Below are 144,179 nucleotides of genomic sequence, written 5' to 3' on the forward strand. Positions count from 1 at the left end.
CTTCAAGTGCCAAAAGCAGCATTCATCTAGATGGAGTATTCAACATTATCTCATACGATTTGGTGCCAAAGCTACAGAATATGCTTATGACATGTAACTTTAAGGTTAGCACCTTCCTGTAATCTTAATCATGTGTGAGTATCTCCTGCTAACCATTCCTTGAAGGCAGAGTAAGTACAATGAATGATGGAAGTCATCTATACATTATATTGCAATCAAAGCATAGAAAATTTGAAATACATTAAATTTGATGAAATACTTCATGTTTGTAAATTGTGAGGCTCATTATGACCAACAGTGTTATGCCAGGCTGTTAAACAATGTGATTATTTGAAAATGGGTTGTGAAATGCTTTATAGATTGGTGAAAGCTATGGAGGAGAAACAATATTACTATTTCCCCCTTCTTTGGGTCTTTTGGCTGTGATTTTTTATTAGTCATTGATCATTGAATGAAAACGACTTCCATTATCCACTTAAACCAAAATTATCTGACAATGATTGCAATTGTTTTACATGTATGTCATTAGTTTGAAGTTGCACGTGAATTTCAGAGTATATAGCATCTATAGCATCTATTATGTTATATAGGTAATTCAAAATATTTGTTGTACATCTTGAGACAAGTATAGCATCATTCAGTTTTGATAGTTGTAACTCAAGCTAGTTATGGGATGCAATTGCTACATGTCTTGGTATTATGCTTTTAGCTTATTTTATGGCATACATCATTATTTAAGTAAATTATACAAGATATGTGAATTTCAATTCAAAAAAGTAATTTGACTACCTCTGGTCCGACGGTTTGTTAGTTTTTCAATGCTCATATTATGAGCATTTGATTTAACTTGCTTTTGCCAATAAATAAATTGCAGTCTGAGCTTCAGGGAAGACAGAAAAAACCGATATCCTTTTTTATGAAATTGGTGAAAAATTTGTTCTGCAAGACACAAGTCTTATCTAGATCTGTGGTGGATTGGTGATAGCTTTTATTTATTTTATTTACAAAAATAGGTTACTTGAAAATGGTAATATTTTTGTCTTGCATTTGCTGTGGGAGACTTGGAGGTGGTAAAAGCTGACCAATATTGATTTTTCTCTTGCAGTAGGAGATGGTTAGAGCCAAAATTAAGGCAACTAAATCCAAGAGGAGGCTGAATCTTTCAAGTTTCCACAAAAGAATCTAATTAACAAGGTATTGATTGAAGGAGCTCTGCACAAAATTTTGGGTTGCACTATCTGTTTGAGCCATTATTGCTATTTCCTAGATCTAGAAAATATGTTTATAGTTTATTTTTTTGCAACAAATGCTCACACTCCTTGTGTATGTGGGCAATTTAAATTTTGACTGTCCAATTAAACACTAAATTTTGATTCCTTTAATTCCAGATATATACTGATTCTATAGAAGCCAAGATTCCATGTGTTCTTGATTATGTTGGAACTGTCATTGAGGTATTCCTTTCCTCCTCTTTACAGTAGTTAATACTTTCAACTACTACAGATGTATGCACTATGATCCCATAGTTCAAATTAACAGTACAAGAGTACTAGCATGGTAACATTAAGAAATCACGACAATTTCTGAAAAAAATTGTGATACATATCTTCATATTGAAAAGGTCTTCCATTGCTTAACTTATTTTAGTTGCCAAGGATAATCTATGTTATGATGATTCTTTGACTGACTACTTGTTTTTAGGTGTCTTCAGTGAATATATACTACTTGCTAGCAAATGACATAGTTGATGACATCATATGGTACATTTTGTGTTTTTCTACAGTTATATTTATATTCATTTATGATAATAAATAATTATAGCTATGTGGTAGATATGCTTTTTTACATGAATAAATTTATTCCTGTAAGATTTATTTGTACATATGCTTTTTTATTTTGTATTCTTTTAATTATGGTTTCTATAAGCTTAAAGTTAAAAGGACTAAAAGAGAAAAAAAATTAAAATATTAAAGGATGTCTGCTTTCTAAGATGGTTATCACATCATAACCATCTTAAAAAGCAACGTCTGATAGACTTTTTAAGACGGTTCTGATGTAATAAATGTCTATTATTCTAAGACGGTTTTTAAATAACCGTCTTAGAATGTCAACTTTCTAAGACAGTTATTATATCAGAATCGTCTTAAAAAGTTTGCATTTTTTATGACAACATTTTTTGGAACCGTCATTAATTGAAATTTACTTTTAACAATGTTAGCTATAACGACGGTTGACAATCATCGTTAAAAGCCCAATTTAAACGTCGTTAAAAAGCTTTATTGTAGTAGTGAGTGATTTTCATAACTGTGGTGTACCATGAGTCATGTTAAAAATGTACTTATTTTCATAAAAATATATTCATAGATATAAACCATTCTTTTAAGGGATATAAATAATGTTTATTTTAATGTTGATAAATAAAGGGTTGTGATGGGTCGAAATTGTTGGATGGAAGTCCAAATGAAACTAAATAAGTTGTGTGGTTATTGTGATGGGTCGATATTTTTTATTTGCTAGCTGAGCGAGCCAAACGGGGTAGGCTGGTCCTGAAAAATGTTGGCCCCAAAAGCACTCGGCCTATTTGGTCCTTGTTTTTTTGAAAAAAATTCATATAAGTATAAATTGAAAAAAATGACAAATCAATTTTGCCCTAGTCAGGCCAAGAAATACATAGCCCGTAGGAGATTTAGGTCAGGCTGGGCCAGCCCATTTGACAACTCTCACACATTAGGTTACTAAGTAATCTTTGTTTATCTGAAAAGGTAGAAAAAGTGGTAATTGGTTTGATTTATATTCATTATCAATTGTTGTTTTGGAGTTGTATTATTTTTTTATTGTATCTATATTCATGTTATAAATGACACTAAAATTTCAATACAACTTGGCAGGTTTCTGGAAGGTATGGCTCTTGTTTTCTATCGATCTGCCTGGTATTGTACTTGGTATCTTACACAGGTAATTAAATGAGTGCTTAATTTTATTTTGTTTTATATTTATTTTATTGAAAAAACAATTAAATACATGATGATATTAAAAAATAAACCATCTTAGAAAATAAACCATTCTAAGATCTGCCTAGTATTGTACTTGGTATCTTATACAGGTAATTAAATGAGTGCTTAATTTTATTTTGCTTTATATTTATTTTATTGAAAAAATTATTAAATACATGATGATATTAAAAAATAAACCATCTTAGAAAATAAACCATTCTAAGATGATAGCTAAAAACTGTATTAAAATGATACACTTTTAAGACGGTTCTAAGCTAAAAACTGTCTTAGAACAATACCTTTCTAAGACTTAGCTAAAAATCGTCGTAGAAAAATACATTCCTAATATAGTTCTTAGCTAAAAACTATTTTAGAAAGGTACCATTTTAAGACAATTTTTTAGCAAAAATCATCTATCTTTCTTTGAGACGATTTTTTATGGAATCGTCATCGAAAGACTTGACTTTCGATGACATTAAATTCAAAGATGGTTTTGAACCATATTTAAATGTACCTTAAAATCGTTGTTGTATGTCATTTTTTTAATTGTGATTCTTTCAAATGGTAAAATCAATCACTAAATATTTATCAAGCTAACTTCATTTTGTTGTGCTATTTTTTATCAAAAATATTTTGTACTAAATTTAAATCTCTATTATAAATATATTAATCTTAATTTTGAATTATAAATACATTATTTTTTAGATTATTAATATGGATACTAAAAATGCAGTGATAAAAACAACTCAACATCCACAAAAAATTCTAAATAAAACATTATATGAATCATTCAATGTACGCATTGACACAAAAACACAATCAGTTTGCATAAAAATAAACATATTACACTGAATGAAAAAAATAATTGTTCATTATAAACATTTATTTGCATTAAAAAATAATGAGTAAAACATATCCTTATTTATTATCTGCAGACTGCAGCTTTGATTTAATGTAAAAAATATTATGTTTATCGAGTTCAGAACAAAAATTGAAATGCATTGAAATTAGAAGACACGGTTGAACCAACTTATTCTTTATTCTTTTCAATTTTATTCTACTCTTTTTCTCTTTTTTGAGAAACTAACCCTTTGAACCTTTATCAATAACCCTTTGCGGGAGAAACTTTACTCGCAACTCCAACATATAAAATGAACTATATATAAAAAAGCTTACAATGACAATTTAACACACCTCAAGTGTTTTGCATAATTTTTGCACGGAGCTAGCGCCACCACTTCTTCATCTTCTATTCTCCTCCTCCGCCTCAGCACTAATGATACCTTTTCTCTCATTTTTCTTTCACGTTGTGGATGATGGTGCACAACGATGCATGGAGGAGCACCACCGCTCCCTCTTCTTTTCCTGTTGTTCCTTCATTTTTCTTCCTTTGTTTTTTCCCCCTCTTCAGCTTCTATTCCAAAGACTTCTTTCCATTATTTATTCTTAATCTCACTAAATTCAAACTCTGTATTAGTAACATCAAGTTAGCCCATTCAATTCCAACCTTGTGAAACGGTGTATGTGTGTGTGGAAATTGTGAAGCCTGCAACAACATTTAATAATAACATTTTTATGCCACATTTAATAATATTATTTGTGAAGAAATTTTAATGAATACATTTTTGCTTAACATTTTGATTTAAATTTTAAAAATAATAAAAACTCCAAATTAGTTTACGTTTCATTATATACTTTATTTTTTTGTTGAATGAGATTTCATTATACACTTTTTTTCTAAATTATTTCAATATATACTAATACTATTACTTGAAGAAAGTTTTATTTATTAAAACATATATGCTAATGACCTATATCATTGAGAGAATAAAGTAAAGTTATATAATAATTATTATGGTTATATATAATGAATCATCAATACAGTTTTTAGTAATTTATAATGATTAATTTAAAATATAAATGAAAAATTAAGACCACTATTTATAAAGTTACCCGATTATGTTTAAAATGAATTTATAAATATGAATTTATTAAATTAAAATGTTTTAAAATGAAAAATATAGTTTTAACAATATAAAAATAAACTATGCATTAAAGAGTAGTAATGTGACTATTTAATTCCCAGTTTGAAATTTGAATTAGCATTAAATATGAGAGATTGTGTTTCTTGAATTAAACAATACGATAAATTTGGGCTAAAATACAAAGCATCATAAATACAGAAAATGTTAATTATTTTCTTAAAAAATGTACGCATGTTAATTACATCAATACCTTTCATTTGAGGGGGAAAATAAACTGTATTGAAAATCCCAACTCACCTCTCTTTAGGGGTGTTCGCGGTGCGGTTTGGGCGGTTTTTTCTCAAAATTATGTCCGAACCAAACAATAAATTAACATGCGGTTTGGATTTTTTAAAAATAAAATCCAAACCAATCTATGCGGTGCGGTTTGGACGGTTTTTTTTTAAAATTATAAAATCTTGTTTATAATTATAATAAAAATTAACATGTTGTAGATCTAAATATTCCTTAAGAAAATAAAGTATAAAAACATAAAACAGTCAAATAATTCAAGTAATTCATAAAAATTTGCTACAACAATAATTCAGGTAAAACAGTCAAAGAATTAATATTTCTTTTAATACTCAATTAGTACTCAGTACTATTATATTTGAATTGAAAATGTAAAGGAGATGTGTCATCCAAATCCAAATCCAAATCTATTCATTCTTCCTAGAATAACTCTGACTAGAACAACAAATCATGTGTGGAGGCGCACTGTTCGGTAGGAAGAAGAAGAAGGTTAGGGTTTTGAGGTACACCATTTCCCGCTGCCCGCTGGTACTCATAGAAAGAAGAAGAAGAATATTAGGGTTTAGGGTAATGGTAAGTGAAACGTGAATTGTGTAGTCAGTAGTGTGTAAGTGAAACACAACATAGAAATAAGTGAAACGCAAATAGTGAAACTCAAACGCAATCCACACCTAATGGGTAATGTCACACGTACTAAAATAAAAATTTTAAAAAATATATAATATGTAAAACTCACGGTTTGGATTTTCAGCTAATTTGGATTTTTAGCTAGAAACCGAAACCGAACCAAACCGCTTGGTTTCTATAAAAAAAACCAAACTAATCGGAAAAACTCACGGTTTGGTTTGGATTTCGGTTTTTTTTTTGTGGTTTGCGGTTTTCCGTTTGGGTTGGTTTGATTTTGAACACCCCTACCTCTCTTTATATATATAAGAGAAAGATACTATAATATTCCATTATATTAATATAATATAATAATATTAGTAGTTGTTATACATTGCATTGGTTGTTCGCACCGCTAGTATATAGAATTCAAAAAATAAAATAATAATTAAGCATCACAACCAAAAATCACTGCAATTGAAATTCACCTCCAATTCGACAATTCCATTAAAATTGAAATCACAAACATCACAATTGCAATGTCCAAGAATCATTCAATAGTAATTAACAATTAAAGAAATTAAGAGTGTTCATAGGGGAATAGTTGTTCTGCTAAATACCCAAAATGCAAAAATAAAAATTACACACTTCAACATCTATCAAAGAGTGACTAATAACCTACAAAAACCAAAAGTTGTTGCCATGGCTATCAAGTCTACAAGGAGCACTCTAAGATATTGCTTGGTAACAATATGTTTTCCAAAAACTCCTTCTATCCCTCCAAATAGTAACATTATCCTATTGATTAGGATAGTAACATCCAACATTCTAATATTATACTAAATGTAAGTGCATATGTTGTATGAAGATTTTGATGATGCTAAAAGATTAAAGATATTCAACGTTGATTCAAGTCAAGATCAAGAAATCAAGAGAAACGATTTACAAATAGTCCTTTATATGTTAAAAGAATCTCTTAAAGAGGTTGCAAAGGTTTGGCCTTAAAAGTTAAGTTTTCAAATATCTTACAAAGTTTTTAAGTAAGTATTTCATTTTGAAAAATGTATTTTTCTCTCTGGTAATCGATTACCAGAAGCACAAATGGTTTCAACAACTTTCAGAAAATGTTTGAATTTGAATTTTAAAATGTGTAATCGATTACCAGTCACAAAAATTATGAAATTTAAATTGAAGAGTCATAACTTCTCAAAATTAACTGTCTAATCGATTACCACACATCTGTAATCAATTACCAGTGAGGAAATTTTGAAAATAACTCTGAAAGGTCACAACTCTTCACAAGTTTTTTGAAAGGTCACCAAAGGCCGATAAATAAGTGACTTGTACTCGAAATTCTCCAGAGTTTTTCAAAACATTCATTGTCTTATCCTCTCACAAGAAAACCCTTTGGCCAAGCACTTGCAAAATCATTAAGGATTCTTATAAGTTCTTCAAGTTGTATCATTCTTCTCTTTAAGAGAGAAAAACAATCTTTTGTACTTCAAAGCAAACTATTGATTATCAAGAGACAGTGAGTCTCTTGATTTGTAAAGTTCTCTAAACACAAGGGAAGGGTATCCCTGGTTGGTTCAGAAATTGTAATGGGATTTACAAGTTAGTTGAAATCTCAAGTGGATTACTAGAGGATTGGACGTAGGCACAAGGCGTGGGCGAACTAGTATGAAACTGAGTTTGCAATTCTCTCTTCCCTAAACTTTTTTAATTTATTGCAGTTTAATTTTAGTTTGCATATTTAAATAAGCATGAAGTAAATTTTTCGTTACTTCTTTTTTGCATATTAAGTCAACATAATCCTTCTAAAGAGAGAATTAAAATTTGTTAGGGGAAATTTTTTAAATTTAATTCACCCCCCCCCCCCCTCTCTCTTAAGTTATTGAGGCCACTTGTATAACCAGTGGTATCAGAGCTTAATTCTTGTTCAAGGTTTAGAAACTTCAAGAATAGTCATGGCCTCATCAAACTTTTTATTTCCCGAAGGGAACTCTATAAATAGGCCTCCTATATTCAATGGTGTGGGTTATCATTATTGGAAAACCCGTATGCAAATTTTCATAGAGGCTATAGATTTAAATATCTAGGAAGCCATAGAAATTGGTCCTTATATCCCTACTATGGTAGTAGGAAATGCGACCATAGAAAACCCTAGGGAACAATGGGATGAAGAGGAAAAGAAATTGGTACAATATAATTTAAAAGCCAAAAATATAATTACATCTGCATTAGGAATGGATGAATACTTTAGAGTATCAAATTGCAAGAGTGAAAAAGATATGTGGGATACCTTACAAGTAACCCATGAAGGAACAATAAATGTAAAAAGGTCTAGAATAAATACCCTAACCCATGAATATGAATTGTTTAGAATAAAACAAAATGAAACTATACAAGATATGCAAAAGAGATTCACACACATAATAAATCATCTTGCATCATTAGGAAAGATATTTCCCAATGAGGATCTTATTAATAAAGTTATAAGATGTTTAAGCAGGGAATGACAACCAAAGGTAACAACTATTACAAAATCAAGAGATCTTACTAACATGTCTCTTGCAACTTTATTTGGAAAGCTTCAGGAACACGAAATGGAACTAATGAGACTGAATTAGCATGAGGAGAATGATATGAAAAAGAAAGGAATCACACTTAAAGCTTCATCTTCAAATCAAGAAGGAAGTGATAAAGAAGATTTGAATGAAATAGAGGAAGATGATGAATTCAGTTTCTTCGTAAAGAGGTTCAACAAATTTCTAAGAAACAAAGGAAATCAAAGAAGATCAAATTTCAAATCAAAGAAAAGAGGAGAAGATTCATCCTCTCTTCCAAAATGTTATGAATGTAATCAACCAGGACATATGAGAGTTGATTGCCCGAGTTTCAAGAAAAGAATAGAAAGATCTAAAAATAAAACCTTCAATGATAAGAAAGCAAAAAAGGCTTACATCACTTGGGAATACAATGATATGGATTCATTTGAAGATTGAGAAAATGAAGTTGTGAATCTGAGTCTGATGACCAAAAATTATGAAAGCGATGAGAACCCTAGGGCCTTCTCTTGCATCTCTGGCCCAATCTTCTTGGAGTCTTCTATCCAATACCCCTGGGGGGTAGGATTCCATCACTAAAAATTCCCCTTGTAATCTAATAGGATACTCTGATTCTGATTTTGCCAGTTCCAAAACTGATAGAAAGAGCACTAGTGGAACCTATCATTTCATTGGCTCTACTCTAGTATCATGGCATAGTAAGAAATAGAATGGTGTTGCTTTATCCACTGCTGAGGCAAAATATATTTATGCTGACAGTTGTTGTGCACAGATACTTTGGATGAAACAACAAATTTCTGACTATGGATTAATTCTTGATCATATTCCCATTTGATGTGATAACACAAGTGCAATAAACCTATCCAAAAATCCTGTTCTGCACTCAAGAACCAAGCATATTGAGATTAGGCATCATTTCTTGAGAGATTATGTTCTAAAAGGGGATTGTGTACTAGAATTCGTTGACACAAAGAATCAGTTAGCTGATATCTTTACAAAACCTCTCCCCAAAGAAACCTTTGCTATTAGAAGAGAATTAGGACTCCTAGATATCAATGACTTAGATAAATAGTTCATTTGTTTGTTTACTATTTTTTTTCCTCTTATGATTATTAAAAACTTTTGATTGTCCTTCTTGATTGTGTTTGCTTGAATGTTGATTGTCTTTAATGATTATGTTTTGATAGCTATAATGATTGATCGTTGTTGGTAATTGTTCTTGCAAATTTTTGATTGTCTTTGAGGAATGTGTTTGAGAGTTTTGATGTGTGCTTTGATTGTATACTTTGATTGTTGATTGTTGTTGATGAATGTTATACTGAATGTGTAGGTTTTGTGAGAAGAAAAATAGTTAGTTTGAATGCCAAATCTATGATTTTATGGTCTGGTAATCGATTACCACTCTCTGTAATCGATTACCATAGAACAGGACCCTGTAATCGATTACAACAGGCTGTAATCGATTACCAGAAGGTTTTTGGTAGTTACAGGATAAGCATGTAATTGATTACCATGAGCTATAATCTATTACAGCTCATCCTTGCCTATAAAAGCTGCACTTTTCTCTCTCCTTGCGCATAACCCTTTCTTCCTCCTTCTCCTTAACGGCGCCCAACCCTTTCCAAACTTCAAATCTTCATAACTTTCTTGTTTCTTGTCCAAATCACTTCAAATAGAGCTTAAATATCATCTTTTTCAATTCTCTACAAAGCCCACCAATCACAATTTGTTGAAACAAGCTCAAATGGAAAAATCCTTGAAGAAGAGAAAGGGATCCTCCTCCACCACCACTGCTGTAGGACAACGCCGCCCCAACACATTCGGTGACCCACCAGCACCAAATCCTCCTTCCTTTTCATCTCCCAGGTCATTAACTCTATTTTCTTTTAATGATCAACATCAGAGGTATTATTCCCAATTCTCCAATCGTGTCATTCTTGATCCTAAGTATTTAGTTGTCGAGTTCTTTAATGATGAAACATTTGATTGCTACCAAGTGTTTCAAAATTTTGAATTAGTTGAATTTGTCTTTGCAATTGCCATATTATCTTGAATTAGTTAGAGTCTTTTACAATAATCTAAAAATTCAGGATGGAGTCATTTTTTCTGAGGTGCATCAAATCCTTATTATTATTGATCAATCCCTATTTTATTCTCTGACTAAACTGAGCAGTCAAGGTTTTCCTTTTATGGCACTCTCATTGATGACTGGAAGCATGTCTATTCTAGTCATGATGCTCCTCAAATGGTCTGCACTGACCATGTTGATATGACCAGCAGATTGCTTGCTGGGTCATTTACCTTTGAGTGTCGCATCATGCTCTATGTGCTTTGTCGAATTTTGCTTCCTAGGTCCACCAATCTTGTTATGGACTCTTCAAATCGGTCGTCAAATTGACTCGACGCATCTTGTTTGGTACCGAATGGATAAGGCATTACGAGCCAATGCAACTCTTCTATATCCTCATCTTGTTACCTTATTTCTTCATCATTTCAATATTCCTTTAGAAGATGAACCTTTTGTCAAGGTTAAAAGATCTTTTGCTATTGGTGTTGGTGCTGTTACTTCTTTTGGATACCAGAAAGATAAGGATGGCCAATGGGTGCGTAAGCAAGACCTGTCACCTCCCATTCCTGATGAACGTACACCGTCTCCACCACCGCAACGAGATACCTCTTCCTCCTTATTGATTGAAGTCCTCACTGAGCTACGGGATCTTACAACTTTCGTAGGCGATCACTTTGATGTAATGGACTTTTGTATCACGTGTCTTGAAGACGACATGAGCTTCATCCAACGTTGCTTTGATCCATCTGCCAATTCTTAGATGTTTCTAGTATTCTAAGTCCTTAATTCTCTAGACATTTTCCTTTTTTGCCTTGTATTTGGCTTTAGTTATTTAGTTTTAATTTGGATGTTTTGCATTTGGTTGCTTTTTGCTTTGGATATTTAGTTTGTGATTTGATTTGCTTTGGATATTTAGCCTTTGCTTGGCTTATGATTTGCTTTGGTTATTTAACCTTTGATTGATCTTGCTTTGATTAAGTTTTTGGATGAGTTATGCTGATCGCTCTAGATATTTTGTATTTGATATTTTTCTCTGGTCTTTTTGGCTTTTTGATGTTTCCAAAGGGGGAGAGAAACTAAGGGTAATCTTATCTAAAAACCTATGCAATAAATTGAAAATTTAAGGGGGAGTAAGGATGAGTGCACACATTGCAAATCGTATATCGTTTATCTTGTTTTCATATTGTTGTCATCATCAAAAAGGGGGAGATTGTAAGTGCATATGCTGTATGAAGATTTTGATGATGCCAAAAGATTAAAGCTATTCAACGTTGATTCAAGTCAAGATCAAGAAATCAAGAGAAACGATTTACAAATAGTCCTTTATATGTTAAAAGAATCTCTTAAAGAGGTTTCAAAGGTTTGGCCTTAAAAGTTAAGTTTTCAAAATATCTTACAAAGTTTTTAAGTACGTATTTCATTTTGAAAATATATTTTTCTCTCTGGAAATCGATTACTAGAGGATGTAATCGATTACTAGAGGATGTAATCGATTACTAGAAGCACAAATGATTTTAACAACTTTCAGAAAATGTTTAAATTTAAATTTTAAAATCTGTAATCGATTACCAGTCACGAAAATTTTGAAATTCAAACTGAAGAGTCATAACTCCTCAAAATTAATTGTCTAATCGATTACCACACATCTGTAATCGATTACCAGTGAGGAAATTTTGAAAATAACTCTGAAAAGTCACAACTCTTCACAAGTTTTTTGAAAGGTCACCAAAGGCTTATAAATAAGTGTCTTGTATTCGAAATTCTCCAGAGTTTTTTAGAACATTCATTGTCTTATCCTCTCACAAGAAAACCCTTTGGCCAAACACTTGCAAAATCATGAAGGATTCTTATAAGTTCTTCAAGTTGTATCATTCTTCTCTTTAAGAGAGAAAAACAATCTTCTGTACTTCAAAGAAAACTATTGATCATCAAGAGACAGTGAGTCTCTTGATTTGTAAAGTTCTCTGAACACAAGGGAAGGGTATCCCTGGGAGGTTCAAAAATTGTAATGGGATTTACAAGTTAGTTGAAATCTCAAGTGGATTACTTGAGGATTGGACGTAGGCACAGGGCATGGCCGAACCAGTATGAAACTGAGTTTGCAATTCTCTCTTCCCTAAATTCTTTTAATTTATTGTAGTTTAATTTTACTTATTTTTTGCATATTAAGTCTGCATAATCCTTTTAAAGAGAGAATTAAAATTTGTTAGGGAAAATTTTTTAAACTTAATTCACCCCCCTCTTAAGTTATTGATGCCACTTGTTTAACACTAAAAAAAGAAATTAATAACTATAATTGGTATAAAGACACCCAAAAAAAGTGCTAAGGTATTTAATGTAAGAGTCTTATACGTATTTTTCAACTTTCTTTCTATATGTTTGTTTAGTCTGAGCATCTCTATGTCATGCTCAGTGTGGATAGAGAAATAGTCATTAACAAGAGCGGTAGACTAATAACGACTGTCAAATCGTTCAAAAACAAATAAAACTAGGAAATTCTATAGCACTGGATTAACCTAGGCTGAACTCATAAATATGATTCAATTTGGTTCCTACGTTCATTCACTTATAAACAACAAGGGGGGAATTTCATCGAATGGTTTATAGGCAACTATAAAGGAATGCAAAAATACAAAAAACAAAGATGAAGAAACAAAAAAGAACAAAAACAGAATACAATTCAAGTTTAACAACATCAATCAAATTCCCCACACCAATGCAAATTGAATTATCACAGTTACTACAAACAATGTTCAGTGTGAAAGTTCAATCAAATACATTAGAGATAGTTCAATCGAATCAATCCCTAAATTGTTTGAGATCGCAAATTAGGGCAAAAAATCATCTCAGCAATCTGTGATTAAATTTTGAAATTAAGAAATGAATCCATAACCTAATCTATTTTCAATCCTAAGCATTATCATAATCATGAAATCAAAGATAGGATTGAAGAGAAAGATGAACATTCACAAAGATTAGAAATGTTAAACCAAAACTCAAATTTAGCCTTGCTTGGAGTGGATCTTTGGATTGATGAAGTATTTGGCCTTTCATGATCATCACCAATGGAAAAGTCACGAAATTTGTGCAAGGAAATAGAAGAACAAAAGTGAAAAGAGGAAGAAGAATAGAGAACAGTTGAGAGAAAAAGAGAGAAAAGAGAAACCTTGCACAAAAGTAACTAATTCTGTTTTTTACAAAATGAAGTAACTAACTCTATTTTTACAAAATGAAGTAATTAACTAACTAACTAACTAACTAACACTAATATATAGATTGACTACTCAAAAGGAAGGGATGAACTTCTATTAGGCCCATGTAATCTACCTAATTAAACTAATTACACAAAACAAAGCCCAAATTCACAACCTGATTATTTAAGTGCAGTGGTTCTGACTTCCAATCTTAATTTCACCCTCGAAATGACAAAATTGACCAGCTTATTACAAAATTGAAGATTGTTTTCTTAGCTTTCTAGGGAATACTCACATGCTCCATTTGGAGTTTTGTAGTATCCTCTAGGCCCTGCACAAGGAAGATAGGCCAAGCAAGCACAAAATCAGAAATTTAGCTACAATTCTCAATTAAGCTCAATCATTTGCCTAAGACCAAAACTAAGTTAAGATGAGAAAATAAGGGTCAAGGAGATGTCAATTGAGCTAAGAAGAATAGAAAAATATTAAACTTCAAATGCTCTATCATAGACATTGCAATAAAAAATATAGCAATGGCCGCAACAAACAAGGTTTTGATGTCTCTCTGCATAGCTCCAATCCCTATCATTGAAGTTAGAATGGGTGTCAACCCTTCAATGTCTTCTCTAATTGCTTTATACAGAAACTTCCTCCTTTCAACCTTTCATCTTCATGTGGTACTCCATCATTTGGAAGGTCATATATCATAACTATTTAACTGAAATTTATGATAATCTCTCTTTATATGCATACACATGCACGCACACATAAATGCATGGATGCACATATATAATTTTCTAACTATTGTTGTTGTGAGAAATTTTAATAATTAGCTGAAAAGAATTTGGCTGTAAAGTCTTCAACAAATTCCAAAATTTGAGTGATCGAATAAAGCAATTGGGTCATCAAGAGGGGAAATTTGCCTCTTGACCTTTTTTGGGATCTCAAGTTACTAAAGAAAACACTTGATTTGTGGGTGAATCTTCACTAGAATGTAAATAGACTAAATGAAAAATAGAATTCAAAAGAAAACAATAAAATCAACAAAGATAATCTGAAAAGTAATTGCATTGCTTGGTTGTTTTTGATTGAAGGTCCTTAAAAATGTTTCTACAACAACTATTTATACTGTAAAATCTAAACTAACTTAATCTAAATCGTGTTTATCCATGTTTGTACTTGACTCCTTTATTTTCAACTGATTCAGCTAGTTTATTCATGTTTCGGCTAAGCAACCATGCGACCCACATCCCATATTCTGATTTTTTAGGAACTACTTCGTAGATGACGAGATCTTTGTGTTCACAACTAATTTCACGCATAATCCCATGATTTTAGCCTTGATTTAAACTCTGACACAATTATCTTTTGAGCTTCTTCTAAATTTTTTAAAATTTGCCAAATTGTCTTTTTATAACAGTCAAATCTTATCAGTTTGGAAATAACAAATAACCCCTTCTTTCATTAAGTTTCCATCTCAATTCATTCGGCTAATTGAAAATGTTTCAGTTGGTAACAAACCCCCCTATATCCCGATGCTAATTGGTCAAATTAGAGGTTTTGATATATCTGTTTAATCTTTGCCTCTATTCTTTTAACCTTTGCAACTAACTTTACATTGATTATCTCTAGTTGTTGTTGCATCTGGGCAAGTCTTATCACTTTAAATAGCCTTTCTTTCCCGTTGTTAAACCATCTAATTTATCCTAATCCTTGTTAGGTCTGGATGACCGTCTCATCTACCTTGGATTTTGATGCATAATAATAGGGATAAATCATTAATATTTTAATGAGTTTTGACAAGTGGACATGATCACTATGTTACAGGAATTTACAACATTAAGTATTGTCCCCAACTATAGAATCTTGATTATATGTCTCTTGAGGAACTTGTTGGTACCCTCAAGGTTCATGAACAAGAACTCCAGCAGGACAAATGTCTCAAAAGGGAAAAGTATATGGCTCTCAGTAGTAAGAAGAAATAGAAGGCATCATTGTCTGGAGAACAAGTCTTGAGAAGTTCATCCAAAGTGCTAAAAGTTGATGATTCATCTGATGACAAATCTGAAGAAGACTCAAATGAAGATGAGGTTGCCTTTATCTCTCATAAAATCTGCAAGATGTGAAGAAACAAAGGTGGGGTCCAAGTGGAGAAACTCCTCAAGAAGAATGCCCTGAGACATGAAGGAAAAAGACAAAATCTCCATAGTTTGCTATGAGTGCAAAAAGCCTGGACATTTCAAGTTAGAATGTCTAGATCTGGAGAAAAAGTTAAGATAAGAATAAATTCTTTAAGACTAAAGAAAAGAAGGGTCTTATGAGCACGTGGGAAGATCTGGACGACACCTCATCTGATGAAGATGAAGAAGAAGCCAATATATGTATGATGGTGGATACAATCTTTGAGGGGTCTAAATTAGACCAAGAAGATGAGGTAAATTTCAATGATCCTAAATCTCTTAGAAAAACTTATCATGAGCTTCTATCTAACTCATCTGTTCTCTTAAATCTTACAAAAGCCTACGAAGAGATTTCAAGAATCTATCCAAAAATCATTTAAAACTTGAGAAAATCCTTCAAGAATAAGTAGATCTTTCATTGGACGAGTCCACTCAAACATGTGAAGCTTGTGTAACTCTTAAAGGAAAAAAGATTTCAAGTTATGTCTTGAGGTTGAGACAAATGCCAGCAAAAATGCTACCCTTCTTTAGAACTTTTAGGAGTTGGAAAACAAAGGGAAATATCTTCAAATGGATCTAAAGGAGCTTAATGAACTTCATAATCATCAGAAAGAAGAAAAATATGATCTTTGGAGAGATCGTTCAAAAGCACACAAAGATTATGAAGACCTCAATATGAGTAAACATAATCTTTGTGGAAGGTGAAGAACATAAGAAATATGTGAGTTTCTTGAATAATGAGCTTCTGAAGTATCAAGAACTTAAGGGTCAACCTCAAGATGTTGTAAAACTTCATGAGGAAATAAGAACCTTAAAGACTATATTATCCAAATTTGTCAATGGAAAAAACAATATTAACAAATTGTTAGGATACTGTAGAAGTTCTTTTGACAAATTTGGAAATGGATATGATGGGAAGATACATGTTCATGATGAGGACACCGTTGTTTGCTATGTTTGTGGAAAAACTGGACACATGGAGTCCAGATGCAAAGATTGTCCTAAGAAGGGTTCACCTAATCCCTTTATGACTAACACGAAAGGACCCAAAAAGATTTGGGTACCTAACAAAAAGATTTTTCCTATTGCAGCTATCCTTGATAGTAGGAAAGCAATGCCTGTCATGGTACCTGGACAGTGGTTGCTCGTGACACATGACAAGAGAAAAGTATATGTTCCAATGCCTAACTCCCTATCATTGTGGAACAGTCACTTTTAAAGGGAATCAAAAAGCCAGAATAATTGGTGTAGGAAAGATAGGTATTCACCCCTATCCCTCTATTGACAATGTTTTGCTTGATGAAGGTCTTAAACACAATGTACTGACCATAAGTCAATTATGTGACAATGGATATGGTGTCTTCTTCAACAAGGAGGAGTGTGTTGTCCTACATGATGATGGGTCCCTTTTATTCCCTGCTAAGAGAAAAGGAAACCTCTAAAAAATAAGACTAAGGAACTCTTAAGTCAAAAAGTGTCATGCTTACTATTTATCAAGGAAAATCATTGGTTATGACATAGAAAACTTGGTCATGTAAGTTGGAGGTTAATCTCTAAACTGCAGAAAAACAAACACGTAAGAGGTCTACCAAGTATGTCATATAAGGATGATACACTATATGAGGCTTGTCAAAAGGGGAAGTAGATTAAAAACTATTTTACCAGTAAAAACATTGTTTCCACCTTTAGACCTCTCCAGCTACTACATCTTGATTTGTTTGATCCAATCAGAACGAACTGCGTCCATTAGTGGAAAGAGGTATGGACTTGTCATAATGAACAACTACTCTAGATGGACATGAGTTATTTTCTTAAACCACAAGGACGATTCTTTTGATATCTTCTTTAATTTCTGTAAATTTATTCAAAATGAAAAAGGAGTATGCATTACTTCAATCAGAAGTGATCATGGGGGTGAATTTGAAAATGATAGGTTTTAACTGTTCTATGAAGAAAATGGAGTTCTTCACAATTTTTCAACACCAAGAACTACTAAAAAATGGAGTAGTTGAAAGAAACAACAGATATCTCCAAGAGATGGCTAGAACCATGCTCAATGATAATTCAACCTCTAAGCACTTCTAGGATGAAGCAGTGAATAATTGCATGTTACCTTCAAAATAGAATTTACATAAGACCTATCTTGAAAAATACTCCCTATGAATTGTGTGGAAGGGATGAAAACCCAACATATAATATTTTCATCAGTTTGGATGCAAATGTTTTTTATTCTTAACATAAAGGATAGCTTGGGAAAATTTGATTCGAAAGGTGATAATAGGTTATTTCATGGATACTCAAAAAATTCTATGATGTCCAAAGTGTACAACTCAAGAACCTTAGTTGTTGAAGAAGATATTCATATAAGTTTTGACAAAAATAAGCCTGATAAAGATTTATCAGAGCTAGATGAGTCTTTGACAGATTTATGATTGGAAAATAGCTCTATAGAAATTAGCTCATCCAGACAAAATCTAGAGATAGTAGCATCTACTTAACAAGAAGTTCAAGCTAAAGCAAGAGAACCCACTGGACGCATTATGAGAAGAAATCATCTAGAAAGTTAGATCATAGGTGATCCAATAGATTAGGTTCAAACAAGATCATCACTCATAAGAACTCAAGGGCACACTGCACTGATTTCTGAAATGGAACCCAAACACATTGATGATGCAATGCAAGATGAAAACTGGGTGAAAGCAATGCAAGAAGAACTTGACCAGTTTTAGAAGAATGATGTCTAGAAGCTAGTCAAACTACCAAAAGGAAAGAAAGTAGTTGAAGCGAAATGGGTCTCTCTGAACAAACTGGACGAAAATGGTAAGGTTGTGAGAAACAAAGCTAGGCTAGTTGCTAAAAGTTACTTACAACAAGAAGGTATAGACTACAAAGAAACTTTTGCACTATTTCCCATTTAGAGGCAATATGCGTCTTACTTTCATTTGAAGCTCATAGCAATATGAAGTTGTATCAAATGGATATAAAAAGCACATTTCTAAATGGATTAATCCAAGAGGAAGTTTATGTTGAACATCCTCCAGGGTTTGAAAGTGAAACCTTTCCTCAACATATTTTTAAACTCAACGAAACCCTATATGGACTTAAACAAGCTCCTAGAACTTGATATGAAAAACTAAGTCATTTCTCTTGAAAAATGGCTTTGAGGGAGGAAAGGTTGAAACAACACTCTTTTGCAAAAAAAGTCTGGACTAATTCATTTGCTGCCAAAGTTTCATGGTCTTGCAATTGAAGATCCACACAAGCATCTTAAGGAGTTTCATGTAGTGTGTTCCACCATGAAACCACATGACATTCATGAAGATTATGTGAAGATGAAAGCATTTCCCTTCTCTTTGGATAGTGTGGCTAAGGACTAGTTGTACCTTGTACCAGATACTATCAACACTTGTACAAATACGAAGAGAAGATTCTTAGAGAAATTCTTCCCTGTATCCAGATTAGCATCCATCTGGAAGGAAATTTATGGCATAAGGCAACAACCTGGCAGACCATTGATTTCCAACATGACAATATGATTGATGCTGCCAGACAATTGATTTCCAACATGGCAGCAAATTGCTAGCAATTTGGTATTAGAGTTGTTGCACCATCCATAATTGCTGCATATGAAGTTTCTATTTCTATGGTTGCTGATAATCAGAGGGTGGAAAATAAACTTACAAGGTTGACATCCCTTGTGAGACAACTAGCCATTGGTGAACAACAAAATGTGATGGCAGCCAATCAACAAGGGCTATGTGGTATTTGTTGTGCACCTGATCATATAATATATCTATGTTCCACACTCCAAGAAACAGAACAAGTTGTTGATGTTTCTGCCATGCAACCTAGACAACCATTTAGACCTCAACAACAACAATATAATCCTTAGTCTAACACCTTTAATCCTTTTTGGAGAGATCATCCAAACTTGAGATATGGTCCTGGTCCACAACAATAGCAACAGACACAACAACAGCTACAACCATTCAGACAATAACAGTTTCAACAATCCACCAGAAAATACCAAGCTCCGCCTTTCAAACGATAACAACAACAACAATTCCAATAGTTTACACCTCTACTTGCACAACCAGTGAAGAATAGTAGTTCTGGACCTTCCTTGGAGTAGCTAATGAAGCAAATGGCCACCAATACCATTCAGTTTCAATAGAATGTGAGTGCCACCATCCAAGACCTGCAGACTCAGATTGGACAGTTAGCTACAATTGTCAATCAGTTGCAGCAACAAGCTTATGGAAATATTCCGGCACAATCAATTATCAATCTAAAGGGGAATATGAGTGCTATCACCTGGAGGAGTGGCAGAGCTTCCAAAGCCAACAAATGCTAGTGCAAAAATTGATGACAGTGCTAAAACATATTCTGCACCAAAACAAATTCCTTTACCTTTTCCTTCTAGATCCATTCCGGAAAAGAAAGTGGAGCTTGATTCTAATCTTCTTGAGACTTTCAAGAGGGTGGAAGTCAATATTCCCCTCTTGGATGCCATCAAACAGATTCCAAAATATGCAAAGTTCTTGAAGGATTTGAGCACTTATACAAAGTAAAAGTGTTGTTGCCATTCCACCATCCACCTTGCCATAGAATTGCAAAAATCCTGGAACTTTTACCGTCCCATGTACAATAGGAGATTGCACTTTTACAAATGTCATGCTTGACCTTGGAGCCTCAATTAACGCCATGCCCACATCAGTTTACAAATCACTACATCCCGTTGATTTAAAACTCATGGTGTTGTCATCCACTAGCCAACCAGAGTGCTACAATTCCACTTGGAGTAATTGAAGATGTGCTGGTATGAGTTAAGGATCTAATTGTTCTAGCAAATTTCCAAATTTTGGATATGGAGAATGAGTCTTCCAGCCATGGGTCCACATTAATGACAACCAAGACCAAAATTGATGTGCATGTAGGAACTCTTTGCATGGAGTTTAGTGATGATGTTGTGCATTTCCACATTTTTTAGGCCATCAGACATCCTGAAGAGGAATATTCTATTTTCCGTGTAGATATCATTGATGATGCAGTAGATAGTGTAGATATTTGTACAAATTTATTTTCTAATTTTTCTGACTTTTATGAGACATCCTGTAGAGGCGCATTTTGATTTATTTTTGTCCACCAGCCGTCAACCTTCCTTTGCCTTCCACCATTCAGCCACCCTCCTTGGAGTTGAAACCACTACATGAGCACCTTAAATATGCCTATTTAGAAGATGCTCAGAAGCTCCCAGTCATCATATCTAGCAGTCTTTCACTTGAAAATAAGGATAAGTTGTTGCTTGTTTTGAGAGGCCACAAAAAGGCCATTTAGGTGGACACCTGCTGACCTTCCTAGAATAAATCTTTCCATATGCATGCATTAGATACTCTAGGAGGATGATTCTAGAACTGTAAGGCAGCCACAAAGGAGGTTGAATCCAACCATTTTTGATGCGGTGAAGAAGGAGGTGATGAAGCTACTAGCTATAGGGATCATTTATCCTATTTCAGATAGCACTTGGGTTTCACCTGTCCGAGTGGTCTCTAAGAAGTTGGGCATCGTTGTTGTGAGGAACCAAGATAATGAGTTGATCCTGACTAGAGTAGTCAACAGTTGGTGATTTTGCATTGATTATAGGAGATTTAACTAGGCAACTTGCAAGAATCACTTCCCTCTCTCATTCATTGGCTAGGTTCTGGAAAGGTTGGCAGGTAAATCACATTATTGCTTTCTTGATGGTTTTTCAGGTTACATGCAAATTTATATTGCATCGAAGGACCAGCACTAGACCATATTCACCTGTCCATTCGACACATTTGCCTACACCGGGATGCCTTTTGGCCTATGCAACGCTCTTGGCACCTTCCAAATGTGCATGCCTCTCTAGAGTTCTTGACCAATGCATTGAGACTAACCTTGTTCTTAGCTTTGAAAAATGTCATTTTATTGTCCATGAAGGTATAGTCTTAGGGCATTTGATCTCTAGTAGAGGTATTTACAGGAGATTCATCTAAGATTTTAGCAAGATTTCCTTTCCATTGTCCAAGCTTCTTTAGCAGGACGTAGATTTTGTGTTTGACCAGCCATGCAGAGAGGCATTTGAGGAGTCGAGGAGAAGTCTTACCACTTCTCTCATCATGCAACCATATGATTAGGAGCCTCTATTTGAGCTCATTTGTGATGCCTCCAATTATGCAGTTAGGGCTATTTTGTCACAAAGAGGTGATAGACTACCACATGTCATTGCTTATGCCTCATGCACTCTAGACGTAGCCCAAGTCAACTACACCACCATAAAAAAGGAGCTTTGCTCCCATATTACTATCTATACTAACCATGCAGCCTTGAGGTACATGTTGAAGAAGCTTGATGCTAAATCTAGATTAATCAGGTGGATGTTTCTTCTTTAGGAGTTTGATATTGAGAACAAAGATAGAAGTGGTGTAGAAAATGTGGTGGTTGATCATTTGAGTAGGATTGAAGGACCTGTTGATTCCCTCCCTATTAGGGATAACTTCCCTGATGAGCATTTGATGCAGTTGCATTCATCATATGCCACACCTTGGCTTGTTGATATTGTGAATTTCATTGTTGCATCTGTTGTCCCACCACATCCATCTAGGTCTCAAATAGATAAACTTAAGACTGATGCCAAATATTGTGTGGGATGATCCTTAATTGTGGAGGTTTGGTAGTGACCAAGTGATCTACAGGTGTGTGCCCGATCATGAGATTTAGTCTATTCTACAGTTTTGTCATGGCACACCTATCGGCGGTCATTTTGGTCCTTAGCGAACTGCTAGAAAGATCTTAGACCATGGATTCTATTGGCCCATCATTTTTAGAGATGCTCATCATTTTTCCACCACTTGTGAGAAATGTCAATAAGCAGGAGGGACCATTACACATAGGCAGGAGATGCCCTAGCAACTCATTATTTTTTGTGAGATTTTTTTATGTTTAGGGTATTGATTTTATGGGTCCATTTTGTTTCTCATGGTTTTTCATATATCTTCGTTGTTGTTGATTATGTTTCCAGGTAGGATTCTAAAGTAGTTGTGAATTTTGTGAGATCTAACATTTTTTGCATGTTTGGTGTGCCTAGAGCATTATTAGTGACCAAGAGAGTCACTTTTATAACAAGTCATTGGCATCCTTGCTCTAGAAGTATGGGGTTGTGCATAGAGTTGCTACAACTTATCATCCCTAAACTAATGGGCAAGCAAAGATTTTTAATAGAGAGATCAAGCAAGTGTTCCAAAAGGTAGTGCAGCCCAACAGGAATTATTGGAGCAAGCTACTTGAGGATGTTCTATGGGCCCACAAGACCACTTACCAAACACCTTTAGGGAGATCTCCCTATAGGGTGGTTTTATGTAAGCCATGCCATCTTTCGATGGAAATTGAGCACCGTGCGTATTGGGCGATGAAGAGTTGTAACATGGTATTTGATGAAGCGAGTATGGAAAGGAAGCTTCAATTGCAAGAACTTGAGGAGATCCGCTTAGAAGGCTATGTGAACTTCAAGATCTACAAGGAGAAAGTGAAGAGGATTCATGACTCTAGGATTCTTAGAAAGGAGTTCCATATTGGCCAAAAAGTACTCTTGTTTAACTCTCACCTCAAGCTTATTTTTGGTAAACTTTGATCTAGATGGGATGGTCCTTTTGTTATTACTAATGTTTTTTTTCCATGTTGTAGTTGAGATTAAAAATGAAGTTACCGGAAAAGAATTCAATGTGAACGGTCACCAACTCAAGCTTTTTCATGAGAACCCCCAAGTGGAGGGTGAATTTGTGGCGGACCTCTCTTTGGTCTTGCCAATTTTATGTGATGATGTGCCTCGAATGGCACTTGAGGAGTTTCCTTCCCTTTTCTTTTATATGTTGTCTCTTTGTTTGCATTTCATTACATGCTCACATTGAGGACAATGTGCATTTCAAGTGTGGGGGGAGGGTTTAGAAAAATCTGTTTTCTATTTTTTTCTATTTTTTGTATTCTGTTTCAGTTTTGTGTCTGTTTGTGTTTAGCTGTATTTTGTTCTGTCAATTTTTTTGTATCTGTATGATGTTTGTGTTTTGTTGTTGTTTTCTGTTTTTCTGTTTTGTTGTATTTGTTTTGTTTTGTTGTTTTATTGATTTATTGTTTTTACATACAAACAAAAAAATAAATAAATACAGATTTTACAACTGTTGTTTGCTAATATTTTTGTTGAATTTAGGAACTTTCTCATGTTTTTCCATAGGATTACTAACTTGTATACTTTGTTAGAGATGTATCATTTTAAGTTGAGAGGTTTCATGCTTGATGTGAACCATTGTTGCAATTGTGGAAGTGATAAAGTAGGATTGAAAAATTTGAGGTGGATCATGTATGATAGAATTATGCCTTGTGAGTTTTTGGGATTTTGTGGATGGATTTCATTATTCCATTCATACTCTTTCATGTGTGATTTCACTTTGTGCTAGATTACTCTAGGTTTTGCCTTGCTTCTCTTGTCATTCCTTATTGCACATGCATTGATTGAGATGATTTATGCCTTTCTTTTTGCCATTAGCCAAATAAACCTACCTTGCATTGATATTCATTGTCACCTTCTTTGAGCCTTTAACCCGTTCCTTCATTTTGTAGCTCATTACAAGCCAAAAAAATGGAAAACCATCTAGTCCTAAACTTTAGGGAGAAAAGGGGTCTTGGAATTGTTTTAGGAGTGGGTTTCAAACAAGTGTGGGGGATTTGTACTTTGTTTTATGAAATTTATTTTGCTTTTGTCATTTCATTTTCTTGTGACTTGTTGAAAAGGAAAAAAAGAAGACAAAAAAATAGAATTAAAGAAAAGAGAAACAAAATGGGAGTATAAAAAGCAAAAGTTCAAAAAGAAAAAATGGTACAAACAAAGAGAAGAAGAAAAAAAAATGTGTTGTGGTTCATTTTCATTCTTGTAGGTTCTTGTTATTTTATTTTTTTTGTTCTCCACTTTGTTTTTTTTTTTTGTTTCTAACCCTCTTTTTACATGTTGACTTACTCCCCGTTGCCCCTCTTTTCCCTTAGTTTTAGCCTAAATATTCTTCTCATATCTACCCTTACCTAAGCGATACATTACAAACCAATAAAAGTCTTTTTGATCTTTTGAAGCACGAGTATTTCAAGTTGAATGGATTATAATCTTGTCAAAATTTGGATATCCTAGTTACATGTGGTGCTTGAGTGTAAACACAAACCCATACACATTTGGTAAGGTGAATGTTGTTCTTTGAGAGATTTCTACCACCATGGTACATTCTCAATTTTGACTTGACTACTTGTCCACTTTGCATTTTTGTGATCATGTGTTCATGGATTGCTTGTTACCTTGAAACCATTTTCCCACTTCCCATCTCTCTCATTTTTGTGCATTGTTAGGATCCATTGAAAAATGTGTAGGCCTTGTTCATACTTTTCTTTTAATTGTGGTTATTTTTAGTTTGATTTCTTTTTCTTAGGCTTTCTTTTAGTTTTGGCCAGTAATGCAAAAGATAAAGTGTGGAGGAATTTGATAGAGCATTTGTAGTTTATTATTTTTCTATTCTTAGCTCAATTGACATCTCTTTGATCCTTATTTTCTCCCCTTAACTTAGTTTTGGTCTTAGAAAAATGTATATTCCAATTTCTAAACACAAAACATAGTCTTCCAATAATCAAAATTCAGCACTAAATATGAACTCAGCCATATAAAATCACATGATGCAGTTTTGTTATTTATTTTAAAATCAAAACCAATATTCATAAAATTTAAATCCAAAAGAAAAGGAAGAAAGTCTCAGCTAGCCACAATAATTTATGGAATTCACATCAGCACCACTCTTCAGCAACAATGCCACAATCTAACAGAAACCCAACAAAAATAAATAAATAAAAAGGGTTGCCTTAGATTATATTGGATTAGATATAAAAAGTGAAATAAAGGGACCTCGTTGTGGCCTTTGCCAGCTGCAAAATGGAGAGGGAAATTGAGGCCACCGAAAGTAGAGTACTTGGTAAGACATAGTTGTAGTTTAGAAGCATCTTTGCTTTCGCCAAGCCATTGTCCCTTGCCGCCAACACAAGCCTCTCACTAGAGGCTGAACATTCAAACGAATTCCCCATCTCTCAACACTTGACATGGAAAAATGCTAACATGTAAGGTTCAGGCAACCTGCGTTTTGTTGTGCTTTGTTCAATGCTTCTTGTTCTTGCTTTTTGATTTGTCTCTAACAACCTAAATGTGAAAAGAAAAAATAAAAAACCTGTATACCTTCAATACGCTAATCCTTACCACTCAACTTTACCTTCTCTTCCTCTTTTCTCTTCTTTGTTTCTTTTATGTTGTTGGATCCTTTTTCCTTTTTTTGTTGAAGGATCATTGTAAAGTTGGGATTTGTGTATGAGGATTGATGACCTCATCGATGATTTCGATGCTGGCAAATCGATGATGTTGGGGTTCGCGTATGAGGATGAGATCAATGGTGTCTTTGACTTTGCCATCGGGGAAGCTGTTGTTGATGTCATTGGCATCGGTGAGGAGGGCTACAATGTGGCGCGTGTCGAGTGCATGCAGAGAAAACCCTTCCTCGTTCGCTCACTCACTCACTAGCTTCAATAAATGTGAGAAACAAAGAAAGAAAAAATAAGAGAGAGAAAGATTAAAATGTCACCAACAAAAGTTTTTAAAAACCGATGTTGACTAGGCACGCATAACATCAATTTCTAAAAAATCGATGTTGAAATGGGAATCTTAATATCGGTTTTTAAAAAACCGATGTTAAATGAGTATTGACAACATCGATTTTTTGAAAACTACTGTTAAGATTCCGTTACAAACAAACTCGCAAGCAAATCACACCATAAAAGCTTAAACTCTTGAAAACCAATCAAGATCTAAAACACATGTAGAAAACCTACTACATGCAAACCATTGAAAACCCTATGTTAAAATATTAGTTGTGTGTTAGTATCAATCAATAATTAATTTATTATCATCAATCGAAAATTATAGGTATGATAATCATCATATGTGGATTACAAATTATTTTAGATGGGATTATAGATAAGATTGGCCCTATGATGTTTTGGATCAATCATTCAATAAATAGCCCATTGAGAGGTCCCTACGCATTGCTACGGGATTATAAATTTATTATCCCATCTAGCAAATTTATTATCTATGACTGTCACTCTTTTAGTCACATTCTCTTAAACAGACTCCTAGAAAGTGGGCAATAATCCTCTCAAGGTTAATTAAATGTTTCTATTGTCAAGCCACACTCATGGGGATGAATGTGAATTCAGGTATGTCTTTAACACCCTTTTAGATTTTATCGCTATACTCACATGCTATAATTTTTATCTATATGTGTCGATGTTAATATAATTTTCCATCACCCTCTTTAATTAAAAACAACAAAATTCCAATTAAGGAAAATTTCACCTTGTCTATGAGAGATATGGAAGTTTTGAAATACTCCTTATGTAGCCCCAAACTAGTCTTCATCATCCATGCCAAGATCTATTGAATTCATGTGAAATGATGTATCGAGTCAAGGATCAAGGTGGTGATGACACTCTGAGGTTTTTAGAAACTCTCTCAGTCAAAATGCAATGAAAAATATGAGAGAAAATGGTGTCACAGCAAAATAGTCGATTATGCCATAGAGATAGTCAACTAAATTGTTTTTTCATCACCTAGGTTTTCTGAAGAACATATAGTCATTATATTACCATTTAATTGACTATTTGCAAAAGCTAAAACCTTCTTTAGAACCAGATACTCAATTATCTGCGAGCTATTCTCAATTTTGAGAGTTCAAAGGCTCAATATAATTGACTATAAAAACATATAGTCAATTATCATGATGCAAAGCTGAAACTTAGTGATTTTGAAAACTAAAGGGGTGTATTGGATTAGAATTTTAAAAGACTATTTTGGCATAACGATAGATAGATGTTGCAGTGAAAATTCTAGCAATGGCCACAACAAGCATGATTGTGTCATTTCTTTGAGTAACTCCTATCCCTATCATTGAAACTGGAACTAGAGTCAACCCTTCATTGACTTTCTTAATTTCTCTACAAAGCAACTTCCTTCTTTCAACTTCTCGACTTAGTTGTGGTTCTTCATCATTTGGAAGGTCATATCCCATATTTAGTAAAATGTATTTTTATTATTTAACTAAAAATATAATAATAAATTAATAAAATGATTTATTAAATTGACATCTTAATCTTAAAATTTTGAGGTACAAGTTGTGATAGCTTGATGTCTTTGAACTCTTCTCTAAATATAAATGCTATTACTTGTTTGCTATTTTCTTAGAGGGTTTTGCTCATTTTTGTGATTTTAAGTATTTGCTAGCTACTAATCATAGGGGAGGTGACAAAACAAATTAATGGGGATCAAAGTGTCACAATGCAGATGGTGGATCAAAGTTGTCACAAGTGAGAGTTTAATTATATGGTGGATCAAAATATATATGTGTATTGTTCTCTTCATATAGCCTTAGTTATATCATGAACTTGGTTTTTGAAAAAGATTACACAATGTATATCCATATAGTTTGTTAAATAACATTCAAATATATGTATTGTATATATATGGATATACATTGTGTATTAGCGTGGGATCGTGTGGTTAAAGATTCAAGCATTCAAACTAAGAAGTTTCTAATGGAGCTTATGGTGAAAGACGTGGTAGGTACGAGAACATCAATAACACAAATATTTTCTCATACTCATTTTGTCGTACACTACTACAAAAATCACTTTCAAAGACGATTCTTCGTGGCTTTCAATGATAGTTTTCAACCGTCTTTGAATCCACCATCATGAAAAGTCAAGACTTTCCATGAAGGTTTTCAAACCGTCTTAGAATCTCGATTTCTATTTCGGTTTTCTTTGAAACCATCTTAGAATATGTTTTTTTTTTGTTTTAAAAATGTTAAAAAATTGATATTTCTAAGACGACTATTTCAAAAAACCGTCTTAAAAAGTAATTTTCTAAGATGATTTTCTGAAAACCGTCTTAGAAAGTAGACTTTTGAAACGGTTTTTCAAAGAACAGTCTTACAAAGTTTATTTTCTAAGACGGTTAACCGTCTTAGAAAGTCTACTTTCTAAGACGGTTTTTTGAAGAACCATATTAGAAAGTGTATTTTCTAAAACATTTTTTTAAAGACTCATCTTAGAAAGTATTATTTTTCAATATCAGATTATTTTTTCAACTGATTCAAGAATCTCATCGAGAAGAAAGAATCGTATTATTGAGCTTTCACAATAATAATTCAATATACATAAAGGAACTTAAAGAAAATAAAGATATTTTGTAAACTACACCCATAAAAAGTATACTAGTTTCCCAACAATTCCAATGGATATTTCATTCACGGCAAAGAAAAAATTCATAGAAATTGAGACTTGTGTTTAAGAATGAATGCTTTGTTGTCTTCTCACAAAAGTCTGAGCTTGAAGAGAATAATAAATAAATGAAACAAACCCTATAAAATCTCCAGACACCTCTAGATCACTTTTCAACTCTACTACACTAGTCTTCCTAAGTTTCTCAAACCAAGCCCTAAGAATGCCAAGATTTATCATAAATTGTGACAAATGAATTTGTCTTATCATATTTCTTATTATGCTTTCAAAAGTCCAAAGAAACAAAACATAGTATATTACAAGGTAATCAACTAAAACATATCCAAACCAACAACATTTTTCATCTTCAGACATAAATGAAGAGACAATTCCGTCATAACATCATTTTAACTTCAAAATGAGTGCACCCAAAGCAATTCAAAGATAACATTCTCAAATAGCAATCATGTAGAAAATACGTAGTAATAGGTTGTAGGTCATTCCATACATTTCTATGATTCCCTATTCAACCCTATTCTACACTATCAACCTAGAAGCACCTAAAATAAAAATACAAACACAAAAAAATCAATTATAGTGACCAACAAAATAAATGAAATGACTCATCCGAGGCTGACATGAAATATAACATAAGACAATAGCACATGCCCCTTTCTTTTACCTAACACTACTACAAAATATAGATTTAAATCGATGTTAACAAAAATGCGGTGGCACAATTGTAAATAACGTGACTTCATTAATACCAGTTTTCTGAAAAACCAATGTTAACATGACTGAGTTAACATCAGTTCTTACTAAAAATTGATGTTAACTATGTGATGCTAAAAATCGATGTTAACATGACTGAGTTAACATTAACATCACTTAGTTAACATAAGTTTCAGTAAAAACCGATGTTAAAACCTACATTTAAAAATATTTGAATTGCCTCTACGAGTCCTATTTTCTCTCGCTCGCACTCTTCTTCCTCATGTTCTTGTCTATTCGCCTCCTCTTGCCTATTCACCTCCTCGTGCCTCTTCACCTCCTCGTGCCTCTTCACCTCTCTATCGTGTTTGCACCATTAGTAGGTAAGTTCGTCAGCAGGTAACTCCTCGCACATCCTCTTCCTTATGCCTCCTATTCCTCGCATTCTAATGTTCTGTCGTCACCACCTTAGTCGGGTTTCATCTTCTCCATACCTCGTGACAAATAAGCCCTATTTTTTTTCGAGAGGACAAAATGGGTGAGGTGGTGACGGCATCACAACACATTTGCTTTATGTCTGGAAATGTGCTCTCTGAAATTGATAATGGTGTAAATGTTAGTGTTGTTGTTATTGTGATTCTTTAATGAAGCTTGTGTTCATAAGATATGGTAGTGTTGCTATTTGTTTTTAATTTTTGCTTGGTTTGCGGTTACTACCATGGAAGTTAAATTATACATTTGTTTTTAAGCTATGGTAGTGCATCATGTTGTATATAGCTATGGCCTTCTGGGTCATGTATATGGTAGTAGCTTCATGTACAAACTTTAGAAAATAGGCTTTGGTTGCATAGTTTTGTTTCTGGTTTGCATGGTTCTGTGTGTATGTGCTTGTTAATGAGACTTTGTGCTGGCGTGAGAATTCTGTCATAGCCTTAGGCCCCCAAAATAGGAATATCATATTGGTATCATATTGGTATGTCAAGTGTATCATGCATATTAATGTCATATTTATATTATAAATGGAGTTTAGAAACCATGGATGAACATCAACAAAACTAGAAGGAAATGACTAACATAATGATGAAGATTAACAAAGAATCAGATGAAATGTGCAACACTGTTCATGTTATTGATCAGGTTAGAAATTATTTCAAGACTATTCTAAAATAAACATGACTTGATATATAATAGTATTTTTGCTTATATTAATTTGTTTGTTAAATGAATCCATATGGTGAATTGAGTAAGTCATTTGCCATAAGATGGAAGGTTGAACTAGAGCCTACATGGCATCTGCTACACTCTAGTGGCAACATGCACTCTGTCACATATAACCAAGATTTGGCAAGCCCAACTCTACTTGACAGATGGATGGAACTTAGAGTGTTCTATGGGCTCACTAGAAATCATCAGGTCACCTTGACCCACTATGGACAGAGCGTTTTCCTCCTCACCATCTTTGAAAGCAGCTTTGAACCAAAAAATTTCCCTAAATGGCACTCCTTGTACCACCAAGTTCCTAACTCAGTCACTTTTAAAGTCCTACTCATTGTAGCTTTTTGTTGAGTAATTAAGCACTCCTCTATGTATGTCAAATTTTGATATCATATAGTTATCTAATATGAATTTCTTTTGCATTTCAGGATGTGTCGAGTACCATGTACTTATTTATGGAAGCTGCAAGAGTCACTCATCTGAACTAGGAAGGGACATAGTGTAGAATGCTTTATAATCATCATAGGAAGACCACAAAAATTGGAAATGGATGGAGGACTTTTGCACAAATACAGAATTTGCTTCCTAGAACTCAAATTATATTTGAGTTTCCAAATGCAACTTCTAACTTTGTTTTATTCTGGCTTTGTTTGTAATTAAAGTACATTACTACTCTAATATATTATCAATTTGTAAATTTTTGTTTATAATATGTTATTTTGTTTAGAAATGTTTGTAACTACCCTTGCTGCATGATATATTGATATACTTTGTTTATAACTTTTGGTGCATGGCTGATGTTGTTGTTTACTGACAACATCAGTTTTTTTTTAAAAAATAGATGTTGGTAAGAATACAACAACATCGGTTATTCAAAAAATTGATGTTTTTTTTTGCTACAATAACATCGGTTTTTAAACAACCGATGTTAATGTTGATAAATTAACGTCGGTAGTTTCAACATCGATTAATAACCAATGTTGAAAATCTTTAATAACCGATGTTAAAAACCTATTTTCTAGTAGTGTAAGAAAATAATTTTTAAATTAGTAGTCATCTACATCTACATGATAAACATACTTGTTTTTGATGTAACTAAGTTGGCCTCATAGTTCAAAAGCAATTTACTTTCATTTTGTTATTAAATCAAAATTTTTGAGTTGACAATAAGCTAATATTTCCTAATTACAATATAAATACAGGCTTAAATGAACTTCATAAGAAATTAAAACGTATCCTGTCATCTTGATGGTAGATGGAGGGACGATAAAATGCATCGACAATATCTGGCACAAACATCATGAAATATTACACAACTCTAATAGGATCAAAGAAAGTAACAATTACCCGGTGCATGGTAGTACATCACTTAAATTTGAACACCTTGTATTGCCTATGCTTTCATAAACTCTTGTGCTTCAATTAAAACATCATTGGTAAGTACGATAAGTTTTTTTAGCAAGTGCTTATGGATAGGTGAACAATAAATCACCTATTAAATTTCTTGGTTCTAGCTCTAATTGTAATACTATGATGTATCTCTGTTGAATTTGGGTCAAGAGCTAGTTGAGATATCTCCAAACCTTCTCTCTTTATAATTTAAACACATCTAGAAAAAAAACTCTTTGATTTGATTAGACAAAAGCTTGTAAGAGATGTTACTGACTAGCCTTACAATTAGAACAAGTTTAAGAATATAAACCCAACAAAAAACCTCTATTGTCGGTTACCACCCTTGACAAGCAAAGATTTCTTAGCAACCTAATGTAAGCTTAACAAACCTAATAAGGATTAAGGATAATACAATCTTATAATGCATGGTAGAAAATTCAAAGTCAATTTTCATTCAGCTATCAAATTTTAAAATGGAAAAAAATAACATATCATCATGTAATAAATAAAATTGGATTCTTTTTTCATAAAATTAACACCAATATTGCATGTTCCCGGTAGCCTATATCAAGGCAGACTACACACTTGTATCAAAATAGTAGTAGTAGGAAAGCAAAGAGGCATACTGTTGGATTTCCCCTGCAGTTACTTTTTGGTCTACTTTTTCTTTATGCAAATATGTTCAAGGGAAATCCGGTTTGCCGGAAAGCGCATCGGATCGTTAAGTATTTAAAATTAAAACAGATGAATCCGAGTATCAAACTCTGGGAACTAGTCTTAGACAGGGTTAAATTCAGACATAAGGCATTGTTGAAAGAAACATTGATAATTGATGATTTAGAACAGAATTAAACTAAGTCTAGGCTAAAAATAGTAAAAAATGCAAGTAAGTAAGATTGACAACAGTATGTAAAGATGTTGGGTCTTTCTAACAAACCAGCTGATGTATATAAAGATGTTTCTCTAATCAATCATGCTTTAGTGTTCTATGTTGTAGCCTAAATTACTAAACCTCGATCCCTAGTTAGACTGAATCAATCTAAGCTTCGTCCTCAGATCCCTCTTGTTGGACTAGATTTTAGCTTAAATAGCTTACGAAAGTTTAGACTAATTTAGCCTAAGCTTTGTCCTTAGATCCTTCTTGTTGGACTAGACTTAAACCAAACAGCATTATTGTGACAGCATATTTAAAACCAAAACTTAATCCGCAAATCCCTCATTTAAGACTAAGTTTCAATCCTACTTCATTCACGTTCTAAGGCAACAATACATTTCCAAATGCTAGAGTCACCTAACCAGGCACACAAATGGTTGATCAGATCAAGAGCATACAGTATTTAAGCACTGAAAGAAGCATTGAACACAAGAAACACAATCAATTAGATATTAAAGTAATTACATCAGCTATTGTTTAGAAATCCCCAACAAGGGTGTTTAGCAAGCCATCTAGAGCTCTTTTCCTGAAATAGGAACTGTGGTGTGCTCTGGAATTTTACGCAAATCTTCTCCATTTAGGTGTCAAATCTGTTGTACCTTAATTCTGCACAAGACTGGCTTTAACTAGGCTTTGAATCCGTGATGTTGCGCTTAGCGCCACCCTCGCGCTTAGCGCGAGTAAGTGGATTTAAGCTTAGCGCCAGTTGTGCGCTGAGCCTGGCTGAAGAAAATTGTTGTGCTTAGCGCATTGATCTTGTGCTTAGCGCACGACCTTGATATTGATGCTCTGTCAGATTCTTCTGTTGCGCTAAAGCTGCGCTTAGCCCAACTGATGAGCTAAGCTCAACTGTCACTTTTAGCACTTCATGACTTAGCCTCTTTTTCACCTGAAATTGCACATATTTCATCATTAAATCCAATGGAAATATTCTAGAGACAACTTTAACAATAAAACAAGATTTATTTACAAAATCACTACAAAATAACCATAAATTGGGGGAACTATACAAGTTTTGGAAAATGTTTTCTACACAAAAGTTAGTCATATAAGATGACTAACAAACTCCCCTAAATTTACAGTTTTGCTTGTCCTCAAGCAAAGAAAGAACAGTTCACTTGTCCTGAAGTGGCAAACTGCAATGATCACTCAAAATGGTGTTTGCTTCATAGAGAAATTCAACCATATGAACTGAATATCATGGACTCCTTCAATCAATTGATTTTCACAAACATGCAGCTTTTCAAAGATAGGAACATACACATTAGAGTCACAACTAAAATAAGCTAGTAAGGATGGCAGACATCAAGGAAGGATCATCAACCAAAACCTCATAGTCATTGTTTCACTCAAGCTCAAGTGTTTAGGCTCATTCCATCATAAACAACTGTCATACCCTAATTTCGTCCGGGGACCTTTGCTTGATGACATGCAACTTTTGCTTGGTCCTTGTGAGGTGCTTGGCACCCATCATTAGGCAATTTGTGAAATTCCGGGACATGCCGGAAAGCAAAAGAAAATATTGATGCACAATCCGTAAGGTTCCGTGACACACCGGAAATCAAATGGAAGCATCGTTGCACAATTAGTGAGGTTCCGTAACGTTCCGTAAGTCAAAAAGGGGATGATTATGTAATCCACAAGGTTCCGTAACATTACGGAAAGAAAACAAGTATCGTTACGAAATTCGTAAGTTTCCATAACTTTACGAAAAAAGAATCACAAAAAAAAAGGCAGGGGGGTGTACTTAGTAAAAATGGGGGTGCAAATAGCAACCAGGCCCACTTGGCCCTCCAGAAGATTCCTCCAGAAGGTTGTTGCTTCTGGAGGAAGCAACCCTGCTCGCCTGGGCGAGCTGGGTGGCAAGCTTCTCCCCCAATTTCCTATAAATAGGGGGAGAAGTGAAGTGAAAAAGGGTTCTGGCCCTTAGGCACTTCTCTCTCTTTCGAATTTGCTTGGAAAAATTGTTTCCGTGAAGAAAATCCAAGTCGAGGCGCTTCCGAAACGTTTCCGTAACGTTTTCGTGAGGAATTTCGCGAAGGTTTCGACCGTTCTTTGACGTTCTTCATTCGTTCTTCATCGTTCTTCGATCTTCAATGGGTAAGTACCTTGAACCAAGCTTTTCGATTCATTCTATGTACCCGTGGTGGTCCACATTGTGTTTCATGTATTTTTATTCTCGTTTCATTTACTTTTTATACCCCTTTTTGACGTGCTTAAGCCATTTTATTTAAGTCATTTCTCGCTTAACCTAAAAATAAAATAAATTTCCACCGATCGTTTGAATTGTATTATCCGTTACTTCGATTAAAATGAATTCCGACCGTTCGGTCGTGCCGTAACCACGTTGGAAATAAAAAAAGAGGTAAAATAATAATATAATAATCAAAAAACGTCTTTTAGTAAAATAAAGCAAAAAATCAATCAGACGTTTTCTCTTTGGGATTTCTCATTCTTAATTGAACTGACTAATAACTAAAGTGAAACTAAGGCTAAAATCAACTCGCCTAGTCAAGCTCGTCCATAAAAATAGGTTTTTGAAGTTTATCATTTCAATTTCTTACTAAGTAAAATGGATCATTTTTAAGGTCCAACGCCTTAAAATGATCACCTTTCAAGTAAAAAAGAATCACTTGATAAAAAAAAAGAACTACGTAGGTCTGATTTCCTCATCGCAATTGAGGAATACATAGGAGCAAAGGGAAAGACCCTTGTCGACCACAAAAAGAGAAAAAATATAAAAAGGGTATAAAGGATATAAAGACATAAAAAGGGAACGTAAAAATCAAAGTCATGTTTGCACATTCGATTAAAGGCTGCCGTCCCTTGGGACGGACGTGTGGGGTGCTAATACCTTCCCCGTGCGTAAATACAACTCCCGAACCTTTCACTTAAAAGTTCGTAGATCGCGTCTTTTCCGGTTTTCCTGACGTTTTCCTCAAATAAACGTTGGTGGCGACTCCGCGCATATTCCTTTCGTGGAACACGCATCCCGCGAGTCACGCGTCGCCCTCCCGCCGAAGGGTAGGTTGCAACAGTTGGCGACTCCACTGGGGACTGTTTTTAGAGAGTTAGGCCATTTAATCTTGTGCAAAGTTTTGCCATGACTTACTCCTTTGTTGGTTTCCCTTCATTATGTTCTTGTATATATAACTCTTTGATGCTTTTAGTGCATTTTTTATGTATGCATAAGGTAAATATTTATTCATTTGATGCACACAAACACCGACACCATTTGCACACACTGTGAGTTGAAAAAGGGCCCTATACCCGGGTTCATAGGAACATAAGGAGTGGAGGTGAATCTGTGATCATGCTAGGTCTCCGACTTGCTTGATTACAGTGAACCCTCATCTAGAGTTTCCCTCTTTGAAAACATATTGTTGCTAGTAGTCCCTACTGCTGCTGTATGTTCTTCGAAGGGGATAATACCTCTAGAAACCATCAAGAGAGATATGACTACCTTGGGGGTTATCACTAAATGCCTAGTTAGGTCTCTCCCTTATAGGTCCCTTAAATAGGGGCACGGAGCAAATACGCTGTGTGCCATTTTTCACACTGCCATGCATAAGTATCATGTTCCCTTTTGCTTATGTTCAGTGAATATTGTCATACTATGTACATTCCCGCTTTGCGCCTTTTGCATATGCATCGCATATGGGTTCTGTCCTGATCCCCTCTATAGACAAATCAACGGAGGGTCCGGGTCACCGTTTTAAATACATACGTTGGGGCACTTTGCTACCCCTAGACATTGTGTCTAAGAAGGAGACAATGTCCCGGGCACCCGCATTCTTAAATTACATCTGTGTCATATGCATTCCTTCATGCATTCATCCATTCCACCCATGAGATATCGGAGTTTTGATTTGCACCAGCTTTTTGTCTCACCTTAGTAAGCATGGGAACAAATCAAACCGACAAGAGGTTTTACCAAGTCAAGGTTAAAGGCCTAGATACCACCAGCATCAAGGAATTAGGGCGGTTGATGGAACCTCTCCAAATGCAAGCCTTCCGCAAGACTTACGGAAAGATCTTAGAGTTGACCATAGCAAAGGTATCCATAGAAGCCATTGCATCACTCACCCAATACTACGACCAGCCTTTGAGATGCTTCACGTTCGGAGACTTCCAATTGGTACCAACCATTGAAGAATTTGAGGAAATTCTAGGATGTCCTCTCGGGGGAAGAAAACCATACCTTTCTTCCGGGTGTCTCCCTTCTTTGAGCAGAATTGCAACTGTGGTCAAGGATTCAGCAAGAGGTTTGGACCGCATAAAACTGACTCGAAACGGCATAGCGGGCCTACCACGGAAGTACCTAGAAGACAAGGCGAGGGGTATGGCCAATCAAGGAGATTGGGTCCCGTTTATGGATGTGTTAGCTTTGCTAATTTTTGGGGTCGTCCTCTTTCCAAACGTAGATGGTTTGGTGGACCTAGCAGCAATCGACGCTTTCCTTGCATACCACCATAGCAAGGAAAGTCCGGTGGTAGCTGTCTTGGCAGATTTATTTGACACATTTAACCGAAGGTGCGAAAAGAGTAGCGCACGGATCATCTGTTGCTTGCCCGCCCTCTGTGTTTGGTTGGTTTCACACCTGTTCCAGCAAGACACGAGGCATCCATGTCCGCTCCAGAGCCATCGCTCGTGTACTAAAAAGAGAAGAATAGATTGGGACCAGCTTTTGGCTGGGATAGGAGGTAGAACAATCAATTGGTTCCCCCGATGGAAGGAAGGAAAGGAGGGAGTCCTTTTCTCATGTGGAGGGTACCCAAACATTCCGCTGATAGGAACGAGGGGTTGTATTAACTACAATCCCGCGCTCGCTATAAGACAACTAGGGTACCCCATGAGGGGAGCACCGACGGAAGAAAGCATGTCTCCTTTCCTTGTAAGGGATTTCGGCGCGCAAAATTTCAAGGCTATACAAAGAATCCATAAGGCATGGGAAATCCCGTTAAGGAAAGATCAAGAACTTAGGGGCATTCGTAACGGCATCATTGGTGGTTATCATGAATGGCTGAAAGTTCATATACGAGGTTTAGATTGGCTCGCCAAGTTAAAAGTCGTCAGCGAAGAGAGTTTCAAAGCACCGGAAGAAGACGAAGAAGTCCAAGCTCTCAAAAACGAGTTAGGAAAGGCGAAACTTGCCAAGGAGAAGTTCGAGTTAGCCGCTACACACATCCGGAAGGAATGTGCCGGATTACGGGAAGAGAATGCAACTACCGCAAGAGCCCTTGAGCAAGAGACCAAGAGGGCTCGTAAGGAAGAGTATGGCCGTAACAAATTTCGCGGAGCTCTGTGGGGTAGCAACAATGAACTCAAGCTGCGAAGGGAAGAGAGGGACCAGTCGCGAGCACATAGCATGGTCTTGAAAGAGGAGTTAGTTGCTTGTTCAAGGTCCAAAAGGAGCTTGTCTCAGCGTTTATGCGAGACGGAGACCAACATGCTAGCTATCATCACCAAGTACCAAGAAGAGTTAGGTCTAGCCATAACCCACGAGCATAGGGTCACGAACGAGTGTGCCCAAGTATACGCGGAAAAAGAGGCTAGAGGAAGGGTGATAGACTCTTTACACCAAGAGGCAATCATGTGGATGGATCGGTTTGCTCTTACCTTGAACGGGAGTCAAGAACTTCCCCGATTGTTAGCCAAGGCCAAGGCGATGGCGGACACCTACTCTGCCCCCGAAGAAATTCATGGGCTTCTCGGCTATTGTCAGCATATGATAGACTTAATGACCCACATAATTAGAAATCGCTAGGAAACTTGTATGGTCTCTCAGACCTTGACTAGATACGACTTTTTGAAATAAAATGAGTTGGTCCCATGTTTCTACTCCAAAAAAGCTTGTGCGAATCAAATCACTCCCGCATTTTATCTCTAGCATGCATTCTTTCTTTCTTTACCCACTCCTCACGTTTGGTTTTTTAGGGAAAAACACCATAACTAAACGCGCCACAAGGCATCCCTATCGCACCAGATCCAAATCTAGAACGATGGGTGATCAAGAGGAGACACAGGAACAGATGAAAGCCGACATGTCGGCTCTGAAAGAACAGATGGCTTCCATGATGGAGGCCATGTTAGGAATGAGGCAGCTCATGGAGAAAAACGTGGCCACCGTTGCCGCTGTCAGTTCGGCTGCCGAAGCAGACCCAACTCTCTTGGCAACTGCACACCATCTTCCCTCAAACATAGTAGGACGGGGAAGGGACACACTGGGGCACGATGGAAACCCTCATCTGGGATACAACCGAGCGGCTTACCCTTATGGATTGCCGCCCAACTACTCACCACCCGTCCTGCAAGACGATGCGGGCCATATTGCTTCTCCCGCCCTTGAAAGAGAACCTCCTCAACAGCCCGACGAGGTCCACAAAGACCCTCAAGACTATGCTCGAAGGGATGTCGAGTTCTATCCCCCGATCCCCGAAGGGCCGGCACCCAGCACGTTGCCTCAGCCCAACATCACGACACAACCAATAGTTTTGTCCACGGAAGGACCGCCCCTGGCAACTGAAGAAAGGAGGAAGCTCGATCTCCTCGAGGAGAGATTGAGAGCCGTGGAAGGATTTGGGGACTATCCGTTCGCAGACATGACGGATCTTTGCTTAGTACCCGATGTTGTTATCCCCCCGAAGTTCAAGGTACCGGACTTCGACAAGTATAAAGGGACAACTTGTCCCAAAAACCATCTCAAGATGTACTGTCGCAAGATGGGCGCACACTCTAAGGATGAGAAGCTATTAATACACTTTTTTCAAGATAGCTTGGCCGGAGCCGCGGTAGTTTGGTACACTAATCTGGAAGCTTCCCGTATCCGTACTTGGAAGGATCTGATTACTGCCTTCCTAAGGCAATACCAGTATAATTCCGATATGGCTCCCGATCGCACTCAGCTGCAGAATATGTTCAAGAAAGAGGGCGAAATCTTTAAAGAATACGCACAGCGGTGGAGAGACCTAGCGGCACAAGTGGCTCCTCCCATGGTAGAAAGAGAGATGATCACCATGATGGTAGACACTCTGCCAGTGTTCTACTATGAGAAGCTAGTAGGTTACATGCCGTCCAGCTTCGCGGACCTAGTGTTCGCCGGGGAAAGAATCGAGGTAGGGTTGAAAAGAGGAAAGTTCGATTACGTTTCCTCCACGAGTACGAATGCCAAAAGAATCGGGACAATGGGGGCAAAAAGGAAGGAAGGAGATGCCCATGCCATCTCTTCAACACTCGCGTGGGTCAAACCCCCGCAGACACCTCATGGTACCCATCAGTACGCGCAACATCACCCGAGCTTCTCGGCTCATACCGGGAACGCCTCTAGTTCAGCACCTGTGCAGCCTAAGGCACCCACCCAGAGGGAAGCTCCCCAAGTTCCAACTCCGAACACAACTCGCTCGGCCAGTAATTCCAACGCAACAAGGAACTTCCCTCCGAGGCCATTTCAAGAATTCACCCCACTCCCAATGACATACGAAGACCTCTTGCCGTCCCTCATCGCCAACCATTTGGCCGTGGTAACTCCCGGAAAGGTCTTCCAACCCCCTTTCCCAAAGTGGTATGACCCTAACGCAACTTGCAAGTACCATGGGGGTGTCCCGGGGCATTCCATTGAAAAATGCTTGGCCCTTAAATACAAGGTTCAACATTTGATAGATGTTGGATGGCTGACTTTCCAAGAGGATCGGCCCAATGTGAGAACCAACCCGCTCGCCAATCATGGAGGGGGAGCGGTTAACGCCGTTGAGTCCGATAGGCCGCGCAGGTCTAAACCTTTAAAGGATGTGGCAACCCCTAGGAGGTTTATCTTTGAGGCCTTACAAAAGGGAGGTGTGATTCCCCATAGTGGGCGTAAGGAAGATTCCTATTTGCTGCATTCTGGCGAGCTGCATGACATGGAAACGTGTTTGGGAGTAGAGGAATTGTTACAGCGGATGATAGATCAAGGTCGACTGGAAGTTGGCAGTGAAGGAAGAGAAGAGCAGCATATATGCATGCAGTCCACGGATGGGAGCAGTGTTGCGAAGCCCAAACCCTTGGTGATATACTTCACCAAGGGCACAGCTTCGCGAAAACCCGGACACCCCTTAGCAGCTAAACCTGTTCCTTTCCCATACCAAAATAGCCACACAGTCTCATGGAGATATACACCTCCGAGGGAGAAGGAAGAAGAAGCCACCGATGTCAGCTCGTTGTCGGCTAAGGTAACAAATATCACAGGACTGAGTTGTGTGACCCGTAGCGGTCGTGTGTTTGCGCCTCCGGACCTACCAGTCCAACCCGCGAACGTCAAGGGGAAAGGAAAAGTGGTGGAGGAACAAGATGGTGAAGCACCCCACGCTTCGAATAAAGATATTCCGGCGAAAGGTCTTCCGGAGAAAAAGGATGGTAAAAAGGAGGTATCACTAGAGGAAGCCAGTGAGTTCCTCCGTATAATTCAGCAGAGCGAATTCAAGGTTATTGAACAGCTCAACAAAACTCCGGCCCGGGTCTCGCTGTTGGAGTTACTCATGAGCTCCGAGCCTCATCGGGCTCTGCTAATAAAAGTTCTGAATGAGGCCCATGTGGCCCAAGACATCTCGGTAGAAGGTTTCGGAGGGCTGGTCAATAATATCACTGCCAACAACTATCTCGTCTTCGCCGAAGAAGAAATCCCCGTCGAGGGGAGAGGGCATAATAAAGCTTTGCACATATCAGTCAAGTGTATGGACCATATCGTAGCCAAAGTGCTCATCGATAATGGTTCCAGTTTAAACGTGATGCCTAAGAGCACTTTGGAGAAATTACCATTCAATGCTTCCCACTTAAAGCCGAGTTCAATGGTGGTTCGTGCCTTCGACGGCACCCGCCGAGAGGTTAGAGGAGAGATCGATCTCCCAGTATAGATAGGCCCCCACACTTGTCAAGTTACTTTCCAAATAATGGATATTAACCCCCCCTACAGCTGTCTGTTGGGGCGCCCGTGGATCCACTCAGTGGGAGTTGTTCCCTCTACACTCCACCAAAAGTTGAAATTCGTAGTGGAAGGGCATCTGGTCATCGTATCAGGCGAGGAAGACATCTTGGTGAGCTGCCCATCCTCTATGCCTTATGTGGAAGCCGCAGAGGAGTCATTAGAAACCGCTTTCCAGTCTTTTGAGGTGGTAAGCATTTCCTCCGTGGACTCCTTCTCTGGGCAAGCTTGTCTGTCCGATGCAGCAGTAATGATGGCCCGGGTTATGTTGGGGAACGGTTACGAACCCGGAATGGGTTTAGGCAAAGACAACGGCGGCATAACTAGCCTGATAAATGCCAAAGGAAATCGTGGGAAGTATGGTTTAGGCTATAAGCCCACTCAGGCAGATGTAAAGAGAAGCATCGCGGGAAGGAAGGACGGTGGTCAAAGCTCGCGGTTGAGACAAGAAAGTGAAGGAAGCCCGCCCTGCCACATAAGTAGAAGCTTTATAAGCGCGGGTCTGGGAGACGAAGTTCAAGTGGTCGCAATATACGAAGATGATGTTCCGAGTACATTGGATTTGGTACGACCTTGCCCTCCTGATTTCCAACTTGGGAATTGGCGAGTGGAGGAACGCCCCGACATTTATGCAGCGAGCATAATGTAAACCTTTACGGTTTTAAAAGCTCTATAGTTGGGCCTAGGCTTTAGAGTTTTTCTTTTGGTTAAGGCTTTGTGTATTTTGTTTTTTAAATTTATAATACAAGGATCTTTCTTCATCTGTTCCTACGTCTCTACCCATTCTCATCCATTTGCATGTTTACTTCTTTTCTGAAATGGCAGATCCGATGACGAGTCCCCCGAAGGTACTAATACCTGGGACCCGCCTATCAACTTCGAGCAAGAAACGAATCAAACGGAAGATGAAGGGAACGAGGATGTGGGACTTCCCCCAGAATTAGAAAGGATGGTCGCCCATGAGGACCAAGAAATGGGGCCTCATCAAGAAGAAACAGAACTAGTAGACTTGGGAATTAGCAGTGGAAAAAGGGAAGTAAAGATAGGCATAGGTATTACCGCACCTATCCGTGAAGAATTAATAATCCTGCTAAGAGACTACCAAGACATCTTTGCTTGGTCATACCAAGATATGCCCGGTTTGAGTTCTGACATTGTACAACACCGATTACCTCTAAATCCTGAGTGTTCCCCGGTAAAGCAGAAACTGAGAAGGATGAAGCCCGAAACATCCTTGAAGATAAAAGAAGAAGTGGAGAAGCAATTTGACACTGGTTTTCTGGCCGTCGCTCGGTATCCAGAATGGGTTGCCAACATTGTACCGGTCCCTAAGAAAGATGGGAAAGTACGAATGTGTGTGGATTATCGGGACCTGAATCGGGCCAGTCCCAAGGACAATTTTCCTTTGCCACACATCGATATCCTCGTGGATAACACGACCAATTTCGCTTTATTTTCCTTCATCGACGGTTTCTACGGTTACAATCAGATAAAGATGGCGCCAGAGGATATGGAAAAGACTACCTTCGTCACCCTGTGGGGGACGTTCTGTTACAAGGTGATGTCCTTTGGACTCAAGAATGTCAGGGCAACTTATCAACGGGCCATGGTAGCTTTGTTCCATGATATGATGCATCAAGAGATCGAGGTCTACGTGGACGACATAATTGCTAAATCTAAATCCGAGGAAGAACACCTTGTCAACCTGCGGAAGTTGTTCGAAAGGCTTAAGAAATATCAATTAAGGTTGAACCCCGCCAAGTGTACCTTTGGGGTCAAATCAGGGAAATTGCTTGGTTTCATCGTGAGCCAGAAAGGAATAGAGGTAGACCCCGAAAAGGTGAAGGCCATCCTTGAGATGCCAGAACCCCGTACTGAGAGGCAAGTCCGGGGCTTCCTGGGACGCTTGAATTATATTGCCAGATTCATATCGCAGCTCACCGCCATTTGTGAGCCGTTGTTCAAGCTCTTACGCAAAAACCAAACTGATCACTGGAATGAGGATTGCCAGGAGGCTTTTGGAAGGATCAAGAAGTGCCTTATGAATCCTCTCGTGCTTATGCCACCAGTACCTGGAAGGCCTCTCATCTTGTACATGACAATCTTAGACGAGTCAATGGGGTGTATGCTGGGGCAACATGACGAATCCGGAAAGAAAGAGCGCACTGTTTACTACCTAAGTAAGAAGTTCACGACCTGTGAAATGAATTACTCCTTGCTCGAAAGAACGTGTTGTGCTTTAGTATGGGCATCCCATCGCCTAAGGCAGTACATGCTGAGCCATACTACTTGGTTGATATCCAAGATGGACTCGGTTAAGTACATCTTTGAAAAGCCAGCTCTCACGGGACGAATCGCCCGGTGGCAAGTCCTGCTATCCGAGTTTGATATAGTTTACGTCACCCAAAAGGCGATAAAAGGAAGCGCCTTAGCAGATTATTTGGCTCAACAGCCTCTTAACGACTATCAGCCCATGCATCCTGAATTCCCGGATGAGGACATCATGGCCTTGTTTGAGGAAAAAATGGACGAAGATCGGGACAAATGGACCGTAAGGTTTGATGGAGCGTGAAACATTCTAGGCCATGGCGTTGGGGCAGTATTGGTCTCTCCGGACAATCAATGTGTACCTTTCACAGCCAGGCTAGGATTCGACTGCACCAACAACATGGCCGAATATGAAGCATGTGCCCTGGCCGTCCAGGCAGCGATTGACTCCAATGTCAAACTACTCAAGGTGTACGGCGACTCAGCATTGGTAATCCATCAGCTGAGAGGGGAATGGGAAACTAGAGATCCCAAGCTGATACCCTACAAAGCCTATATCAAGGAATTGGCTAAGACCTTTGATGAGATCTCCTTCCATCATGTTCCCCGCGAGGAAAATCAAATGGCGGATGCGCTTGCTACTTTGGCGTCTATGTTCCAGCTGACGCCGCACGGGGATCTACCCTACATTGAATTTTGGTGTCGTGGCAAACCCGCGCATTGTTGCCAAGTAGAAGAGGAACGGGACGGAAAGCCTTGGTATTTCGACATCAAGCGATATGTCGTAAGCAAAGAATACCCGCCAAAGATTGCCGACAATGATAAGAGGACATTGAGAAGGTTGGCAGCCGGTTTCTTCATGAGCGGAAGCATACTGTATAAGAGAAATCACGACATGACACTCCTGCGGTGTGTGGATGCCAGGGAGGCAAATCACATGATCGAGGAAGTCCATGAGGGCTCGTTTGGAACGCACGCCAACGGGCATGCTATGGCCAGGAAGATCCTAAGAGCAGGTTATTACTGGCTTACCATGGAAAGTGATTGTTGTGTCCATGTGAGGAAATGCCACAAATGTCAAGCATTCGCAGATAATGTCAATGCTCCACCACATCCTCTGAATGTCATGTTCGCCCCTTGGCCTTTCTCCATGTGGGGAATAGATGTCATCGGGGCCATTGAGCCCAAGGCCTCGAATGGTCATCGCTTCATCCTCGTAGCGATAGGTTATTTTACCAAGTGGGTCGAGGCGGCCTCCTACACCAATGTCACGAGGGGTGTGGTGGTCAGGTTCATTAAGAAAGAAATCATCTGCCGATATGGTTTGCCAAGGAAGATTATCACGGACAACGGCACCAACCTGAATAACAAGATGATGGGGGAAATGTGCGAGGAGTTTAAAATCCAGCATCACAATTCCACACCCTACCGGCCAAAGATGAATGGAGCCGTGGAAGCGGCCAATAAGAATATCAAAAAGATTATCCAAAAGATGACCGTGTCATACAGAGATTGGCACGAAATGCTCCCATTCGCGTTACACGGTTACCAAACTTCAGTGCGAACGTCAACTGGGGCAATGCCGTTCTCATTGGTATATGGGATGGAGGCTGTGTTACCGTTTGAGGTAGAAGTCCCGTCATTAAGGATCTTGGCAGAATCCGGATTAAAGGAGTCAGAGTGGGCTCAAACGCGCTATAACCAGCTCAACCTCATTGAGGGTAAGCGCTTAACGACCATGAGTCATGGGCGCTTGTACCAGCAAAGAATGAAGAGTGCATTCGACAAGAAGGTACGCTTGCGCAAGTTCCATGAGGGAGACCTTGTGCTAAAGAAAATGTCCCATGCTGTCAAGGACAATCGAGGAAAATGGGCCCCAAACTACGAAGGGCCTTTTGTTGTGAAGAGGGCTTTTTCCGGAGGAGCCCTGGTGCTTACCAACATGGATGGCGAAGAGCTACCTTCACCCGTGAATTCTGATGTCGTCAAGTGATATTATGCTTAGAATCTGGGGCAATTAAGGATGTCGCTGCATGTTCTTTATCTTTATGTGTTTTCTGGATTTCCCCCAGGGATTCCCCGTCTACTGTATCTCTCGTTACAATCTTTCAAAGAAATGAACGTGGATTCGAGGCTTTAGTCCTCCCGTTGGTTTCAAACCTTGCGTTAATTAGTGATCACCTGAGCCCTTCTGCTCAGTTCATGGGATGCCCCAAGCGCTTAATTAAAATTGAACCTAAACCAACTTTCACTAAAATTTGCTGCGTTTGAAAACATTCATGCATACGCATACGCATGCATATTGTTGTGGTAAAACAGGGGCAGGATCATCTTGAGCTACCTTCTGGGGTGGGGACAAAACATGAACAGCAGAAACCAATCAAGGTAAGACAACGACGCGGTCAAGATTGGCCATACCTGGTTTATTACTTGCAGGTACTTAGGAACGGATGCAAGTGGGGATGGGGTCACAACCGACCGATCGTTGCCCCTTCTCTGCGCTAAACAAGCAGAGAACGCCGCGCAAGGCAGCCCAGTATCCTTTGGATTCGCAATATTTTACTACCATTGTTTGTTTTTAGTAATTAACGCCTAATTCTAACTTGAGTAGGCTCAAATAGGCAAAACACTAACCATAAGGAAGGAGGGGACATGGTTAATGTTCCTCTCAAAAAAAAAAAAAGTGCAGGTTAGCTCGCCTGGGCGAGCTGAGCTCGCCTGGGCGAGCCACCCCTGCACCAAAATATAAAAGTGACGAAAGGGGGGACGTTTTGCATTCAAAAACTTCTTTTCCCCCTTTCCAAAGCCATACCCACGGAATTTAAGAGTTTGCAGCCCTAGGATCTCTATTTTCGCATTCTTCGATTCCGTTTTGCGCTTTTATTCATCACCACAAGTAAGTATTCCATCCTTAAGCTTCTAGCTTTTCATTGGTGTATTTTGATCTCCTTTTTGGTGCTCTAAATTGTGGGAATGTGCTCAAATATGTGGGGCAATTTTGGTTTGTTTTCTTGCTTGATTGGGTTGAATTGGGGGTTTGTATGAGATGGCCTTAGGCCTATAATGCATTTTGAAGCAATGGGACATGCCACATTGTCCCCGTTCTCTTGCTATTAGATGCCAAACGCGCGCCACCAAGTGTTCGGTGAAATGCCTCAATGGCATTTAGCGCGTGATTTTCGTAGGGAAACAACCCTGGGGCATTTTGGTTTGCACATATTTTCTATTTTTTGGGACATGCATTCAGTTCGAAAGGGCTAGAGTAATTGCCCCACATATATCCTTAGGCCTAGGACCAAGTTTTTATGCAAAAGAACACAAGAGGGGGTGCATATTGGGTAAAGTTACCTTTTTGGCCAGCAATCAGCTATGAGCCACGCTACAATAATTTCCCTACGCCTAGATGTTTAGGAATTTTGCTCATCATAAATGTGTAGGTTTGAATAGGTAGCAAAATACCTTTGGCAATTTACACTTTGGGTGTGGTAGCAAAATACTTGGATGTATGTACATGTAATTTTGGTAGTCAAAATGTCTCACAAAAAAATTATATATATGTTGCATGTTATGTTAAAGAAAATACCTTACAAAAATACCTTTTAATTTGAATACAATTTTAGTCCAGCAAAAGGAAATATACTTGAATTTGCATGCGGCTTTAGGTAGCAAAACATTGAATAAGCATGAAATGTAGCCCTTATTGTGTAGATAGCCAAGATTATCACAAAGTTTGTATATGCATAGGTTATTAGAATACAGAATGTGCACGTGTGCAATTTTTGGTAGCCAAGATGCTTTGAGTATGCATGTATGTAAATTTAGCCAAGGAAGTGCATGTGATGTAGGTAGCAAATACACCTTGGAAGTACATATAAATAATCTAGGTAACGAAGGTGCCTTGATTGTGCATGGGTGCATTTTTCTTAGTTAGAAGAATATCTTGTGCGAGTGAATGTTCGTAAGGAAGTATGTGCATGAGTTTGCTCTAAATTTACATTGATGTTTGTGTTTATTGGAGGAGGTTGTATGCCATTTTTGTTTTAAGAGTAGCATTTCTTGGTAAAACTAACTTTCCAAATGTTTGCCTTCGCAGAATGGCCCCGAGGAAGCTTGCCTCAAGAGGTCCAGGAAGGAAAGGCGGCCGAAGGAACTAGTTCCGCTCCTGAGTATGACAGTCACCGCTTTAGGAGCGCTGTACACCAGCAGCGCTTCGAGGCCATCAAGGGATGGTCATTTCTCCCGGGAGCGACGCGTCCAGCTCAGGGATGACGAGTATACTGATTTCCAGGAGGAGATAGGTCGCCGGCGGTGGCATCACTGGTTACCCCCATGGCCAAGTTCGATCCAGAAGTAGTCCTTGAGTTTTATGCCAATACTTGGCCAACAGAGGAGGGCGTGCGTGACATGAGGTCCTGGGTGAGGGGTCAGTGGATCCCGTTTGATGCAGATGCTATCGGCCAGCTCCTGGGATATCCGTTGGTGCTGGAAGAGGGCCTGGAGTGCGAGTATGGCCAGAGGAGGAACCGGTCTGATGGGTTCGATGAGGAGGCCATCGCCCAGTTGCTATGTATACCGGGGCAGGATTTTGCCCGGACTGCTGCAGGGAGGCGAGTGCGAATTATGCGCACCAACATGACCACCCTGACTCAGATATGGATGACTTTGCTGCTCAGCAACATCCTGCCCACCGACCATAATTCCGACCTCCCCTGCCAAGTGTCACTGGTGTACGCCATCCTGACGCGGATGAGCATCCATGTGGCTCAGTTAATCGCTGATGCCATCTATATTTTTGCAGGTATGGCGCCTACCAGGCACCCTTTGATCCAGATAAGTCCAACAGGCCCGGGATTCCCGCGCTGATCACAGGACTCTGCCAGTCGTTTGGAGTCCCCGTGCACCTACCAAGGTGATTCGCCGCCCATCACCCGGCTTTTATTGAGAAGTACTGCACCCAGAGACAGGCTCAGGGGATGCTCCACAGGCTGCAGGCGCGCCACCACCACCTCATCAGGCTAGCCCGGCTGGGTCGTTTGACATGGAGCAGTATTTATGGCATTTGGTTCGCCAGTAGGCGGCCAACCACCGGGCACATGTACAGACCCATGACTGTCTATACCAGTTGAGCCTCAGCATGCAGAGCCAGGGCTTCGCTTCTTTTTCATGCCCTACTCCAGACCAGTTCAGGGCAGAGGTCGCATGGCCCGGGGATTGGCCCGAGGCCCAAGCAGGAGAGGCACCCCCAGAAGCTCCCGGCGATGGAGAGGAGGCCCACGAGGACGAAAAGATGGCTGATTTGCTTGACTTCTTGGGAGGGAGTGGAGCTACATGACTAGGAGATCCCCAGATTCATGTTTTCTTTCATATTTCTTTTATCATTTTTATGTTATGTTTTGACTTGAGAGACTAATGTTTGTTTTTGTTGTTTCGATTGTCATTTGTACAGCGCATACATTTTTGTTTGGATTGTTGCGTTAGTGTTTATATCATTACTATCAATGATGTTTGAAATTCTGGAACCGTGTAGAGTTCTTCGTTTAGGAACATCGTCCAAAATAAATAAATAAAATAATAATAAAACAAACAAAAAAAACAAAAAAAAACAAAAAAAAAAATAAAAAAAGGGAAAAAGAGAGCAAGTAAGAAAAAAGAGAGGAAAAAGGAAAAGGAAAATAAGTTGTTTAGCTGAAAAACCGACATGCTTTTGAAAAGAGATGACTTCCAACTTTTCTTTGAAAAAATCACTGATCATAACTAGTTTTTGGAAAAAAAATGTGTGTACACCTGAAGGGTGAATGCTGTGAAATTTTCCCGAGTACCCAAGATGGACTCGGATGAATGCACAAATTGATAAAAGAACATATTTTGGAAACATTGGGTTGATTTAAAATAGAGGAAATGAATCCTGAGCCCTAGCATCACATGACCATAAAAATTTGACACTTGAGTGTCCACATAGGTGCATGCATGACCAGTTTTGCATAAAATTTCCAAATCATCATTTTTGCATTTGTGTCATGGAAATAATGTGGGGCATCCCTTTTTATCCTTGAACCAAACCCAAACCCTAACATGTATCAGGACTAGCCATTCTACAAGCCTTGAGCCAAAATCCTAACTCACCATAAACCTTGACCCAGGGTGAGAATGTCAATCCTTACCCTCGGAAGAGAAAAAAGGAGAAGGAAAATTTCCAATCAAAGAGAAAAAAAGAGAGAAGGAAAATTTCCAATCAAAGAGAAAGCAAAAAAGGAGAGAAGGAAAATTTCCAATCAAAGAGAAAAAAAGAGAAGGAAAATTTCCAATCAAAGAGAAAGCAAAAAAAGGAGAGAAGGAAAATTTCCAATCAAAGAAAAAAGAAAGAAAGAAAATTCCCAACCAAAGAATGGGAGAAAGTAAAAAGGAAGGAAAGAAAGCTCCTGATCAAGGATCGAAAGAAAACAGAAGAAATGTGCAGAAAGGTCTTTGGACCAGACAATATCTGAACAATACAGAATTGTCACCAAATGAACAAAAAGAAGGAAAGGAAACCACGACCTAAAGTGGTCTTCTCCCTTTAATTACCAACCAAAATCCTTTGCGTCGGCGACTTTTTCGCCCCGCACTAAACAAAAACAGAAAAGGAAAAAAGCCAAAAAACACACAAAAGCCGAAAAAAAAACCACCAAAAGAACCCATTCCCAAGGGAAGTCCTATTGATCCATGATCACGCATGTAATTTTTGATTTGATAGGAAATAATTTGCAAAGTCAAGTCATGACATATCTATGGTTCGGAATTAGGATGAAACACTTACCTGTGCGAGATTGATACACTTTGAGTGATTTTGTTCTATTTTTGTCGAACCCGGTGTTTCCTCTAAATGGTCATTTAGAAACGAAATGCTAACATCCAAAATCTCATTTATGGTTATGGGGGGTTTCATCAGCAGACTCTCCTTCCCCGGTAGACGCATTGTTTTTCACTCAAAAAAGCATATGCTACTCTAATCAGTTGGAATATTTGTCTCTTTGCTAAAGCATGTCTACATTTTAGTGGAGAAAACACCGAGACTTTTTCAAGTCTCACAAGTTATCCAGAACTACGTAGGTCTGAGTTCCTCATTGGAGGATACATAGGAGCAGGAGCCTCGCTTTTGTCGACCGCACCGCTTTTTGTTACCATGACCCAAAAGCTGGTAGCCCGCGGAGACACCTTACGGTTATCCGCACCTCGTCATTCAGTGACCCCAAGTGTGATTGACGAGCGGGGGCCAATGTGGTCATCTGCACCTTTTCCGGAGGTGTCAGCATTTTCCGGTGGAGACTTTTTCAAGTCTCACAAGTTATCTAGAACTACGTAGGTCTGAGTTCCTCATTGAGGATACATAGGAGCAAGAGCCTTGCTTTTGTCGGCCGCCCCACAATCTCTGTCATACTGACCCTGAGGTCATGTGACATGCAGAGACAAATTACGATCATTCTGCACACCTTTTGCCATTCAGACACAGTTGTGTCCGATGGCACGCAGAGACAAATTATGGTCATTCTGCACCCTTTTGTCATCCAGAGGCGGCGGGCCCGGTGACATGCGGAGACAAATTATGGTCATTCCGCACACCTTTTGCCATTCAGACACAGTCGTGTCCGATGGCACACAGAGACAAATTATGGTCATTCTGCACCCTTTTGTCATCCAGAGGCGGCGGGCCCGATGACATGCGGAGACAAATTATGGTCTTTCCGCACACCTTTTGCCATTCAGACACAGTCGTGTCCGATGGCACGCAGAGACAAATTATGGTCATTCTGCACCCATCGTCAATCGCGGCCGACAAGCCCGTTGACACGCGGAGATTTACATCATCTTCCGCACTTACAAGATCTGTCATACTGACTTTTGAGTCACGCTGACGGGCGGAAATACCCGAGTGGTTATCCGTATAAACATTCTTTTGCTATCTGTAAGACAGAACGCTTGATAGCATGCAGAGACTGACATCGTCTTCTGCACCTTTTGTTCCCCCGAGAACAACAAGTCATTTGCATGCGGAAATTTTATGGTCACCCGCGACTCTCGTCAACCGAGAGGAACAAAATTAGTGTCTTATCTTTACTTTCCTTTTATCTCCAATAAAAGACAAGTAAAGAGGGGCAACTGTCATACCCTAATTTCGTCCGGGGACCTTTGCTTGATGACATGCAACTTTTGTTTGGTCCTTGTGAGGTGCTTGGCACCCATCATTAGGCAATTTGTGAAATTCCGGGACATGCCGGAAAGCAAAAGAAAATATTGATGCACAATCCGTAAGGTTCCGTGACACACCGGAAATCAAATGGAAGCATCGTTGCACAATTAGTGAGGTTCCGTAACGTTCCGTAAGTCAAAAAGGGGATGATTATGTAATCCACAAGGTTCCATAACATTACAGAAAGAAAACAAGTATCGTTACGAAATTTGTAAGTTTCCGTAACTTTACGAAAAAAGAATCACCAAAACAAAAGGCAGGGGGGTGTACTTAGTAAAAATGGGGGTGCAAATAGCAACCAGGCCCACTTGGGCCCTCCAGAAGATTCCTCCAGAAGGCTGTTGCTTCTGGAGGAAGCAACCCTGCTCGCCTGGGCGAGCTGGGTGGCAAGCTTCTCCCCCAATTTCCTATAAATAGGGGGAGAAGTGAAGTGAAAAAGGGTTCAGCCCCTTATGCACTTCTCTCTCTTTCAAATTTGCTGGGAAAAATTGTTTCCATGAAGAAAATCCAAGCCGAGGCGCTTCCGAAACGTTTCCGTGAGGAATTTCGCGAAGGTTTCGACCGTTCTTCGACGTTCTTCATTCGTTCTTCATCGTTCTTCGATCTTCAACGGGTAAGTACCTCGAACCAAGCTTTTCGATTCATTCTATGTACCCGTGGTGGTCCACATTGTGTTTCGTGTATTTTTATTCTTGTTTCATTTACTTTTTATACCCCTTTTTGACGTGCTTAAGCCATTTTATTTAAGTCCTTTCTCGCTTAACCTAAAAATAAAATAAATTTCCACCGATCGTTTGAATTGTATTATCCGTTAACTTCGGTTAAAATGAATTCCGACCGTTCGGTCGTGCCGTAACCACGTTGGAAATCAAAAAAGAGGTAAAATAATAATATAATAATCAAAAAACGTCATTTAGTAAAATAAAGCGAAAAATCAATCGGATGTTTTCTCTTTGGGATTTCTCATTCTTAATTGAACTGACTAATAACTAAAGTGAAACTAAGGCTAAAATCAACTCGCCTAGTCAAGCTCGTCCATAAAAATAGGTTTTTGAAGTTTATCATTTCAATTTCTTACTAAGTAAAATGGATCATTTTTAAGGTCCAATGCCTTAAAATGATCACCATTCAAGTAAAAAAGAATCACTTGATAAAAAAAAAGAACTACGTAGGTCTGATTTCCTCATCGCAATTGAGGAATACGTAGGAGCAAAGGGAAACACCCTTGTTGACCACAAAAAGAGAAAAAATATAAAAAGGGTATAAAGGATATAAAGACATAAAAAGGGAACGTAAAAATCAAAGTCATGTTTGCACATTCGATTAAAGGCTGCCGTCCCTTGGGACGGACGTGTGGGGTGCTAATACCTTCCCCGTGCGTAAATACAACTCCCGAACCTTTCACTTAAAAGTTCGTAGATCGTGTCTTTTCTGGTTTTTCCGACGTTTTCCTCAAATAAACGTTGGTGGCGACTCCGCGCGTATTCCTGTCGTGGAACACGCATCCCGCGAGTCACGCGTCGCCCTCCCGCCGAAGGGTAGGTTGCGACAACAACTAACAGAAGTCTTAACCTTTGCATTTCATCTCATATGATACAGCAATGAACACACAAAATGAATCCGAAGGACTTTCTAAGTTTGTAATGGGGTTAGGCTGCCAACAAAATCATGGTTTTTCTTAGGATTCAAAAGCTTAGGTTCTAGGAGAGCATTCATCCATAGATAAACCTTCACTTTTTCATTCATTCACCCCCCATACTTGCCTTTTGTTTATGCACTCATCTTCATTTCATTATTTTGCAACATACATACTCATTAATCAATCAATAACACTGTATAGGCTCAGGGTTCAATCAATCAATAATTCATTAAGCTCAAATTGGGTGCAAGGGATAATTCATTCAAGCACATGGTCAGCTTTGTGGCTAAGTGGCTATCACAATCAAACATGGCCTTCATCATTCTCAATTTCATGCATTCAGTCCATACTTCAGAGATTCACGCAAAAATCAGTACTAAATGATAGTCGTTTCTCTCAAAATTTAAGCATTACACTCTCACTGGGATACAGTTAATACATTCCTTCACAATCAATCTGACAAACTGACTAACATTTTGAGTCATACTTCCAATCACATGCTCATTCTCTTCTAATGGCTACAAGCTTGATCAAAACAATTATCTAATCATTCCAATCCACTCAAATCATACAATTGCTCATTCAAATCATTCTCAAACACTCATTTCATACAAAATAATCCACTGTATATCATTTTCAACCAATTCACTGTTGAAACATGCTTTTTGTACAAGCAAACAACTCAAAGTAGTGAAATTTAAAGAACTGAAACATAGAACTGAAATTTAAATGACTAAACATAAATCATAAAATAACTGAAATAAACTAAAATGTTCAAAATGCACAAATTTAAATGTCCTACTCCTGTGGTTGCTCCTGTGCATGCTCATTAAGATCCAACACCTGAGCAGCTAGTGAATCGTGAGAGATAGGCTGCTCTAACTCAGATGCTAGTGCAGATGGTATGGCATCATTAGGTATGGGTGCTGGGGATGGCTTTGGGATCTGGTCTGTGGAAGTCTCCTCCTCTTGAGCCATGTATACACCTACATCAAAATAAAAGGCCTCAAGAGGGGTGAGCTCATCCTCCCCCTCTGTTGCTGCTGCTGCTGGCTCCTCTGGCTCAGGCTCCTAGGTTGCGGAGGTCCCACCCCCTCCAGAAATAGAATGTTGGGCTCTTGGCCAGGCCACCTGCGCATCAAACTCATCCATGCTCATGATGGATTACAAGCCCAAGCCCTGAAGGCTCTGCATGATAATGGACTGCCCCCTGTGTAAGCTCTGGAGCATGGAGTGCAGCATCTGTGGTGTAAATGAAAAATCTTAAAGTCCTACAGATAAAGGAGCTGGAAGTGGTATCTGTGTAGATGCTGGAGGAATAGCTGGAGTCTGAATGGGAGGTACTGGAGCTGTGGAAGAAGAAGAAGTTGTTATCTCTGGTGGTGCTGAAGTAGTGGGACCTCTGATCTCTTACCCCTGGCCTTCCTTGGCCCTCTAAATGTCACTATTGGACCATCAAGATTCCAACAGTTCTTCTTAATATATGCCAAGTTAATAGCAAGGCTCAAGTTCTCCAGGGATCTAGAATCTGATTGGACTCCTCTGGCCTTGCATATAGTTGTGATCAAGGCAGGGAATCCAAGTCTGGATGTATCATGTTGTGCAGTCAGAGAGATCTGGTGGGAGATGAGGTACCCCAAATTCATATCCATCTTCATAATGATACCATAAATCAACTTGGCTCTGTCCAAGGTGACATCAGATGTGTGGGAGGTAGGAATCAGGTTAAAAAAGTAAAGAACGTTCCATGTCTGAGCTAGAGTGGTCATGTTCTTCCTCAATATCTTCAATGGCTGCCCATCAGCATTTAGCTCGAATCCCCTCCCTAAGATATAGAGCTTAGCAGCCAACTCCTGAGGATCAGGCCTCAGGAGTGCAAACCTGGAAAAAGAACACAAAATTTCCCCTTCTTCTAGAATCACTACGGTCTTCAGGAATGTGTTCAAGGTATCCTCATCAAATTTCACTAGATGACCTCTCACCCTCACCTGCTTAGGTGGTTTATCCTTGGGGTCATAGAGGTTGGCGTAAAATTCCTTGACAATAGCAATGTCCATGTTGTTGTTAGCAAAATCAGTCAACTTCTCATCCCAGTGTCTTCTCTCGAGTTCCTCCTTGAACTCATCAAACTTAGTGTAATAAACTACCACATTCCTATCCGGTAGTAGTTTCCTAGGCACCACAATATCTGTATATCTCTCCCAAGCTTCCTGAGATGAACCTGGATCTGTCATATCTGGCCTGGGTAGGTGTAGAAGAAGCCTTCCTTTTCTTAGATGCCATCTGTAAAATATAAGACAAAACACAAGAGATTAGCACAGGTTATTTTCACAAAAACATAAAAATAAAACTGAAATTTTGACTGGGCACTTAGCGCAGTAGGCTGAGCTTAGTGCGCCTTATGAAATTTTACTCAGGCACTAAGTGCAATAGACTAGCGCTTAGCCTGAAGACACAAAAAATATTTTTTTTGCAGATTAAGCTTAGCGCAACAACCGAGCTTACCCTAAGTCTACAATTTTCAAAACTAAAGAGAGTTGGAGCTTAGCGCAGCATGGCGCGCTTAGCTCAGGCTCATCAGAATGACACTCAGACTTAGCGCACCGGGCGCGCTTAGCCTAACTACAAAAACTTAAAAGATAGTGAGAGAGTTGAGCTTAGCACAAAAGGGAGCTTAGCTCAACACATAACAAGGGCTTAGCGCATAGACGCGCTTGGCCTTATTCAGAGGAAAACTTACAGAAGCAAAGTGGTGCTTAGCCTGACAGGTTAGGCTTAGCGCTGAACAAAAATTCTCAAATTCTTAATGTCTGAACACTAGTCTCGCTTAGTGCACAGACGTTCCTAGTGGGCTCATCACTTATGTTTATCATCAGGGATGAACACGCTTTGCGCGACATGGTCCGTTTAGCGCGTTCATCTAGAAATCCAAAATTTTAATAGTTGCGATGAACCGACTAAGTGCAACAGGCGCGCTTAGCACATTCATCACGATTTCCAAATACAACCACAGGGGTCTTCAACCCTTTCAGCCACATTGCCCTTAATGGGCTTCTATGCTACCTAAAATCCTACATTGACTAACCCTAAAACTAATAACCTTAACCTAATAACATACAACTAAGAAAACAAGAAGTCATGTATGCTAAGGTTTGAAGAATGGAAAATGAAAATGGAAATGTATCCATTTACTTGGATTGTTCTCAAAATGAAGCAAAGAGGATGCAGACAAGCAATACGCAAGCAGCAAAAATACACACTTGCTCAAGGTTAGGAAGGTGCAGAGGTTTCGGTTCAAAGGTAGCACCTAAAGTGCCTCTGCCATTGATTTTTAAAAATTGAAATTTGTATGGCGTGCTTAGCGTAGAGCTGCACTTAGCGTGCCCACGTGACGTTTGAGTTTAAAACCCAAGCGCTTAGCCTAGCCTCGCGCTAAGCCCAACTTGAAGTTGTAAAGTCCCGTGAGCATTTGGGGCTTAGCACAGCAGGCTGGGCTTAGCGCTTTCTGCAACACAAAATTTTTCTGCAATATGTGCTTAGCCTGAGATGTGAGGCTTAGCATACCATCAAGCTTCAACTTACAAAGAGTAGTTCAGGCTTAGCGCAACAGGCACGCTAAGCGCACTTCCAAGAATTCAAAACTCGTAAGAGATTGGCGCTTAGCGCTTCCTGCCCTGCTAAGCCCAGCTTAAAAACTCAAGTTACAGAATGGATCTGGGGCTTAGCACAAGATAGCACGCTTAGCACTGCTACAATAAATTTTTTCTAGAGAAGAAGTGGTGCTTAGTGCATCATCCATGCTAAGCCCACTGGTTAAGGTTCAATTACCATGAAGATGTGGGGCTTAGCGCAGTGATGTGCGCATAGCTGAACTATTCAGCCAACCAATCAGGGGTCGATGCGCTTAGCACGAGCAAGCTCAACTTAATGCGTGAAGACTGAGCGCTTAGCGCATGGTCTGCACATAGCAGATAGACAATTGCAAGAATTTTCTAATTCTTTTTCTGTCTATCTCTTCAAACAAGCTCAAAACCCCTTGTTCATTACTAAACAAGCTGAAATTAATCACAATCACAAGCAAGGTATCCTAATTACATGCAAGAGATAAGAATGAAAAATAGAAAAGGGAAAGAAAAGCTGGGATGCCTCCCAGTAAGCGCTCTTTTAACGTCACTAGCTTGATGCATCGTCCTGTTATCCAGGATCCAACAGAGTTCCTACTTCAAGGACCTTCTTCTCAGGTCTCCTTTCCTCCATCACATGTACTTTAAGATAGACATTTTGGCTAGGTGGATCTTTGTCCTCATGGAACAAATGAAAGCTGATCTTCTGATCTTCTACGCCCATCAGCAACATCTTCTTCCCCATGTCTACCATGCAACTTGCAGTAGACATGAATAGGCGGCCAAGAATGACTCCATATGACAACGAAATCAGCTGGAAATAAAAGGTGTTTAACCTTCACCAAAACATCTTCAATGACTCCATATGGCCTTTTGATGGAGCGGTCAACTAACTGGAGGGTCATGCGTGTAGGCATTATCTCTATCTCTCCAAGTTGCCAGCACATGGAAAGAGGCATTAAATTGATACTAGCTCCCAAGTCTATGAGAGCTTTTCCTACAACTACCTCACCAATAAAACATGGTATCGTGACAACTCCAGGATCTTTGTGCTTGGGTGGAAGAATGCGTTGAATCACAACACTACAGTTACCTTCCACAACAATTCTGTCACTATGGATGTACCGATTCTTTTTGGTTAACATATCCTTCAAAAATTAGGCATAGAGGGGCATTTGCTGAAGTGCTTCTCCAAATGGCAAAGTAATTTCTAGTTTCTTGAAGATATCAAGAAATCTGGCCAAATGTCGCTCTTTATCTTTTCGGGAGGGTACCAACGGATAAGGTACCTCCTTGCATTCAATAGGAGTAGCCTCTTTCTTCCTTTCTAAGTTAGCCTCACTCTTGCCCTTCTTCTTTTTAGTCTCAACAACCTTCTCTTTTTGTTTTTCATTTTTCAACTTTTTTTCTTTTTTTTCTTTTTCTTTTATTTCTTCTTCTTTTTCTTTTTCTTTTTCTTCCTTCTTCTTTATTTTCTCTTGACAGTCTCTTATTGGTGTCTCTCATTCTTCATCACCTTCTTCTTCCTCAACAATTTCTTCAAGTTCAACTAAATCATCAACCGGTTCCAGCGCCAACTCATCAGCCAGTTGTTGTTTAAATCCCTCCACCTTCTAATCAGCTCTACTTTGCTTGAATCACCATTTTGCTCCTAGTCACCACAACCTTGCACTCTTCTTTAGGATTTTTCTCTGTGTTTGTTGTAAAGCTGTTGGATGGTCTTTCAGCTAATTGTTTTGCAAGCTGGCCCGCCTGGACTTCCAGATTCTTAATTGCAGACTTGGTGCTCTTTTCGTTAGACATTGACACTTGCATGAATTGAGCTAGAGTCTCTTCCAGCTTTGTGGTTCAGTCATAGAGACTTGGCATCTGCTGTTGTGGCCTTGTAGATGAACCACCCTGGTCTTTGTTGAATTGGTTACCAGGGTGATTTTTCCACTGTCTCTGCTATTGATATTGTTGGTTATTTTGAAATCCTAGAAATCCACTTGTATTGAAATTGCCTTTGGGCTGATTCCCCATATAATTAACTTCATGTGCAATTTGCTCTTCATTAGGGATACAACATCCAGATTCATGAGCTCCAGCACAAATTGTACATCCTGCAACCTGCAAAATAGAAGAATGTGAAGTTTATGCAGAATGAAGCTGAGTTGGCAACTTCCTGAGTGTTTCTGTTAATGTCTCTAGTTGCTTGGACATCAACTTGTTTTGTGCCAACAGAGCGTCCTGTGAGGTTAGCTCCAATAAACTCTTCTTGGTAGGAATGTGGGCTTGGTCTCTCAAAATGGCAATGTCACTAGCAGCCATGCATTCAATTAAGTCCATTGCTTCGTTGGGGGTCTTCATTTTGATCTTACCCCCATCTGAAGCATCCAAGAGCTGCTAAGATTGTGGCCTCAACCCATCTATGAATATGTTGAGCTGTATTGGTTCTAAAAACCGTGAGTGGGAGTCTTCCGCAATAAACCTCTGAATCTTTCAAGTCCCTCACTCAAGAATTCATCTGGAAACTAGTGGAAAATGAGATGGCAGCTGATTCAGGAAAGTACTTCTTCAAGAACTTTTCTACTACTTCATCCCATGACTTCAGACTGTTTCCTTTAAAAGAATGAAGCCATCTCTTAGCTTCTCCAGATAAAGAAAATAAGAATAGACTCAACCTGATTGCATCCGCAGGCACACCCGCCAACCTAATAGTATTGCATATCTCTATATAGGTGGCTAAGTGAGCATAAGGGTCTTCATTGGGTAGACCATGAAACATATTATTTTGAATCAGCTGTATCAAAGAAGAAGGATATGTAATTGTCTGAGCTTGAACTTTTGGTTGTGCAATACTAGTGAAAAATTGTGGCATAGTAGAACTTGAATAATCCTCCAGGGTTACTCTTCTTGGCTCTTCAACCATAATTGGGTCTTCAACAGGTTCTATATGAGAATGCCCTGCAATAGAAAAACTAGAAGATGCCTCGGAAGATTGAGGTTCTTCTTCAAGAGTTGCTGCTGCTTCTAAATCCTGCAAAAATTTTCTGATTCTCTCTGAATTACACCTTCTACAAGTGGCATTAATTTCCAAATCAATGGGAATCAAATCACCTACAGTAGATCTTCTTTGTATAAAAGAAAATAGAACAACAATTATCCAGTTCAAAAGAACATTGAATATACGGTAACTAAAATATGAACAAAAAGAACCAATGAATCAAAGAGAAAAATATAAAGCAATGTTGTAAAACTGAACCAAAATCTTCTTGAATATAGTTCCCCAGCAACAACACCATAAATACTTTGTTGGATTTCCCCTGCAGTTACTTTTTGTTCCACTTTCTCTTTATGCAAATATGTTCAAGGGAAATCCGGTTTGCCGGAAAGCGCACCGGATCGTCAAGTATTTAAAATTAAAATGAATTAATCCGAGTATCAAACTTAGGGAACTAGTCTTAGACAGGGTTAAATTAAAAAATAAGGCATTTTTGAAAGAAACATTGATAATTGATGATTTAGAATAGAATTAAACTAAGTCTAGGCTAAAAATAGTAAAAAATGCAAGTAAGATTGACAGTAGTGGGTAAAGATGTTGGGTCTTTCTAACGAACCAGCTGATGTATATAAAGATGTTTCTCAAATCAATCATGCTTTAGTGTTCTATGTTGTAGCCTAAATTACAAAACCTCGATCCCTAGTTAGACTGAATCAATCTAAGCTTCGTCTTCCGATCCCTCTTGTTGGACTAAGTTTAATTTAGACAGCCCTCCTAGGTTTAGACTAACTTAAACTAAGCTTCGCCCTCAGATCCCTCTTGTTGGACTAGACTTAGCTTAAATAGCTTACGAAAGTTTAGACTAATTTAGCCTAAGTTTTGTCCTTAGATCCCTCTTGTTGGACTAGACTTAGACCAAACAACACTATTGTGACAACATATTTAAAACCAAAACTTAATCCGCAGATCCCTCATTCAAGACTAAGTTTAAATCCTACTTCATTCAAGTTCTAAGGCAACAATACATTTCCCAATGCTAGAGTCACCTAACCAGGCAAACAAATGGTTGATCAGACCAAGAGCATACAGAATTTAAGCACTAAAAGAAGCATTAAACACAAGAAACACAATCAATTAGATATTAAAGTAATTACATCAGTTGTTCTTTAGAAATCCCCAACAAGGGTGTTTAGCAACCCATTATAGAAAAACCCTAACAATAATGAGATTAACAACCTAGGTATCTCTACAAAAGATGCTCTTCTTGCTGCCTCCAGAGCTCTTTTCCTTAAATAGGCATAGTGGTGTGCTCTAGAATTCTGCGCAAATCTTCTCCTTTTGGGTGTCAAATCTGTTGTACCCTAATTCTGCACAAGACAGGCTTTAAATAGGCTCTGAATCCGCGACATTGCGCTTAGCGCCACCCTCGCGCTTAGCACGAGTAAGTGGATTTGAGCTTAGCGTCAGTCGTGCGCTGAGCCTGGCTGAAGACAACTGCTACGCTTAGAGCACTAATCTCGCGCTTAGCGCATGACCTTGATATTGATGCTCTGCCAGATTCTTCTGTCGTGCTGAAGCTGTGCTTAGCCCAACTGATGAGCTAAGCTCAACTGTCACTTTTAGCACTTCATGACTTAGCCTCTTTTTCACCTGAAATTGCACATATTTCATCATTAAATCCAATGGAAATATTCTAGAGACAACTTTAACAATAAAACAAGATTTATTTACAAAATCACTACAAAATAACCATAAATTGGGGAAACTATACAAGTTTTGGAAAATGTTTTCTAAACAAAAGTTAGTCGTATAAGACGACTAACACATACTTAATACTTTGAAAGTGAAAAATGCTCTACAACTAGATCCTCATCCCAGAGAAAGATATAATCATAAATAGAGACTATATATGGATGTAGAAATCTTTTTGAAAACCACCAGACAAAGAACTCACGAATTAATATGTAAGTTTGAAAAAAAAAATCAACTACATATATAAGTGAGTATGCATGCATATAAATATAAAATTAGAAATAAAACTACAAAACTTGGGAAACTATCACAAGAGGACCTGTAGTCTGATGTGCACAGAGTTACAACACACTGAATACAAATACCATAACAAAGCCAAGTTAAAAGAGCCTAGGGTGAAACAGTGATACATTGCCCAATTCATCATATATAACCAGAAGATTCCCAATCCAATAGCCTTTCCTAGGCCTTAACATGATATTGTTATCTAATACATTTTTCATTTTAGTGGTGGTTCCAAATACAAAAATGGAAAGAGAAAAATAATTAAGACTTTAATTTTAATACATTGAGAGCAGCCACAATGTTTACGAACTTTCCTTGGCATTTACATAGCCTAACTGACTCATCCTCAGTCAAAGAGACATTTTTTGTTTTCAAAAAACCATTTACTTAATGAAGATATAGTATACCCCATTTATTTATCATTATAGTTTTCTCTAAATAATTAAAGCAAACTCCCTCTAATGAACATACTTCAGACACAAAAAAAAAGACATCAGAGTGGTTGGTCCCATGCTTAGCAACAATGCATATGGTCTTGCTACTCCAATCAAGATTCCACCATCTGTCCACATTGCCATCATAATGGAATAAAATAATTGTGGAGTTTTCTCGAAGAAACTGGAATAAATGAAATTAGTTAAAGAATGTCGATTCAAATAATTTGAATAATCTAAGCAACCATCAAAAATACCTTTGGCACCATACCATCAACATTTTGCTTTTGTTAATACCAACTGGAACTGCCAGTAAGTTAGAGTTAGAGTAAACAACCTGCAAATAAACAACCCCAAACAATCATTACAAATTCCCAAATTTAACTTATCTTTTGACAGTTTCAATAAAACCAAATACAGAAGAATAATGCAAAAATTCTGACCTTTGATCTTAAGCTACTTCTCGACCATAATGGTCTTAACTCCAAATCAAAATATCATGTATTATACCTCATGGCAAGCCTTTCAACTTGGTGATAATGATACTTTGTAGTTCTATACACAATGAATAACATTATTGTGCACAAAACTTCCAAAAAAGGCAATTGTTTCATCTTGAAACTTGATCTACCCTGCCCATACAACTACTGTTAAAACAATGATGTTACACATGAATCTTAATATCTAAATAATGTTTTACAACAGACTCTCCTAACAAAATCCAAAGTAATGAGATTAGATGAAAACAACCACATAGAAAAAGGAAATAAATTGTTACAACCAGAAATTTGATTACAAAATAAAAACAATAAAACAGTGTGTGTTAGTAAAAGCTCAGAAAGCTTGAGTACGTTAAACATATTTGTTTCCTTGATTTCATAATTTTTAATCATATACATAGTCTATAATATGTTAATGCAGAAAGGGGTCTAACATGAATCTTATCTAACAAGATACTTAAAATCTAAAGTTTATAATATATATTTACTTACATTTTTATAAACTCAAATTTATAATGTATAACTATGTATTTAAAATTTCAAACCAAATTCAAGGTCTGTCATACAAAGATTAATATGATTTTTTACCATACAACATATCTACAAATTATATTTTATTTCTCGTGGAGACCTGCAGATGAATAGTTGTAATTCACTTAGTCTGTGTTTGAGTGAAGCTAATGTAGAAAAAAGAAAATTAGTTTTGCAAAATTAATTTCAGTTAAAAATTAATTTTAAAGTGAAGTGATTTTATGCTTGACTGTTTTTATATTCAACTCAAAATTGAATTTGGACCTAGAATTAATTAATTCTTCAACATGCAACCAAAAACATGAACAATTTACCTAAGAAAATAAAATTAGTTGGAACCTCCACATGATTTTATCTAATATAACAAGAATCCAAACATGACTTTAATCAACATGATACCGACTCTTAAATGATTAATAGTGTGCTTGGATTAGATTCATAGCGAGAAATAATCAAATTTTTTCATGGTGAAGGTAAAGCAACAAATATTTCCTTCCATTCTCCATGGTATCACCATGATTTTGTGAGTTAGAATTGATTTTTGACACATTAAAGAGTTTTGAAAAGATAACATGTTGAAAACTGTGAATGTATGAATACATGATTTTGATGATGCCAAAGAATAATCAAACAAAGTTGCTTTCAAGATTACTTCAACAAACATTCAAAGGTTAAGCATTGCTTCAAGATTAATACAAGGTTGCTTCAACAAACAAGCATTGCTTCGAGATTATTCAAGATCAAGCTTTTGCCTTAAAACAAAGTGTTTCCAAGAGATCAAGGCTCTGGTAATCAATTACCAGGCAGCGTAATCGATTACCAGAAGACAATTTTGAAAAAAAAACTTTTAAAAAGGGTTTTGAATTTGAATTTTGAATCATGTAATCAATTACTAGATGTTTGTAATTGATTACTAGCAACGACACTTTGAAAAGACATGACCCTTCAAAATATAACTGTGTAGTCGATTACCAGTGAAGAATTTCAGAAAAAGCTTTTTGAAAAGACACATTTCTTCAAACCATTTTGAAAAGGCACGATGGGCCTATATATATGTGTATCTGACTTCAAAAAGCAAGAGAGAGATATTCTAAGAGAACTTATTGCCAAATGCTCTCTCAACAACTCTTGGGCAAACACTTCTAAATCTATTGAGAATTCATCCAGGAACTTCAAATTGTATTATCATATCTAAAAGAGAGAAATTCCTCTAGAATCTTCAATTTGTATCATCCACTCTAAAGGAGAGAAATCTTTCTGTTCATCTCAGAAAGTCAGTTGTAATCAAGAGACTAGTTGTCTCTTGGATTGTGAGAATTGTAATCAAGAGACAAGCTGTCTCTTGGAGAATCTTGAACACAAGGGTGACGATCCCAAGGTGTGTTCAATAAAGGATTTACAGAGATAGTGAAAAATCTCAAGTGGGTTGCTTGAGGACTGGACGTAGGCACGGGAAGTGGTCGAACCAGTATAAATCGAGTTTTCATTTTTCTCTTCTATTCTCTTATTTATTTTATTGCAATCAATTTAGTCTTTCACGTTTAAAAAACATTATTAAATTGATTGTTGCTTCTTCTTCTGCATTTTGAGCCTATCATATATCATTTAAAAGGGGAATAAAACTTGTTAGTGGGAATTTTGTAAGACTTAATTCACCCCTCGCTCTTAAGTTATTCAGGCCACTTGTCCAATAAAAACAAGTAACAAAAGTATCAAAATTGAGAGGATCCTCCAAGAAAAGCTTCAACTATGCAGCTCTCTTGGCAGTGGAGAATCTAGTAGGTGCCCTCGACATGCAATCCCTCAAAACCACACTATTGGCCCCACACTATTGGCGAGAATCTATTGGTACTCGCCACGAGGCACCCTTACATGGTGGCAATCGACATAGTGTATTCGAATTCATCCAACAACAACGAACCTGTCACCCCTACTACAATCTGCACATACCCTACTGGCATTTTTGTAGCACTGCCCTAAAATGGAGTCATAGTCAAACCTCTCTAGCTATAGGCCCTCAAGCGATTGCCCCGTCAGGCATTGCAGCACCATGCATGAGGGCAATTTGGTAGTTTTGAGCGAGGGAGAGGGAGAATCTGTAATCGCGTCGTTGAGGTCCTAAACATCGTTGGAGGCACGTGAGATGAAGGACTAGACGGAGTCGATGTCGAAGAAGCCGAGGAAGTAAATGAAAGAGGTAATGAGGGAGATCGATCTTGGAGAGAGTGACAACGTGGAGAGGGGTGTGGTTGCGAATCTTGTCGCACCAACGGTGGAAGAGCAAGTACTCAATGAAGAAGAACAGTGTGAATAAGATCTCATTGGTGAGTTACAGAAGGAGAGGAAGTATCCCTCTGTCATACCCTAATTTCGTCCGGGGACCTTTGCTCGATGACGTGCGACCATTCTTTGGTCCTCGTGAGGTGCTTGGCACCCATCATTAGGCAATTTGTGAAATTTCAGGACATGCCGGAAAACCAAAAAATATTGATGCACAATCCATAAGTTTCCGTGACACACCGGAAATCAAAAGGAAGCGTCGTTGCATAATTAAGTGAGGTTTCGTAACATTCCGTAAGTCAAAAAGGGGATGATTATGTAATCCGCAAGGTTCCGTAACAATTACGGAAAGAAAACAAGTATCGTTACGAAATTCGTAAGTTTCCGTAACTTTACGAAAAAAGAATCACCAAAAAAACAGCAGAGGGGGTGAACTTAGTAAAAATGGGGGTGCAAATAGCACCCAGGCCCATTTGGGCCCTCCAGAAGATTCCTCCAGAAGGCGGTTGCTTCTGGAGGAAGCAACCCTGCTCGCCTGGGCGAGCTGAGCTCGCCTGGGCGAGCTGGGCGGCAAGCATCTCCCCTATTTTGCTATAAATAGGGGAGAAAATGAAGAAGAAAAGGATCCCAGCCCTTTAGGCACTTCTCTCTCTTTGGAATTTGCTTGGAAAAATTGTTTCCGTGAAGAAAATCTAAGCCGAGGCGCTTCCGAAACGTTTCCGTAACGTTTTCCGTGAGGAATCTCGCAAAGCTTTCAACCGTTCTCCGACGTTCTTCATTCGTTCTTCATCGTTCTTCGATCTTCAACGGGTAAGTACCTCGAACCAAGCTTTTCGATTCATTCTATGCACCCGTAGTGGTCCACATTGTGTTTCGTGCATTTTGATTCTCATTTTGTTTACTTTTTATACCCCCTGTTGACATGCTTAAGCCATTTTACTTAAGTCGTTTCTCGCTTAACTTAAAAATAAAACAAATTTCCACCGAACGTTTGAATTGTATTATCCGTTAACTTCGGTTAAAATAAATTCCGACCGTTCGGTCGTGCCGTAACCACGTTGGAAATCAAAAAAAGAGGTAAAAATAATATAATAATCAAAAAAAAAAAATATCTTTTTAGTAAAATAAAGCGGAAAATCAATCGGACGTTTTCTCTTTGGGATTTCTCATTCTTAATCGAATTGATTAATAACTAAGGTGAAACTAAGGCTAAAATTAACTCGCCTAGTCAAGCTCGTCCACAAAAATAGGCTTTTGAAGTTTGTCATTTCAATTTCTCACCAAGTAAGATGGATCATTTTTAAGGTCCAACGCCTTAAAATGATCACCACTTAAGTAAAAAAGAATCATTTGATAAAAAAGAACTACGTAGGTCTGATTTTCTCATCCCAAATTGAGGAATACGTAGGAGCAAAGGGAAACACCCTTGTCGACCACAAAAAAGGAAAAATATAAAAAGGGTATAAAGGATATAAGAACATAAAAGGGAACATAAAAATCAAAGTCATGTTTGCACATTCGATTAAAGGCTGCCGTCCCTTGGGACGGACGTGTGGGGTGCTAATACCTTCCCCGTACGTAAATACAACTCCCGAACCTTTCACTTAAAAGTTCGTAGATCGCGTCTTTTCCGGTTTTTCCGACGTTTTCCTCAAATAAACGTTGGTGGCGACTCCGCGCGTATTCCTTTCGTGGAACACGCATCCCGCGAGTCACGCGTCGCCCTCCCGCCGAAGGGTAGGTTGCGACAGTTGGCGACTCCACTGGGGACTGTTTTTAGAGAGTTAGGCCGTTTAATCTTGTGCAATGTTTTATCATGACTTTCTCCTTTGTTGGTTTCCCTTTATTTGTCTTATGTTCTTGTGTGTATAAACTTTTTGTTGCTTTTAGTGTGTTTTAGAACGTATGCATGAGGTAAATATTTATTCATTTGATGCACACAAACACCAACACTATTTGCACACACTGTGAGTGAAAAAGGGCCCTATACCCGGGTTCATGGGAGCATAAGGAGTGGAGGTGAATCTGTGATCATGCTAGGTCTCCGACTTGCTTGATTACAGTGAACCCTCATCTAGAGCTTTTCTCTTTGAAAACCTATTGTTGCTAGTAGTCCCTACTGCTACAATATGTTCTTCAAAGGGGATGATACCTCTAGAAACCATCAAGAGAGATATGACTACCTTGGGGATTATTGCTAAAAGCCTAGTTAGTTCTCTCCCTTATAGGTCCCTTAAATAGGGGCACGAAGCAAACACGCTGCGTGCCATTTTTCACACTGCCATGCATGAGTATCATATACCCTTTTGCTTATGTTCGGTAAATATTGTCATACTGTGCACATTCCCGCATTGTGTCTTTTGCATAGGCATTGCATATGGGTTCTGTCTTGATCCCTACTGTAAACAAACCAATGGAGGGTCCGTGTCGCCTTCTTAAAAACGTGCATTGGGGCATTTCGCTACCCCTAGACGTCGCATCTAAGAAGGGGACAAATTCCCCGGACCCCCGCATTCCTAGATTGCATCCGTGTCATATGCATTCCTTCATGCATTCATCCATTCCACCCATGATAGATGTCGGAGTTTTGATTCGCACTAGATTTTATTTCACTTTAGTAAAACATGGGATCAAGTCAAAAGCCTTCGCTTAAAAAGAGGTTTTATCAAGTCAAAATCAAGAGCTTAGAGGTCACCAGTTTACGAAAGTTGGGGCAATTAATGGGTCAACTTCAACGGCAAGCCTTCCGCAAAGCCTATGATAAGCATTTTGGGACCTAGCTAGGGTAGAAGTCTCCATGGAACCAATTGCCTCCCTCGCCCAGTATTATGATCAGCCGTTGAGGTGCTTCATCTTTGGGGACTTCCAGCTATCACCAATGGTGGAAGAATTTGAAGAGATCCTAGGATGTCCTCTAGGGGGAAGGAAATCATACCTCTTCTCAGGGTTCTACCCCTCGTTGGCCAGAATTTCTAAAAAAGTCCAAATCTCGGCGCAGGAATTAGACCGCCAAAGGCAAGTCGAAAATGGGGTGGTCGGAATACCGAGAAAATATTTGGAGGTAAAAGCAAGAATCTTGGCAGAAAAAGGCGAGTGGACCCCATTCATAAATATTCTCACACTGTTGATTTTCGAGGGAGTCCTCTTTCCAAATGTGGATGGGTTGGTGGACCTGGCAGCGATCGACGTTTTTCTCGCCTATCATAACCACAAGGAAAGTCCGGTTGTCGCTATGCTAGCCGACCTATATGACACCTTCGACCGAAGATGTGAAGAAAGCAATGCAAGGATTGTTTGCTGTACTCCAGCTCTCTATGTGGGGCTGGTTTCACACCTTTTTCTCCAAGAAGGTAGGCCCGTCTATCCGCTACAAGGTTACCGCTCGTGCGTCGAAAAAGGAAAGGCGAATTGGGACCAACTCTTGGCTAGCATGGGGGGGCGTCTGTTAATTGGTTCCCTCGCTAGAAGGAAGGAAGAATCAGGATTCTATCTTCATGCGAAGGATGTCCAAATGTTCCCTTGATGGGAACAAGGGGTTGTATTAATTATAATCCCGTCCTCGCCATAAGACAGCTTGGCTACCCCATGAGAGAAGCGCCATTAGACGAAAGCATCACGCCTTTCATCGCACGGGGTTTTAGTGACCACAACGCGAGGGTACTCCAAGGAGTTCGCAAGGCATGGGATGCGGCGTGAAGAAAGGACAGAGAGCTTAGGGGAAGCAGTAATGGGATCATCGGCGACTATCATAAGTGGCTGAGAGTCCGAACACAAGGATTGGATTGGCTCCCAAATCTAAAGACTGTGAGGGACGATGAGGTTAAAGCTTCAGAAGAAAGTGATAAGGTACAAGCTCTAAAGGCAGAGCTTGAAAGAGCCCGAATAGTCGAAGAGAAGTTCAAGTCCATAGCCATCAAAGTCTGAAAAGAGTATGATGAACTAAGGGACGTCAATATGGCCACCGCTGAAGCCTTGGAACGAGAAACCAAGAAGGCCCGAAAGGAAGAACACGTGCAAGCAAAGTTTTGAGGGGCTTTATAGGGCAGCAATGGTAAGCTCAAGCTCCGAAGAGGTGAAAGGAATCATCACGGGTCAAAGGCATGATCTTGAAGGACGAGCTAAAGGCTTACCTTAGGTTGAAAAGAAATTTGTCCCAACAGTTAAGCGAGACTGAAGGGAATATGTGGGCCGTCATCGATGAGTGCAAAGAGAAGCTAAATCTAGCGGCGACTCACGAGCAAAGGCTAGAGGATGAGTACGCCAAGATATCAGCAGAAAGCGAAGCAAGGGAGAGGGTAATTGATTCATGGCACCAAGAGGCAACAATGTGGACGGACCGATTTGCTCTTACTTTGAACAGGAGTCAAGAACTTCCCCCATTGCTAGCCAAGGCCAAAGCAGTGGCGGACACCTACTCCGCCCCAAGGAGATCCACGGACTTCTCAGCTATTGTCAGCATATGATAGACTTAATGGACCATATGATTAGAAACCGCTAGGAAGTTTGTATTGTCGCTCAGATCTTGACTAGTTATAACTTTTTGAATAAAATGAGTTTATCCCACGTTTTTACTCCAAAAAATCAGTGCGAATCAAGTCACTCCCGCATTTTATCTCTAGCATGCATCGTATGTTGGTCTCGTCCTTTGTCACGGGAAGCCGGAAGGTCCATATCACCTTCTTAATTGTACACATGGGGCACTGCGCCCCCAAATGCACAAGTAAGAAGAGATAATTTTCCGGGCTCTCGTGTCCGTAAAATGCATTCATATCATGCATCGCATAAGCATCTCTTCATAACATCATAATGGACATATCCTGCATTTGTCCGTTATCATATTCCAGCCTCACATTTTGCATGAGTCATGGCATCATCATGCATATGCGTTCAACAAACTTTTTGGTCTGCAAAATTGCATACCATTTGTTTCATGTTTGCTCATCCTTGCGTTTTCCTCTACAAAACAAAAACAAAAAAGGGGGAAGCGTGAAACTTCACACTACATTCTTAGTTTCATGTGTTAGGCAACACAAGTCAACCATGTTGGGATCATAAACCCGTTTCACTTAAAAACAAAATAATTGAACATGGTACCTAATGCATGGTTAACTAGGAAATGGTGTTTCTTCGGGCATCTCAATTTCATAATTACATTTTCCATGCATAAGCTTAAAGTATGCCCGAGTCATTCATATGAGATGTTGTTGAAGTATTGGCGATCAGAATTGCCATTCCTTGGATTATAGGGTTGAACCAAGCTCATGCTTTTATAAAAAGGTTCATCAAGTCAAGTTGAAATATGGAAGTAACCGTCTTGCAAAATTGGGGCAAAAGATGAATCGAGTCACATCACTGCTTCGTCTACTGCCAAACATATTTAGGATTATTGATGTCCTTGTTACTTCCAGTTTCACCTTGACAAAGATGTCATGGACCATGTTGAAAATCTAAATTGATTCAACCCCATATCTTGCGTAAAAATTCGCAATACTTCAACTGTACATCATTCGCATGCATCCATGCTTTTCATTGGTTGCATTGCTCATTGCATTCTTTCCTTGAAAAATAAAATAAAATAAAATGAACTTATCAAAAAGAAAAGGAAACGCTTTACGGCGCCCTTACCGAACTCGTGCTAGAGCTAGAGTAATGGGTGAAGCAGAGAAGGTGCAAGAGAAGATGAAGGCCAAAAATGGAGGCCATAAAAGAGCAGATGGCCACAATGATAAAGGCCATGATGAGCATGAAGAAGATAATGGAAGCCAATGCGGTTATAGTTGCCGCTATTAAGCGCTGTCGCTAAGGTGAACCCAATGCTCCCATTTGGCCTCAAGCAAATGAATCATCCAACCTCAAATATGGTAGGCAAAGATTTAGGAAGTACGGGCGGCCCCCATGATGTGCAAATTCAAAACAAGCACGCCTTCCCGTCATATGGCTTGCCTCTCAACTATACCCCACCCAACGTGGCGTACACTCTCAATGAAAATCTCAATAACTCTACTCCGATACTCATTGAGAACCAATAACCTCAATCTGATCAGGCACATATCTCTCAAACCATGGGGGAGACACATGAAATTCCCCACCACAATCTAGCTGACTTCGAGCCTTGGCTCGGATATGCCACTGAAGGGCAAGCAGTTGGTGGTATACCCTTTGAAAACACTTTGGAGGGCCCTCAGTTTCGCCCACAACCACAACCATTGCATTTTGCGGTGGGAAGAGCCCCTCCTGCTATGGCAGGAATGGGAAAGTTGGATCATCTAGAGGAAAGGCTCAGGACCATTGAAGGAGGTGAAGATTATGCCTTTGCTAACCTAGAAGAGTTGTTCCTAATACCCAAACATGGTCATTCCCAAGTTCAAAGTGCCGGACTTCGACAAGTACAAGGGGACTACTCGCTCCAAGAACCATCTAAAGATGTACTGTCGGAAGATGGGGGCATACGCAAAAGATGAGAAACTGCTGATACATTTTTCCTGAGAAAGTCTTACTGGGTAGCTGTTACCTGGTACACTAACTTGGAATCTTCCCGAGTCCATTCTTGGAAGGACCTAATGGTTGCCATTGTTAGGCAGTATCAATACAATTTTGATATGGTTCCGGATAGGATGCAACTACAGAACATTTGCAAAAAGGGGGACGGATCTTTCAAAGAACACGCCCAAAAGGTGGAGGGACTTGGCAACTCAAGTAACACCCCCAAAAATAGAGAAAGAGATTATCACAATGATAGTAGACACGTGACCGGTGTTCTACTATGGAAAAAATGGTGGGTTACACACCTTCAAGTTTTACAGATTTGGTCTTCGCCAGTGAAAGGATCAATGTGGGTCCGAAAAGAGGCAAATTTGATCATCATACTAGGACGACTGAGAAAACTGGGGCAAATAAAGAGGGTGAGAAAGAGGGAGAAACCCATGCTGTGACTGCCATTCCTGTACGGCCAAGTTTCCCACCAACCCAACAATATCTTTACTCAGCCAATAACAAACCTCCTCCTTACCCACCACCCAGTTATCCACAAAGGCCATCCCTAAATCAACCACAAAGTCTGTCTACCGCACTTCCAATGACAAAGACCACCTTTAGCACAAACCAAAAAAAAAAAAAAAAAAAAAAAAAAAAAAAACACACCAACAAGAAGTGAATTTTGCAGCGAGAAAGCCTGTAGAATTCACCCCAATTCCAGTGTCCTATGCTGACTTGCTCCCATATCTACTTCAATGGTAGCCATAACCCTAGCCAAGGTTCATCAACCTCCATTTCTCCGAGGATACGACTCGAACGCAACGTGTGCTTGTCACGGAGAAGCCCCGGGGCGTTCCATTGAGCATGGTAGGGCTCTGAAGTGTAAGGTGCAAGGTCTAATTGATGCGGGCTGGCTGAAATTTGAGGAGAATTGCGTGTAAATCCTGACATTGACAAGAGGTGCCACACATGGGGCAATTTTGAAAGTTGTTGTTAGGTGTCCCTAATGACTCATCAGGGTTTCCAAGTTTATGCCATTATTGTAAACCACAGCTACAATGTTAAATGAAATGGATAAAGTTGATATCTTTGTCCCTCATCCTCTCACAAACGCATGTTTGCTTATTCAACTTTCATCGGAATGTGGGTGTAAGCCATTGGTCTGTTTGCTCAAGCAACCCACGCTCCTGAGTGTTGACTTCCAAGACCGTTCAATCAGAGATTACTCATCTTGCACGTTGGTGGGGGTGCCGTAAAACAACGAGCAAAGTTCAAAACAAATAAGTTTCAAAATAAAAAATAAAAAGGCATTTGATTGACTGTGTTTTCAAGTAAAAATATAGACGTTCATGTGACCTCATTTTGTCTTTTTAGAGAGAAGTGAGTTATCAAGAATAGGATGTTGGACAAATGGCCTCAGTTACCTTAAGAAAAAGGGGGGGTTAAATTAAGATGCAAAGACTATTCCCCAATTGAACTATCAATCTCTCTTTTCGGATTAACAATGCACACAGGGATAACCCTTCCCTTGTGTTCAAAAATCCTCTACAACAAGAGACTCTCAGTCTCTTAATCCCTTTTCAGAAGTAAGAAGAAGAGAAGAAGAGGTCTCTCGTAAAAGAGGTAGATTGTAAAATGAAGACCAATCAAAATTCATTATTGAATATGCAAGTGGTTGACCAAGGAATCTTTTTGAGAGGATAAGACATTTCAGTTCAGAAAAACTCTTGATCTTTCGAGAGGATAAAACTGTTTGGGCAATGAAAACTCTCTTTAAAACATTTGAATGGCCGTTCATAAAACATTTGAATAGATATGTCTCTTGGAAATTATTTTCTGAAAATCCCCTCTGGTAATCAATTACAAGACTTATGTAATCGATTATAGGTTTTAAAAATTTGAATTAAAACATTTTGAAACTGCTGGTAATCGATTACCAGAGAGAAAATCTCAATTTGAAAGGATAGAATTCCTTGGTCAAACCTTTTGCTTCTTCAGTTTGGAAACTTCTTCCTAAGATTCTAGAGATCAACTTGATCATATATCTTGATTTTCTTGGATTCTTGTCTTGAATAAAACTTAGAAGCACTTGATCCTTTAGCATCATCAAGACATCAAAACATCTTGCTTCTACATAGGAGTCATTTGACTTAATCCATCAACTGAAAGATCCTTCAACTATTTCTCGTCCTTGGAAAATTCTTTTTGCAAGAATCAACTGCTTCTTTCATTCTTCCTCACTACGAGGTCATGAAAACAAGACAATAATGGTTACCTCATAACCTTACACTGGGGCAATGAGGGGCACCGTGCATGAGCCTCAAGCGAACCTAGGGGCAGATTAGAAGTTCTCACCCAATAGGTTCCCTCCTACAAGGTCATGACGAAAGGCAACGATTGGTACCTCAAAGCCTTACACTGGGGCAATGAGGGGCACCGTGCATGAGCATCAAGTGAACATAGGGGCCCATCAAAAGTTCTCACCCATCGATGTTTCTAACAAAAAAGGGAGGACAAACCCTAGGATTTCAATGGATTGATTAAACATCAAACGACTCCATTGCCGTCACTCCAAAATGGTCAAGTGACTAAATCAAACAGAACACACACTCTGAGGGAGTTCCCGGAGAGATTTGCAAAAAAGATAGGATGAGGTTGCATGAATTATCACCTCTTTCAAAAGGACAGTCAATCTGTGTTTTCCAAAAAAATTAAATCAAAATCAAAATCACAAAATAGGGAAAGAATGTCATGAACATTGTACAAATTTCCATTACATTGCATTGTTTCATATGAAGTCCGCATTTACCAAATTTCACGACAAAGGTTGCATGCATCTGCATCCCTAAAAATCATGTTAACTGCATAGATTTCCTACATCTAATGTCCAAATCTTGTGGATTTGGGATGACCAGCCCTCTCGATGAGTCGATCTCTTGCTTTCTCATAAGGGTGGACCCTTGGATACTTGTACCTATCACCATGAGAGGACTACACGTCCTCGCCTTGAGAGGGCTACACGCCCTCATCTTGGGTACTAGTTACCCTCACCGTCAGAGGACTACACGTCCTCGCCTTGAGAGGACTACACGTCCTCACCATCAGAGGGCTGCACGCCCTTACCTCCAGAGGACTACATGTCCTCGCCTTGAGAGGGCTGCACGCCCTCACCTTGGGTACTAGTTACCCTCACCGTTGAGAGGACTACACGTCCTCGCCTTGAGAGGACTACACGTCCTCACCATCAGAGGGCTGCACGCCCTCACCTCTAGAGGACTACACGTCCTCGCCTTGAGAGGGCTACATGCCCTCACCTTGGGTACTAGTTACCCTCACCGTTGAGAGGACTACACGTCCTCGCCTTGAGAGGACTACACGTCCTCGCCTTGAGAGGACTACACGTCCTCACCATCAGAGGGCTGCACGCCCTCACCTCTAGAGGACTACATGTCCTCGCCTTGAGAGGGCTACACGCCCTCACCTTGGGTACTAGTTACCCTCACCGTTGAGAGGACTATACGTCCTCGCCTTGAGAGGACTACACGTCCTCACCATCAGAGGGTTGCACGCCCTCACCTCCAGAGGACTATAAGTCCTCGCCTTGAGAGGGCTACACGCCCTCACCTTGGGTACTAGTTACCTTCACTTTCAGAGGACTACACGTCCTCGCCTTCAAAGGGTCATGTGCCTTCACCTTTGTAGGGCTACAGGCCCTCACCTTCAGAGGACTACACGTCCTCACCTTTAGAGGACTACACGTCCTCGCCATCAGAGGACTACATGTTCCCCATTTTCAAAGGGGGCCATGCCCTCACCTTTAGAGGATTGCACGTCCTTGCCATCATAGGACTACACTCCCTCGCCTTCGAAAGGCGACACATCCTGAACTTCAGAGGGCTACACGCCCTCGCCTTTAGAGGACTACGCGTCCTCACTTTCAGTGGGCTCCATATCCACACCTTAAGATAATTTAAGGTCCTCTGTCCTTAAATGCTTAACCGAGACTTGCACTCCCGGTTAAGGGACCAGTAGTTTCCTTTTAACGGTTCCTGGGCCACCCCCTGATATTGGAGGAGGGCCAACTGTGCGAGCACAACTAGAGAGGGAGGCTAGCACACAGCTACTATGCATACCGGGGCAAGATTTCACCTGTGCCGTTGCAAAGAGACGAGTGCGGATCATGCGCACCAACATGACCACTCTTACACAGATATAGATGACATTGCTACTTAGCAACATTCTGCCCAGCGACCGCAATGCCAATCTCCCCCTGCAAAAGTATCAGTTGGTCTGTGTCGTCCCGACATGGGTAAGTATGCATATAGTTCAACTGATTTCTGATACCATCTATTGTTTGCAGGGATCGCACCCACAAGACACCCAGTGGACCCGGAAAAGTCCAACAGGGCCCTGGGGTTTCCAGCTCTGGTTACGGGCCTCTATCAGTCCTACAGGGTGCCCGTACCCCCCCGGCAAGGTCACGTCATCATAGGTAAGTATGCACATCGCTCAACTGATTTCTGATTTCATCTATTGTTTGCAGGGATCGCGCCTGCAAGACACCCAGTGGACCCGAAGAAGTCCAACAGGGTCTTGGAGTTGTCAAGCTCTAATTACGGGTCTCTGTCAGTTCTACGGAGTACCTGTCACCTCCAGCAAGGGCATCAAGCCCCCTACTAATCGAGCTTTCATCAAGAAGTACTGCGCCCCAGACAGGCGCAGGGCGAAACACCACAGCAGCATTGGGATGGCCGGTAGCGGGCAATAGACACACCGCCACCACCTCTAGAGTTAACCTCAGCTCATCCGCAAAAAAGTTAGAGCGTTGCCTACGACACATGGCCGACCAGCAGGCGACCAAATCCAAAGCCAAAGGTAAGCAAAGTACTAGGTCCGTGACCTACACGCCATCATGCGTCCAGCTCAAGACGTTAAAGAAGCGCTGCTAGGAGGCAACCTAGTACCTTTTGAATCTATGCTTGTTATTTGATCACTTTTTATAGTAGGACGCACCTAGTTGCTCATGATCCTGGGGATTTAAATAAAACAAGCGCAAGCTCGAAAGGTAGTCATACCTCACAAAATATATATATGTATGTTTAGGTAGTGAAAATACCTTAGATATGCATGTAGGTAAACAAAAAAAACACTTCACAAAATATATATATGTATGTTTAGGTAGAAAGATACCTTAGATATGCATGTATGTAAACAAAAAAAACACTTCACAAAATATATATATGTATGTTTAGGTAGAAAGATACCTTAGATATGCATGTATGTAAACAAAAAAACACTTCACAAAATATATATATGTATGTTTAGGTAGAAAGATACCTTGGATATGCATGTATACAGCAAAAATACCTTACAAAACATATATATGTATGTTTAGGTACCTTGGATATGCATGTATATAGCAAAAATACCTCACAAAACTATGCACATGTTTAGGTAGCAAAATACCTCATGAAAAAAAAAGAAGAAAAAAAAAAAAAACAAACAAGAAAAAGAAATAAACAAATGATAATGATAAAAAAAAAGAAGGAGAAAAAAGAAAAAATAAGTTGTCAAGCTGAAAAACCAACATGCTTTTGAAAAGAGATGACTTCCAACTTTTCTTTGGAAAAATTCACTGATCATAACTAGTTTTTGAAAAAAACGTGTCTACACCTGAAGGGTGAATGCTGTGAAATTTCCCCGGACGCCCGAAATGGACCCGGATGAATGCACAAATTGATAAAAGAACATATTTTGGAAACATTGGGTTGATTTAAAATAGAGGAAATGAATCCTGAGCCCTAGCATCACATGACCATAAAAGTTTGACACTTGAGTGTCCACATAGGTGCATGCATAACCAGTTTTGCATAAAATTTCCAAATCATCATTTTTGCATTTGTGTCATGGAAATAATGTGGGGCATCCCCTTTTATCCTTGAGCCAAACCAAACCCCGACATGTATCATGTCTAGCCATTCTACAAACCTTGAGCCAAAATCCTGACTCACCATAATCCTTACCCTCGAAAGCAAAAAGAAAAGAAGGAAAATTTCCAATCAAAGAAAAAAAAGAAGGAAAATTCCCCAATCAAAGAGTGGGAAAAAGCAAAAAGAAAAGAAAGGAAATTCCCAATCAAAGAGTGGGAGAAAGCAAAAAGGAAAGAAAGAAAATTCCCAACCAAAGAATGGGAGAAAGAAAAAAAAGGGGAGAAAAGAAGGAAAGAAAGCTCCTGATCAAGGATCGAAAGAAAACAGAAGAAATGTGCAGAGAGGTCTTTGGACCGGACAATATCTGAACAATACAGAATTGTCACCAAATGAACAAAAAGGAAGGAAAGGAAACCACGACCTAAAATGGTCTTCTCCCTTTAAATTACCAACCAAAATCCCGTGCGCTAGCGACCCTTTTTTTCTCGCCCCGCACTAAACAAAAAAACAGAAAAAGAAAAAGCCAGGAAAATCAAAAGCCAAAAACACACAAAAGCCGAAAAAAAACCCACCAAAAGAACCCATTCCCAAGGGAAGCCCTATTGATCCATGATCACGCATGTAATTTTTGATTTGATAGGAAATAATTTGCAAAGTCAAGTCATGACATATCTATGGTTCGGAATTAGGATGAAACACTTACCTGTGCAAGATTGATACACTTTGAGTGGATTTCTTCTATTTTTGTCGAACCCAGTGTTTCCTCTAAATGGTCATTTAGAAACAAAATGCTAACATCCAAAATCTCATTTATGGTTATGGGAGATTTCATCAGCAAACTCTCCTTCCCTGGTAGACGCATTGTTTTTCACTCAAAAAATCATATGCTGCTCTAAATCAGTTGGAATATTTGTCTCTTTGCTAAAGCATGTTTGCATTTTAGTGGAGAAAACACCGAGACTTTTTCAAGTCTCACAAGTTATCCAGAACTACGTAGGTCTGAATTCCTCATTGGAGGATACGTAGGAGCAAGAGCCTCGCTTTTGTCGACCATACCGCCTTTTGTTGCCATGACTCAAGAGCTGGTAGCCCGCGGAGACACCTTACGGTTATCCGCACCCTTTTGTCATCCAGAGGCGGCGGGCCCGATGACAAGCAGAGACCAAGTTTGGTCATTCTGCACCCAAGATACGCGGAGATACCTTACGGTTATCTGCACCCCTTTGCTAGGCAGACACAGTTGTGTCCGATGGCAAGCAGAGACCAAGTTTGGTCCTTCTGCACCCAAGATACGCGGAGATACCTTACGGTTATCTGCACCCCTTTGCTAGGCAGACACAGTTGTGTCCGATGGCAAGCAGAGACCAAGTTTGGTCATTCTGCACCCAAGATACGCGGAGATACCTTACGGTTATCTGCACCCCTTTGCTAGGCAGACACAGTTGTGTCCGATGGCAAGCAGAGACCAAGTTTGGTCATTCTGCACCCAAGATACGCGGAGATACCTTACGGTTATCTGCACCCCTTTGCTAGGCAGACACAGTTGTGTCCGATGGCAAGCAGAGACCAAGTTTGGTCATTCTGCACCCAAGATACGCGGAGATACCTTACGGTTATCTGCACCCCTTTGCTAGGCAGACACAGTTGTGTCCGATGGCAAGCAGAGACCAAGTTTGGTCATTCTGCACCCAAGATACGCGGAGATACCTTACGGTTATCTGCACCCCTTTGCTAGGCAGACACAGTTGTGTCCGATGGCAAGCAGAGACCAAGTTTGGTCATTCTGCACCCAAGATACGCGGAGATACCTTACGGTTATCTGCACCCCTTTGCTAGGCAGACACAGTTGTGTCCGATGGCAAGCAGAGACCAAGTTTGGTCATTCTGCACCCAAGATACGCGGAGATACCTTACGGTTATCTGCACCCCTTTGCTAGGCAGACACAGTTGTGTCCGATGGCAAGCAGAGACCAAGTTTGGTCATTCTGCACCCAAGATACGCGGAGATACCTTACGGTTATCTGCACCCCTTTGCTAGGCAGACACAGTTGTGTCCGATGGCAAGCAGAGACCAAGTTTGGTCATTCTGCACCCAAGATACGCGGAGATACCTTACGGTTATCTGCACCCCTTTGCTAGGCAGACACAGTTGTGTCCGATGGCAAGCAGAGACCAAGTTTGGTCATTCTGCACCCAAGATACGCGGAGATACCTTACGGTTATCTGCACCCCTTTGCTAGGCAGACACAGTTGTGTCCGATGGCAAGCAGAGACCAAGTTTGGTCATTCTGCACCCAAGATACGCGGAGATACCTTACGGTTATCTGCACCCCTTTGCTAGGCAGACACAGTTGTGTCCGATGGCAAGCAGAGACCAAGTTTGGTCATTCTGCACCCAAGATACGCGGAGATACCTTACGGTTATCCGCACCCTTTTGTCATCCAGAGGTGGCGGGCCCGATGACAAGCAGAGACCAAGTTTGGTCATTCTGCACCCAAGATACGCGGAGATACCTTATGGTTATTCGCACCCATTCTTTTGCTATCTGTAAGACAGAACGCTTGATAGCATGCAGGGGCTGACACAGTCTTCTGCACCTTTTGTTCCTCCGGGAACAACAAAGTCATTTACATGCGGAAATTTCATGGTCGCCCGCGACTCTCGTCAACCGAGAGGAGCGAAATTAGTGTCATACACTGATTTTCGGGGACCTTTGCTTGATGACATGTGACCATTCTTTGGTCCTTGTGAGGTGCTTGGCACCCATCATTAGGCAATTTGTGAAATTCTGGGAACAACAAGTCATTTGCATGTGGAGATTTTATGGTCACCCGCGACTCTCGCCAAGTCGAGAGAAGCGAAATTAGTGTCTTATCTTTACTTTTCTTTTATCTCCGATAAAAGACAAGTAAAGAGGGGCAACTGTCATACCCTAATTTCGTCCGGGGACCTTTGCTCGATGACGTGCGACCATTCTTTGGTCCTCGTGAGGTGCTTGGCACCCATCATTAGGCAATTTGTGAAATTTCAGGACATGCCGGAAAACCAAAAAATATTGATGCACAATCCATAAGTTTCCGTGACACACCGGAAATCAAAAGGAAGCGTCGTTGCATAATTAAGTGAGGTTTCGTAACATTCCGTAAGTCAAAAAGGGGATGATTATGTAATCCGCAAGGTTCCGTAACAATTACGGAAAGAAAACAAGTATCGTTACGAAATTCGTAAGTTTCCGTAACTTTACGAAAAAAGAATCACCAAAAAAACAGCAGAGGGGGTGAACTTAGTAAAAATGGGGGTGCAAATAGCACCCAGGCCCATTTGGGCCCTCCAGAAGATTCCTCCAGAAGGCGGTTGCTTCTGGAGGAAGCAACCCTGCTCGCCTGGGCGAGCTGAGCTCGCCTGGGCGAGCTGGGCGGCAAGCATCTCCCCTATTTTGCTATAAATAGGGGAGAAAATGAAGAAGAAAAGGATCCCAGCCCTTTAGGCACTTCTCTCTCTTTGGAATTTGCTTGGAAAAATTGTTTCCGTGAAGAAAATCTAAGCCGAGGCGCTTCCGAAACGTTTCCGTAACGTTTTCCGTGAGGAATCTCGCAAAGCTTTCAACCGTTCTCCGACGTTCTTCATTCGTTCTTCATCGTTCTTCGATCTTCAACGGGTAAGTACCTCGAACCAAGCTTTTCGATTCATTCTATGCACCCGTAGTGGTCCACATTGTGTTTCGTGCATTTTGATTCTCATTTTGTTTACTTTTTATACCCCCTGTTGACATGCTTAAGCCATTTTACTTAAGTCGTTTCTCGCTTAACTTAAAAATAAAACAAATTTCCACCGAACGTTTGAATTGTATTATCCGTTAACTTCGGTTAAAATAAATTCCGACCGTTCGGTCGTGCCGTAACCACGTTGGAAATCAAAAAAAGAGGTAAAAATAATATAATAATCAAAAAAAAAAAATATCTTTTTAGTAAAATAAAGCGGAAAATCAATCGGACGTTTTCTCTTTGGGATTTCTCATTCTTAATCGAATTGATTAATAACTAAGGTGAAACTAAGGCTAAAATTAACTCGCCTAGTCAAGCTCGTCCACAAAAATAGGCTTTTGAAGTTTGTCATTTCAATTTCTCACCAAGTAAGATGGATCATTTTTAAGGTCCAACGCCTTAAAATGATCACCACTTAAGTAAAAAAGAATCATTTGATAAAAAAGAACTACGTAGGTCTGATTTTCTCATCCCAAATTGAGGAATACGTAGGAGCAAAGGGAAACACCCTTGTCGACCACAAAAAAGGAAAAATATAAAAAGGGTATAAAGGATATAAGAACATAAAAGGGAACATAAAAATCAAAGTCATGTTTGCACATTCGATTAAAGGCTGCCGTCCCTTGGGACGGACGTGTGGGGTGCTAATACCTTCCCCGTACGTAAATACAACTCCCGAACCTTTCACTTAAAAGTTCGTAGATCGCGTCTTTTCCGGTTTTTCCGACGTTTTCCTCAAATAAACGTTGGTGGCGACTCCGCGCGTATTCCTTTCGTGGAACACGCATCCCGCGAGTCACGCGTCGCCCTCCCGCCGAAGGGTAGGTTGCGACACCCTCCTTTTCTTAGGGTGGTGGCGAATTGCTCTATTGTTAGCGGTGGGCGACAGGAAACAAAGGGGATGACATCTGATGGTGCCGCCGGCAATGGGAGCACTCATTAGGAGAGGTAAAGCGCGCGTGGCGGAACTGACCATGGTCAACCTTTGATAACGACAATGGTTTTAATAAAAACAATGTTAACACTACTAGAAAAATGCAATTTAGCTACCAAAATTAGCATCTGAAAATGTTCAGTCACGATTAGCAACTGAGATCACAACTGAACAGTTTATGTTGCAACTTGTGGCTGAATTTACAACTGAATTTTATCCTTGTGGCTAACTTGAGTCAGCGACTGAATTAGCAACCGAAATGAAGGGTTGCTGAAACATTTGGTTGCTATATATCTAAAAATACAAAAGTATCGGTGACCAAAATGGTCTCGAAGATAGCAACCGAAATCAGTTCGGCCGCTATGTTATGATGACAGCGACCAAAAATGTTTCGATCACTATAAGACAAGTATTTTGAGGTTAGCAACTTAATGTATTTTTTTCTAAAAAAAATTAAGAAACTAAATTTTGAATTTATTATAAATCATAATAAATATATAATTTACATAAATACATTTTATAGTTGAAAAGTATTGAAATTAATATGTTAGTAATATTTTTAAATTAACAAACCAATATTTACTATACTTTGTAAATCATAATAAATAATATATAATATTTTTAATTATACTATGATAATTTTTAAAGAAGTTTACAAAACAATATTTACGTTATTTGATTAAGATAAATAAGTCATGCTTATCATTAATCTTTTAATTTGTGTTTTGTACAAAATAAATTTTTATTTTATATAATTATTTTAAAATTATAATAAATAAATACCCTTTATATTATTAAAATATGTCATAATAAAATTTTGTAAAATTAAGTATTTTAAAATATGAGTATCCTTATATTTCAAAATTCACTATTCGAGTCGTTGATTTTAACCATTAACATTTAAATTTTAAATCTTAACTAGACTAGAAAGTTGACTAACACTTTCTTACAAAATAACTTTGAAAATGCTATATTTCATAATTTACTATGAGTCGCTGATTTTAATTATTGAATGTTAAATTTTAAACATTGACTAGACTAGAAAATTGACCAACATTTTCTTAAAAAATAAGAACTTAAAAAATGCTTAAGAAGGAACTGAAACCATGGCTCTTAGAATGAAAAGCACACTACTTTACTACTAAAACAAGTGCTCATTTGAATATTTGGTGCAAAATATAATATTAATATAAGTTTTATATGAAAATATTTAAAAATTAAAATTTTATTATTTTTTAATTTATTATATTTTTATAATCTTATATATTATCTTTTAAAATATAATATATAAGATTAAATTCTATTTTCACATTAATTAAAATATGTATATTTATATAAGTTTTATTTTTATTTTATATATTATATTTATCTTTTAGAATAATGCTTGTAATTTAGTGATAACTTTTTTTTATCTAAATTAAGATATTCATGTTATTTATTGTAATATAGATAAAAATACCCTCAACAAATCATATAAATAAATATTTAAAAAAATAGAAACTACTATTATTTTATTTAATTACATATCTTTATTATATAATTCAATTTTTTTTAATTAGATATCTAATTAAATAAAGTTAAATATAAATAAAAATACTATTATAATAAATAACAAGAATATGGTGTTCTTTGCATATTTATAGAGTTCCTACACTGATCATAGTAAGACTATTTACAAATATTTAATATTTAGTTCAATCTAAAATTATTACTTCCAAAAACATTAGATTATTCTGGTATATGTGTCATACCCTAATTTCGTCTGGGGACCATTATTTCATGGCATGTAACCTTTGTTTGACTGCTTCGAGGTACTTAGCACCCTTTGTTGCACAATACGTGAAGTTCCGAGACATGCCGGAAATCAAAAGGAAGCATCGTTACGCAATCCGTGAAATTTCGTAACGCGTCGGAAATCAAAAGAAAGCATTGATGCACAATTGGTGAGGTTTCGTGACGTTCCGGAAGCCAAAAAAGGGATGATTACATAATCCGTGAGGTTCCGTAACATTACGGGAGGAAAACAAGTATCATTACGGAATTCGTAAAGTTCCGTATCGTTACGAAGAAAGAATCACCAAAAAAGCAAAGGGGAGTGTATTTAGTAAAATGGGGGATGCAAATAGTAATTTTCGAATCTGGGCCATTCTAGAGGTTTCTAGGAAATTTCTTGCTTAAGGTGGAAGCAACCTCGCCCAGCGAGCTAGGTGGCAACCACCTCCCCCATTTTGTTAAAAAATGGGCTTCTGGGACACCTGTAATGCTTCCGTAAAATTCCCATAACCATAAATAAGCATATTTCACTTAATATGGGTGAGAAGGAAGAGAAAACAGAAGAAAATCAAGTCCTATAGGCTTCCATAAATTTTCCGTAAATTACGAAAGAAGGGGGGTGATCTTATCAAAAATGGGGGGTGTAAATAGCAATTTTGAAATTGGGCCTTCCAGAATATTTTCGTAGTTGGATTGCTTCTGGAGGAAGCAATCCAGCTCGCCTGGGCGACAACCTCCTCCCCCTTTTTCCTATAAATAGGCTGAAGGGGGTTGTTCTAAGGGTCCCGGATCCCCCTGGTGATGTATTTTAGCTGTTTTGGGTGAAAAAAATTGTTTCCGTGAAGAAAATCCAAGCCGAGGTGCTTCCGTAATGCTTCCGAGATGTTTCCGTAAGCAAATCCGTGAAGGTTTTCCTCTGTTATTCACCGTTCTTCATCTGTTCTTCGTTCTTCAACGGGTAAGTTTCCAAATCCGAGACTTTTAATTCATTTCTTGTTTCTTGGCTTTCATTTTTATTTCGTTCAATTTCGGTTTCTTTTCTTCGGTTTTTGACGAGCTTTAACCGATCGTTTAAGCCGTTTTCTCGCCTAATCAAAAAATAAAATAAATTTCCACCGATCATTTGAATTGTAATATCCGTTAATTTCTGTTAAAATGAAATCCGACCGTTCAGTCATGCCGTAACCACGTTGGAAACCAAAAAGAGGTAAAATAGTAATATAATAATCAAAAAATATCTTTTAGTAAAATAAACCAAAAAAAAGCAATTGGACATTTCTCTTTTTTAATTGAATTGACTAATAACTAAAGTGAAACTAAGGCTAAAATCAACTCGCAAAGTCAAGCTCGTCCGCGAAAAATCACTAAAAAAGGATTTTAAGATTCAATACCTAAGTTTTTCTTACCAAGTAAAAAAGGATCATTTTTAAGGTCCAACGCCTTAAAATGACCACCTTCCAAATAAAAAGAATCGCTTGATTCACTCTTAAGAAAGAACTACGTAGGTTTGATTTCCTCTTCGATGGAGGGTACGTAGGAGCAAGAGCCCCACATTTGTCGACCTCAAAAAATAAAAAGAAATAAAAGTTTAGATACACAATTTCACACAATTCTAATTTAAGGCTGTTGTCCTTTGGGACAAACGTGAGAGGTGCTAATACCTTCCTCAAACGTAAATACAACTCCCGATTCTGGAATATTCTTTATGACCGGTTTCCTTCGGTTTTTCTGACGTTTTCCACAAATAAACATTGGTGGCAACTCCGCGAATTTTCCTCCTTTGGAAAACGCACCCGAGATCCTCGCCTCGCTCACCCGCAAAAGGGTAGGTTGCGACAGTTGGCGACTCCACTGGGGACTGTTTTTGTGAGTTAGGCCTATTTTAGGAAATTGTGGAATTGTGAAACTTTGTGTGTGCATTTTGAATTGTGTAAATATAATAAATGCTGTCTTTCCACATTTTTACACCGCATTCTAAGCACCCTTTAAGGAGTGGAGGTGAATCTATGGTCATGCTAGGTCTCCGACTTGCTTGATAATAGTGAAACTTCGTCTAGAGCTTTCTCTCTTTATAATGTGTTGTCGCTGGTATTCCATACCACCGCAATATTATTATCTTGAGTGATGATACCTCTAGAAAACAGCCATGTGAGATATGGATCGTTGGGAGTAGTTATTAGAGACCCCTAGATATTATCCTATAGGTCCCTAAAGTAGGGGCACGAAGCGAACACGCTGCGTGCTTTTTAAACACTGTCATGCATATAACCTAAATGTCATGTACGCCTTTGTTGTATGATTATTTGAGGATATTGCCATGCTGTGTAAATCCCCCTGTTGCGCTTTTGCGCATCTGCATCATGCCGTCACACATGTGTTGTATGTGGGTCTCGTCTTTTGTCATGGGAAGTCGGAAGATCCATATTGTCTTCTTAACTGCACACATGGGGCACTGCGCCCCCAAATGCGCAAGTAAAGAGAGATGATTTTCCGGGCTCTCGTGTCCGTAAATGCATTCATACCATGCATCGCATAAACATCTCTTCAGCATCATAATGAACATATCGTTCCTACATTTGTCCGTTATCATATTCCAGCCTCACATTTTGCATGAGTCATTGCATCATCATGCATATGCGTTCAACATACTTTTTGTTCTACATGTTTGCTCATACATGATCCTTGTGTTTTCCTCTACAAAACAAAAACAATAAAAAAAGGGAAGCATGAAAATTCATGATGCATTCTTAGTTGCATGTGTTAGGTACCATGAGCCAACCATGTTGGGATCATAAACCCATTTCTAAAATAAATAATAAAACACAAACAACAAAACAAAATGATTGAGCATGGTACCTAATGCGTGGTTAACTAAGAAAGGATGTCTCTTCGGGCATCTCAGTCTCATAATTACATTTTCCATGCATAGCATACGTATTCCCGAGTCTTTCATCCCTATGAAATGTTGTTGAAGTATTGGCGATCAAAATTGCCATTCCCTGGGTTATGGGGTTGAACCAAGCTCGTGCTTTTACGAAAAGGTTCATCGAGTCAAGTTGAAGAAAGGAAGTAACCATCTTGCAAAATTGGGGCAAAAGATGGATCGTGTTACATCATTGCTTCGTCTACTGCCAAACACGTTTAGGATTGTTGATATCCTTGTTACTTCCAACTTCACCTTGACAAAGATGTCATGGACCATGTTGAAAATCTAAATTGATTCAACCCCATGTCCTGCGTAAAACTTCGCAATACTTCAACTATGCATCATTCGCATACATCCATGCTTTTCATTGGTTGCATTGCTCATTACATTCTTTCCTTGAAAAATAAAATGAACTTAATCATTGTTATATATAAAAAAAACATGCTTTACGGTGCCCTCACCGAACCTGTGCTAGAGCTAGAGTAATGGGTGAAGTAGAGGAGGTACAAGAGAAGATGAAGGCCGACATGGAGGCCATGAAAGAGCAAATGGCCACGATGATGGAGGCCATGATGATCATGAAGAAGATAATGGAAGCTAGTGCGGTTGCAGTTGCCGCTACCAGCACTGTTGATAAGGTGAACCCGATGCCCCCATCTGGCCTCAACCAAATGAATCATCAATTCTCGACTATGGTAGGCAAAAATTTGGGAAGTACGGGCGGCCCCTATGATGTGCAAATTCAAAACGAGCACTCCTTCCTGCCATATGGCTTGCCTCTCAACTATACGCTACCCAATGTGGCGTACACTCCCAATAAGAATGTCAATAACTCCACTCCTATACCCATTGAGAGCCAACAACCCCAAACTGATCATGCACATGTCTATTAAACCGTGGGGGAGACACATGAAATTCCCCACCACAATCTAGCCGACTTTGAGCCTTGCCTCGGATATGCCACTGAAGGGCAAGCAGTTGGTGGTATACCCCTACAAAACCCTTTGGAGGGCCCTCAGTATCATCCCCAGCTACACCTCTTGCATTCCCCAACAAGTAAAAAGCCTTATGCTATGGCAGAAATGGGAAAGTTGGATCATCTAGAGGAAAGGCTCAGGGCCATTGAAGGAGGTGCAGATTATGCCTTTGCTAACCTAGAGGAGTTGTTCCTAGTACCCAATATCATCACCCCTCCCAAGTTCAAGGTGCTAGACTTTGACAAGTACAAGGGGACTACTTGCCCCAAGAACCATCTAAAGATGTATTATCGAAAGATGGGGGCATACGCAAAAGATGAGGAATTGCTGATACATTCCTTCCAAGAAAGTCTTACTCGGGTAGCTGTTACCTGGTACACTAACTTGGAACCTTCCCGAGTCCATTCTTGGAAGGACCTAGTGGTTGCCTTCGTTAGGCAGTGTCAGTATAATGTCTTCGGATAGGATGCAACTACAGAACATGTGCAAAAAGGGGGCACGAATCTTTCAAAAGAATACGCCCAAAGGTGGAGAGACCTGGCAGCTCAAGTGGCACCTCCATGACGGAGAAAAAAATGATGACAATGATAGTAGACACATTACCAGTATTCTACTATGAAAAGATGGTGGGCTACACACCTTCAAGCTTTGATGATATGGTCTTCACCGAAGAAAGGATCAAAGTGGGTCTAAAAAGAGGCAAATCTGATCATCATGCTTTGATAAATGCCAAAAAAAAACTAGGGCAAATGAAGAGGGTGAGAATGAGGGAGAAGCCCATGCTGTGACTGCCATTCCTATACAACCAATTTTCCCACCAACCCAACAATGTCATTACTCAGCCAATAACAAACCTTCTCCTTACCCACCGCCCAGTTATCCACAAAGGCAATCCCTAAATCAACCACAAAGTCTGTCTACCGCACTTCCAATGACGAACACCACCTTTAGCACAAACCAAAAACACCAACCAAGAAATGAATTTTGCAGCGAGAAAGCCTGTAGAATTCACCCCAATTCCAGTGTCCTATGCTGACTTGCTCCCATATCTACTTGATAATTCAATTGTAGCCATAACCCTAGCCAAGGTTCATCAACCTCCATTTCTCCGAGAATACGACTCGAACGCAATGTGTGCTTGTCACGGAGAAGCCCCGGGGCATTCTATTGAGCATTGTAGGGCTCTGAAGCGTAAGGTGCAAGGTCTAATTGATGCGGGTTGGCTAAAATTTGAGGAGAATCGCGTGTAAATCCTAACATTGACAAGAGATGCCACACATGGGGCAATTTTGAAAGCTGTTGTTAGATGTCTCTAATGACTCATCAGGATTTTCAAGTTTGTACCATTATTGTAAACCACAGTTACAATGTTAAATGAAATGGATAAAGTTGATATCTTTGTCCCTCATCCTCTCACAAACGCATCTTTGCTTATTCAACTTTCACCGGAATGTGGGTGCAAGCCATTGGTATATTTGCTCAAGCGACCTGTGCTCCTGAGTTTGGACTTCTAATTTCGTTCAATCAGAGATTACTCGTCTTGCACGTTAGTGGGGGTGCCGTAAAACAACGACTAAAGTTCAAAACAAATAAGTTTCAAAATAAAAATAAAAAAAAAGAGTTCAAAAAGAAAAAAAAAGCATTTGATTGACTGTGTTTTCAAGACGTTCATGTGTCCTCATTTTATCATTCCGGAAAGTTTGTCTTTTTAGAGAGAAGTGAGTTATCAAGAATAGGATGTTGGACAAATGGCCTCAGTTACCTTAAGAAAAAGGGGGGTTGAATTAAGATACGAAGACTATTCCCCAATTAAACTTTCACTCTCTCTTTTCGGATTAACAATGCACCCTTAACATGAATTACTCAAAAGACAATTCAAAATAAACTTCTTTAAAGCAAAAGATAAATAGCAATAAATAAAAGAAGTTTAAGGGAAGAGAGGAATGCAAACTTGATTTATACTGGTTCGGCCACTTCCCGTGCCTACGTCCAGTCCTCAAGCAACCCACTTAAGATTTTCCACTCTCTTTGTAAAACTCCTTTTACAAAGTCTGAACCACACAGAGACAACCATTCCCTTGTGTTTAGGAATCCTCTACAACAAGAGACCCACAGTCTCTTAATCCCTTTTCAAAAATAAGAAGAAGAGAAGAAGAGATCTCTCTTAAAAGAGATAGATTGTACAATGAAGATCAATCAAAATTCCTTATTAAATATGCAAGTGGTTGACCAAGGAATCTTTTTGAGAGGATAAGACATTTCAGTTCTGAAAAACTCTTAATCTTTTGAGAGGATAAAACTTTTTGGGCAATGAAAACTCTCTTTAAATTCGTGTTTCCAAGTCACATATAAATAGACCTTTGATGGCCATTCATAAACCATTTGAATAGATATGACTCTTGGAAATTATATTCTAAAAATCCCCTCTGGTAATCAATTACAAGACTTGTGTAATCGATTACAGGTTTTAAAAATTTGAATTAAAACGTTCAATAAACTGCTGGTAATCAATTACCATCCATGTGTAATCAATTACACGTTATAAATTTTGAATTCAAATTTCTAGTGACTGTTATAAACATTTTCAGTTGCTGGTAATTGATTACCAGAGAGCAAATCTCAATTTGAAATGATAGAATTATTTGGTCAAACCTTTTGTTTTTTCAATTTGGAAACTTCTTCCTAAAGATTCTAGAGATCAACTAGATCATATATCTTGATTTTCTTGGATTCTTGTCTTGAATAAAACTTAGAAGCACTTGATCCTTTAGCATCATCAAGACATCAAAACATCTTGCTTCTACATAGGAGTCATTTGACTTAATCCATCAACTGAAAAATCCTTCAACTATTTCTCGTCCTTGGAAAATTCTTTTTGCAAGAATCAACTGCTTCTTTCATTCTTCCTCACTACGAGGTTGTGAAAACAAGACAACAATTGGTACCTCTAAGCCCTACACTGGGGCAATGAAATGCACCATGCATAAACCTCAAACAAACCTAGGGGCTGATTAGAAGTTCTCACCCAATAGGTTCCTTGCTACAAGGTCATGACGAAAGACAACGATTGTACCTCAAAGCCTTACACTGGGGCAATGAAAGGCACCATGCAAAAACCTCAAGCGAACCTAGGGGCAGATTAGAAGTTCTCACCCAATAGGTTCCCAGCTACAAGGTCATGATGAAAGATAACAATTGGTACCTCAAAGCCTTACACTGGGGCAATGAGGGGCATTGTGCATGAGCCTCAAGTGAACATAGGGGCAGATCAAAAGTTCTCACCCGTCGATGTTTTTAAACAAGAAAAAAAAATGGGGGAGACAAACCCTGGAATTTCAATAGATTGATTAAACGTCAAACGACTCCATTGCCGTCACTCCAAAATGGTCAAGTGACTAAATCAAACAAAACATACACTCTGAGGGAGTTCCCGGAGAGATTTGCAAAAGATAGGATAAGGTTGCATGAATTATCACCTTTTTCAAAAGGACAATTAATCTGAGTTTTCCAAAAAAAATTAAATCAAAATCAAAATCACAAAATAGGGAAAGAATGTCATGAACACTGTACAACTTTCCATTGCATTGCATCGTTTCATATGAGGTCAGCATTACCAAATTTCACGACAAAGGTTGCATGCGTCTACATCCCTAAAAATCATGTTAACTACATAGATTTCCTACATCTTGTGTCCAATCTTTTTGGATGACCGGCCCTCTCGATGAGTCGATCTCTTGCTTTCTCATAAAGGTGGACCCTTGGGTACTAGTACCTATCACCTTTAGAGGACTATATATCCTCACCATCAGAGGACTGCACATCCTCGACTGCAGAGGGCTGCACGCCCTCGCCTTTAGAGGGCTACGCGTCCTTATTTTTAGTGTGCTCCATATCCACACCTTTGGAGAATATAAGGTCCTTTGCCCTTAGATGCTTCACCGAGACTTGCGCTCCCAGTTAAGGGGCCAGTAGTTTCCTTTTATCAGTTCTTGGGCCACCCCTGATATTGGAGGGCGACCAACTGTGCGAGCACATCCAGAGAGGGAGGCTATCACGCATCTACTATGCATACCGGGGCAAGATTTCACCCGTGCCGCTGCAAAAAGACAAGTGCGGATCATGCGCACCAACATGACCACTCTTACATGGATATGGATGCCGTTGCTATTTAGCAACATTCTGCCCAGCGACCACAATGCCAATCTTCCCCTGCAGATGTATCAGTTGGTCTGTGCCATCATGACATAGGTAAGTATGCACATGGCTCAATTGATTTCTGATGTCATCTATTGTTTGTAGGGATCACGCCCACAAGACGCCCAGTGGACCCAAAGAAGTCCAACAGGGCCCTGGGGTTTCCAGCTCTGGTTACGGGCCTCTGTCAGTCCTACAGGGTGCCCGTCCCCACAGCGAGGTCATGCCATCGTGACATAGGTAAGTATGCACGTGACTCAATTGATTTCTGATGTCATCTATTGTTTGCAGGGATCGCGCCCACAAGACACCCAATGGACCCGAAGAAGTCCAACAGGGCCCTGGGGTTTCCAGCTCTGGTTACGGGCCTCTGTCAGTCCTACAGGGTGCCCGTCCCCTCAGCGAGGTCATGCCATCGTGACATAGGTAAGTATGCACGTGACTCAATTGATTTCTGATGTCATCTATTGTTTGCAGGGATCGCGCCCACAAGACACCCAATGGACCCGAAGAAGTCCAACAGGGCCCTGGGGTTTCCAGCTCTGGTTACGCACATCTGTAGTCCTATAGGGTGCATGTTCCCCTCGGCAAGGTCACATCATCATGACATAGGTAAGTATGCATATCGCTCAACTGATTTCTGATGTCATCTATTGTTTGCAGGGATCGTGCTCCCAAGACACCCAGTGGACCCGAAGAAGTTCAACAGGGTCTTGGAGTTGCCAAACTCTAATTACGGGCCTCGGTCAGTTCTACGGAGTGCCTATCACCCCCAGCAAGGACATCAGGCCCCCTACTAATCGAGCTTTCATCAAGAAGTACTGCGTCCCCAGGCAGGCGCAGGGCGAAACACCACAGCAGCCTGGGGATGGCCGGCAGCGGGCAACAAACGCACCGCCATCACCTCTAGAGTTCACCTCAGCTCATCCATAAAAAGGTTAGAGCGTTGCTTATGACCCATGACCGACCAATAGGCGACCAAGTCCAAAGCCAAAGGTAAGCAAAGTACTAGGTCCGTGACCGACAAGCCATCACGCGTCCAGCTCAAGACGTTAAAGAAGCGCTACTAGGAGGCAACCTAGTACCTTTTAAATCTCTGCTTGTTATTTGATCACTTTTGTTTCTCAAGTCATAGCAGGACACACCTAGTTGCTCATGATCCTAGGAATTTAAATAAAACAAGCACAAGCTCAGAAGGTAGTCATACCTCACAAAAAAAAAAAAAATATATATATATATATATATATATATATATATATATATATATATATATATATATATATATATATGTTTAGGTAGAAAGATACCTTGGATATGCATGTATGTAGCAAAAAATACTTCACAAAATATATATATGTATGTTTAGGTAGAAAAATACCTTGGATATGCATGTATGTATTAAAAATACTTCACAAAATATATATATGTATGTTTAGGTAGCAAGATACCTTGGATATGCATGTATATAGCAAAAATATCTCACAAAACATATATATGTATGTTTAGGTAGCAAGATACCTTGGACACGCATGTATATAACAAAATACCTCACAAAAATATACGTATGTTTAGGTAGCAAAATACCTCATGAAAAAAAAAGAGTGAGCAAGAAAAGAAAAAGAAGGAAGAAAAAAAAATAGAAAAAAGATAATAATAAAAAAAATAAAAAGTTGTCTAGATAAAAAACAACATGCTTGTGAAAAGAGATAATTTCCAACTTTTCTTTGAAAGATTTTACTAATCTTAACCAGTTTTTGAAAAAAATGTGCATACACCTGAAGAGTGAATGCTGTGAAAATTTTCCGAACGCCCAAAATGGACTCGGATGAATGCATGATTTGATAAAGGAACATATTTTGGAAACACTGGGTTGACTTAAAATAGGGAAAATGAATCCTGAGCCCTAGTGTCACATGACCATAAAAACTTGATGCTTGAGTGTCCACATGGGTGCATGCATGACCAATTTTGCATAAAATTTCCTAATCATCATTGTTGCATGTGTATCATGGAAATAATGTAGGACATCCCCTTTATCCCCGAACCGCTGGCCAAACCCTGACATATATCATGACCAGCCGTTCTACAAGCCTTGAGCCAAAATTCCAACTTATCATAAACCTTGACCCAGGGTGAGAATGTCAATCCTTGCCCTCGAAAAACAACAAAAAAAAGAAAAGAAAAATTCCCAATCAAAGAGTGGGAGAAAGCAAAAAAAGGAAAGAAAATTCCCATTCAAGGATCGGAAGAAAACAGAAGAAACATCCAGAAAGGTCTTTGGACCAGACAATATCTGAACAATATAGAATTGTCACCAAGTAAACAAGAAAAAGGAAACCAAGACCTAAAGTGGTCCTCTCCCTTTGATTGCCGACAAAATCCTGTGCGCTACCGACTTTCTCGCCACGCATTAAACAAAAATAGAAGAGGAAAAGGCAAAAACACTCAAACTCAAATTCCCCACCTAAAAACCATTCCCAAAATAAGTCCTATTGATCCATGATCACGCATGTAATCTTTGATTTGATAGGAAATGATTTGAAAAATCAAGTCATGACATATCTATGGTTTGGAATTAGGATAAAACACTTACCTGTGTGAGATTGATACACTTTGAGTGATTTTCTCCTATCTTTGTTGGACCCAGTGTTTCCTCTAAATTGTCGTTTAGAAAAGAAATGCTAACATCCAAAATCTCATTTATGGTTATGAGAAAATTTCATCAACATACTCTCCTTCCCCGATAGACACATCATTTTTCAAAATAAATAAATAAATAAATAAAAGCATATGTTGCTCTGATCAGTTGGAAGTTTTGTCTCTTTACTAAAGCATGTTCGCATTTTAGTGAAGAAAACACCGAGACTACTTTTAGTCTCACAGTTATCAAGAACTACGTAGGTCTGAGTTCCTCATCACAAATTGAGGATATGTAGGAGCAAAAGCCCTACTTTTGTCGACCACCCCACTTTTTGTTACCGTGACCCAAGAATCCGGTGGCATGCGGAGCCACATGACCGTGGGATCGCCAGATTCATGTTCTTTTTATGTTTCATCCTTTATCATTTACATGTTATTTTATTTCTATGACTTGAGGGACTAACATTTGTTTTTTGTTGTTGCGATTGTCATTTGTTTTGTGCATATATTTTGTTTGGACTATTGCGTTAGTGCTTACTTCGTTATTGTCGATAATGTTAGTTCAAATTCCGGAACCGTGTAGAGTTTTCATTTAGGAACGTCGTCCTAAAACGAAAAAAACATCATGATAACACCAAAAATAGAAAAAGAATGGGGCGTTGTGAACAAATGTCATATCTGTATATAAAAAAAGAAAAGAGTTTTTGTATATAAAAAGTGTATGAAAAGACTTTGTGTGAAAAGAAATTCTTGTGTGTGAACAATGAGTGTATATAAAGAAATTTTTTGTATAAACAACGAGTGTATGTTGAAAAAGGGAAAAAGAAATCTTTGAAAAGGAATAGAGGTTTTATAGACCATGTTGATATAAAGAGAAAGAGTTTTTAATGCGCGTGTGTACAAAAAAAGTTTGTCGTGTATAGGAATGTAGGTGTACAAAGAAAAAGCTTTTCTTATAGATAACGATGGATGTATAGTTTTTGCAAACACAAAAAATGAAACAAAAAGAAAAGAGAAAGAAAGACCTCGAAGGTCGGCATGTTATGATCATAGGAAGCATAAATCATTCATAGAGAGCAAACATATCTTTTGGAAACAAGGGACTGACACTAAGAGTTTATTTTCCGGAATAACCGAGATAAGAATGGATGGATTCATTGAACTGATGAAAGAACATAATTTGGAAATATTGGGTCTACTTGTGTAAATCCCAAGCCTTAGTATCACAATGCCATAAACTGGATGCTTGAGTACCCACCTAGCTATAGCCATGACTAATTTTGCACGTGGTTCCCAAATCATCAATGTTACGCGTGCCTCATGGAAATAATATGGAAATTCAACCCGAGACCGACACCTCGACACGCGAATTTGTTTTGCCCCAGATATCAAAATCGGGCTTGTGCGATGAAAAGGCCATGTTGAGACACAACCTTAAGCTACTTTGAACCTTGGTCTGTGAAGTGAATCCTCACCCTTTCCCCCGAAGAGAAGGACACAGAATCTCCTCAAGGGAGAGCGAATAACGAATGTTAAAACCTGAATTCCCAAAGAAAGAAATGGAAAGGGAGAAATGAAAAGAAAGAAAAGGAAGAAATGAAAAGAAAGGAAAAGAAGGATTCCCGATCAAAGATCGGAAGAAAGTAAAAAGGAAAATATCGGAAGAAAGTGAAAAGGAAAAGGTCGGAGGAAAACAGAATAATTCCCGATCAATCTTCTGACCAGATAAATTTTTCGGCAGGGTAAATGACTACCGGCAAAGGAAAACCCATTTTTAAGTGGTTCTTCCTTTGGGATTGCCATTCAAAGTCGTTCTCGACTGGCGGTATCCCGCCCCACATAAACAAAGAGGAAAAGACCGAAACACCCATCTTCCTCTCCAAAAACACTACCCTCGAGAAAATCCTATTGATCCGTGATCGTCCGTGTGATCTTTTGGTTCGATAGGAAATCGTGCGCAAAATAAAGTCATGGTGCAGTTATGGTTTGGGATTAGGGTAAAACACTTGCCTGTGTGAGTTTTTATACACTATGAGTAATTTATTCCCAGTTTCAGTTTGACCCGATGTTTCCCCTGAATGTTCATTTAAAAGCTAAATGTTGACATCCTGCCCTTCATTTTCGGTTAATGGGAAAATTACCTTTGGCATGGGTATATTGTTTCTCTAAGATATGGTGCTCTCGCGAATGATTTATTTTTCTTTGCAAAAAGCATGTTTGCCTTTTTAGGTGGAAAAAACCCGGTGGACCATTCGGTCATGCCAACAAATCTTATTCGGAGACCCATGAATTGATTGCCTAGCACTGTTCATGTGTCCTCCACCATCGAGTCTGGAGCCCTGCGAATTGATTGCCTAGCGCTGTTCGCCTATCCTCCACCCTCAAATCTTATTCGGAGACCCATGAATTAATTGCCTAGCGCTGTTCATGTGTCCTCCACCATCGAGTCTGGAGCCCCACGAATTGATTGCCTAGTGCTGTTCGCCTATCCTCCACCCTCAAATCTTATTCGGAGACCCATGAATTGATTGCCTAGCGCTGTTCATGTGTCCTCCACCATCGAGTCTGGAGCCCCGCGAATTGATTGCCTAGCGTTGTTCGCCTATCCTCCACCCTCAAATCTTGTTCGGAGACCCACGAATTGATTGCCTAGCGTTGTTCATGTGTCCTTCACCATCGAGTCTGGAGCCCCGCGAATTGATTGCCTAGCGCTGTTCACCTATCCTCCACCCTCAAATCTTATTTGGAGACCCATGAATTTATTGCCTAGCGTTGTTCGCCTATCCTCCACCCTCAAATCTTGTTCGAAGACCCATGAATTGATTGCCTAGCGCTATTCATGTGTCCTCAACCATCGAGTCTAGAGCCCCGCGAATTGATTGCCTAGCGCTGTTCGCCTATCCTCCACCCTCAAATCTTATTCGGAGACCCATGAATTGATTGCCTAGCGCTGTTCATGTGTCCTCCACCATCGAGTATGGAGCCCTGTGAATTGATTGCCTAGCGCTGTTCGCCTATCCTCCACCCTCAAATCTTATTCGGAGACCCATGAATTGATTGCCTAGCGCTGTTCATGTGTCCTCCACCATCGAGTTTGGAGCCCCACGAATTGATTGCCTAGCGCTGTTCGCCTATCCTCCACCCTCAAATCTTGTTCGGAGACCCATGAATTGATTGCCTAGCGCTGTTCATGTGTCCTCCACCATCGAGTCCGGAGACCCATGAATTGATTGCCTAGCACTGTTCATGTTGTCCTCCGTTATCAAGCGCGGAGCCTCCGGTGACCGGGAAATGTGTTTTTTGTTATTTCCCCGATCGGTTCCTTCGCCAAACATGTGTATATGTGTATATTATCTTATTGGTGTTTTTGTTGTTTGTGTTTGTTTTGTGTTGTGCAGAAAAAGAAGAAGGAGGGACGGGAGTCGTCATAGACTAATCACAGAAAGGGCGAAGACGACGAAATCAGTGTTTTATCTTTGCTTTCCTCTTATCTTCGATAAAAGGTAAGTAAAGAGGGGCAACTGGCATACCCTAATTTTGTCCGGGGACCATTGTTTCATGGCATGTAACCTTTGTTTGATCGCTTCGAGGTACTTAGCACCCTTTGTTGCACAATACATGAAGTTCTGAGATATGCCGGAAATCAAAAGGAAGCATCATTGCGCAATCCGTGAAATTTCGTAACGCGTCGGAAATCAAAAGAAAGCATTGATGCACAATTCGTGAGGTTCCGTGACGTTCCGGAAGCCAAAAAAGGGATGATTACGTAATCTGTGAGGTTCCATAACATTACGGGAGGAAAACAAGTATCGTTATGGAATTCGTAAAGTTCCGTAACGTCACGGAGAATGAATCACCAAAAAAAGAAAAGGGGGTGTATTTAGTAAAATGGGGGTGCAAATAGTAATTTTCGAATTTGGGCCCTTCTAGAGGTTTCTGGACAATTTCTTGCTTAAGTTGGAAGCAACCTGGGCGAGCTAGGTGGCAACCACCTCCCCCGCTTTGTTAAGAAATGGACTTCCGAGGCTTCCGGGACACCCGTAATGCTTCCGTAAAATTCCCATAACCCTAAATAAACATATTTCACTTAATATGGGTGGGAAGGAAGAGAAAAAAAGAAGAAAATCAAGTCCTATAGGCTTCCGTAATTTTTCTGTAAATTACGAAAGAAGGGGGGTGAACTTATAAAAAATGGGGGAGGGTGCAAATAGAAATTTTGAAATTGGGCATTCCAGAGTATTTTCGAAGCTGAATTGCTTTTGGAGGAAGCAACCCAGCTCGCCTGGGCGAGCTGGGCGGCAACCTCCTCCCCCTTTTTCCTATAAATAGGCTGAAGGGTGCAGTTCTAAGGGTCCCGGATCCCCCTGGTGATGTATTTCAGCTTTTTTGGGTGAAAAAAATTGTTTCCGTGAAGAAAATCCAAGTTGAGGTGCTTCCGTAACACTTCCGAGATGTTTCCGTAACCAAATCCGTGAAGGTTTTCCTCCGTTATTCACCGTTCTTCGTTCTTCAACGGGTAAGTTTCCAAATCCAAGACTTTTAATTCATTTCTTGTTTCTTGGCTTTCATTTTTATTTCGTTCAATTTCGGTTTCTTTTCTTCTGTTTTTGACGAGCTTTAACCGATCGTTTAAGCCGTTTTCTCGCCTAATCAAAAAATAAAATAAATTTTCACCGATCATTTGAATTGTAATATCCATTAATTTCTGTTAAAATGAAATCCGACCGTTCGGTCATGCCATAACCACATTGGAAACCAAAAAGAGGTAAAATAATAATATAATAATCAAAAAATATCTTTTAGTAAAATAAACCAAAAAAGCAATCGGACGTTTCTCTTTAGGATTTCTCTTTCTTAATTGAATTGACTAATAATTAAAGTGAAACTAAGGCTAAAATCAACTCTCAAAGTCAAGCTCGTCCGCGAAAAATCACTAAAAAAGAATTTTAAGATTCAATATCTCAGTTTTTCTTACCAAGTAAAAAGGAACATTTTTAAGGTCCAACGTCTTAAAATGACCACCTTCCAAGTAAAAAGAATCGCTTGATTCACCCTTAAGAAAGAACTACGTAGGTCTGATTTCCTCTTCGATGGAGGGTACGTAGGAGCAAGAGCCCCGCTTTTGTCGACCTCAAAAAATAAAAAGAAATAAAAGTTTAAATACACAATTTCACACAATTCTAATTTAAGGCTGTTGTCCTTTGGGACAAATGTGAGAGGTGCTAATACCTTCCTCAAACGTAAATACAACTCCCAAATCTGGAATATTCTTCATGACCGGTTTTCTTCGGTTTTTCCGACGTTTTCCACAAACAAACGTTGGTGGCGACTCCGCGCATTTTCCTCCTTTGGAAAACGCACCCGAGAGCCTCGCCTCGCTCGCCCGCAAAAGAGTAGGTTGCGACAATATGTAATCTAGAGCTATCATGTTACATACTTATTACACGAAAACATTATAGAAAGTTCTAAAAATTTGTACCTATTATCAGCGTTCGTGCATCACCCGAATGAATATAAATAAAACAATTTAATAAAAAGAACTTATAGAGTGATTCTTGGTGGTGCTTTTGTAGTAAATGGCAATGTGAAACGAACTATTGAAACCAGCGTGAGTATTTCCATCATGTATTCAAATTCTTAATCTTCCATATAAATATTATATCATTCACAACTCAATCTGTCTAACTCTTTGGTTGGATTTGTTCCAGATATTTGGTGATCCAGAGGCTGCAGACGTTGTATTTACAAGTGGGGCAAATGTACTTGCAGTGGGGGATAAATGTTACCTTCCAAGTTGTACTAACTGGTACCCCTTTGACAAATTCCTTTGTGCTCCTTTGCTATACTTGAGTCATTTTCTCTTACTAAAATGGGTAACTTTCCTTTGTTAATCTTGTATGGTTTACTATTTCTTCAACGGTTATAGTAATATTATTTATTCTTATTTCAGAATTTATGCATGTTAGTTTAGCAAACATTTTGTGGGTATGTTTCTAGATTTTTATTTAATAAATTTCTATTATAAAGTTTTCAGCTTAACCGAACCCATAAAAATGTTTGGATATATAGTGCAATAGATTAGTACATAGTTCATTTCCTGTCTACCACATCCCAAAAAAAAATTGTAAAACAAAATGGCAGAGTGGAGATGAAATATGTGATTATCTTGAATCTATCTATTAACAAGTTTTCTTTTGTGAGGTGCAATAATCAATTAATTTGCACGTCCTATAGGACTCTTTATTTTATAATTTGTTAATTAAACATTCTGTTTTTTATCTTTAAAAGTTTACCATATTTTAATTAAGTTCTCGAGGCTTCTTTTTTCTTTTTTCTTTTTCCTTTTTACTATCTTTTTTTTTTAAAAAAATAAACCGTACCTGTTTGAAATACCAACATTGATATATTTAGCTTAATCTTCTTTTTACATCATTTTACTTATTGTTTTTATTTAGTGAAGTCTTTTTAGTTTTTTAAACAAGAAAGATTGCTATTTTTCTTTTCTCTTTTACTATTTTTTTTTATTGTAAACTTCCGTGAATGTGTGTGATTTTAGATATCAATATTAACATATTTCATCTCAATCTTGTTTTCACTTCTTTTTTTCTTACTTTTAGTTTTCAATTCATTTACTGCGTTTTTTCTCTAGTTTTTTTTTAATAACTTTTTATAATTCTTTCTTAAATACATACACGTGAATTAAATGGCATGTAACATAGATAGAAATTTAGTTCTCCAATTAAGCTTTTATTTAAACTTTTTTCTTTCTCTCTTACTCTCAAGTTCACAGGCGTGATTCTGTTAGGTGATCGCTCCCTTACTCAAATGTACGTGTCGTTGTTCAGGTTAGTTGTTGTTTTTTTTATATTCTAGTTGCTTCAAATTTTTTATATTCCATGTTTTGTTCATTTAGAAACTCAAACACTATGCATGTGATTTTTGTGTTCACCTAAAACATCACCAAAATTCTTGCTATTAATAATAGATGATCACTCTAAAATTATGCATGCAATATGCCTTTTTACCCTAATATATGTTCCTATTTTGGTGTTTTCTAGGCATGATGTAACTTATGCGAGTTACATAGATGTAAATTGGTATAATTAGAGTGATAAAATGTGAAATAGAATTGTGAGAGCAATTGTTCTGTGCTGCTTGTGAGGTAAATCAGTTTCAGAGATGCGGTACTAAACTTTTTTTGTCTTCATCTATGTTTTCAAACTTCAATCATTAACCCCATTACAAAATAGTAGCATATTTTCGTTGAAAATTTTCCACAATACATACCTACCAACCACTTTGAAATTTCCTCCAAATGCATACCTAAGACTCCACACAATTTCTCTTCTTTTCTTGTCTTCTCTTCTCTTCATCCTTGTCGAATCTCCTAAACCAGATGATCCTTAAAATCTCCTTCCATTACAATAAACCTCAACTATGCATTATTACAATATCTTATTATTGGTTACCATTGTTCTATCTTCTAATCCAAAATTTGAGGCCTGGACACCTAGAAGCTGTAGAACTAGCCCACCCATTAAATCAGGTTTGAGCTAATTCTAAAAATATATTTTTAAAACCTTGGTTCACATAGGCTTCACCTAATACTGCTACTTCTATTAATGATATTGAAATATATTTGAATGTTGTTGGAGGTCCAAATTGTAGAAGCAAAGCTTCATGATGAATCAAGAGTGATTCAAAGATGTTTTGATGATAACAAAGGTGATAACAAAAAGCTCAAAGGTCAATCAAAGAATGAGTTCAAGATATTCAAGATAGAATCAAGAACACTTCAAGATTCAAGGGGAAAGTTGATTTCAAGAATCAAGAATCAAGATTCAGGAGATCAAGATTTCAAGAATCAAGATTCAAGACTCAAGAAGAAATTTTAGAGTCAAGAATCAAGATTCAAGGTTCAAGATCTCAAGAATCAAGATCAAGATTCAAGAATCAAGAGAAGGCTTAATCAAGATAAGTATGAAAAGTTTTTCTCAAAAATTGAGTAGCACATGATTTTTCTCAAAACATGTTTACCAAAGAGTTTTTACTCTCTGGTAATCGATTACCAGATTGGTGTAATCGATTACCAGTAGCAAAATTGTTTTGAAAAAGTTTTCAAACTGAATTTACAACATTCTAATTAATTTCAAAAGGCTGTAATCGATTACCTGTGCCTTTGAACGTTGAAATTCAAATTCAAAAGTGAAGAGTCACATCCTTTCACATAAAAGCTTTGTGTAATCGATTACACTAATTTGGTAATCGATTACCAGTGATTGTTTCTGAATATAATCAAAAGATGTAACTCTTCAAATAGTTTTTGACTTTTTCAAATTGGTTTTTAAGTTTTTCTAAAAGTCATAACTTTTCTAATGGTTGTCTTGACCAGACATGAAGAGTCTATAAAAGCAAGGCTTTGTTTTGCATTTCAATCATCTTGAACACTTATTCATACAATCCTTTACAAGCCTTGAATCTCTTTGAACTTCTTCTTCTTCTTTGTACCAAAAGCTTTCCAAAGTTTTTTGGTTTTCTAAACCTTGAAAACTTGTGCTATTCATCTTTTCATTCTCTTCTCCCTCTGCCAAAAAGAATTCGCCAAGGACTAACCGCCTGAATTCTTTTTGTGTCTCTCTTCTCCCTTTTCCAAAAGAAAAAAGGACTAATCGCTTGAATTCTTTTGTGTCTCCCATCTCCCTTGTCAAAGAATTCAAAACGACACAGTCTGAGAATTCTTTTGATTCTTCCCATTCCCATTTACAAAAGTGTTCAAAGGACTAGCCTGAGAATTCTTTTGTATCCCCATTCACAAAGTATCAAAGGTTTAACAGCCTGAGATCTTTGTCTTAACACATTGGAGGGTACATCCTTTGTGGTACAAGTAGATGGTACATCTACTTGGGTTTGACTGAGAACAAGAAAGGGTACATCTCTTGTGGATCAGTTCTAGTGGAGGGTACATCCACTAGGGTTTCAAAGAGAACAAGGGAGGGTACAACCCTTGTGCATCTTTGCTTGTAAAAGGATTTTTACAAGGTTGAAAGAAATCTCAAGGACCATAGGTCGCTTGGGGACTGGATGTAGGCACGGGTTGTTGCCGAACCAGTATAAAAACTCTTGTGTGTATGTTTCCTTCTTCCCTACTCTTTTACTTTCTGTTAAGTTTCTCTTCTACTCCTCATTCTCTTAACAATTTAGTAAAAGCCTTAGAAGAGTAATTTTTTAATTAGTAAAGGTTTAGGAATAATTAATTCAACCCCCCTTCTTAATTATTCTGAGGCCACTTGATCCAACACAAATTACAAGAAGAACGTGTACGGGCTAGGTACTTTGAGCAAAAGGTTTAGTTGTTCAAAATCAGCTTCATCCACTTCTATTGCTCCCGTGGAAGACCAAATAAAGGAAATGCGTGAGACAATTACTAAATTGAATGTTGAACTTTTGGCAAAGGTAAATAAGGAGAGGACACTTGAGGTAAAGATGTTGCAACTTATGGAGAATCATGACCAATAAAGTCAAGAGATGTGAAAATATATGTAAGAGAAAAACAAGAAAATTTGTCAACAAAATGAGCAAATGCAACATATATTGCAACACTTACATATTTAGTCTATCATGTCAGCTCCTGGTCCATCGACTACCACAGTGCATGAAACTGACCACCATGTTGACTATGCTCAGGTTGATCGTCCTCATGATATGTCAATGGATCATTGACTCTTGGTTATTGTTTATTTTATTTTGATTATGACATGTTAGTTATGAATTTGAACTACAAAATTTGACATTGCATTTTAATAAAGTTTGAAAACTTTGAATTTTCATTTTATCAATCTTTAAATTATAACTTTGTTATTATAGTTATATTTACACATTATGAATGTCTACTTTTATTTATAAGTTTGATTATATAGTTTAATTAACATTTATATTTACAATAGATGATTATTAGTTAGGTCATAATGTAATAAATGAAAAAAAAAAACAAAAAATACAACATATTTTTGTTTAGTGTGCGAACCTGTAATTGATTTATTTTATTTTAAAATTCATTACCAAATAGCCATTGAATTGTATTTTTAATCTGTTATATTTAAAAGTTAAATATTTAATAGTGACCGAATTGCATTTTTAATTTATTTATATTTAAAAATTAATTATTTAATAGTGATTGAATTAGAGACAGAATCTATTTATTTATAAAATTATTTAAAAGTTAATTATTTTGTAGAGACCGAATTATATTGTACTTTTTAATTTTAAAATTAATTATTCATTAGCGACTGAATGCATTTGTTTATAAATTTATTTAAAAATTAATTATTAGATAGAGACCAACTTAGCGACCAAATTATATTGTATTTTCTAAAATTTTGAATTTAAATATTTTTCAATGACTGAAGTGTTCGGTCGCTGATTTGGTCCCAAGCAAAATAGCAACCAAATATGTAGCGACAAAATTTTATGTACACTGAAGATTTCGGTAGCTAAATAATGACCAAACTAGTATTTGGTCGCGAAGGTTTTATTGATTAGGGTTTTTGCGACGCATAGAATTCGATCCACATTTTTGTCTTGAAGAATTTAAGGGACTGAATTTAATGATTTAGTGACTGAATTAAATGATTTTTTTGTAGTGTATGGTATTTCAACAATGGTTTTAACAAAAATCATCTTTGAACATACATATCAAAGACGGTTTTTACAACATCGTCTTTGAAAAGGTTTGATTATTTACATAAATGCCATTGTATTTTTTTAAGACATTAGTTTAATAGAACCACCTTTGATCCTCTATCGTAGAAGAGCCCTTTGTGTGGCTATAGGTGGTGTAGCAACCTACCCTTCGGCGTGGGGCGACGCGAGGCTCACGGGTGCCTCTTCAAAGGAAGGAAAACGCGCGGAGTCATCAGTAATGTTTATTTGAGGAATATGTTAGAGAAAACCAAGAGCCAGTCTATGAATTTTAAGAACAAAAGGTTCGGGAGTTGTTTACGTGCGGAGAAGGTATTAGCACCCCACGTGTCCGTCACAAGGGACGGTAGCCTTTAATCAAATGTCCAAAATCATGACTTCAAATTTTAGTTTATTTTCCCTTTTTTTATGTTTTTTTTATCTTTTTGGGATCGACAAGAGCGTGACTCTTGCTCCTACGTATCCTCAATTACGTGAGGAACTCAGACCTATGTAGTTTTTTAAGCAAGAAAGTTACACGGAGGGTTGATTTTAGACTTTTGAAAGGTTCACTTTTAATAGACGAAAGTAAAAGAGACCATTAAGGTGTTGGACCTTGAATGGTTTTGTTAGTGCTTAGCTCTACTGAGTTTTAAAAGATTGGCTAAGATTTTGTTAAAACATAAGCACTTAGACAATGAAGGAAAGCTGGAGTTGCTGCACATGATGTCCAACCTTATGTCAAGGAATAAGATCGGGCTGCACAATGCACAAGGCAAGATAAAGTGTCAAGTGAAGAATTGAAGCTGCAGGATCCACGATGTCGGATACAATGTCCAGGACATCCTGCCCGAAAATACTGGAGTTGCTGCACAATGCACAAGGCAAGATAAAAGAATTGAAGCTGCAGGATCCACGATGTCGGATACGATGTCCAGGACATCTTGCCCGAAAATACTGGACACATAAATCTGTTATATCTTTAACAGATTATTGTGCAGTTAGCAACAGATTAGACGATCTATCTTTAGGAACGAATTAAAAGATAATTAAAGTTCGAATTACAAACTAGAAGAGTTCGTTCAGGGATTAAAGATTAAAGATAAAAACTAAAAGATCAAACTGTATCTTTTAGTTCTTTAAAGTGCAGATTTTTCAGGAGAATGATAGATCTCCTCCAGCACAAGTTGTTGCAGCCCAGATACACACACTGCTATATAAACATGAAGGCTGCACGGGGTTGAGGACCAAGTCCGAGATTGAAGAGTTATTTTGTGAGTTTTGGGACTTGAGTGTTTTGTGAGCCACCTTGATGTTATCCTAACTTCAAGTGTTGGACCTGAGTGTGTAGAGTTGATCTCTTTTGTTCAGAGAGCAATCTCTGGTGTGTCTTTGATTTATTTGTAAACACGGGAGAGTGATTGAGAGGGAGTGAGAGGGGTTCTCATATCTAAGAGTGGCTCTTAGGTAGAGATTGCACGGGTAGTGGTTAGGTGAGAAGGTTGTAAACAGTGGCTGTTAGATCTTCGAACTAACACTATTTTAGTGGATTTCCTCCCTGGCTTGGTAGCCCCCAGATGTAGGTGACGTTGCACCGAACTGGGTTAACAATTCTCTTGTGTTATTTACCTGTTTAATCTGTTCATACTCTCAAATATAATCTGCATGTTCTGAAGCGTGATGTCGTGACATCCTGTACGACATCTGGCATTGGTATCAGAATTTCAATTGGTATCAGAGCGGGCACTCGAAATCACTGAGTGAGATCTAGGGAGATAAATTCTGATGAACATGGAGAAAGAAGGAGGACCAGTGAACAGACCACCAATTCTGGATGGAACCAACTATGAATACTGGAAAGCAAGGATGGTGGCCTTCCTCAAATCACTGGATAGCAGAACCTGGAAAGCTGTCATCAAAGGCTGGGAACATCCCAAGATGCTGGACACAGAAGGAAAGCCCACTAATGAATTGAAGCCAGAAGAAGACTGGACAAAAGAAGAAGACGAATTGGCACTTGGAAACTCCAAAGCTTTGAATGCTCTATTCAATGGAGTTGACAAGAATATCTTCAGACTGATCAACACATGCACAGTGGCCAAGGATGCATGGGAGATCCTGAAAACCACTCATGAAGGAACCTCCAAAGTGAAGATGTCCAGATTGCAACTATTGGCCACAAAATTCGAAAATCTGAAGATGAAGGAGGAAGAGTGTATTCATGACTTCCACATGAACATTCTTGAAATTGCCAATGCTTGCACTGCCTTGGGAGAAAGAATGACAGATGAAAAGCTGGTGAGAAAGATCCTCAGATCTTTGCCTAAGAGATTTGACATGAAAGTCACTGCAATAGAGGAGGCCCAAGACATTTGCAACATGAGAGTAGATGAACTCATTGGTTCCCTTCAAACCTTTGAGCTAGGACTCTCGGATAGGACTGAAAAGAAGAGCAAGAATCTGGCGTTCGTGTCCAATGATGAAGGAGAAGAAGATGAGTATGACCTGGATACTGATGAAGGTCTGACTAACGCAGTTGTGCTCCTTGGAAAACAGTTCAACAAAGTGATGAACAGAATGGACAGGAGGCAGAAACCACATGTCCGGAACATCCCTTTCGACATCAGGAAAGGTAGTGAATACCAGAAAAGGTCAGATGAAAAGCCCAGTCACAGCAAAGGAGTTCAATGCCATGGGTGTGAAGGCTATGGACACATCAAAGCTGAATGTCCCACTCATCTCAAGAAGCAGAGGAAAGGAGTTTCTGTATGTCGGTCTGATGATACAGAGAGTGAACAAGAAAGTGATTCTGACAGAGATGTGAATGCACTCACTGGGAGATTTGAATCTGCTGAAGATTCAAGTGATACAGACAGTGAAATCACGTTTGATGAGCTTGCTACATCCTATAGAGAACTATGCATCAAAAGTGAGAAGATTCTTCAGCAAGAAGCACAACTGAAGAAGGTCATTGCAAATCTGGAGGCTGAGAAGGAGGCACATGAAGAGGAGATCTCTGAGCTTAAAGGAGAAGTTGGTTTTCTGAACTCTAAACTGGAAAACATGACAAAATCAATAAAGATGCTGAATAAAGGCTCAGATACGCTTGATGAGGTGCTACAGCTTGGAAAGAATATTGGAAACCAGAGAGGACTTGGATTTAATCATAAATCTGCTGGCAGAACAACCATGACAGAATTTGTTCCTGCCAAAAACAGCACTGGAGCCACGATGTCACAACATCGGTCTCGACATCATGGAACGCAGCAGAAAAGGAGCAAAAGAAAGAAGTGGAGGTGTCACTACTGTGGCAAGTATGGTCACATAAAGCCCTTTTGCTATCATTTACATGGCCATCCACATCATGGAACTCAAAGAAGCAGTAGTGGAAGGAAGATGATGTGGGTTCCAAAACACAAGACTGTTAGTCTTGTTGTTCATACTTCACTTAGAGCATCAGCTAAGGAAGATTGGTACCTGGATAGCGGCTGTTCCAGACACATGACCGGAGTTAAAGAATTCCTGGTGAACATTGAACCTTGCTCCACTAGCTATGTGACATTTGGAGATGGCTCTAAAGGAAAGATCACTGGAATGGGAAAGCTAGTCCATGAAGGACTTCCTAGTCTGAACAAAGTACTGCTGGTGAAGGGACTGACTGCGAACTTGATCAGCATCAGTCAGTTGTGTGATGAAGGACTCAATGTAAACTTCACAAAGTCAGAATGCTTGGTGACAAATGAGAAAAGTGAAGTCCTAATGAAGGGCAGCAGATCAAAGGACAACTGTTACCTATGGACACCTCAAGAAACCAGTTACTCCTCCATATGTCTAGTCTCCAAAGAAGATGAAGTCAATATATGGCATCAAAGATTTGGACATCTGCACTTAAGAGGCATGAAGAAAATCATTGACAAAGGTGCTGTTAGAGGCATTCCCAATCTGAAAATAGAAGAAGGCAGAATCTGTGGTGAATGTCAGATTGGAAAGCAAGTCAAGATGTCCCACCAGAAGCTTCAACATCAGACCACTTCCAGGGTGCTGGAACTACTTCACATGGACTTGATGGGGCCTATGCAAGTTGAAAGCCTTGGAGGAAAGAGGTATGCCTATGTTGTTGTGGATGATTTCTCCAGATTTACCTGGGTCTACTTTATCAGAGAAAAATCAGACACCTTTGAAGTATTCAAGGAGTTGAGTCTAAGACTTCAAAGAGAAAAAGACTGTGTCATCAAGAGAATCAGGAGTGACCATGGCAGAGAGTTTGAAAACAGCAAGTTTACTGAATACTGCACATCTGAAGGCATCATTCATGAGTTCTCTGCAGCCATTACACCACAACAAAATGGCATAGTTGAAAGGAAAAACAGGATTTTGCAAGAGGCTGCTAGGGTCATGCTTCATGCCAAAGAACTTCCCTATAATCTCTGGGCTGAAGCCATGAACACAGCATGCTACATCCACAACAGAGTCACACTTAGAAGAGGGACTCCAACCACACTGTATGAAATCTGGAAAGGGAGGAAGCCAACTGTCAAGCACTTCCACATCTTTGGAAGTCCATGTTACATTTTGGCAGATAGAGAGCAAAGGAGAAAGATGGATCCCAAGAGTGATGCAGGGATATTCTTGGGATACTCTACAAACAGCAGAGCATATAGAGTATTCAATTCCAGAACCAGAACTGTGATGGAATCCATCAATGTGGTTGTTGATGATCTAACTCCAGCAAGAAAGAAGGATGTCGAAGAAGATGTCAGAACATCGGGTGACAATGTAGCAGATACAGCTAAAAGTGCAGAAAATGCAGAAAACTCTGATTCTGCTACAGATGAACCAAACATCAACCAACCTGACAAGAGACCCTCCATTAGAATCCAGAAGATGCACCCCAAGGAGCTGATTATAGGAGATCCAAACAGAGGGGTCACTACAAGATCAAGGGAGATTGAGATTGTCTCCAATTCATGCTTTGTCTCCAAAATTGAGCCCAAGAATGTGAAAGAGGCACTGACTGATGAGTTCTGGATCAATGCTATGCAAGAAGAATTGGAGCAATTCAAAAGGAATGAAGTCTGGGAGCTAGTTCCTAGACCCGAGGGAACTAATGTGATTGGCACCAAGTGGATCTTCAAGAACAAAACCAATGAAGAAGGTGTTATAACCAGAAACAAGGCCAGACTTGTTGCTCAAGGCTACACTCAGATTGAAGGTGTAGACTTTTATGAAACTTTTGCCCCAGTTGCTAGACTTGAGTCCATCAGATTGTTACTTGGTGTAGCGTGCATCCTCAAATTCAAGCTGTACCAGATGGATGTGAAGGGCGCGTTTCTGAATGGATACCTGAATGAAGAAGCCTATGTGGAGCAGCCAAAGGGATTTGTAGATCCAACTCATCCAGATCATGTATACAGGCTCAAGAAGGCTCTCTATGGATTGAAGCAAGCTCCAAGAGCTTGGTATGAAAGGCTAACAGAGTTCCTTACTCAGCAAGGGTATAGGAAGGGAGGAATTGACAAGACTCTCTTTGTCAAACAAGATGCTGATAACTTGATGATAGCACAGATATATGTTGATGACATTGTGTTTGGAGGGATGTCGAATGAGATGCTTCGACATTTTGTCCAACAGATGCAATCTGAATTCGAGATGAGTCTTGTTGGAGAGCTGACTTATTTTCTGGGACTCCAAGTGAAGCAGATGGAAGACTCCATATTCCTCTCACAAAGCAAGTATGCAAAGAACATTGTCAAGAAGTTTGGGATGGAAAATGCCAGCCATAAAAGAACACCTGCACCTACTCACTTGAAGCTGTCAAAAGATGAAGCTGGGACCAGTGTTGATCAAAGTCTGTACAGAAGCATGATTGGGAGCTTACTATATTTAACAGCTAGCAGACCCGACATCACCTATGCAGTAGGTGTTTGTGCAAGATATCAAGCCAATCCTAAGATAAGTCACTTGACTCAAGTAAAGAGAATTCTGAAATATGTAAATGGCACCAGTGACTATGGGATTATGTACTGTCATTGTTCAGATTCAATGCTGGTTGGGTATTGTGATGCTGATTGGGCTGGAAGTGCAGATGACAGAAAAAGCACTTCTGGTGGATGTTTCTATTTGGGAACCAATCTTATTTCATGGTTCAGCAAGAAGCAGAACTGTGTGTCCCTATCTACTGCAGAAGCAGAGTATATTGCAGCAGGAAGCAGCTGTTCACAACTAGTTTGGATGAAGCAGATGCTCAAGGAGTACAATGTCGAACAAGATGTCATGACATTGTACTGTGACAACTTGAGTGCTATTAATATTTCTAAAAATCCTGTTCAACACAGCAGAACCAAGCACATTGACATTAGACATCACTATATTAGAGAGCTTGTTGATGATAAAGTTATCACACTGGAGCATGTTGACACTGAGGAACAAATAGCAGATATTTTCACAAAGGCATTGGATGCAAAACAGTTTGAAAAACTGAGGGGCAAGCTGGGCATTTGTCTGCTAGAGGAATTATAGCAGCTACTGCTATATGAACGTGCTCAAACGTCTCACTTAACATTAATAGCACGTTCACTACTAAGCCAAAACAAATTCGACCGTTGCTTCACACGTCCCTCTACATTCCTCATTCAAACTTATATTTTCGTGGTAATCTCGTTTTCAGCATTCCCCAACAGCTCTCAGAAATTTACGAAATCATTCCAAAGGCTCTGCACTTCCATGGCTACCTCACCAAAAGAAACTTCAGCTCCTGGTTCAACCTCTGTACCATCATCTCCATCATCCACCAAAGCACCATCAAACCAGGAACGACCTGAATTCAATATCCAGCCCATACAAATGATTCCTGGTTCAGCCCCTGTTCCTGAAAAACTGGTCCCCAAACGACAACAGGGTGTGAAGATTTCTGAAAACCCTAGCCTTGCAACAAGTCCTAGGGAAGTAGACACGGAGATGGACAAGAAGATCCGCAGTATTGTGAGTAGCATTTTGAAAAATGCTTCTGTCCCTGATGCTGATGAAGATGTTCCAACATCTTCCACCCCAAATGTTTCTGTGCCTGATGTTGATAAAGATGTTCCAACATCTTCCGCCCCAAATGCTGAAGTCCTCTCTTCATCCAGTAAAGAGGAATCAACAGAGGAAGATGATCAAGCCACAGAGGAGACCCCTGCACCAAGGGCACCAGAACCTGCTCCAGGTGACCTCATTGACCTGGAAGAAGTAGAATCTGATGAGGAACCCCTTGCCAACAAGTTGGCACCTGGCATCGCAGAAAGATTACAAAGCCGAAAGGGTAAAACCCCCATTAAGAGGTCTGGACGAATCAAAACTATGGCACAGAAGAAGAGCACTCCAATCACTCCTACCACATCCAGAAGGAGCAAAGTTGCAATCCCTTCCAAGAAGAGGAAAGAAATTTCCTCATCTGATTCTGATGATGATGTCGAACCAGATGTTCCCGACATCAAGAGGGCCAAGACATCAGGGAAAAAGGTGCCTGGAAATGTCCCTGATGCACCATTGGACAACATCTCTTTCCACTCCATTGGCAATGTTGAAAGGTGGAAATTTGTGTATCAACGCAGACTTGCCTTGGAAAGAGAACTGGGAAGAGATGCCTTGGATTGCAAGGAGATCATGGACCTCATCAAGGCTGCTGGACTGCTGAAAACAGTCACCAAGTTGGGAGATTGTTATGAAAGCCTAGTCAGGGAATTCATTGTCAACATTCCCTCTGACATAACAAACAGAAAGAGTGATGAGTATCAGAAAGTGTTTGTCAGAGGAAAGTGTGTTAGATTCTCCCCTGCTGTAATCAACAAATACCTGGGCAGACCAACAGATGGAGTGGTGGATATTACTGTCTCTGAGCATCAAATTGCCAAGGAAATCACTGCCAAACAGGTCCAGCATTGGCCAAAGAAAGGGAAGCTTTCTGCAGGGAAGCTAAGTGTGAAGTATGCAATCCTGCATAGGATTGGCGCTGCAAACTGGGTACCCACCAATCATACTTCCACTGTTGCCACAGGTTTGGGTAAATTTCTGTATGCTGTTGGAACCAAGTCCAAATTTAATTTTGGAAACTATATTTTTGATCAAACTGTTAAGCATTCAGAATCTTTTGCTGTCAAATTACCCATTGCCTTCCCAACTGTATTGTGTGGCATTATGTTGAGTCAACATCCCAATATTTTAAACTACACTGACTCTGTGATGAAGAGAGAATCTCCTCTATCCCTGCATTACAAACTGTTTGAGGGGACACATGTCCCAGACATTGTCTCGACATCAGGGAAAGCTGCTGCTTCAGGTGCTGTGTCCAAGGATGCTTTGATTGCTGAACTCAAGGACACATGCAAGGTGCTGGAAGCAACCATCAAAGCCACCACAGAGAAGAAGATGGAGCTGGAACGCCTGATCAAAAGACTCTCAGACAGTGGCATTGATGATGGTGAAGCAGCTGAGGAAGATGGTGAAGCAGCTGAGGAAGAAGAAGAAGCAGCTGAGGAAGAGGAAGATGCAGCAGAGGATACTGAATCAGATGATGATGATTCTGAAGCCACCCCATGACCATCAGACCTTTATTTTTGCTTTTTACTCTTACTAGCTATAGGGGCATGTCCCTTTGAACAATGGTTTACTATTGGTCTGTAATATTTGCACCTTAAGTTCATGCATTCTACTTTTGTCAAATTCTGTCTAAAAAGGGGGAGTAATGGTATTATTATATGCATGATTAGTAGGATACTATGTGCATGATTTGTGATTTTGAGAAGTAGGATACGATGTATGCATGTATGCATGATTCATGATTTTGAGGGGGAGTTGTATGTATATGATTTTGAGGGGGAGACTGCTGCTGCTGATGATGACTGATGTCACATGAGATGTCTTGACATCCTGGAAAAGACTAGTAGCTGATAGAAGATGCTACAGTGAACTGCTTTACAGCAGTAGGAGCATGGAGACAGGGGGAGCAGAAAGCTGATGTCACGTGAGATGTCCTGACATCCTGGAAACGACTTGCAACTTGCAGAATTTTGCTGTCGCCACTACAGATGCCGCTGTGCTTGATTACTCTGATAATGAAAGTTGCTGATCCCACTTGCATAACTGCTCGTACCTGCTCAGGAAGTGTCTAAGTATGTTTTAGACAAAATTTGCCAAAGGGGGAGATTGTTAGTGCTTAGCTCTACTGAGTTTTAAAAGATTGGCTAAGATTTTGTTAAAACATAAGCACTTAGACAATGAAGGAAAGCTGGAGTTGCTGCACATGATGTCCAACCTTATGTCAAGGAATAAGATCGGGCTGCACAATGCACAAGGCAAGATAAAGTGTCAAGTGAAGAATTGAAGCTGCAGGATCCACGATGTCGGATACAATGTCCAGGACATCCTGCCCGAAAATACTGGAGTTGCTGCACAATGCACAAGGCAAGATAAAAGAATTGAAGCTGCAGGATCCACGATGTCGGATACGATGTCCAGGACATCTTGCCCGAAAATACTGGACACATAAATCTGTTATATCTTTAACAGATTATTGTGCAGTTAGCAACAGATTAGACGATCTATCTTTAGGAACGAATTAAAAGATAATTAAAGTTCGAATTACAAACTAGAAGAGTTCGTTCAGGGATTAAAGATTAAAGATAAAAACTAAAAGATCAAACTGTATCTTTTAGTTCTTTAAAGTGCAGATTTTTCAGGAGAATGATAGATCTCCTCCAGCACAAGTTGTTGCAGCCCAGATACGCACACTGCTATATAAACATGAAGGCTGCACGGGGTTGAGGACCAAGTCCGAGATTGAAGAGTTATTTTGTGAGTTTTGGGACTTGAGTGTTTTGTGAGCCACCTTGATGTTATCCTAACTTCAAGTGTTGGACCTGAGTGTGTAGAGTTGATCTCTTTTGTTCAGAGAGCAATCTCTGGTGTGTCTTTGATTTATTTGTAAACACGGGAGAGTGATTGAGAAGGAGTGAGAGGGGTTCTCATATCTAAGAGTGGCTCTTAGGTAGAGATTGCACGGGTAGTGGTTAGGTGAGAAGGTTGTAAACAGTGGCTGTTAGATCTTCGAACTAACACTATTTTAGTGGATTTCCTCCCTGGCTTGGTATCCCCCAGATGTAGGTGACGTTGCACCGAACTGGGTTAACAATTCTCTTGTGTTATTTACCTGTTTAATCTGTTCATACTCTCAAATATAATCTGCATGTTCTGAAGCGTGATGTCGTGACATCCTGTACGACATCTGGCATTGGTATCAGAATTTCAGGTTTCAAGCGATTTTTGTGGATAAAAAGCTTGATTTATGTGTTGATTTTAGCTTTGGTTTCACTTGGTTACTTTCAAACTCATTAAAAGATAACTTGCAAAGTAAATGACCGGTTGAAACTTTATTTTTCAATGATTAACCGAGGTTACAACACAAATGATCGGTTGAATTTTTATTTTACATTGATTAAGTGAGATTACGACACAATTAATCGGTGGAAACTCGCTTTACAATGGAATGAGATCACTGATGGCAGAAGAATGAAGATGAAGATGCAAAAAGTAAGAGTGGACCCCTAAGGGTGCATAGAATGAATTCACAACTTCAAAAATAAAAACTAACTGGTCGATGAACGAAGAACGATGAAGAACGATCAAGGAAACGCTACGGAAATGTTATGGAAGCGCCTCGACTTTGTTTTTTCTTCTTCTTTCTCCTTCTTCTTTCTCCTTCTTCTCACTAATTTCAGTGAAAGTCTCTCAATATATGATGCTGGACCCTTCTCCTCAGCCCCCTCACGACTATTTATAGGAAATGAGGGGTGGAGGTTGTGCAGCAACTCGCCCAGGCGAGCTGCTTGCTTCCTCTAGAAGTAACCTAGCTCGCCTAGGCGAGCTGGTTACTTCAGCCCTAAGCTTCCTAGTGGGCCCAAGGGCTAAAAAATGCCCCAAAAGTGACCCTTTTGCCCTTCTTTTGAATATTTTGCACATTTCCTTCCGAAACGTCACAAAACCCTACAGATTGTGCAACAATTAGTGTTAAGCAGCTCAGTTCGGCTGGCAAGAATCCAAATGTGAGCAAACGATCGTCCCAGGACGAAATTAGGGTATGATAGTTGCCCCTCTTTACTTGTCTTTTATTGGAGATAAAAGGGAAGTAAGGATAAAGACCCTAATTTCATTTGAGCGATCTCACCATCCGACGAGCCACTACTGAAAGTCCAATCAGTGAAACCTATCAAAAGAAAAAGCATAAGAGGCATCAGGTATATCAACAAAAGTCCTGGAAGTCTTGCAAAGTAAGGGAGACATCAAAGTCTCGACGAAAGACCCTAATAGTCTTTGAAAAGATAAAGAGCGGAAGATATTGATAGTCTCCACAAGACAACAAACAGACTTTGATAGTCTTGAAAACAATGAAAGTGGATGATCATGATTGTCTCTGGAAGGCATATCAGACTGTAATAGTCTTGAAAACAATGAAAGTGAATGACCAAGATTGTCTCCGCATGCCAACGGACTTGATTGTCTTTGGAAGACAAAGAAGACTATAATAGTCTTGAAAACAACGAAAGCGGATGACCATGATTGTCTCCGCATGCCAACAGACTTGATTGTCTCTAGAAGGCAAAGAAGATTGTAATAGTCTTGAAAACGATGAAAGCGAATGACCATGATTGTCTCTACATGCCAACAGACTTAATTGTCTCTGGAAGGCAAATAAGACTGTAATAGTCTTGAAAACAACAAAAGTGGATGACCATGATTGTCTCCGTATGCCAACAGACTTGATTGTTTCTAGAAGGCAAAGGAAACTGTAATAGTGTTGAAAACAACGAAAGCGGATGACCATGATTGTTTCTGCATACCAACGAACTTGATTGTCTCTGGAAGGAAAAGAAGACTATAATAGTCTTGAAAACAATGAAAGTGGATGCCCATGATTGTCTCCGCATGCCCACGGACTTGATTGTCTCTGGAAGGCAAAGGAGACTGTAATAGCCTTGGTCGAAAGACATTGAAGTCTTCAAAAAGAGGCAGATGACCATGATTGTCTCTGCATGCCAATGAACTTGATTGTCTCTAGAAGGCAAAGAAGACTGTAATAGTCTTGGTTGAAAGACATTGAAGTCTTCAAAAAGAGGCAGATGACCATGATTGTCTCTGCATGCCAACGAACTTGATTATCTCTGGAAGGCAAAGAAGACTATAATAGTCTTGAAAACAATGAATGTGGATGACCATGATTGTCTCCGCATGCCCATGGACTTGATTGTCTCTGGAAGGCAAATGAGACTGTAATAGTCTTGGTCAAAAGACATTGAAGTCTTCAAAAAGAGGTAGATGACCATGATTGTCTCTGCATGCCAACGAACTTGATTGTCTCTAGAAGGAAAAGAAGACTGTAATAGTCTTGGTTGAAAGACATTGAAGTCTTCGAAAAGAGGCAGATGACCATGATTGTCTCTACATGCCAACGAACTTGATTGTCTCTGGAAGGCAAAGAAGACTGTAATAGCCTTAAAATCTTTTACTAAAACGTGAACACGCTTAGCAAAGAACAAACCTCCAAACTGATCAGAGCAACATATATTTTTTGAAGAAAAACAATGTGACTACTAGGGAAGGAAAGCATGCTGATAGAATTTCTCATAACCACAAATGAGATTTGGGACATCTGCATTTCATTTCTAAAAGAGCATTAGAAGAAACACTGGGTCCAATTGAAATAGAGGAAAATCGCTCAAAGTGTATAAAATCTCACACAGGCAAGTGTTTCATCCTAACTCCAAACCACAGACAGTCATGATTTTGACTTTGTAAGTCATTTCCCATCAAATCAAAGATAATATGCATGATCATGGATTAAACAGAACTTTTAGGAAGTTGGATTTCCCATCTGACAATTCTTCACAACGTTCAGACATTGTTTGGTTCAAAGAATCTTTCTTTTTCTTTTCTTTTCTTTTGCTTTTCTTCAATCTTTGATTGATTCATTTTTTTTCCTTTTCTTTTCTCTAGCTTTTCTTCAATCTTTGATTGATTGATTTTTTCCCCTTTTCTTGTCTTTTCTCTTGACTCACACTTGTAACCTAAGGTAAAGGGAGCTTCTCTCGGAAGATTTTTCTGTTCTCCCTTCCAAGGGTAAGGTTGGAAATTTCCATCTTAGGTCAAAGTTCTGGCAAAAAAGTTTGACGTTTGGCTCAAAAGGTCTGCAAATGGCAAGACATGATGTATGTCGGGATGTTTGTTTCGCAGGTGGCTCAGGAATAAGGGAACACCCCAAATATTTCCATGACACGCATATGATGATGATGATTAGAAATTCATGCAAAACTAATCATAACACATTTTTTTTTCAAAAACCTTTTTGTGTCATGATTCGTGAATTTTCCAAAGAAAACTGGCGGTCATTCTTTTTCAATGGCTTTTTAGTTTTCTTTCTCTTTTAAGCATTTTTTTTCAGAAAAGGTTTGTAACCCGGGCAAAGTTGGTATTCGAGTTTAAAGTTTATCGAAAGGAATAAAAGGCATGTGAATAAGAATAAACCAATACCAAGATCCCCTATTTTTTTTTGTTTCAGACAAAACATCGCAAAGTAAATACGATAATATGCTGGAAGCGGTAAAGTTTATCACAATGAGATAACAAATAATTGAAAGCAATAACATAGAGTGTAGATTTATCGAAATGAGAAAACAGGTAAAAATTGGAAGCGATAACAAGGAGTATAGTTTTATCGAAATGAGATAATAGATAAAAACTGAAAGCAAAAACATAAAGTACAATTTTATCGAAATGAGATAACAGATAAAAACTAAAAGCAATAACATCAAAATAAAGACAAAATCACAAATTTGTTTTGGGTGATCTCAGCCATGCAACGCTGCCTCCTCAAGTGAAGAAATCCAGCACATCAGCCATATCGTCATCCTCCTGAGCTCCCTCGTCGTCCCCAGGGGCCCCTGCAGGTCTTGCCCCTGCCTCAAAATCGGGGCTCATCTCTAGGCCAGGCCACTGTGGCCCCAAACTGCTCGAGGGTAGGCCACGGGATAGGACTGGTGTCCTGGCTCTACTAGTGCATAGTGTATCGGTAGAAGGTCTCATTTAGCTACACTTGACCCCAATGATTAGCCGCTTGCTGGTCAGTCGCATCTGTAGCTAGCTGCTGCTGGCCCTCCTCCTGCTGTTGTGTCTGACCCTGTTGTGGTGCCTGCCTTGGCACATAATATTTCTCTATGAAGGCCCTGTTGATGGGGGGTCGGATAAGTTTGACAGGGGTGACCGTCACTCCATAGAATTGGCACAGGCCCGTGATCAAAGCAGGAAATCCCAGTGCCCTGTTGGACTTCTCCAGGTCCACTGGGTGTCTAGGAGGTGTGATCCCTGCAAACTGATAGATAGCATCTGAGATCAGCTGGGCAACATGGATACTCACATGAGTCAGGATGGTGTAGACCAGCTGACACTTCGGTAGGGGGAGGTCTGAATTATGGTTGCTAGGGAGAATGTTGTTGAGTAGGAATGTCATCCAAATCTATGTAAGGGTGGTCATGCTAGTGCACATGATCCGCACCCGTCTCCCCGCCATGCTCCGGGCGAAATCCTACCCCGGAACGCATAGCAACTAGCTGATGGCCTCCTCATCATAGCCCGAGGCCTGACTCCTACTCTAGTTAAACTCTCAGCGCTTGCCTTCCTACAAGATCAATGGATGCTCTAGAAACTAGTTAATGGCATCCTCATCGAAGGGGATCCATTGGCCCCTCACCCAGGAGCGCTTGTCTCTGACACCCTCCTCCGTGGGCCAGGCGTTGGCATAGAACTCCATGACTATCTCGGGATCGTACTTAGCCATGGGTGATACCAACTGAGTCCATTGCCTCCGGGAAATTTCCTCTTGAAACTTAGCATACTCTCCGTCCCTCAACTAGACTCACCTCTCCATGAGGAACGACCAACCTTTAATGGCCTTAAATCGTCGCTGGTGTTCCTGACTCTAGAACCTGTGCCCATCAAACTCCATATATGCCTATGGGACTGCACTAGAACCCTCTCTAGCGGCATCTTTCTTGGAACTCTTGGCCAAAAGCTTCTTTAGAGCCATTTCCTACGAGGACACATTCGTAAAGTTAGTTTGCATGAAATACCCGTTATCACAATAAAGGTCTGTCATACCCTAATTTCGTCCGGGAACCTTTGCTTGATGACATGCAACTTTTGTTTGGTCCTTGTGAGGTGCTTGGCACCCATCATTAGGCAATTTGTGAAGTTCCGGGACATGCCGGAAATCAAAAGAAAATATTGATGCACAATCCGTAAGGTTCCGTGACGCACCGGAGATCAAATGGAAGCATCGTTGCACAATTAGTGAGGTTCCGTAACATTCCGTAAGTCAAAAAAGGGATGATTATGTGATCCGCAAGGTTCTGTAACATTACGGAAAGAAAACAGGTATCTTACGAAATTTGTAAGTTTCCGTAACTTTACGAAAAAAGAATCACCAAAAAGAAGGCAGGGGGTGTATTTAGTAAAAATGGGGGTGCAAATAGCAACCAGGCCCACTTGGGCCCTCCAGAAGATTCCTCCAGAAGGTTGTTGCTTCTGGAGGAAGCAACCCTGCTCGCCTGGGCGAGCTGGGTGGCCAGCTTCTCCCCCAATTTTCTATAAATAAGGGGAGAAGTGAAGTAGAAAAGGGTTCAGCCCCTTAGGCACTTCTCTCTCTTTCGAATTTGCTTAGGAAAATTGTTTCCGTGAAGAAAATCCAAGCCGAGGCACTTCCGTAACGTTTCCGTGAGTGATTTCGCGAAGGTTTTCGACCGTTCTTCGACTTTCTTCATTCGTTCTACATCGTTCTTCAGTCTTCAACGGGTAAGTACCTCAAACCAAGCTTTTCAATTCATTCTATGTACCCGTGGTGGTCCACATGTTGTTTCATGTATTTTTATTCTCGTTTTCATTTACTTTTTATACCCCCTTTTGACATGCTTAAGTCATTTATTTAAGTCATTTCTCGCTTAATCTAAAAATAAAATAAATTTCCACCGATCGTTTGAATTGTATCATCCGTTAATTTCGGTTAAAATGAATTCCGACCGTTCGGTCGTGCCGTAACCACGTTGGAAATCAAAAGAGAGGTAAAATAATAATATAATAAAAAAAAAATATCTTTTAGTAAAGTAAAGCGAAAAAATCAATCGGACGTTTTCTCTTTGGAATTTCTCATTCTTAATTGAATTGACTAATAACTAAAGTGAAACTAAGGCTAAAATCAACTCGCCTAGTCAAGCTCGTCCACAAAAAGAGGTTTTTGAAAGTTTATCATTTCAATTTCTTACTAAGTAAAATGGATCATTTTTAAGGTCCAACGCCTTAAAATGATCACCTTTACGAAAAAAGAATCACTTGATTCATGCATAAGAAAGAACTACGTAGGTCTGATTTCCTCATCTCAATTGAGGAATACGTAGGAGCAAAGGGAAACACCCTTGTCGACCACGAAAAATATAAAAAGGGTATAAAGGATATAAGGACATAAAAGGGAACGTAAAAATCAAAGTCATGTTTGCACATTCGATTAAAGGCTGCCGTCCCTTGTGACGGACGTGTGGGGTGCTAATACCTTCCCCGTGCGTAAATACAACTCCCGAGCCTTTCACTTAAAAGTTCGTAGATCACGTCTTTTCCGATTTTTCCGACGTTTTCCCCAAATAAACGTTGGTGGCGACTCCGCGCGTATTCCTTTCGTGGAACACGCCTCCCGCGAGTCACCCGTCGCCCTCCCGCCAAAGGGTAGGTTCCCTTTATTTGTCTTATGTTCTTGTGTATATAAACTCTTTGTTGCTTTTAGTGCATTTTTTAAAATGTATGCATGAGGTAAATATTTATTCATTTGATGCACACAAACACCAAACACTATTTGCACACACTGTGAGTTGAAAAAAGGGGCCCTATACCCGGGTTCATGGGAACATAAGGAGTGGAGGTGAATCTGTGATCATGCAAGGTCCCCGACTTGCTTGATTACAGTGAACCCTCATCTAGAGTTTTTCTCTTTGAAAACATACTGTTGCTAGTAGTCCCTACTGCTGCTGTATGTTCTTCGAAGGGGATGATACCTCTAGAAACCATCAAGAGAGATATGACTACTTTGGGGGTTATCACTAAAAGCCTAGTTAGATCTCTCCCTTATAGGTCCCTTAAATAGGGGCACGGAGCAAACACGCTGCGTGCCATTTTTTCACTGCCATGCGTAAGTATCATATACCCTTTTGCTTATATTTTATGAATATTGTCATACTATGTTGCGCCTTTCGCATATGCATCACACACGGGTTCCGTCTTGATCCCCTCTGTAAACAAACCAACGGAGGGTCCGTGTCACCTTCTTAAAAACATACATTGGGGCACTTTGCTACCCCTAGACGTTGTATCTAAGAAGGAGACAATTCCTCGGGCCCCCGCATTCCTAAATTGCATCTGTGTCATATGCATTCCTTCATGCATTCATCCATTCCACCCATGAGATATCGGAGTTTTGATTTGCACCAGCTTTTTGTCTCACTTTAGTAAGCATGGGGACAAATCCAACTGGCAAGAGGTTTTACCAAGTCAAGGTTAAAGGCCTAGATACCACCAGCATCAAGGAATTAGGACGGTTGATGGAACCTCTCCAAATGCAAGCCTTCCGCAAGACTTACGGAAAGATCTTAGATTTGACCATAGCAGAGGTATCCATAGAGGCCATTGCGTCACTCACCCAATACTACGACCAGCCTTTGAGATGCTTCACGTTCGGAGACTTCCAATTGGTACCAACCATTGAAGAATTTGAGGAGATTCTAGGATGTCTTCTCGGGGGAAGAAAACCATATCTTTTCTCCGGGTGTCTCCCCTCTTTGAGCAGAATTGCAACTGTGGTCAAGGATTCAGCAAGAGGTTTGGACCGCGTAAAACAGACTCGAAACGGCATATCGGGCCTACCACGGAAGTACCTAGAAGACAAGGCGAGGGGTATGGCCAGTCAAGGAGATTGGGTCCCGTTTATGGATGTGTTAGCATTGCTAATTTTTGGGGTCGTCCTCTTTCCAAACGTAGATGGTTTGGTGGACCTAGCAGCAATCGACGCTTTCCTTGCATACCACCATAGCAAGGAAAGTCCGGTGGTAGCTGTCTTGGCAGATTTATTTGACACATTTGACCGAAGGTGCGAGAAGAGTAGCGCACGGATCATCTGTTGCTTGCCCGCTCTCTGTGTTTGGTTGGTTTCGCACCTGTTCCTGCAAGACACTAGGCATCCATGTCCGCTCCAAAGCCATCGCTCGTGTGCTGAAAAGAGAAGAATAGATTGGGACCAACTTTTGGTTGGTGTAGGAGGTAGAACAATCAATTGGTTCCCCCGATGGAAGGAAGGAAAGGAGGGAGTCCTTTTCTCATGTAAAGGGTACCCAAACATTCCGCTAATAGGGACGAGGGGTTGTATTAACTACAATCCCGCGCTTGCTATAAGACAACTAGGGTACCCCATGAGGGGAGCACCGGTGGAAGAAAGCATGTCTCCTTTCCTTGTAAGGGATTTCGGCGCGCAAAATTTCAAGGCTATACAAAAAATCCATAAGGCATGGGAAACCCCGTTAAGGAAAGATCAAGAACTTAGGGGCATTCGTAACGGCATCATTGGTGGTTATCATGAACGGCTGAAAGTTCATATACGAGGTTTAGATTGGCTTGCCAAGTTAAAAGTCGTCAGCGAAGACAGTTTCGAAGCACCGAAAGAAGACGAAGAAGTCCAAGCTCTCAAAAACGAGTTAGGAAAGGCGAAACTTGCCAATGAGAAGTTCAAGTTAGCCGCTACACACATCCGGAAGGAATGTGCCGGATTACGGGAAGAGAATGCAACTACCGCAAAAGCCCTTGAACAAGAGACCAAGAGGGCTCGCAAGGAAGAGTATGGCCGTAACAAATTTCGCGGAGCTCTGTGGGGTAGCAACAGTGAACTCAAGCTTCGAAGGGAAGAGAGGGACCAGTCGCGAGCACATAGCATGGTTTTGAAAGAGGAGTTAGTTGCATGTTCAAGGTCCAAAAAGAGCTTGTCTCAGCGTTTATGCGAGACGGAGACCAACATGCTAGCTATCATCGCCAAGTACCAAGAAGAGTTAGGTCTAGCCACGGCCCACGAGCATAGGGTCGCGGACGAGTATGCCCAAGTATACGCGGAAAAAGAGGCTAGAGGAAGGGTGATCGACTCTTTACACCAAGAGGCAACCATGTGGATGGATCGGTTTGCTCTTACCTTGAACGGGAGTCAAGAACTTCCCCGATTGTTAGCCAAGGCCAAGGCAATGGCGGACACCTACTCCGCCCCCGAAGAAATTCATGGGCTTCTCAGCTATTGTCAGCATATGATAGACTTAATGGCCCATATATTTAGAAATCGCTAGAAAACTTGTATGGTCTCTCAGACCTTGACTAGATACGACTTTCTGAAATAAAATGAGTTGGTCCCATGTTTCTACTCCAAAAAGCTTGTGCGAATCAAATCACTCCTGCATTTTATCTCTAGCATGCATTCTTTCTTTCTTTACCCACTCCTCACGTTTGGTTTTTTAGGGAAAAACACCATAACTAAACGCGCCACAAGGCATCCCTATCGCACCAGATCCAAATCTAGAACGATGGGTGATCAAGAGGAGACACAGGAACAGATGAAAGCCGACATGTCGGCTCTGAAAGAACAGATGGCTTCCATGATGGAGCCCATGTTAGGGATGAGGCAGCTCATGGAGAAAAACGTGGCCACCGCTGCCGCTGTCAGTTCGGCTGCCGAAGCAGACCCAACTCTCTTGGCAACCGCGCGCCATCCTCCCTCAAACATAGTAGGACGGGGAAGGAACACGCTGGGGCACGACGACAACCCTCATCTGGGATACAACCGAGCGGCTTACCCTTATGGATTGCCACCCAACTACTTACCACCCGTCCTGCAAGACGATGCGGGCCACATGGCTTCTCCCGTCCTTGAAAGAGAGCCTCCTCAACAGCCCGACGAGGTCCACAAAGACCCTCAAGACTATGCTCGAAGGGATGCCGAGTTCTATCCCCCGATCCCCGAAGGGTCGGCACCCAGCACGTTGCCTCAGCCCAACATCACGACACAACCAATAGTTTTGTCCATGGAAGGACCGCCCCCGGCAACTGAAGAAAGGAGGAAGCTTGATCTCCTCGAGGAGAGATTGAGAGCCGTGGAAGGATTTGGGGACTATCCGTTCGCAGACATGACGGATCTTTGCTTAGTACCCGATGTTGTTATCCCCCCAAAGTTCAAAGTACCGGACTTCAACAAGTATAAAGGGACGACTTGTCCCAAGAACCATCTCAAGATGTACTGTCGCAAGATGGGTGCACACTCTAAGGATGAGAAGCTATTAATACACTTTTTTCAAGATAGCTTGGCCAGAGCCGCGGTAGTTTGGTACACTAATTTGGAAGCTTCCCGTATCCGTACTTGGAAGGATATGATTACTGCCTTCCTAAGGCAATATCAGTATAATTCCGATATGGCTCCCGATCGCACTCAGCTGCAGAATATGTTCAAGAAAGAGGGCGAAACCTTTAAAGAATACGCACAACGGTGGAGAGACTTGGTAGCACAAGTGGCTCCTCCCATGGTTGAGAGGGAGATGATCACCATGATGGTAGACACTCTGCCAGTGTTCTACTATGAGAAGCTAGTAGGTTACATGCCGTCCAGCTTCGCGGACCTAGTGTTCACCAGAGAAAGAATCGAGGTAGGGTTGAAAAGAGGAAAGTTCGATTACGTTTCCACCACGAGTGCGAATGCCAAAAGAATCGGGACAACGGGGGCAAAAAGGAAGGAAGGAGATGCCCATGCCGTCTCTTCAACGCCCGCGTGGGTCAAACCCCCGCAGACACCTCATGGTACCCATCAGTACGCGCAACATCACCCGAGCTTCTCGGCTCACACCGGGAACGCCTCTAGTTCAGCACCTATGCAGCCTAAGGCACCCACCCAGATGGAAGCTCCCCAAGTTCCAACTCCGAACACAATTCGCCCAGCCGGCAATTCCAACGCAACAAGGAACTTCCCTCCGAGGCCATTTCAAGAATTCACCCCACTCCCAATGACGTACGAAGACCTCTTGTCGTCCCTCATCGCCAACCATTTGGCCGTGGTAACTCCCGGAAAGGTCCTCCAACCCCTTTTCCCAAAGTGGTATGACCCTAACGCAACTTGCAAGTACCATGGGGGTGCCCCGGGGCATTCCATTGAAAAATGCTTGGCCTTTAAACACAAGGTCCAACATTTGATAGATGCTGGATGGCTGACTTTCCAAGAGGATCGGCCCAATGTGAAAACCAACCCGCTCGCCAATCATGGAGGGGGAGCGGTTAACGCCGTTGAGTCCGATAGGCCGCACAGGTCTAAACCTTTAAGGGATGTGGCAACCCCTAGGAGGTTTATCTTTGAGGCCCTACAAAAGGGGGGTGTGATTCCCCATAGTGGGCGTAAGGAGGATTCCTGTTTGCTACATTCCGGCGAGCTGCATGACATGGAAACATGTTTGGTAGTAGAAGAATTGTTACAGCGGATGATAGATCAAGGTCGACTGGAAGTTAGCAGTGAAGGAAGAGAGGAGCAGCACATATGCATGCAGTCCACGGATGGGAGCAGTGTTGCGAAGCCCAAACCCTTGGTGATATACTTCACCAAGGGCACAGCTTCACAAAAGCCCGGACACCCATTGGCAGCTAAACCTGTTCCTTTCCCGTACCAAAATAGTCACGTAGTCCCATGGAGATATACACCTCCGAGGGGGAAGGGAGAAGAAGCCACCGACGTCAGCTCGTTGTCGGCTAAGGTAACAAATATCACGGGACTGAGTGGTGTGACCCGTAGCGGTCGTGTGTTCGCACCCGCGGACCTGCTAGTCCAACCCGCGAATGTCAAGGGGAAAGCAAAAGTGGTGGAGGAACAAGATGACGAAGCACCCCTCACTTTGAATAAAGATATTCCGGCGAAAGGTCTTCCGGAGAAAAAGGATGGTAAAAAGGAGGTGTCACTAGAGGAAGCCAGTGAGTTCCTCCGTATAATTCAGCAGAGCGAATTCAAGGTTATCGAACAACTCAACAAAACCCCGGCCAGGGTCTCGCTGTTGGAGTTACTCATGAGCTCCGAGCCTCATCGGGCTCTGCTAGTAAAAGTTCTGAACGAGGCCCACGTGGCCCAAGACATCTCGGTAGAAGGTTTCGGAGGGCTGGTCAATAATATCACTGCCAACAACTATCTCGCCTTCGCCGAAGAAGAAATCCCCGCCGAGGGGAGATGACATAATAAAGCTTTGCATGTATCAGTCAAGTGTATGGACCATATCGTAGCCAAAGTGCTCATCGATAATGGTTCCAGTTTAAACGTGATGCCTAAGAGCACTTTGGAGAAATTACCATTCAATGCTTCCCACCTAAAGCCGAGTTCAATGGTGGTTCGTGCCTTCGACGGCACCCGCCGAGAGGTTAGGGGGGAGATCGATCTCCTGGTACAGATAGGCCCTCACACCTGTCAAGTTACCTTCCAAATAATGGATATTAACCCCCCCCTACAGCTGTCTGTTGGGGCGGCCATGGATCCACTCAATGGGAGTTGTTCCCTCTACACTCCACCAAAAGTTGAAATTCATAGTGGAAGGGCATCTGGTCATCGTATCAGGCGAGGAAGACATCTTGGTGAGCTGCCCATCCTCTATGCCTTATGTGGAGGCCGCAGAGGAGTCATTAGAAACCGCTTTCCAGTCTTTTGAGGTGGTAAGCATTTCCTCCGTGGACTCCTTCTCTTGGCAAGCTTGCCTGTCCGATGCAGCAGTAATGATGGCCCGAGTTATGTTGGGGAACGGTTACGAACCCGGAATGGGTTTAGGCAAAGACAACGGCGGCATAACTAGCCTGATAAATGCCAAAGGAAATCATGGGAAGTATGGGTTAGGCTATAAGCCCACTCAGGAAGATATAAAGAGAAGCATCGCGGGAAGGAAGAGCGGCAGTCAAAGCTCGCGGTCGAGACAAGAAGGTGAAGGAAGCCCGCCCTGCCAAATAAGTAGAAGCTTTATAAGCGCGGGTCTGGTGGACGAAGGTCAAGTGGTCGCGATATACGAAGATGATGTTCCGAGTACATTGGATTTGGTACGACCATGCCCTCCTGATTTCCAGCTGGGAAATTGGCGAGTGGAGGAACGCCCCGGCATTTATGCAACAAGCATAATGTAAACCTTTACGGTTTTAAAAGCTCTATAGTTGGGCCTAGGCTTTAGAGTTTTTCTTTTGTTAAGGCTTTGTGTCTTTTGTTTTTGAATTTATAATACAAGGATCTTTCTTCATCTGTTCCTACGTCTCTACCCATTCTCATCCATTTGCATGTTTACTTCTTTATTTCTGAAACGGCAGATCCAATGACGAGTCCCCCAAAGGTACTAATACCTGGGACCCGCCTATCAACTTCGAGCAAGAAACGAATCAAACGGAAGATGAAGGGAACGAGGATGTGAGACTTCCCCCAGAATTAGAAAGGATAGTCGCCCATGAGGACCAAGAAATGGGGCCTCATCAAGAAGAAACAGAACTAGTAGACTTGGGAATTGGCAGTGGAAAAAGGGAAGTAAAGATAGGCACAGGTATTACCGCACCTATCCGTGGAGAATTAATAGCCCTGCTGAGAGACTACCAAGACATCTTTGCTTGGTCGTACCAAGATATGCCCGGTTTGAGTTCTGACATTGTACAACACTGATTACCTCTAAATCCCGAGTGTTCCCCGGTAAAGCAGAAACTGAGAAGGATGAAGCCCGAAACATCTTTGAAGATAAAAGAAGAAGTGAAGAAGCAATTTGACGCTGGTTTTCTGGCCGTCGCTCAGTACCCAGAATGGGTCGCCAACATTGTACCGGTCCCTAAGAAGGATGGGAAAGTACGAATGTGTGTGGATTATCGGGACCTGAATCGGGCCAGTCCCAAGGACAATTTTCCTTTACCACACATCGATATCCTCGTAGATAACACGACCAATTTCGCTTTATTTTCCTTCATGGACAGTTTCTCCGGTTACAATCAGATAAAGATGGCACCAGAGGATATGGAAAAGACTACCTTCGTCACCCTGTGGGGGACATTCTGTTACAAGGTGATGTCCTTTGGACTCAAGAATGCCAGGGCAACTTATCAACGGGCCATGGTAGCTTTGTTCCATGATATGATGCATCAAGAGATCGAGGTCTACGTGGACGACATAATTGCTAAATCTAAATCCGAGGAAGAACACCTTGTCAACCTGCGGAAGTTGTTCGAAAGGCTTAAGAAATATCAATTAAGGTTGAACCCCGCCAAGTGTACCTTTGGGGTCAAATCAGGGAAATTGCTTGGTTTCATCGTAAGCCAGAAAGGGATAGAGGTAGACCCCGAAAAGGTGAAGGCCATCCTTGAGATGCCAGAACCCCGTACTGAGAGGCAAGTCCGAGGTTTCCTGGGATGCTTGAATTATATTTCCAGATTCATATCGCAGCTCACCGCCATTTGTGAGCCGTTGTTCAAGCTCTTACGCAAAAACCAAACTGATCGCTGGAATGAGGGTTGCCAAGAGGCTTTTGGAAGGATCAAGAAGTGTCTTATGAATCCCCCTGTGCTTATGCCACCAGTACCTGGAAGGCCTCTCATCTTGTACATGACAATCTTGGATGAGTCAATGGGGTGTATGCTGGGGCAACATGACGAATCCGGAAAGAAAGAGCGTGTTGTTTACTACCTAAGTAAGAAGTTCACGACCTGTGAAATGAATTACTCCTTGCTCGAAAGAACGTGTTGTGCTTTAGTATGGGCATCCCATCGCCTAAGGCAGTACATGCTGAGCCATACTACCTGGTTGATATCCAAGATGGACCCGGTTTAGTACATCTTTGAGAAGCCAGCTCTCACGGGACGAATCGCCCGGTGGCAAGTCCTACTATCCGAGTTTGATATAGTTTACGTCACCCAAAAGGCGATAAAAGGAAGCGCCTTAGCAGATTATTTGGCTCAGCAACCTCTTAACGACTATCAGCCCATGCATCCCGAATTCCCAGATGAGGACATCATGGCCTTCTTTGAGGAAAAATTGGACGAAGATCGGGACAAATGGACCGTATGGTTTGACGGAGCGTCGAATGTTCTAGGCCATGGCGTTGGAGCAGTATTGGTCTCTCCGGACAATCAATGCGTGCCTTTCACAGCCAGGTTAGGATTCGACTGCACCAACAACATGGCCGAATATGAAGCATGTGCCCTGGCCGTCCAGGCAGCGATTGACTCCAATGTCAAACTACTCAAGGTATACGGCGACTCAGCGTTGGTAATCCATCAGCTGAGAGGGGAATGGGAAACTAGAGATCCCAAGCTGATACCCTACAAAGCCTATATCAAGGAATTGGCTAAAACCTTTGATGAGATCTCTTTCCATTATGTTCCCCACGAGGAAAATCAAATGGCGGATGCGCTTGCTACTTTGGCATCTATGTTCCAGCTAACGCCGCACGGGGACCTACCATACATTGAATTTTGGTGTCGTGGCAAACCCGCGCATTGTTGCCAAGTAGAAGAGGAACGGGACGGTAAGCCTTGGTATTTCGACATCAAGCGATATGTCGTAAGCAAAGAATACCCGCCAGAGATTGCCGACAATGATAAGAGGACATTGAGAAGATTGGCGGCCGGCTTCTTCATGAGCGGAAGCATACTGTATAAGAGAAACCACGACATGACGCTCCTGCGGTGCGTGGATGCCAAGGAGGCGAATCACATGATCGAGGAAGTCCATGAGGGCTCGTTTGGAACGCACGCCAACGGGCATGCTATGGCCAGAAAGATCCTAAGAGCAGGTTATTACTGGCTTACCATGGAAAGTGATTGTTGTGTCCATGTAAGGAAATGCCACAAATGTCAAGCGTTCGCAGACAATGTCAATGCTCCACCGCATCCTCTGAATGTCATGTCCGCCCCTTGGCCTTTCTCCATGTGGGGGATAGATGTCATTGGGGCCATTGAGCCCAAGGCCTCAAATGGTCATCGCTTCATCCTCGTAGCGATAGATTATTTTACCAAGTGGGTCGAGGCGGCCTCCTACACCAATGTCACGAGGGGTGTGGTGGTCAGGTTCATTAAGAAAGAGATCATCTGCCGATATGGTTTGCCAAGGAAGATTATCACGGACAACGGCACCAACCTGAACAACAAGATGATGGGGGAAATGTGCGAGGAGTTTAAAATCCAGCATCACAATTCCACGCCCTACCGGCCGAAGATGTATGGAGCCGTGGAAGCGGCCAATAAAAATATCAAAAAGATTATCCAAAAGATGACCGTGTCGTACAGAGATTGGCACGAGATGCTCCCATTCGCGTTACATGGTTACCGAACTTCAGTACGAACGTCAACTGGGGCAACGCCGTTTTCATTAGTATATGGGATGGAGGCTGTGCTACTGTTTGAGGTAGAAGTCCCGTCATTAAGGATCTTGGCAGAATCCGGATTAAAGGAATCAGAGTGGGCTCAAACGCGCTATGACCAGCTCAACCTCATTGAGGGTAAGCGCTTAATGGCCATGAGTCATGGGCGCTTGTACCAGCAAAGAATGAAGAATGCATTCGACAAGAAGGTACGCTTGCACAAGTTCCATGTGGGAGACCTTGTGCTAAAGAAAATGTCCCATGCTGTCAAGGACAATCGAGGAAAATGGGCCCCAAACTACGAAGGGCCTTTTGTTGTGAAGAGGGCTTTTTCCGGAGGAGCCCTGGTGAAGAGGGCCTTTTGTTCATCATAAATGTGTAGGTTTAGAATAGGTAGCAAAATACCTTTGGCAATTTACACTTTGGGGCGTGGTAGCAAAATACTTGGATGTATGTACATGTAATTTTTGGTAGTCAAAATGTCTCACAAAATATATATATATATGTTGCATTTTATGTAAAGAAAATACCTTACAGAGATACTTTTTAATTTGAATGCCATTTTAGTCAACAAAAGAAAATATACTTGAATTTGCATGCGGCATTAGGTAGCAAAAACACTTGAATAAAGCATGAAATGTAGCACCTTATTGTGTAGGTAGCCAAGATTCATCATGAAGTTTGTGTATGTATAGGTATTAGAAATACCAGAATGTGCACGTATGCAATTTTTGATAGCCAAAGTGCTTTGAGTATGCATGTATGTAAATTTAGCAAAGGAAATGCATGTGATGTAGGTAGCAAATACGCCTTGGAAGTACATATAAGTGATCTAGGTAACGAAGGTGCCTTGATTGTGCATGGGTGCATTTTTTCTTAGTTAGAAGAATATCTTGTGCGAGTGAATGTTCGTAAGGAAGTATGTGCATGAGTTTGCTCTAAATTTACATTGATGTTTGTGTTTATTGGAGGAGGTTGTATGCCATTTTTGTTTTAAGAGTAGCATTTCTTGGTAAAACTAACTTTCCAAATGTTTGCCTTCGCAGGAAATGGCCCCGAGGAAGCTTGCCTCAAAGAGGTCCAGGAAGGATAAGGCGGCCGAAGGAACTAGTTTCGCTCCTGAGTATAACAGTCACCGCTTTAGGAGCGCTGTACACCAGCAGCGCTTCGAGGCCATCAAGGGATGGTCATTTCTCTGGGAGCGACGCGTCCAGCTCAGGGACAATGAGTATACCGATTTCCAGGAAGAAATAGGTCGTCGGCGGTGGGCATCACTGGTTACCCCCATGGCCAAGTTCGATCCAGAAATAGTCCTCGAATTTTATGCCAATGCTTGGCCAACAAAGGAGGGCGTGCGTGACATGAGGTCCTGGGTGAGAGGTCAGTGGATCCCGTTTGATGCAGATGCTATCGGCCAGCTCCTGGGATATCCGTTAGTGCTAGAAGAGGGCCAGGAGTGCGAGTATGGCCAGAGGAGGAACCGGTCTGATGGGTTCGATGAGGAGCCATCGCCCAGTTGCTATGTATACCGGGGCAAGATTTTTCCCGGAATGCTGCCGGAAGGCGGGTGCGGATCATGCGCACCAACATGACCATCCTGACTCAGATATGGATGACTTTGCTGCTCAGCAACATCCTGCCCACCGATCATAATTCCGACCTCCCCCTGCCGAAGTGTCAGCTGGTGCACGCCATCCTGACGCGGATGAGCATCCATGTGGCTCAGTTAATCGCTGATGCCATCTATATTTTTGCAGGTATGGGGCCGACCAGGCACCCTATGGACCTAGATAAGTCCAACCGGGCCCTGGGATTTCCCGCACTTTTCACAGGACTCTGCCAGTCGTTCGGAGTCCCCGTGGCACCTACCAAGGTGATTTGGCCGCCCATCACCCGGGCTTTTATTGAGAAGTACTGCACCTAAAGACAGGCTCAGGGTGATGCTCCACAGGCCGCAGGCGCACCACCACCACCTCATCAGGCTGGCCCGGCTGGGTCATTTGACATGGAGCAGTATTTACGGCATTTGGTTCGCTAGCAGGCGGCCAATCACCGGGCACATGTACAGACCCATGATTGTCTATACCAGCTGAGCCTCGGCATGCGGAGCCAGGGCTTCGCTTCTTTTTCATGCCCTACTCCAGACCAGTTCAGGCAGAGGTCGCATGGCCCAGGGATTGGCCCGAGGCCCAGACAGGAGAGGCACCCCCAAAGGCCCCCGACGATGGAGAGGAGGCCCACGAGGACGAGGAGATGGCCGATTTGCTTGACTTCTTGGGAGGGTGTGGAGCTACATGACTGGGAGATCCCCAGATTCATGTTTTCTTTCATATTTCTTTTATCATTTTTATGTTATGTTATTTTTTTGACTTGAGAGACTAATGTTTGTTTTTGTTGTTTATTGTCATTTGTACAGCGCATACATTTTTGTTTGGATTGTTGTGTTAGTGTTTATATCATTATCAATGATGTTTGAAATTCTGGAACCGTGTAGAGTTTTTCGTTTAGGAACATCGTCCAAAAAATAAAACAAACAAAAATCATGATAAAAATAATAAAAAAAAAGGGAAAGAGAGAGCAAGTAAGGAGAAAAAGAAGGAAAATAGAAGATAAAGAACCAACATGTTTTTGAAAGAGATGATTTCCGACTTTTGATTGAAAGGAAAATTCGCCGATCATAGCTAGTTTTTGAAAAATGTGTGTACACCTGAAGGGTGGATGCTGTGAAAATTTTCCCGGACGCCCAAAATGGACTCGGATGAATGCACAAATGGATAAAAGAACATGTTTTGGAAACGTTGGGTTGACTAAAATAGAGGAAATGAATCCTGAGCCCTAGCATCACATGACCAAAAAAATTTGACACTTGAGTGTCCGCATAGGTGCATGCATGACCAGTTTTGCATAAAGTTTCCAAATCATCATTTTTGCATTTGTGTCATGGAAATGATGTGGGGCATCCCTTTTTATCCTTGAACCAAACCAAACCCTGACATGTATCATGTCTAGCCATTCTACAAGTCTTGAGCCAAAATCCTGACTCACCATAAACCTTGACCCAAGGTGAGAATGTCAATCCTTACCCTCGGAAGCAAAAAAAAAAAGAAAGGAAAATTCCCAATCAAAGAGTGGGAGAAAGCAAAAAGAAAAGAAAGGAAATTCCCAATCAAAGAATGGGAGAAAGTAAAAAAAAGAAGAAGAAGAAGAAGGAAAGAAAGCTCCTGATCAAGGATCGAAAGAAAACAGAAGAAATATGCAGAAAGGTCTTTGGACTGGACAATATCTGAGCAATACAGGATTGTCACCAAATGAACAAAAAGAAGGAAAGGAAACCACGACCTAAAATGGTCTTCTCCCTTTAATTGACAACCAAAATCTTGTGCGCTAGCGACTTTTTGACCCGCACTAAACCAAAACAGAAAAGGAAAAAGCCAAAAAAAAAAATCAAAAGCCAAAAAACCCACCAAAAGAACCCGTTTCCAAGGGGAGTCCTATTGATCCATGATCACGCATGTAATCTTTGATTTGATAGGAAATGATTTGTAAAATCAAGTCATGACATATCTATGGTTCGGAATTAGGATAAAACACTTACCTGTGCGAGATTGATACACTTTGAGTGGATTTCTTCTATTTTTGTCAAACCCAGTGTTTCCTCTAAATGGTCATTTAGAAACGAAATGCTAAACATCCAAAATCTCATTTATGGTTATGAGAAAATTTATCAGCATACTCTCCTTCCTCGGTAGACGCATTGTTTTTCACTCAAAAAAGCATATGTTGCTCTAATCAGTTGGAATATTTGTCTCTTTACTAAAGCATGTTTGCATTTTAGTGGAGAAAACACCGAGACTTTTTCAAGTCTCACAAGTTATCCAGAACTACGTAGGTCTGAGTTCCTCGTTGGAGGATACGTAGGAGCAAGAGCCTCGCTTTTGTCGACCACACCACCTTTTGTTGCCATGACCCAAGAGCTGGTAGCCCGCGGAGGCACCTTACGGTTATCCGCAACTCGTCATTCAGTGACCCCAAGTGTGATTGACGAGCAGAGGTCAGTGTGGTCATCTGCGCCCTTTCCGGAGATGTCAGCATCTTCCGGTGCAGACTTTTTCAAGTCTCACAAATTATCAAGAACTACGTAGGTCTGAGTTCCTCATCGGAGGATACGTAGGAGCAATAGCCTCGCTTTTGTCGGCCACCTTCACAAGATCTGTCATACTGACTTTTGAGTCACGCTGACGGGTGGAAATACCCGAGTGGTTATCCGTATAAACATTCTTTTTGCTATCTGAAAGACGAAAAGCCTGATAGCATGAAGAGACTAACGTCGTCTTCTGCTACCTTCGTCAATCGCGGCCGACAAGCCCGTTGACACGCGGAGATTTACGTCATCTTCCGCGCTCACAAAATCTGTCATACTGACATTTGAGTCACGCTGACGGGCGGAGATACCCGAGTGGTTATCCGTATAAACATTCTTTTTTGTTGTCTGTAAGACGAAAAGCCTGATAGCACGCAGAGACTAACGTCGTCTTCTGCGCCATTTGTCAATCGCGGCCCACAAGCCCGTTGACACGCGGAGATTTACGTCATCTTCCGCGCTCACAAGATCTGTCATACTGACTTTTGAGTCACGCTGACGGGCGGAGATACCCGAGTGGTTATCCGTATAAACCTTTTTGCTATCTGTAAGACGAAAAGCCTGATAGCACGCAGAGACTAATGTTGTCTCCTGCGCCCTTCGTCAATCGCGGCCGACAAGCCTGTTGACACGCGGAGATTTACGTCATCTTCCGCGCTCACAAGATCTGTCATACTGACTTTTGAGTCACGCTGACGGGCGGAGATACCCGAGTTGTTATCCGTATAAACCTTTTTGCTATCTGTAAGACGAAAAGCCTGATAGCACGCAGAGACTAACGTCGTCTCCTGCGCCCTTCGTCAATCGCGGCCGACAAGCCCGTTGACACGCGGAGATTTACGTCATCTTCCGTGCTCACAAGATCTGTCATACTGACTTTTGAGTCACGCTGACGGGCGGAAATACCCGAGTGGTTATCCGTATAAACATTCTTTTTTGCTATCTGTAAGACGAAAAGCCTGATAGCACGCAGAGACTAACTTCGTCTCTTGCGCCCTTCGTCAATCGCGGCCGACAAGGCCGTTGACATGCGGAGATTTACGTCATCTTCCGCGCTCACAAGATCTGTCATACTGACTTTTGAGTCACGCTGACGGGCAGAAATACCCGAGTGGTTATCCGTATAAACATTCTTTTGCTATCTGTAAGACAGAACGCTTGATAGCATGCAGAGACTGACATCGTCTTCTGCACCTTTTGTTCCCCCGGGGACAACGGGTCATTTGTATGCGGAGATGTTATGGTCACCCGCGACTCTCGTCTACCGAGAGGAACGAAATTAGTATCTTATCTTTACTTCCCTTTTATCTCCAATAAAAGACAAGTAAAGAGGGGCAACTGTCATACCCTAATTTCGTCCGGGGACCTTTGCTTGATGACATGCAACTTTTGTTTTGTCCTTGTGAGGTGCTTGGCACCCATCATTAGGCAATTTGTGAAGTTCCGGGACATGCCGGAAATCAAAAGAAAATATTGATGCACAATCCGTAAGGTTCCGTGACGCACCGGAGATCAAATGGAAGCATTGTTGCACAATTAGTGAGGTTCCGTAACATTCCGTAAGTCAAAAAGGGGATGATTATGTGATCCGCAAGGTTAACATTACGGAAAGAAAACAAGTATCGTTACAAAATTCGTAAGTTTCCGTAACTTTACGAAAAAAGAATCACCAAAAAAAAGGCAGGGGGGTGTATTTAGTAACAATGGGGGTGCAAATAGCAACTGAAATTCTGATACCAATGACAGATGTCGTACCGGATGTCACGACATCACGCTTCAGAACATGCAGATTATATATGACCGTATGAACAGATTAAACAAGTAAATAACACAAGAGAATTGTTAACCCAGTTCGGTGCAACGTCACCTACATCTGGGGGCTACCAAGCCAGGGAGGAAATCCACTAAAATAGTGTTAGTTCGAAGATCTAACAGCCACTGTTTACAACCTTCTCACCTAACCACTACCCGTGCAACCTCTACCTAAGAGCCACTCTTAGATATGAGAACCCCTCTCACTCCCTCTCAATCACTCTCCCGTGTTTACAGTTAAATCAAAGACACACCAGAGATTGCTCTCTGAACAATAGAGATCAACTCTACACACTCAGGTCCAACACTTGATGTTAGGGTAACATCAAGGTGGCTCACAAAACACTCAAGTCCCAAAACTCACAAAATAACTCTTCAATCCCGGACTTGGTAGAAAACTCGTGCAGCCTTCATGTTTATATAGCAGTGTGCGTATCTGGGCTGCAACAACTTGCGCTGGATGAGATCTATCATTCTCCTGAAAAATCTGCACTTAAAGAACTAAAAGATAAAGTTTGATCTTTTAGTTTTTATCTTTAATCTCTAATCCCTGAACGAACTATTCAAGTTTGTAATTCGAACTTTAATTATCTTTTAATTCGTTCCTAAAGATAGATCGCCAAATCTGTTGCTAACTGCACATTAATCTGTTAAAGATATAATAGATTTATGTGTCCAGTATTTTCGGGCCGGATGTCCTGGACATCGTATCCGACATCGTGGATCCTGCAGCTTCAATTCTTCATTTGACATTTTATCTTGCCTTGTGCATTGTGCAGCCCAATCTGATTCCTTGACGTAATGTTGGACATCATGTGCAGCAACTCCAGCTTTCCTTCATTGTCTAAGTGCTTATGTTTTAACAAAATTTTAGCCAATCTTTTAAAACTCAGTAAAGCTAAGCACTAACAGCAACCAAGCCCACTTGGGCCCTCCAGCCTTCTGGAGGAAGCAACCCTGCTCCCCTGGCCAAGCTGAGCTCGCCTGGGCGAGCTGGGTGGCAAGCTTCTCCCCCAATTTTCTATAAATAGGGGGAGAAGTGAAGTAGAAAAAGGTTCAACCCCTTAGGCACTTCTCTCTCTTTCGAATTTGCTTAGGAAAATTGTTTCCTTGAAGAAAATCCAAGCCGAGGCACTTCCGTAACGTTTCCGTAACGTTTCCGTGAGTGATTTCGCGAAGGTTTTCGACCGTTCTTCGACGTTCTACATCGTTCTTCAGTTTTCAACGGGTAAGTACCTCAAACCAAGCTTTTCAATTCATTCTATGTACCCGTGGTGGTCCACATTTTGTTTCATGTATTTTTATTCTCGATTTCATTTACTTTTTATACCCCCTTTTGACATGCTTAAGTCATTTATTTAAGTCATTTCTCGCTTAATCTAAAAATAAAATAAATTTCCACCGATCGTTTGAATTGTATCATCCGTTAATTTCGGTTAAAATGAATTCCGACCGTTCGGTCGTGCCGTAACTACGTTGGAAATCAAAAAAGAGGTAAAATAATAATATAATAATAAAAAAAAATATCTTTTAGTAAAGTAAAGCGAAAAAATCAATCGAACGTTTTCTCTTTGGAATTTCTCATTCTTAATTGAATTGACTAATAACTAAAGTGAAACTAAGGCTAAAATCAACTCGCCTAGTCAAGCTCGTCCACAAAAATAGGTTTTTGAAAGTTTATCATTTCAGTTTCTTACTAAGTAAAATGGATCATTTTTAAGGTCCAACGCCTTAAAATGATCACCTTTACGAAAAAAGAATCACTTGATTCACGCATAAGAAAGAACTACGTAGGTTTGATTTCCTCATCTCAATTGAGGAATACGTAAGAACAAAGGGAAACACCCTTGTCGACCACGAAAAATATAAAAAGGGTATAAAGGATATAAGGACATAAAAGGGAACATAAAAATCAAAGTCATGTTTGCACATTCGATTAAAGGCTGCCGTCCCTTGTGACGGACGTGTGGGGTGCTAATACCTTCCCCGTGCGTAAATACAACTCCCGAGCCTTTCACTTAAAAGTTCGTAGATCACGTCTTTTCCGGTTTTTCTGACGTTTTCCCCAAATAAACGTTGGTGGCGACTCCGCGCGTATTCCTTTCATGGAACACGCCTCCCGCGAGTCACCCGTCGCCCTCCAGCCAAAGGGTAGGTTGCGACAAGGTCAAACAAACTAAAATGGTGCACACCCGTTTTTTTCCTACCAAATGATGAAAGCTTGCTTGTGAAGCTTCTATGGAGGCTGGATCTTTGAGCTTCAATGAGGTCCTTCAATGGTGATTTTCCACCATGGAGATGCAATGGAAGATAAAGGAGAAGAGGTGAGAGAAGGCACCATCCACTAGGGAATAAGCGATGGAAGAAGGAGCTTTGCCGCCAAGAATGTGCCTTGGATAAGAAGCTTGGAGAGGATGCTTCAATGGAGGAAAAGAAAGAGAGAGAGAAAGAGAGAGGGGGGGAGTACGAAATTGAAGGAGGAAAAAGGGGAGAGAAGTTGAACTTTGAGTTTTCTCTCACAAGACTCTCATTCATCAAAGTTACCATAAGTGTTACACATACTTCTATTTATAGCCTAGGTAGCTTCCTTGAGAAGCTTTCTTGAGAAACTTCCTTGAGAAGCTTCTTTGAGAAGCTTCCTTGAGAAGCTTCCTTGAGAAGATTCCTAGAGAAGCTAGAGCTTAGCTATACACACCTCTCTAATAGCTAAGTTCACCTCCTTGAGATGAGAAGCTAGAGCTTAGCTACACACCCCCTATAATAGCTAAGCTCACCCCCATGCCAAAATACATGAAAATATAAAAAAAGTACCTACTACAAAGACTACTCAAAATACCCTGAAATACAAGGCTAAAACCCTATACTACTAGAATGGCCAAAATACAAGGCCCAAAAGAAAGAAAAAACCTATTCTAATATTTACCAAGAAGAGTGGACCCAACCTTGGCCCATGGGCTCAGAAATCTACCCTGGGGTTCTCATGAACCCCAGGGCCTTCTTTAGTAGCTCTAGCCCAATCCTCTTGGAGTCTTCTATCCAATACCCTTGGGGGGTAGGATTGCATCATCCCCTCCACCTTGGAAAGGATTTGACCTCAAATCCCGAGGTTCTTCATACTCTGGGCTCCTTCCCTCGACACCTGTAAAAGGAATAAAAACATATGTATTAGTGGTGTTGGGTATGTTAGAGTAGGGTAAGGTCTGAAAACCCTGTTCATGGACATCTTCCTATAAGGGAACATGGTTCCTCACCAACTCAATGAGTGGTACTACAAGTATAGAAAAATATGGGACAAACCTTTTGTAAAAGTTTGTTAAGTCATGGCAGCCCCAAATTTCCTTTATGCTTGGTGGAGTGGGCCAATTAGGAATGACCTTTATTCTCTTAGGGTTCGTGGGAACCCCTTGATCACTATATAAAAAATTAAGGAAAGTAATGCAATAAAGCATACCTTTTTCTGTATTTTCATGTTGATTATTCCTACAAAAAAATACAACAAACCTAAGGTGTCCCATATGAGCACCTAAGTTTGTATTAAAACCAAAAATAAGAACAAACCTACCTAATGAGTCCCTATGTACATGAATCATGAAGATGTGGGGTGCATGACTGATTTTACAAAAGAGGGTTGCAACACTCAACACATTCATCATATCACTTATTTTAGAGATTTGGTGCCTAACAATACTTATTTTGGGCACCAACAAAGCACAATGATTTAAGCTCTTACAAACCAAACCCTAATCCAACAACTCTTTTACTTGAGGAATAACCTCAAGTCCAAGAGGTGTGGCAGTGCTAACATGTGTCTTTTTAGAAAGGAGAAGATGTGGAGGTTGTCTAAGAGGGGAAGTTTCTTTAATATTTGTCTTTATTTCAAAATGACTTTCCTTCTTAGCTAACCTCTTGGAGGAGACACTTACCTCCTTACACTCCTCCTTAACCATTAAAGGTTGTCCTTCTTCTTGGGGGTAGATTTCTTCACTAGATTCTTCCCTTTTTGCTTCTTCACTTTCACTAGAGGAAGGTGAAGTAGTAGCCTCATCTTGGCTACTATAAATGTCATAGTCCCTCATAATCATGGTTTTCTTGGTGGGGCATTGAGAAGTAATGTGCCCTCTTCCAAGGGGTTGCTTTTCTAGTGTTATCTTGCATACTAGCCTTAAAGGGTTGCTTTTTTATTGTCTTCCCCTTATCATCTTTGGGCTTAGAAGGTGTCACCCCTAAGATGCCTTGACCTTGGTTTTTCTTTGGATAAGAGTGAGAGCCATAAGATTTTGAAGTAGAGGCTTACAATGTGTTAGTCTTCTGTCGCAACATGCCCTTTCGTGGGCGAGCGAGGCGTGGCTCACGGGTGCGCTTTCCAAAGAAGGAAAGATGCGAGGAGTCGCCACCAACGTTTATTTGTGGAAAACGTCGGAAAAACCGAAGGAAACCGGTCAAAATGAAAATTCTAAGTTTGGGA

At 40.0% G+C, this 144,179-nt stretch overlaps 1 protein-coding gene and 1 pseudogene across 1 annotated transcript; one reads left to right on the forward strand and one right to left on the reverse strand.

The window, feature by feature from the left end:
• Positions 1 to 23,283: 23,283 nt before the first annotated feature.
• LOC114411192 lies at positions 23,284 to 23,917 on the forward strand. The gene is made up of 3 exons (XM_028374945.1): positions 23,284 to 23,524; positions 23,589 to 23,748; positions 23,896 to 23,917. Exons 1-3 carry the CDS (start codon positions 23,284 to 23,286, stop codon positions 23,915 to 23,917), a joined length of 423 nt encoding a protein of 140 aa, XP_028230746.1.
• An 8,607-nt stretch (positions 23,918 to 32,524) lies between these two features.
• Positions 32,525 to 66,666, reverse strand: LOC114411193 (annotated as a pseudogene).
• Positions 66,667 to 144,179: the final 77,513 nt, after the last annotated feature.

The sequence above is a fragment of the Glycine soja genome, chromosome 5, assembly GCF_004193775.1.
Source record: "Glycine soja cultivar W05 chromosome 5, ASM419377v2, whole genome shotgun sequence".
NCBI lineage: Eukaryota > Viridiplantae > Streptophyta > Magnoliopsida > Fabales > Fabaceae > Glycine > Glycine soja.

Bases quoted from the DNA above. Each gene is read 5' to 3' on its own strand.
- LOC114411192 (XM_028374945.1), top strand. From the start codon at position 23,284: ATGGAAATTGAGCACCGTGCGTATTGGGCGATGAAGAGTTGTAACATG. The intron at 23,525-23,588 runs GTAAACTTTGAT...TCCATGTTGTAG, and splicing joins TCACCTCAAGCTTATTTTTG to TTGAGATTAAAAATGAAGTT. The intron at 23,749-23,895 runs GTTTCCTTCCCT...ATTCTGTTTCAG, and splicing joins CCTCGAATGGCACTTGAGGA to TTTTGTGTCTGTTTGTGTTT.